The sequence below is a fragment of the Ranitomeya variabilis genome, chromosome 3 (genome assembly GCF_051348905.1).
Source record: "Ranitomeya variabilis isolate aRanVar5 chromosome 3, aRanVar5.hap1, whole genome shotgun sequence".
Lineage (NCBI taxonomy): Eukaryota > Metazoa > Chordata > Amphibia > Anura > Dendrobatidae > Ranitomeya > Ranitomeya variabilis.
In genome coordinates, this window is record NC_135234.1 from 312,597,346 (window position 1) to 312,741,524 (window position 144,179).

A 144,179-nucleotide genomic window follows, 5' to 3' on the forward strand; every position below is an offset into this window, starting at 1 on the left:
AGTACACATATTTAGTATCGCCGCGTCCGTAACGACCCAACCTATAAAACTGTCCCACTAGTTAACCCCTTCATTGAACACCGTAAGAAAAAAAAAAACACGAGCCAAAAAACAACGTTTTATTATTATACCGCCGAACAAAAAGTGAAATAACACGCGATCAAAAAGACGGATATAAATAACCATGGAACCGCTGAAAACGTCATCTTGTCCCGCAAAAAACGAGCCGCCATATAGCATCATAACCAAAAAAATATAAAAGTTATAGTCCTCAGAATAAAGCGATGTCAAAATAATTATTTTTTCTATAAAATGGCTTTTATCGTATAAAAGCGCCAAAACATAAAAAAATGATATAAATGAGATATCGCTGTAATCGTACTGACCCGACGAATAAAACTGCTTTATCAATTTTACCAAACGTGGAACGGTATAAACACCTCCCCCAAAAGAAATTCATGAATAGCTGGTTTTTGGTCATTCTGCCTCACAAAAATCGGAATAAAAAGTGATCAAAAACTGTCACATGTCTGAAAATGTTACCAATAAAAACGTCAACTCGTCCCGCAAAAAACAAGACCTCACATGACTGTGTACCAAAATACGGAAAAATTATAGGTCTCAAAATGTGGAGACGCAAAAACCTTTTTGCTATAAAAAGCGTCTTTTAGTGTGTGACAGCTGCCAATCATAAAAATCCGATATAAAAAACGCTATAAAAGTAAATCAAACCCCCCTTCATCACCCCCTTATTTAGGGAAAAATAATAAAATGTAAAAAATTTATTTATTTCTATTTTCCCGTTAGGGTTAGGGCTAGGGTTAGGGTTAAGGTTGGGGCTAGGGCTGGAGCTAAAGTTAGGGTTGGGGCTAAAGTTAGGGATAGGGTTAGGGCTAAAGTTAGGGTTGGGGCTAAAGTTAGGGTTGGGGCTAAAGTTAGGGATAGGGTTGGGGCTAAAGTTAGGGTTTGGATTACATTTACAGTTGGGATTAGAATTAGGGGTGTGTCAGGGTTAGGGGTGTGGTTAGGATTACAGTTGGGATTAGGGGTAGGGGTGTGTTTGGATTAGTTTCAGGTAGAATTGGGGAGTTTCCACTGTTCAGGCACATCAGGGGCTCTCCAAACACGACATGGCGTCCGATCTCAATTCCAGACAATTCTGCGTTGAAAAAGTAAAACAGTGCTCCTTCCCTTCAGAGCTCTCCCGTGCGCCCAAACAGGGGTTTACCCCAACATATGGGGCATCAGCGTACTCGGGACAAATTGGACAACAACTTTTGGGGTCCAAGCTCTCGTTATCTCTGGGAAAATAAAAATTTGGGGGGATAAAAATCATTTTTGTGGGAAAAAAAGGATTTTTTATTTTCACGGCACTGCGTTATAAACTGTAGTGAAACACTTGGGGGTCAAAGCTCTCAAAACACATCTAGATAAGTTCCTTGGGAGGTCTAGTTTCCAATATGGGGTCACTTGTGGGGGGGTTGTACTGTTCGGGTACATCAGGGGCTCTGCAAATGCAACGTGACGCCTGCAAACCAATCCATCTAAGTCTGCATTCCAAATGGCGCTCCTTCCCTTCCGAGCTCTGCCATGCGCCCAAACAGTGGTTCCCCCCCACATATGGGGTATCAGCGTACTTAGGACAAAATGGACAACAACTTTTGGAGTCCAATTTATCCTGTTACCCTTGTGAAAATACAAAACTGGGGGCTAAAAAATCATTTTTCTGAAAAAAAAAATGAATTTTTATTTTCACGGCTCTGCGTTATAAACTGTAGTGAAACACTTGGGGGTTCAAAGCTCTCACAACACATCAAGATAAGTTCCTTAGGGGGTCTACTTTCCAAAATGGTGTCACTTGTGGGGGGTTTTAATGTTTAGGCACATCAGGGGCTCTCCAAACGCGACATGGTGTCCCATCTCAATTCCAGTCAATTTTGCATTGAAAAGTCAAATGGCGCTCCTTCCCTTCCGAGCTCTGCCGTGCACCCAAACAATGGTTTACACCCACATATGGGGTATCAGCGTACTCAGGACAAATTGCACAACAATTTTTGGGGTCCAATTTCTTCTCTTACCCTTGGGAAAATAAAAAATTGGGGGCGAAAAGATCATTTTTGTGAAAAAATATGATTTTTTATTTTTACGGCTCTGCATTATAAACTTCTGTGAAGCACTTGGTGGGTCAAAGTGCTCACCACACATCTAGATAAGTTCCTTAAGGGGTCTACTTTCCAAAATGGTGTCACTTCTGGGGGGTTTCAGTGTTTAGGCACATCAGGGGCTCTCCAAACGCAACATGGCGTCCCATCTCAATTCCAGTCAATTTCGCATTGAAAAGTCAAATGGCGCTCCTTCGCTTCCGAGCTCTGTCATGCGCCCAAACAGTGGTTTACCCCCACATATGGGGTATCGGCGTACTCAGGACAAATTGTACAACATCTTTTGGGGTCCATTTTCTCCTGTTACCCTTGGTAAAATAAAACAAATTGGAGCTGAAGTAAATTGTGTGAAAAAAAGTTAAATGTTCATTTTTATTTAAACATTCCAAAAATTCCTGTGAAACACCTGAAGGGTTAATAAACTTCTTGAATGTGGTTTTGAGCACCTTGAGGGGTGCAGTTTTTAGAATGGTGTCACACTTGGGTATTTTCTATCATATAGACCCCTCAAAATGACTTCAAATGAAATGTGGTCCCTAAAAAAAAATGGTGTTGTAAAAATGAGAAATTGCTGGTCAACTTTTAACCCTTATAACTCCCTAACAAAAAAAAATTTTGGTTCCAAAATTGTGCTGATGTAAAGTAGACATGTGGGAAATGTTACTTATTAAGTATTTTGCGTGACGTATCTCTGTGATTTAAGGGCATAAAAATTCAAAGTTGGAAAATTGTGAAATTTTCAAAATTTTTGCCAAATTTCTGTATTTTTCACAAATAAACACAAGTTATATCGAATAAATTTTACCACTAACATGAAGTACAATATCTCACGAGAAAACAATGTCAGAATCGCCAAGATCCGTTGAAGCGTTCCAGCCTTGTAACCTCATAAAGGGACAGTGGTCAGAATTGTAAAAATTGGCCCGGTCATTAACGTGCAAACCACCCTCGGGCTTAAGGGGTTAATGAATGGAGATGTTAAATTCATAAAGAAGATTTGTGACTGGATACAAAGATGTCCCAATTTCCACAAATCTAAGGGTAAGTTCACACTAGCTGTTTTTATAGCTTTTTTTTCTGCAGCAAAACCTGATCAAAAAAACAAAAAAAAAAAATGTTTTTTTTCCTACGGTTTTGGCAAGCTAGATTTGTCTCTTGTGCATGCTAATAAACTTTAATGTTGGAAAAAAAAAGTCCTATTCTATAGAATCAGGTTTTGGCACAGCAAAACCTGATACCTGCATTTTTGGTGTGTTTTTTCACCACCCTTTCATGTCAATGGGTATAAAACGCTGAAAGAAGTGATGCAACATTGTGAAAAAAGTCATGAACAGCACAAAATCCTGATGACAAAAACCAAGCTGTGTGCACGAGATTTCTGAAATCTCATTGGCTTTGCTGGTACTGTAAAACAGAGCTGAAAATGTACATAAAAACGCTTAAGTGCGAACTTAGCCTAAGACTTCATTAAGATGTCCATTAAACACAGGCCAATTATGGACTGGTCGCGGATCTCCTGACAGTCTCCATCATATATGTGGCTGCTTCATTTCAGGTCAGGAAACCCCATGACCAGTCCATGATTCACGGACATCTGAATTCAACCTTAGGCTTCCTCCATAGTTTGCTCTTGGGAGACGTTTTGTAACACTTTTCGGGATATTTTCATATCTTAGAGAGATTTCCACAAGATGCTTTTCCATTAGTCCTTGCAGACACAAGTGTTTTCTGCTTGAGGTTTTCTGTTTAATGAAATTAATGATCCTTCTATCCTTTTCTGGTAGGATTTACCACCTCCATGGTAATGTCAGTATATAAAATAAATCATTACAAAATATAGCAATACATTTGTTATTTTAATTAAAAAATTAGCTTTTGACATTCATATCTTTACACACTATGTACAGGATAAGCACAGACTGCACTTATATTCATAGGTTTTTCTGAAAGGTCCATTCTTTAAAAGGCAAAGCCTCCCTCTCACCTATTAATGTTGCTTTTGAAACTAAGCCAACGTTTATAAAAAAAAAAAAAAAAAGTAATAAAGGGCTTCTAATATAATAAATTAAGTTTATTTCCAATTAACTCTAGAACTAGGTCATTCTCGGTTTTATGGCTGTTACTCATCTTCTAACACCACAATTTCCACATCATGCAGGTCATCAGTGTGTCCAACCCCTAGAACCTTTCCATCACCGAGCTGCATCACCTTAGAGCCACTTTCAGGGTCCGGTGCTGGGTCTATCTGAATGATCGTCTGTCCCTCTTCTCCAACTCCATCCTGCCCAAGTCCCGAATCCATTGCGACCAGCTCTACTGGACTCATAACTGCACCTAAAGACCCTGAATCCTGCATTTCTGTCGCTAATACAGTAAGGGCATCACTTCCCCCAGTTTTGCCTAGTACAGTGGTATACCGTAAACCACCTAACGAAAAATGCTGTCCGACTGGTGCTAATGTGAGAGGAGAGAGCACTGTATACTGCGGCTGGGATGCCTGAGTACTTAAAGTACCAGCAGATGCTGGCCGTTGAAGTCGAGGCCTCTTGGGGGGTTTAGGAGTGTTAACAGGCATTAGGACCACATTCTGAAGAACTGGAGAGTGACTGCCTTCCTGCTTCTTTTGTTCTTCCAGCTGCCTTTCAAGATCTGGAAAAGAAAAAAAAAAATCCATCCTTATATGTCAGTCAATTTCAACATTTTCTCACATTGAACTCTCATGTGTGTCTGTCCATTTTTATTTGTAAAATCAACACTAGGAACAGATCTCAACTAAGGGAAGAAAATATGGGATACTGAAAAATGCAGCTTTCCAAATTCAAGTTAGTCGGGTACAGACAACAAATGCAGAATCCTTTGTACTACAAACTACAGTTTGTTGAAAACTTACCGGCAAGTGTATAATGATATTGTTCTTCCCTCTGGTCTGCCAGATTCCTTTTTCGCCCAAGAACTTTTTTCACAACATCCAGGAGACCAAATGTTTGCGCAATATTACTGAGTACAGTGGCATCTAGAACCCGGACACAGACTGGTTATTTTTTAGGCTTACTTTCCCATAAACGTTAATGAGATTCTTCTACTTTGTAGTGTGTCGCCCCCTAGATCAGCTTGACTCACCTGTAATCTGAAAGGGTTGTTGGCCTATTCTCTGTTGGACACCACTTAAAATCTCCTCAATTTCATTCTGGACTTTGCAGATAACTTCATCCATAAGTCCTACATCAGAGATCCCTTTCCAGAAAAGCAAAGTCTCTTCTGAAAGGAGAACATGTACAAAGTTTTCTTTCTATAATATGCCAACTTGTGCATGGTAATTCTATACTGCATTTCTTATCAAGCAACAGGATAAATGATAAGCCTCATGCAGACATACGTGCTCTATGCAATATTCACAGATAGAACAAATATTCAATGTATGGTGCTGTTCACTAGCTTGTGGGTTTTTTTGCAGACCATGTGTCTGCGCACAAAAAAAAAGGGAACATTTTTTCAAAATATGAAATAAAAGTGGCTGTTTAATGAGGCAATAGATAGACTAAGATGAGTTTTTCAGGATTGTAAATAGTTGCTACTTTCTAGGTTAGGGAGCTTAAGAAAGTTTACATAGCATCTCTCAGTCAGGCAAATATCTTTGTACTAGGGACATTATCAGGGTACGTGCCCATGATTAGGAAATAGCAGCGCATTTTTGCTGCCTTCTAATCACGCAGGCAAATCCACATGTGTACACTGAACAATGCGAATTTACCGCATCCAATACATTTCTATTGTGGAAACTTCTGTTGCGGAGACTAGCGTCATCGCAACAGAAATTGACATTCTGCAGCTCGTAAACCTGCACCATGGATGAGTTTCAGCAGCGTCAAATAGAAGCACAGGGGCATGGGATTTCTTTAAATGCCATCCACTGCGTTTCAAATGTAGAACAGTGTTTTGGGCACAGCGCAAGTGTGCCGCTTCTAAAACACTGCTCTTCTTCCTGATCGTGGGCACATGCCCTTAGGAGCTCTAACAAAAATGAGCTTGTGGGTAGCAAGTTGAGGCACTCACTAGAGAGCTCTGGCAAAAATTAAGAGACGACTACATGAAATCCCTGTCATGGGCAGCCCAATCTCTAGACCTGAACCCCATTGAAAACCTCTGGAATGTAATCAAGAGGATGATGGATAGTCACAAGCCATCAAACAAAGAACAACTGCTTACATTTTTGTGCCAGGAGCAATGTGAAAGACTGGTGGAAAGCATGCCAAGATGCATTTAAGCTGTGATTAAAAATCATGGCTATTCCACAAAATATTGATTTCTGAGCTCTTCCTGAGTTAACACATTAGTAGAGTTGAGCGACTTACTTTTTTCGGATCGAGTCGGGTTTCGCGAAATCCGACTTTGTCAAAAGTTGGGTCGGGTGAAATCGGCCGATTATTGCGTAAAGTTGGGGGCCGACTGAAACACGACACCCAATGCAAGTCAATGGGGAATTAAAGTCGGCAGTGAGTGGAGGACAGGAAAACACCTACAGTGCCCATTTTAACCCCTTCATGACCTTGGGATTTTCCATTTTTCAGTGTTCGTTTTTCACTCCCCTCCTTCCCAGAGCCATAACTTTTTTATTTTTCCGTCAATTTGGCCATGTGAGGGCTTATTTTTTGCAGGACGAGTTGTACTTTTGAACGACATCATTGGTTTTACCATGTCGTGTACTAGAAAACGGGAAAAAAATTCCAAGTGCGGTGAAATTGCAAAAAAAGTGCAATCCCACACTTGTTTTTTGCATGGCTTTTTTGCTAGGTTCACTAAATGCTAAAACTGACCGGCCATTATGATTCTTCAGGTCAGTATGAGTTGATAGGTAAAAAATAACCTAGTCATGTTAGGTGTCTAAGCGGCGAAAAAAAAAAAAAATTGCGCCATTTTCCGATACTCGTAGCGTCTCCAATTTTCATGATCTGGAGTCAGATGGGGGCTTATTTTTTGTGTGCCGAGCTGGCGTTTTTAATGATAGCATTTTGGTGCAGATACGTTCTTTTGATCGCCCTTTATTGCATTTTAATGCAATGTCGCGGGGACCAAAAAAACGTAATTCTGGCGTTTCTAATTTTTTTCTCGCTACGCCGTTTAGCGATCAGGTTAATGCTTTTTTTTATTGATAGATCGGGCGATTCTGAACGCGGCGATACCAAATATGTGTAGGTTTGATTTTATTTTTTTTTATTTATTTTGATTGGGGCGAAAGGGGGGTGATTTAAACTTTTATATTTTTTTTCATTTTTTCACATTTTTTTTTACTTTTTTTTTTTTTTTTTTACTTTTGCCATGCTTCAATGGCCTCCATAGGAGGCTAGAAGCAGGCACAACGCGATCACCTCAGCTACACAGCATCGATCTGATGTTCGCTGCTATGTAGCAGAAATGCAGGTGTGCTGTGAGCGCCGACCACAGAGTGGCACTCACAGCTGCTGGGGATCAGTAACCATAGAGGTCTCAAAGACCTCTATGGTTACCATTCAGAAGCATCGCCGACCTTCTATCATGTGACGGGGGTCGGCGATGCGATCATTTCCGGCCGCCCGGAAGCGGTAGTTAAATGCCGCTGTCTGCGTTTGACAGCGGCATTTAACTAGTTAATAGGCACGGGCAGATCGCGATTCTGCCCGCGCCTATTATGGGCACATGTCAGCTGTTCAAAACAGCTGACATGTCCCAGCTTTGATGCGGGCTCACCGCCGGAGGCCGCATCAAAGCGGGGCTTCTGACCTCGGACGTACTATCCCGTCCGAGGTCAGAAAGGGGTTAATGCTAAAAACATCAATTCTTCTTACTGAAGCTTGTCAATCTTAATTTACTTTATCATAATAGTTAGGCATTGAAAACTGGGGGTCATTTGGCTAAAGTTGTGGCTGGCTCAAGATTTTCGTGGGCCCAGGAAACGCGGAATACGTCACGGCGGTGGAGCAGGGAGAGGTAAGTATTTCAACTCTGCAAGTGCTGTGATCCTGAGCAAGCAGGGGGGGCCCACTCGTTGGCATTGGCACTGGCACAGGGCCCCTCATAGTACGGCGGTGTGTTTGACGGCGGGTGGCGCCTCCCACCGGCAGAGATACTGTTGCGTACTATGAGGGGCCCTGTGCCAGTGACGTCGCCAACGAGTATGCCCCCCCACCTGATGAAGGAACCTGCACTTTCATCTGCGCCTTCCTCTTTGTCCCTGTGTAAGGTGGTATAGCATGCGGGAAGGGGAACCTGACTTTCAGCAGGGTCAGATTCTGGCTGTGTAGAGTGCAAGGGGAATGTAGTGGTCTGGGTCAATGTACCAGCAGACTCATCTAGCAGTGGCTGGGCAATGGGCAGGATGAGGAGGAAACACAGATATAGGCCCAAATAATAAAGTAGGCTAAATGCAGTTCAAAATTGGTAACAGGACTAAACAGGTGGCATTGCTTTGTTGAGTGGAGGACAACTGTAATGAGGGGCAGACACAGTGAGTAGGCCCAAATAATAAAGTGGGCTAAATGTCTGTCAAAAAATTGTTCATAAATAAACAGGTGGCATAGCTAGGTACAGGGATGGGCTCCTCTGCTGAGTAGCAGACAGTGGTAGTAGGCGCAAAGTATTAACTGGTCTAAATGGAGGCCAGGGCCCCTGTATATTTTAACTATCATTTCAACAAATTTGTATTGGCAGTGCCATTGAAGAATTTAACAGCCCAGACTACACAGTGGTGGAGCAGGGAGAGGTAAGTATTGCTAGTGGTAGAGCACTGCTGGAGCTGGGGGGAACACACTCTCGTTGGCGGCAGTACTGGCACAGGGCCCCTCATATTACGACGGTGTGTCTGACGTTGGTTGTGCACCACCACCCTCAGAGACACTTCATTGTACTATGAGGGACCCTGTGCCAGTGCCATCGCCCAAGAGTGGGCACACCCACCTGTCCAGGCAAACGCCACTCGCACGGGTGCTTGCGCGAGGTGGTGACCACGGCCCTGTGGGGGGACTCAGCCCATTTAGGGAGGTATAAAAATGGCCTATGGTGGACATTCAGCAGCTGCAAATGGAGGAATTGGAGCAGTCAGTAAGAGGAGGCCAAAAGCAAGACATTTTTCAGGCAAGCTACGTGTCAGCAGGGGAAGGTGGGGCCAAATAATTTGAAATCCATGATTGGTTCATTTTAATGAAGGTTAGATCATCAACATTTCGGATAGCCAGACGTGTCCTTTTTTTGGTCAGTATTGAACCACCAGCACTGAAGACTCTTTCTGATAGCACACTAGCAGCAGGGCAAGCGAGCTCCTGTAATGCATATTCTGCCAATTCAGGCAAGGTGTCTATTTTAGATGCCCAGTAATCAAAGGGGAATGACCTGTGAGGGAGAACATCGATAAGGGAGGAAAAGTAGTTTGTAACCATGTCAGGGTGAAAAGATATCTTTATACACTTTTTGTACTGTTATATATTCTTATGCTGTGAAACAATAAGTTTTCCCTTTCTCTAAGCTAATGTAGATGTAACTATATTTAAAATGACTGCCAGTATTCACCTATGCCCTACTTTTGTTTCTGAGAAACCAAGTATCATTTCTTCTGAAATCGAAACCTAGGAAATGTGAAGAGAGGAAGATTCACCAGAAGACATCAGGACAAATCAGAGAGACTGAATACTAGACTTGTACTGCTTAAACCCCGCCTATTGCATTCCTTCTCCTAATACACAATATAGTACTGCGTATCCGGAAATAAAGTCAGTTGCTGTGATCGTTGCTGATACTTGTACATGCACGAGCATCAACTGAGATTGAACCAGCTCTTTGTCTGACTCATTCTTACCCGGTACCAATGCTCTGCTCATACTCTAATTTGGGATGACTGGTGAATGAGGGTTATTGTCGTGACGACCCCGACAATTTGGCGCCCAACGTGGGGCGTGGCCAGCGATCCGAGACCCCCTGGACCCATTCCTGGATGTCCGTGGACGACACTCGTAGTGGCTGACCTCGAGGACTGATCACCCTCCAAACACGGTAAGTGGAGATCATATACTCTGTATGTGTCACACTTGCTAGTGTCTCAGCCGTTATTGGTTTGTCTGTGGTCTCCTTGGGTCTGAGGGGTGACCGGTCGAGTGGTGAGACCGAGCGCGATCCCGTGCCACGCTCTGAACCAGCAACTGAGAGACGTTGCATCCTGCGCGTCCTCGTGTACACCATACCTCCTCCACCGGTCATTGTACTCCATTCAACCACCCTACCCGTGACTATTGTCTAGTAGTGAAGTGGAGTGAAAGATTGAGCAAGTTGTAGATTGCGGGGCGGCTTAGAGAAAGGGATAGGAGACGCAGCCTCTGTGATATTGTACAACTAGGTAATTAAGACGTCCCAAGAGGGGACCACCTGTATTTCAGTGGAGGGGCTCTCATTAGGAGGCCGCCTCCCAACGGTTTAGAATATCGTGACAGGATAGTCTGTAATCACTGTTGTTCAGATTAGGGACAGGAAGTATCGAGCGTGAGGCTCTTTATTCCTAGTACGTTGAACGCGAGGTTCCGTGCTATAGGACACAGTGTTGATATCGTTGTCAGTGGCCTGCTGCAGAAGGGCATAGTATTCTGTGAGTCATGCTGCGTCTCTTAAAGCAGAAGTAGTCTGTGCCCCACAAGTTAAACGAGGATGCTGTGGAAGTCAAGACAATAGTAGAGTCACGGGAGGGCAAGAAGGCAGTCAAGAATGTTGGCAGGTTGTACAAGTATGTAGGACTGCCCTCGTCAGGGAGATTGCAGCCGTCTACATGGCACAATCTCATAGAGAACAAAAGGGGCATGTTGAAAGATAAAGGATTGTTAGAACAAGCGCAAGCTCATTTACGAGTTGCGTGAGGCTTAAAGAACGAAGGATGGAAAGAGGTTGATGGAGAGGGAGGATCAGAGGAAGGTTTTGTAGAAATTAAGTCTGAGAACTGCTGTATTCCGTTTCTGTGTGAAAGCTTTCTAAAATACTCGATGGGAGGGGTCAAACAGCAGCTTTATTGCTTTCTCTGTGCTGAGGAATGCTGTGATTTTCTTATCTCGGTGTCCCTAGAATGGAGGGGGCACATGGCTGCGTTCTCTTTGTATTTTCTTGGTGTAGTACGCGCTGGTAGATCTGTTTTGTTTAAAGCGATAATATTGTTTTGAAGTACAAAGAAATATTGTAAATTGAAAGTGAAATCTAGTGCCTAGTTTTAGAAGGAAACTTGTAAGTGATTGTTTGGTTATCAGTGTGATTGAAAGATTGGTAAAAGATTCATCTGTTTCAAGTGGAGTGGTTGATATATAGCAAATTGAGGATCAACAGAGGATGTGAATTCTGATTTTTTTTTTTTTCAACGTAGCAAAAACAAAGAAAGTTGTCTATTACTATGACAAAAAAAAAAACTGGATGTTTTGTGGTGCAAGAAGGAACTGAGAAAGTGACTGAGATTAATGTGTCAGGAAAGCAAATAATTAAAAATAATAATCTGAAACAGGGGGGCTTCCTGTTAGATGATATGGTCCCTCCCCAGGAAATTAAGCCTCTACTCCCGACTGTAAGCCCTATGCCCTTTAACCCCAAGGCACCAATATATCCAGGACTGCTGAGAAATTCTATGGGCGTCTTATGGTAGTATTTAAAGATCTGGGATTCTCATTGTAACAAAAAGCCCATTCTGTATCAGCAGGGAAATTAAAGGTTAAATCAGCAGCCGCAGCAATTCTTACTCGCTCTCTAGCCCCCACCGCAGTACAAGGACGCAGCTCCGTTCCTTATCAGTGGCCCATGTAACAGACTTCAGCTCCTGCCCTCCTCCCACCGTACACAAATCCAGTCTCACATTCCACTAGCCACCTGTCTATGGCCAGATAGCTGCGACTTCAGTGTGCTATTCTCATGCCTACTAATGTGACTTTGAAAAAGTGCACTGTCCTAAACCCCGCTACTCTTCTCTCGTTCCTATGGATCCAAATGGGGGAGGAGTAGGTGACATGGAAAAGGACACTCTTTTTTCTTTCTAGAATGGATCCAGAGGAACAAGATCAGGTTTCCCAACCACATGATTGTCTAGAATTGATGTCTCAGGAAACAGCTGGTCTCCCTATTGTCTCTAGTGTGCCTATACCTAATGCTGATTTTGAGCTTTTTGTAGATGGATCCCGTCACCAAGGTGACCAAGGACGCTTCTGTACCAGATATGCTGTGGTCTCAGAACATGAGGTAATCAAGGCAGAGTCAATGCCAGCTCATATGTCTGCACAAGAAGCAGAGCTCAAGGCGCTCACAGAAGCGTGCAAACTAGCAGAAGGTAAGACTGTAAATATCTACACTGATTCCAGGTATGCCTTTGGCATTGCACACGATTATGGGCCTATCTGGAGAGCCAGGGCTTTCCTGACAGCAAATGGCCACCCCATTAAACATGCTGAGGCAGTCCAGCAACTTATGAATGCACTACAGCTTCCCACCCAAGCAGGCATCATAAAGGTAAAGGCACATACCAAAGGCACTGATGGACAGGCAAAGGTAACGCACTGGCAGACCAGGCTGCCAAGAAAGCAGCAAGCACTCCTGTAGCCTCTAAAGTACATCACCTAGACACCCCACCATCTCCACTTGTGTCAAAAGACATCTTAGCCCGGTTACAAGAACAGGCAAGTAAGGAGGAGAAAAAATAGGTGGCAAGAGATAGGGGCTTGCTCTGATACCGTCACTGGGCTATGGGGGAGGGGTGAAAAGGTCTGCCTACCACAGGTACTGTACCCAATGATGGCACAGGTTCTGCAGGGGAATGTGCACCACTCGAAGACGGCCATGTGTGACACCCTACAGAAACAATGGATTGCCCCCGGGTTTTCCACCTGTGCAGAAAGGCAGGTACAGAGCTGCATGATATGTGCCACACATAGTCAGGGTAGGACAGTGAAAACTCCATCCAAACACACTCCCCGGCCCCTTTACCCATTCCAGAGACTGCAGATTGATTATATTCAGTTGCCTAGGGTAGGGACGTATGAGTATGTGTTGGTCTGCATTGATTTATTTTCAGGTTGGCCAGGAGCCTACCCAGTTGCCAAAGCTACGGCTAAGACAACGGCGAAGAAACTGATGGCTGAGATCATATGCAGGTATGGAGTTCCTGAGGTCATTGAAAGCGATCGGGGCTCCCATTTTACTGGAGAGATCATGTCAGAGGTAATGGCAGCACTGGGAGTAAGTTAAGCATTGCATACTCCATACCATCCGCAGAGCAGTGGAAAAGTGGAGAGACTAAATGGAACTCTTAAGCTTAAAATCCAGAAGGCAATGGCAGAGACTGGTAAACCATGGACAGAATGCCTTCCTCTAGCTTTGTTTTCAGTAAGATATACCCCAAACAGGAAGACAGGACTGTCACGGTATGAGATTCTGTTTGGCAGGGGCCCCAATCTTGGATGTTTCTTTCCATAATAGTTGCAGTTCAAGTACCAGGACTTGACTAGCTATGTGCAGGCCTTACATGGACACCTTGCCAAAGTGCATTTAACGGTCTTCAGTTCTCTTCCAGACCCAGACAAGGTTCCTGGACACCATCCCTTGGAGCCAGGAGACTGGGTAGTGATAAAGCGGCACGTCCGAAAGAGCCTGGAACCAAGTTTTGACGGACCATACCAAGTGCTCCTGACCACAGCCACAGCTGTCAAGCTCGAAGGAAAACCTAGCTGGATCCATGTTTCACACTGTATAAGAGACCGAACCAGTGTTTAGTCACAGTAGTGACTGAAGGGAAATGTTGCTGTTGTTTTTGGTCCTGGGGTTGAGGGCCATCCTCGCCCCTACCTCTTCGGCCCCTATTGTAAATAAGAATCCTGGTGCCACTATTCTCTGGGTAAACCTAACGGCCCCGGTAAATATCTGGCGATTTGATTTCTGTGATGTAGTCAGGTGCCTCGAGACTCAACGGGTGGTAGAGGGAATTATCCAGTTTTATATATGTGTTACCAGAAATGACAACAATAATTGTTATTATTGGTCAAATGCTGCCTGGAATACGGGGGATGATTGGGGATATAAACCTAGCGAAGCCATGTTCCCTAAGGATGGGACAGGTAGGAGTCTTCGTGGAAGAATGCATCTTACAGCCCTTCTGCAACCACTTAGGGGCTGTAAATAGGGTAGAAACTGTCACCCCCTCCTCCTAAATCTCGAAAGCCCCCAATCTGCTGACTTGCAGACGTTTGTACTGGGAAGGCATTTTCATAATGTATTTAATGGTGGATACTATGGGAATTTAGGTCATATACAGCTCCAGGATATTAGCTTCAGACCAACCAAGGCCCCTGTTACCAGTACAGCTAAAACAGGCCCAGGTGAGCGTTTGCAAAATGTAGTTAATTAAGTAATCCCCATTCCAGGTCTCAGTTGGCAAGAAGTTTTCTCCATAGAAACTCAAACAGACCCAAGGAAAAACCTATGGTTAGAATGGGTGAGATACAATGTAAGAGTCCAGAATATCTCTGTAGGATGTATTGCTTGTGCTGCTGCGAATACACATCTATACACACATGCATTGCTTTTTCCTGATGACAGCACCACTGCCTGTGTCATGAATCTATTGAAAGGTCTGAAGCCCACTGATTGCCCAGATTATGTCCCACTAATTCATGAGGAACCCAGACTAAAGGTCCCAGGAGAAGTAACCGTATTAGCTGACAATTACACCTGCTATAATTCCCACGACACCACAGGTACACCAGTAGGGATCTTCGAGACAGGTTTCTGCAAAGAGAATAGTTCTTTAGATACTGACTTGCTAATTAAACATAACCAATAAATGTCGTACATATATTGTGTATGTGGAGATGGTAAGCTCCGTCCTAGGTTGCCTAACGCCTGGACAGGTCAATGCACCCTTGTTAAACTAGCTATGCAGCTCAAGATTTTACCTTGGGATCCAGAGGTACCTGATGAATCTACCAGAAAGAGAAGTCTTGATCAGCTCCACATGAGTTATGAAGAAGATCCACTAATATATATTGATGCCATTGGAGTGCCAAGGGGGGTGCCTGACCAGTTTAAAGCTCAGAACCAGATTTATGCTGGCTTTGCTTCTCTAATCCCACAGGTGCAGATTAATAAAAATGTTGATTGGATCAATTACATATATTACAGTGAACAAAGATTTGTCAATTATAGCTGTGATGCCTTTCAGGGTATAGTTGAGGATTTGAGCCCTAACACTAGAATGACCCTCCAAAACCGACTAGCCCTTGATATGATCTTAGCTGAGAAAGGAGGAGTCTGTGGGATGGTAGGAGAAGAATGTTGTACCTATATCCCTCAGAACTCTGGAGTAAATGGAAAAACCATGATAGCCCTTAAAAAGATAACTGGGTTGGCAGCAGAATTGAAAACTAATGCTGGAGTAGACACATCTTTCTTTTCCGGCTGGTTGGGTGGGCTCAAGGGATTCCTTCAACAAGCTTGTCTGGTACTGATTGCCCTCCTTATAATTGGATCGATAATTCTCTGTTGTGTTATTCCCTTGTATAAAAAGGTTATTGCCAAAGCAACTCCGACCGGCACCTTCCTCAACCAAGAAGTAGACCCACTAGAGTACGATGGTACTGATCCAGGGGAGATCCCCAAGTACGTCCCCCTCAAGAAATTAGGCAAAACCCCCTATTCTCAAATGACGCTAAGAGACTTAGTTTAGGGACAGCGGGAGAGCTCCATGTGAGGTTAGCGGAGGGTTCAGCTGCCTGGAGGCCTCTCGCAAGGGGAGAGCTTCTGAGGTGTCTGGATGAAGAAATCCACCTCCCCTTTCCCCATCACATGGACAGTCTCGAAGGATCTTTCTTGAAGGGAAAAACTTAGTGTTTAGGGGGGGGATTGTCAGGGTGAAAAGATATATCTTTATACACTTTTTGTACTGTTATATATTCTTATGCTGTGAAACAATAAGTTTTCCCTTTCTCTAAGCTAATGTAGATGTAACTATATTTAAAATGGCTGCCAGTATTCACCTATGCCCTACTTTTGTTTCTGAGAAACCAAGTATCATTTCTTCTGAAATCGAAACCTAGGATATGTGAAGAGAGGAGGATTCACCAGAAGACATCAGGACAAATCAGAGAGACTGAATACTAGACTTGTACTGCTTAAACCCCGCCTATTGCATTCCTTCTCCTAATACACAATATAGTACTGCGTATCCGGAAATATAGTACTGCGTATCCGGAAATAAAGTCAGTTGCTGTGATCGTTGCTGATACTTGTAGATGCACGAGCATCAACTGAGATTGAACCAGCTCTTTGTCTGACTCATTCTTACCCGGTACCAATGCTCTGCTCATACTCTAATTTGGGATGACTGGTGAATGAGGGTTATTGTCGTGACGACCCCAACAACCATACTGGACAAATGCTCTCCTGTCACTTTGAATCGATGCAGCAGTACCTGTCGTGTCAGCGGTCATTGCGAAATCACTCCACAACTTGGTCATAAAACCCTGCTGTCCAACGCCACTTCGGATTTGTGCACCTCTAACACCTCTGCCATGTTGCCCCATACGGCTCGTGTGAGAACCATCACCGCCGCTGTGTGCTGGAAATGCCTGAACCAAACGGTCTAAAAGAGTTGCTTGTTTGGTAGCCAATATTTGCTCAAGGTTCTCATGTGGCACGATATTTTGTAATTTTCCTTTATATCGTGGATCCAGGAGGCAGGCCAACCAGTAATAGTCATCGGTCATCATTTTGATAATGCGGGGGTCCCTTTTTAGGATACGCAAAGCATACTCAGCCATGTGGGCCAATGTTCCAGGTGTTAATTCACTGCTTGTGCTGGGTTGAGGAGCACTTTCTTGCAAATCAACATCACTTGTGTCCCGCAAAAACCCTGTACCTGACCTTGCAACGCCACCAGTTTCTATTGCCCCCTGAGAAGCATCCTCCTCCCATAAATATTCATCCCCATCATCCTCCTCTTCGTCCACCATCTCGTTCAGGAGAGTTCCCTGAGCAGACAATGGCTGACTCATCAAGGCTTCCCTCCTCCTCGGCTGCAGACGCCTGCTCCTTAATGTGCGTCAAACTTTGCATCAGCAGACGCATTAGTGGGATGCTCATGCTTATGATGGCATCGTCTGCACTTACCAGCCCTGTGCATTCCTCAAAACACTGAAGGACTTGACAAAGGTCTTGTAGCTTCGACCACTGCACACCAGACAACTCCATGTCTGCCATCCAAGTGCCTGCCCGTGTATGTGTATCCTCCCACAAATTAATTACAGCATGCCTCTGCTCGCACAGCCTCTGAACCATGTGCAGTATGGAGTTCCACCTTATTGCAACGTCGATTATTAGGCGGTGCTGGGGAAGATTCAGGGATCGCTGATGGTTCAGCATACGGCTGGAGTGTACGGGCGACCGGCGAATGTGCGAGCAAAGTCTTCGCACCTTCAGGAGCAGGGCTGGTAACTCCGGATAAGTTCTGAGGAAGCACTGCACCACCAGGTTCAAGGTGTGAGCCAGGCAAGGTATGTGTTTCAGTTCTGAAAGGGCTATGGCAGCCATAAAATTCCTTCTGTTATTACTGACTACCTTGCCTGCCTCAAGATGTACACTGCCCAGCCATGACTGCGTTTGTTGCTGCAAGTACTCGGCCAGTACTTCCGCGGTGTGTCTGTTGTCGCCCAAACACTTCATTTGTAACACAGCCTGCTGATGCTTACCACTAGCTGTTCGATAATGGGACACCTAGTGTGCAACACTGGCAGCTGCGGATGGAGTGATCGTGCTACTGCGCTCTGTGGACGAGTTTTTGCTTCTGTAGGAGGAGGAGGAGGAGGAGGGGGGGTGGCGAAAGCCTACAGCCAACTGTTTCCTAGACCATGGGCTAGGCAGAACTGTCCCACTATGGCTGTCCCCTGTGGACCCTGCATCCACATTAACCCAGTGCGCCGTGATGGACACGTAACGTCCTTGGCCATGCCTACTGGTCCATGCATCTGTTGTGCGGTGCACCTTTCCACTGACTAATTGACTCAGTGCATGGACAATGCGGTCTTTGACATGCTGGTGGAGGGCTGGGATGGCTTTTCTCGCAAAGAAGTGCCAACTGGGTAGGTCATAGCGTGGTACTGCGTAGGCCATCAGGTCTTTGAAAGCTTCGCTTTCAACCAACCGGTAGGGCATCATCTCTAACGAGATTAGTCTAGCAATGTGGATGTTCAAAACCTGTGTACGCGGATGAGTACTTTCTTTTCCTAACGAGAGTCTCTTGTAGGGTGAGCTGGACTGGAGAGCTGCATATGGTGGAACTAGTGGTGGTGGTGGTGGACATGGCGGATTGAGAGAGGGTTGGTGATGGTATTCTTGATGTTGGCCTACATACAGTGTTTCCTACCAATAACCTTGCGATTCCCTGACTGCTTTGGCCTTGCGACTTTACCTCCACATTTGCTGCTGGTGGTGTCCTAACCGGTGGGCTTACAGTGAGGGAAGCAATGTAGCGTTGCTGACTACCTTCATTCTGAGCAGGTGCACCAACGGTACGTGACGTTTGGTAGTTAGTCCAGGCTTGCAAGTGCATGCTGGTTAAATGTCTACGCATGCACGTTGTATTTAAATATTGAAGATTCTTCCCTCTGCTAAAGGTCTTTGAGCATTTCTTACAGATAACTTTTGACTGATCATTCGGATCTTGGTTAAAAAATTGCCACACTGCACTCTTCCTACTATCGAATACCTTTTCAGGCATTGCACGCTGTGCTACTTTCACCGGATGGCCACGCTGTCCTAAAACGGTTTTTGTTTTTGACACACGTTTTTGGCCTGATACGGGCCTGCCAGATGACAGCTGTTGCGATGTAGATGGCTGCTGCAGATCATGCACCTCCGCTTCTGAGCTACTGGCAGCGGCACCCTCTTCCCCCAATGGCTGCCAATCTGGGTCAACAACTGGGTCATCTATCACCTCCTCTTCAATGTCATGTGCACCTTCCTCTGTGTCACCGTGTAAGGTGCTATAGCGTTCGAGACGGGGCACCATAGTCTCATCAGGGTCAGATTCTGGCCGAGTACACTGCGAGGGCAATGTAGTGATCTGAGTCAATGGAACAGCACAATAATCTAGCTGTGGCTGTGCATCAGTGCACTCCATGTCCGATTCATCTTGTAATGGGCAGTTAGTTTCCCTTTCTAACCCAGGCACGGTATGTGTAAAGAGCTCCATGGAGTAACCTGTAGTGTCGCTTGATGCATCCTTCACTTTTGGTTTGGGTGAAGGAAACGTCTTGTTACTGACCGGGAGCATCCACTGACGACTCGCTGCTTTTATATTTTGAACTTTCTGAAGAGGAGGCTAAAGAGCTAGAGGCTGAGTCAGCAAAGAAAGCCAAAACTTTTTCCTGCTGCTCCGGCTTAAAAAGCGGTTTTCCTACTCCAAGATAAGGGAGCCTCGAGGCCTTGTGTAGCCAGACGATGACGCTGGCTCAACACCTCAAGCCTTAAGTGCTATTTTGCTTTTCCCACTACCACCAGATGCTCCACCACCACCACCACCATCAGTACCAGCTGGCAACGACCACCCACGGCCTCTTCCACCAGACTTCCTCATTTTTGGGAAAATCTAACCAAAATAACAACCGTTATATGGTACTGTAAAACAAGGTAGAAGGTGTATATACACTTGTTGAGAATTTAAATGTCCCTTTTTTTGGGGGGAGACTGCACCAAAACACAGGCCCAGTGTATTTTACAACACAATGTAAGTGGCAGAACGTGGCTGGCTAATATATACGACAAACTAACAGAACTGACGTATATCCACTTTGTGACAATTTGAATCTCCCTTTTTTTTTTTTTTGGGGGGGGGGGACTGCACCAAAACTCAGGCCCAGTGTATAACACAACACAATGTAAGTAGCAGAACGTGGCTGGCTGATATACGACAAACTAACAGAACTGACTTATATCCACTTTGTGACAATTTGAATCTCCCTTTTTTGGTGGGGAGACTGCACCAAAACTCAGGCCCAGTGTATAACACAACACAATGTAAGTAGCAGAACGTGGCTGGAAGATATATGAAAAAATACAAGAACTGTAGTACAATTTCAATCTCCCTACAATGATCTCAGGACAAGTATGGCAGCTATACAAAGGACTGCTGCACACAAAGTGTAGACAAATAAACAAGATAAAGGTACCGTCACACTTAGCGACGCTGCAGCGATACAGACAACGATGCCGATCGCTGCAGCGTCGCTGTTTGGTCGCTGGAGAGCTGTCACACAGACCGCTCTCCAGCGACCAACGATGCCGAGGTCCCTGGGTAACCAGGGTAAACATCGGGTTGCTAAGCGCAGGGCCGCGCTTAGTAACCCGATGTTTACCCTGGTTACCAGTGTAAAATGTAAAAAAACAAACAGTACATACTCACCCTCTGATGTCTGTCACACGTCCCCCGGCGTCCGCTTCCTGCACTGACTGAGCGCCGGCCCTAACAGCAGAGCGGTGACGTCACCGCTGCGCTGTGGTTTCATTTTACGGCCGGCGCTCAGTCAGTGCAGGAAGCGGACGGCGAGGGACGCAAAGGTGAGTATGTACTGTTTGTTTTTTTACATTTTACACTGGTAACCAGGGTGAACATCGGGTTACTAAGCGCGGCCCTGCGCTTAGTAACCCGATATTTACCCTGGTTACCATTGTAAAACATCGCTGGTATCGTTGCTTTTGCTGTCAAACACAACGATACACGGCGATCTGACGACCAAATAAAGTTCTGAACTTTAATCAACGACCAGCGATATCACAGCAGGATCCTGATCGCGGCTGCGTGTCAAACACAACGATATCGCTAGCCAGGACGCTGCAACGTCACGGATCGCTAGCGATATCGTTTAGTGTGACGGTACCTTAACTGTGCAAAAAGGAGCAACAGGATATTTGCTTTTAAAAAAGCAGTTGGTTTGCACAGCAGCGTCCAAACAGCAATGCAGCTATCAGGGAGCCTTATAAGGCAGCCTAATAAGCTACAGAGCTGATGCACAAAAATATACCCTCCACTGTCTCTGCAAAAGAAAGGTGGCGTTGGACAGTGGAAATCGCTACAGCACAAGCGGTTTGGGGGTTAATCTTCCCTCCCTAACTATATCCCTGCTTCTGATGAAGCTGCAGCAATCTCTCCCTATGCTACGATCGGCAGAATCTCTCCCTATGCTGAGATCAGCAGAAGTAAGATGGCGGTCGGCGTGCACGCCCCTTTATACCCCCTGTGACGCCGCAGAAAGAAAGCCAATCACTGTCATGCCCTTCTCTAAGATGGTGGGGACCGAGACCTATGTCATCACGCTGCCCACAATCTGCGTCCTCCTTCATTGGCTGAAAAATGGCGATGAACGCGTTATACGAAACGCGACTTTGGCGCGAAGATCGACGACCGCATGGCCGATCCCACACTAGGATCGGGTCGGGTTTCATGAAACCCAACTTTGCCGAAAGTCGGCGATTTTTGAATTTGTCCGATCCGTTTCGCTCAACCCTACACATTAGTATTGTTGTTTCTAAATTATTAGGAGCTTGTTTTCTTTGCATGGTTTGAGGTCTGAAAGCATTGGGGGTTTTTTTTTACCGTTTGTCCTTTTGAGAAAAATAAAAAATAGTAAATTTATTGCTTGGAAATTCTGAGACATGTCAGAAGTTTATAGACTGAAACAATTTACATTTTACTCAAAAATATACCTATAAAAAGAAAAATCAGACAAACTGAACATTTTGCTGTGATCTCTTAATTTTTGCCTGAGCTGTATATGCACTAATACAGAGGACTGTATTATTCCTCTCCTCCCTATAAATTCTGCATATTCACAGGCACTGCGAAAGAACGACTGGGTCATTCCATGTCAAGTGACCAAATCTGAATTTTTATTTGCTACTTTAGTGAATTACGAAAAAAAAAAATGCTTTTTTTTAATCTTTATTAGTTAATTTTTTTATAGAATATTCATTGATCTTTAATAGCGGGCACAATGTTGGCCATAGCTGCCGGGCGATCACGTGTGCCCGCTATTAAAGGGAATGAATATTCACTGCTCTCCACTCCCATGGCCGTGGAGAGTAGTGAATATTCATTCTTTTGAGTAGTGGTCACACGTGATCGCCCAGCAACTGCAGGAAGCAGGCATCTGCTGCTACTGTGCCAGCTATTAAAGGTCAATGAATATTCACTGCTCCCAACACCCATGGGAGTGGAGACAGTGAATATTCATTCTCTATAATAGCAGGCACACATGATTGTCCTGCAGATGCTAAAAATTAATTTTATGTGAGGAATAGTGGAAGTTTTATTTTTTTTGTTTTTTTTTTAATTCTGTGGAAGCATGGTTGAAAAGCAACATCTGACTTTCATTTGTTCATTTTCAGAGATTTTTTTTAACGTTTATTATTACTTTTGTCAGATTCAAATTATTTCTGTGACCATTTTCTGTCATTAAACGAGGGGTACCAACAATTTTGACCACGTTTTTTTTTTTTATTTGGTTACAGCTTAGCAATATACTGCAACTTTGCTAACCTATGCATTTGTACATGTCCTAGCAATGATCTATACTATGCAACGCTTTCAGAAGGAATTTATTGATGACTTTCTCTTAAAATGTTACTACAGGAGATGGCACTTCAATACAGTACTAGATTCCAATAAAAAATAAAGAAATGGCGGATACACAAGTCTGAATTTTCCTACCAGATATCTCCTCATCCTTTTTGCCTTGGTCATCTCTATTCATCTGTACTGTAGCAGTGAGACCTGAGCCCCAGTCAATAGTACCATCTTCCATCATCTCCTCTGATAAAGTCACCAGAGAAAGAGGCCCTTTAGATTAAAACAGCAGGTATTACCAATAGACATGTGTGCCGGATATTTTCTGTCACAACCTATGCCATCTTCAGAAGCAAGTAAATACATACCTTCCCCTGTGGGTGGGCTCTGCACAACATTGCTTTGTCCGGGAACAGGGGCACGAGCACTACTAATGAGCAGATCAAACTTAGTGCTTCGGCATGTGTTGGTGCAGAGTTTCTCATGTTGATAAAAATCAATCTGGCCTGAATCCATCATTTTTCTGCAATGGAATGGGAATATTATAGAACTACCATAGAACTACATGAAATATGTTAAAGATTCCTAGGAAAGTTTCCACAAACTCCTTACCGTAACATGACTCCTTCAAGGCGAATCGCTCTTTTCCAATCCTTTAAAGTTGATTTTCCAGCCAAATGAACAAAGTGCTTAGGGCTAATCAGCTGGTCATTAAACTAAATAAAGAAGGGTAAATGAAAAGTGTATAAGATAAAAAGCACTAATATCAGCAACTAAGGGTACCGTCACACATTGAAATTTTCATCGCTGCGACGGCACGATCCGTGACGTCGCAGCGATCGTATGAATATCGCTCCAGCGTCGTAGACTGCGGTCACACGTTGCAATCACGGCGCTGGAGCGATGCCGAAGTCCCCGGGTAACCAGGGTAAACATCGGGTAACTAAGCGCAGGGCCGCGCTTAGTAACCCGATGTTTACCCTGGTTACAAGCGTAAACGTAAAAAAACAAACCGTACATGCTCACCCGTCGGTGTCCTTCAGGTCCCTTGCCGTCTGCTTCCTGCTCTGAGTGCAGCCGTACAGTGAGAGCAGAGCGCAGCACCGCTGTGATCTGCTCTCACTTTCCGGCCGGCACTCAGAGCAGGAAGCAGACGGCAAGGGACCTGAAGGACACCGACGGGTGAGCATGTACGGTTTGTTTTTTTACGTTTACGCTTGTAACCAGGGTAAACATCGGGTTACTAAGCGCGGCCCTGCGCTTAGTTACCCGATGTTTACCCTGGTTACAAGCGAACACATCGCTGGATCGCTGTCACACACAACGATCCAGCGATGTCAGCGGGTGATCAAGCGACGAAAGAAAGTTCCATACGATCTGCTACGACGTACGATTCTCAGCAGGATCCCTGATCGCTGCTGCGTGTCAGACACTGCGATATCGTAACGATATCGCTAGAACGTCACGAATCGTAACGTCGTAGCGATGGAAATTTCAATGTGTGACGGTACCCTAAGGGAAAAATTGGTTGAAATCAATCAGTAAGTAGCGCATATCTTTCTTATCCCAAAAGACACACTTGTACATTGTCATGGTGCTGCTATATGAAAGGGTACCATTTAGCTTAACCACTTTACCCTCAAGGGTGGTTTGTATGTTAATGACCGGGCCAATTTTTACAATTCTGACCACTGTCCCTTTATGAGGTAATAACTCTGGAACGCTTCAACGGATCCCAGTGATTTTGACGCTGTTTTCTCGTGACATTGTACTTCATGATAGTGGTAAAATTTCTTTGAAATTATGCTACGTTCACATTAGCGTTGTGCGGCGCAGCCGCGGCGACGCATGCGTCATGCGCCCCTATAATTAACATGGGGGGCGCATGGACATGCGTTGTCTTGCGTTTTGTGACGCCTGTGTCATTTTGGCGCAACTGTCAGGGCGCAGAGGACGCTGCATGATGCAGTTTTTTCTGCACCAAAAATCATGCAAAAAATGAACGCATGCGTCACAAAACGCTGCGTTGTGCATGCGTTTTGCATGCGTTGTGTCGCCGACGCTGCGCCACACAACGCAAATGTGAACGTAGCCTAACCTGCATTTATTTGTGAAAAAAACAGAAATTTGGCGAAAATTTAGAAAATTTCGCAATTTTTTAACTTTTAATTTTTATGCCCTTAAATCACAGAGATATGTCACACAAAATACTTAATAAGTAACATTTCCCACATGTCTACTTTACATTTAAATTTTTTGGGGTTAGGGAGTTATGAGGGTTAAAAGTTGACCAGCAATTTCTCATTTTTACAACACAAATTTTATTTTGGGGACCACATCACATGTGAAGTCACTTTGAGGGGTCTATATGATAGAAAATATCCAAGTGTGACACCATTCTAAAAACTGCACCCCTCAAGGTGCTCAAAACAACATTCAAGAAGTTTATTAACCCTTCAGGTGATTCACAGGAATTTTTGGAATGTTTAAAAAAAAAAAAAAAAAAATTAACAATGAACTTTTTTTTTTTTCACAAAAAAATTACTTTAGCTCCAATTTGTTTTATTTTACCAAGGGTAACAGGAGAAATTGGACCCTAAAAGTTGTTGTACAATTTTTTCTGAGTATGTTGATACCCCCATATGTGGGGGTAAACCACTGTTTGGGCGCATGGCAGAGCTCGGAAGGGAAGGAGCGCTGTTTGACTTTTCAATGCAAAATTGACTGGAATTGAGATAGGACGCCATGTCGCGTTTGGAGAGCCCCTGATGTGCCTAAAGTGACACCATTTTGGAAAGTAGACCCCCTAAGGAACTTATCTAGATCTGTGGTGAGCACTTTGACCCACTAAGTGCTTCACAGAAGTTGATAATGTAGAGCTGTAAAAATAAAAAATCATATTTTTTCACAAAAATTAATTTTTAGCCCCCAGTTTTGTATTTTCCCAAGGGGTGGGGTGGGGGGGGGGGGGGGGGAGTTTATACCATTCCATGTTTGATAAAATGGATAAAGCAGTTTTATTCTTCGGGTCAGTACGATTACAGCGATACCTCATTTACATCTTTTTTTATGTTTTGGCGCTTTTATACGATAAAATCTATTTTATATAAAAAAATAATTATTTTTGCATCGTTTAATTTTCTGAGGACTAACTTTTTTATTTTTTTGCTGATGATGCTTTATGGAGGCTCGTTTTTGCGGGACAAGATGATGTTTTCAGCAGTACCATGTTTTTTTATATCCCTCTTATTGATCGCGTGTTATTCCACTTTTTGTTCGGTGGTTTGATAAACCGTTGTTTTTTGCCTCTTTTTTTTTACGGTGATCGCTGAAGGGGTTAACTAGTGGGACAGTTTTATAGGTTGGGTCATTACGGACGCGGCGATACTAAATATGTGTACTTTTATTGTTTTGTTTTTTTTATTTAGACAAATAAATATATTTATTGGAATAATAAATATATATATATATATATATATATATATATATATATATATATATATATATATATATATATATATATATATATATATATATATATATATATATATATATATATATATACACATACATATATATATATACATATATATATATACATATATATATATACACACACTAGATGGTAGCCCGATTCTAACGCATCGGGTATTCTAGAATATGTATGTAGTTTATTTATGAAGATTTTAGAATAATACATTGAATACACAGGATTCGGACTGCGCTTGTCGCTGATTGTTCGCGGCCGGCCATCCTACCATATAATTGTCTAAGGGGTACTTCCGTCTGTCTGTCCCGGATATTCATTGGTCGCGGCCTCTGTCTGTCATGGAATCCAAGTCGCTGATTGGTCTCGCCAGCTGCCTGTCATGGCTGCCGCGACCAATCAGCGACGGCCACAGTCCGATTAGTCCCTCCCTACTCCCCTGCAGTCCGTGCCCGGCGCCCGCTCCATATTCCCTGCAGTCAGTGCCCGATCCATACTCTCCTCCAGTCACCGCTCACACAGGGTTAATGCCAGCGGTAACGGACCGCGTTATGCCGCGGGTAACTCACTCCGTTACAGCAGCTATTAACCCTGTGTGACCAAGTTTTTACTATTGATGCTGTCTATGCAGCATTTAAAAATTAAAAAAAAATAAAAATTATTATATACTCACCTTCCGCTACCTTTCCCGCTCCTCGCGACGCTCCGGTGACCGCTTCATGCAAGCGGCAGGTTCCGGTGGCAAGGATGGTATGCAAGAAGGACCTGCCATGACATCACGGTCATGTAACCGCGACGTCATCACAGGTCCTGCGCTCATACCAACCCTGGGACCGGAAGCTGCTGCGTGCACACAGGGCCAGGACTTCAACGGGCCTTCGGAAGGTGAGTATATGTTTATTTTTTATTTTAAGTCTGTATACTACGTGGCTCTGTGCTATATACTCCGTGGCTGGGCAATATACTCCGTGGCTGGGCAATATACTCCGTGGCTGGGCAATATACTCCGTGGCTGGGCAATATACTCCGTGGCTGGGCAATATACTCCGTGGCTGGGCAATATACTCCGTGGCTGGGCAATATACTCCGTGGCTGGGCAATATACTCCGTGGCTGGGCAATATACTCCGTGGCTGGGCAATATACTCCGTGGCTGGGCAATATACTCCGTGGCTGGGCAATATACTCCGTGGCTGGGCAATATACTCCGTGGCTGGGCAATATACTCCGTGGCTATGCATATTCTAGAATACCCAATGCGTTAGAATCGGGCCACCATCTAGTGTAGTATATAACAGCCTATGTAGTAAATAGCACAGCTACGTAGTATATTGCACAGCCCACGTAGTATATTGCACAGCCCACGTAGTATATTGCACAGCCCACGCAGTACATTGCACAGCCCACACAGTATATAGCAATGTGGGCATCATATCCCAGGTAAAAAAAAAAAGAATTAAAATAAAAAATAGTTATATACTCACCTTCCGTCGGCCCCAGATCCAGGCGAAGCGGTTACCGACGCTCCTCGCGCGCTCCGGTCCCAAGAGTGCATTGCGGTCTCGCGAGATGATGACGTAGCGGTTTCACGAGACCGCAATGCATGGAGCGGTCACCAGAGCGTCGCAAGAAGCAGGAAAGGCTGGTTCTGGATCCGAGGGGCCGACTGACGGTGAGTATATAACGATTTTTTTTTTTAAATTATTTTTAACATTAGATCTTTTAACTATTGATGCCGCATAGGCAGCATCAATAGTAAAAAGTTGGTCACACAGGGTTAATAGCAGCAGTAACAGAGTGCGTTACCCGCGGCATAAAGCGGGCCGTTACCGCTGCCATTAACCCTGTGTGAGCGCTGACTGGAGGGGAGTATGGAGCGGGCACTGACTGCGGGGAGTAAGGAGCGGTCATTTTGCCGCCGGACTGTGCCCGTCGCTCATTGGTCGCGGCAAAATGGCCACATCCAATCAGCGACTTGGATGTCAATGATAGACAGAGGCCGCGACCAATGAATATCCGTGACAGACAGACAGACAGACGGAAGTGACCATTAGATTTTTATTTTTTTTTACACGTGTAAATATATATATACTAGACTGTGGCCCGATTCTAACGCATCGGGTATTCTAGAATATGCATGTCCCCGTAGTATATGGACAATGATGATTCCAGAATTCGCGGCAGACTGTGCCCGTCGCTGATTGGTTGAGGCAACCTTTATGACATCATCGTCGCCATGGCAACCATTATGACATCTACGTCGATACTGTGCCCATCGCTGATTGGTCAAGGCCTGGATTTCCAGGACAGACAGACAGACAGACAGACAGACGGAAAAACCCTTAGACAATTATATATATAGATTTTTTGTTTACATTGCCCCAGGGGAAGACATGACTGTATAGTGCCAGATTGCTGATCTGACACTTTGCAGTGCACTGATAATGCAGATAATTTCTTCCACCAAATTACATTTTTGCTGGGTGTAGAGGAGTAAAGAAAGGCATCTATTTATATGTATGTAACAGTGATGTGGGTGTATGGCCATCCATTCAAAAGAGCCGCATTGGTCTATATTGGTGGGATGGATAGGCAACTTGCGATGTTGGGAGCAATCCAACAGTAAAAATCATGAAATATATGTTGTTATTTAGTATTTTCATACACCCCCCCCCCCCAACACTACCACCATTTCCAGAAATTTACCTTCACACACTTGACATTAATTCCAGGACACACAAATTTCTTCCAGAATAAAACTGCCTTGCTGTCTCCACAAGTGATCGGATAGGCAATGTCAATATCATCACTCAAATTCACTGTGGAACCATCTACATGGAAAGACAATAACAGATCATTGAAATGTTCTTCTTGTGAGTAGAAATGGATTGGTCTTCTTTTCCTTACCCAGCGTATCTCCCATCTTCAGAGTGTGAGTCTCCAATGATACAACAGCAGCGTTCGTGTCAGCCATCTCCTCATACATTCTGAATAAATACAAGTAGCAGCTGTTAGTAAGATGAGGTCCATGAAATAAAATAACTAAATAAATGGTTTATTGAGTGCTGGCCTCAACTGTGCCTTATTGTTTACCCTGCAAAGCAGATCACTATGGCTGGGAATCTGCCATGTGCATGTGTCCCATGAGAGCTTTCTATTGCAGACCTCCAACATTTTATTGTGGAAATCCAACAGAATTTACGCACATTTCTACTTCTGTATTGCAAATCTTGAAATCTGCAATGATATCCACTGAATAAATGGACATGCTGGAGATATGTCTAACTGACAAATATAAGACACTCAATACACATGAAACATATATGTCTAAGGCCGGGGTCACACTTGCGAGTGTGATGCGAAAAACTTGCATCAATACCCGGCGCTGCCACCGGCACTCACGACCGGAGCATTCAGCTACACATTTCTATGCAGCCGCATGCTCCAGTCCGAGTACCGGCAGCAGTGCCGAGTATTGATGTGCGAGTTTCTCTAATCACACTCGCAATTGTGACCCCGGCCTAAACCACCATATAAAGGCAAAGTGATGCTGATGGAAAAAATGTGGGAACATAGCATATTTTAAAGAAAATGTTTTAGTTGATAAAATGACAGTCGGGGTTTATAATTGCACAAAGGGTAGCGGGAGCCAAACTACCAGGCTTCCCAACAATGTTTGAACCCCAAAGAGACTGACATCTAACATGTACAAAATATCCCAAAAATGCATCCAAGATATACACAGGGAAAGGCAATTTGTAAAGAGCCCAAATAGGCTTGTAAACATATTAGTGATTACTCAGTGGTATACCGTATATACTATATATACTATATATATAGTATAAGCTGAGATTTTCAGCCCAAAAAAAATGGGCTGAAAGTGCCCCTCTCGGCTTATACTCGAGTCATGGTCGGCGGGTGAGGGGGAGCGACGACTGTCAAATACTCACCTGCTCCCGGCGTGGTCCCTGCATGTCCCACAGTCTTTGGGCGCGGCAGCTTCTTCCCCCTGTTCAGCGGTCACTGGTACTGCTCATTAACCCCTTCATGACCCAGCCTATTTTGACCTTAATGATCGGGTCATTCCATATCAAGTGAACCAATGATTTTTACCACTATATTTTTAATTCTTTTGAGATTTTGTTATTTGGTAATAGGGTGTCAGAGAATGCAAAATGTGAAGAAGAAAAAATTCTAAATATTTTTTTTTTATTTTTTATTGATTTTCAAAGTTCGGAAAAAGTGCGAATTTCGGTGTTGCCTGCCTTTACATTTCTCCCCATAATTCAGGCTAGAAAAGAGATAGAGAAACAAAATAAACACCATTCTATTCAGAACTATACAGGCTTTCACCAGATATGTCACAAGAGTATCTTTGATAATATTTTACCTATGCGAACACAAGCGCAAAATTATAAAATGCATTTCCGAAAAAACGTTTAATTTAAAAATTTCAAAAACTGCACATGTGCCTGCTATGCTCCTAGCCACATCTGTACCAAAATACAAGCTGGGATCGTGATGGGATCATATTTTAAAAAATAAAACTATTACAGTGTCAGTTCAAAAATCTTGATTTCAGATCTGTTCAGCCTGTGGTCTAACAATGTGGGGTCTAGATTTACCAAATAATCCATGATTGCTAGATATTCCTGTTTTATTTTATTATGTTACCACATAGAAGCAGGAGAGGACAGAGGAGAAGCTTTGTTAGGGCTGAGAATGAGCAGGGGTAGACAGTGACTGCAGAGCAGATGACAGGCCGGCAGCTCGGGCCTCCAGAGGCCGTATTCACACCAAATCTTATCACCCAGGCAACTCCTCAAATGGAGGGAGAAAAATATTCAACATCCAGTTCATGTATTGTACAAACCAGGACTATGAAGAGGAGAGTTTGTTATAACCTCGGTTACAGGAAGCAGAACCCATCACAGGGACTCAGCAATACCGGACTGTCATCCCATGTAGTGGAAATAAAGACAGTGACGTCCATGAAGTGGTAGAAGGCGGCACAAGATCGGCAATGGATGACACAACTGGCTATGTAACCTGTGAATATGATCAGCGCTGACGGCTACTGGACTCTCCAAAGATTGTGAAAATGAAGACGTAGAAGTGACTTTTCTGCACCGTCTGGTCCAGCGCCGTCCTTTGTGTATCCAAGAAAATCAGACATTGTAAAAGTGAACAAAAATCAGATATAATTCAGGTGGAGCCGAACACCATGACAGCCGCACATACTGACACAGAAGGAAACGGCCATTGCTAGTGAGCGCTTATGGACAAGATGACATTTCACCCACTAGAAGGGACACATTGATGATAGAAGGCCAGTGTAAAAACCTACTATCAATTGTTTGATTAGTTCATATTTTATAGAAAGAGGATTTAACTACTGGACTATTCTTCTTAAACACTTCATAAATTACATGTTTAGTGATAAAGTAGAAAAAAAATTGTTCCATGTATAAATAGGTGGTAAAAATATTGGTTCTTTTAATCTTGTTTTTAACATATAATTAGGATGAGGCTGTATTTAGAAAACCACACTTGAGGATGTGATCACCTTTTTTCTTTTGGCTTGTTCAATGAATTCAGGTTGAAAATGCTGAGCAAGTTGTGTTATGCTGATTAAGATGTATTTATTCTGGCACTTCGGTAGTTGTTTTTTGTGTTTCTTTATTGTTACATATAAAATGTTGAATGCAATAAGTTGTAATTTGAAAAGAAAAAAGGAAGAAACTCACACAAACATAAAATCAGATGATTCAAGGCTTAAAAAAAAATACAAATTTGATAGATCCCAAGTTGAATCCCTGTACAAATATAAACAAGGACACGAGTAACATACATGCATGTTTTCCCAATTTTAAAACATACTTTTTTTCAGAATTGCGCATCAAAATTTTTAATTTGATTTCTCCAAAACAAAATATAAAGAAACATAGTATTGTGACATATCAAATGAAAGCCGGTACCGTTCTGAGAAAAATGATGCCTCTCCCACCTCTATATCTTAATTCTAGCCCGAGATATGATACAAAATGTAAAGCCATACCAGGCCAAAATCCACGCTTTTTCAAAACTTTAAAATCTGTAAAAAATTAACTTATCAAGAAAAAAATTCTAAACTTTTAATTTGTAATTAACTAAAGTTTTACTTCATAAAAACAAAAAATAAAAAAAATCTAAAGACGTAAGGTAAAAAAAAATATTCATATTTGGATCACTTGATATGGAATGACCCGACCTGGCCATTTTTTGCAATTCTGACCAGTGTCCCTTTATGAGGTAATAACTCAGGAACGCTTCAACAGATCCTAGCGATTCTGAGATTGTTTTTTCGTGACATATTGGGCTTCATGTTAGTGGTAAATTTAGGTCGATAATTTCTGCGTTTATTTTTGAAAAAAATGGAAATTTGGCGAAAATTTTGAAAATTTCGCAATTTTCACATTTTGAATTTTATTCTGTTAAACCAGAGAGTTATGTGACACAAAATAGTTAATAAATAACATTTCCCACATGTCTACTTTACATCAGCACAATTTTGGAAACAAAATTTTTTTTTGCTAGGAAGTTAGAAGGGTTAAAATTTGACCAGTGATTTCTCATTTTTACAACAAAATTTACAAAACCATTTTTTTTAGGGACCACCTCACAGTTGAAGTCAGTTTGAGGGTTCTATATGGCTGAAAATACCCAAAAGTGACACCATTCTAAAAACTACACCCCTCAAGGTGCTCAAAACCACATTCAAGAAGTTTATTAACCCTTCAGGTGTTTCACAGCAGCAGAAGCAACATGGAAGGAAAAAATGAACATTTAACTTTTTAGTCACAAAAATGATCTTTTAGCAACAATTTATTAATTTTCCCAAGGGTAAAAGGAGAAACTGGACCACGAAAGTTGTTGTCCAATTTGTCCTGAGTACGCTGATACCTCATATGTGGGGGTAAACCACTGTTTGGGCGCACGGCAGGGCTCAGAAAGGAAGGAGCGCCATTTGACTTTTTGAATGAAAATTTGGCTCCAATCTTTAGCGGACACCATGTCGCGTTTGGAGAGCCCCCGTGCGCCTAAACATTGGAGCTCCCCCACATGTGACCCCATTTTAAAAACTAGACCCCCCAAGGAACTTATCTAGATGCATAGTGAGCACTTTTAACCCTCAGGTGCTTTACAAATTGATCCGTAAAAATGAAAAAGTACTTTTTTTCACCAAAAATTTCTTTTAGCCTCAATATTTTCATTTTCACATGGGCAACAGGATAAAATGGATCCTAAAATTTGTTGGGCAATTTCTCCTGAGTACGCCGATACCTCATATGTGGGGGTAAACCACTGTTTGTGCGCACGGCAAGGCTTGGAAGGGAAGGCGCGCCATTTGACTTTTTGAATGGAAAATTAGCTCCAATCATTAGCGGACACCATGTCGCGTTTGGAGAGCCCCTGTGTGCCTAAACATTGGAGCTCCCCCACAAGTAACCCCATTTTGGAAACTAGACCCCCCAAGGAACTTATCTAGATGCATAGTGAGCACTTTAAACCCCCAGGTGCTTCACAGAAGTTTATAACGCAGAGCCGTGAAAATAATAAATACGTTTTCTTTCCTCAAAAATAATTTTTTAGCCCAGAATTTTTTATTTTCCCAAGGATAACAGGAGAAATTTGACACCAAAAGTTGTTGTCCAGTTTCTCCTGAGTACATCGATACCCCATATGTGGGGGTAAACCACTGTTTGGGCACATGCCGGGGCTCGGAAGTGAAGTAGTGAAGTTTTAAAAAGCAGACTTTGATGGAATGCTCTGCGGGCATCACGTTGCGTTTGCAGAGCCCCTGATGTGCCTAAACAGTAGAAACCCCCCACAAGTGACCCCATTTTGGAAACTAGACCCCCAAAGGAACTTATCTAGATGTGTGGTGAGCACTTTGAACCCCCAGGTGCTTCACAGAAGTTTATAACGCAGTGCCGTGAAAATAATAAATACGTTTTCTTTCCTCAAAAATAATTTTTTAGCCCGCAATTTTTTATTTTCCCAAGGGTTACAGGAGAAATTTGACCCCAAAAGTTGTTGTCCAGTTTCTCCTGAGTACGCTGGTACCCCATATGTGGGGGTAAACCACTGTTTGGGCGCACGTTGGGGCTCGGAAGGGAGGGAGCACCATTTGACTTTTTCAACGCAAGAGTAGCTGGAATCAAGGGTGGCGCCATGTCGCGTTTGGAGACCCCCTGATGTGCCTAAACAGTGGAAACCCCTCAATTCTAACTCCAACACTAACCCCAACACACCCCTAACCCTAATCCCAACCCTAACCGCAACACACACCTAACCCTAGTCTTATCCCTAATTCCAACCCTAACCCTAAGGCTATGTGCCCACGTTGCGGATTTGTGTGCGGATTTTTCCGCACTGTTTTTGAAAAATCTGCAGGTAAAACGCACTGCGCTTTACCTGTGGATTTACCGCGGATTTCCAGTGTTTTTTGTGTGGATTTCACCTGCGGATTCCTATTATGGAGCAGGTGTAAAACGCTGCGGAATCCGCACAAAGAATTGACATGCTGCGGAAAATACAACGCAGCGTTTCCGTGCTGTATTTTCCGCACCATGGGCACAGCGGATTTGTTTTTCCATAGGTTTACGTGGTACCGTAAACGTGATGGAAAACTGCTACGAATCCGCAGCGACCAATCCGTTGCGGATCCGCAGCCAAATCCGCACCGTGTGCACATAGCCTAATTGTAACCCTAACCCTAATTGTAACCCTAACCCTAATTGTAACCCTAACCCTAATTGTAACCCTAATTCTAACCCTAACCCTAATTCTAACCCTAACCCTAATTCTAACCCTAACCCTAATTCTAGCCCTAAGTGCAACCCTAGCCCTAAGTGCAACCCTAGCCCTAAGTGCAACCCTAGCCCTAAGTGCAACCCTAACCCTAAGTGCAACCCTAACCCTACCCCTAATGGAAAAACAAAATTAAATTTTCTGTATTTTATTATTGTCCCTACCTATGGGGGTGATAAAGGGGGGGGGTTTATTTACTATTTTTTTTATTTTGATCGCTGTGATAGAACCTATCACAGCGATCAAAATGTAAAGGGTACGAATCTGCGCATGCGCCCGCCATTTTCCAAGATGGCGGCGCCCATGCGAGAAGACCGAGGACACCGGGACTAGTTAAGTATGGGGGGGTGCGATCGGACAGCGGGGGGGGGGGGGGGAGGGCGGAGAGGAAGGCGCTTAGGACAGGACGGAGGGGTAGGGAACAATGACGGCGGCTGCAGATCGCCGCCGTCAGTCGGTGGGGGGGCCAGATCGGGGTCTCCAGCCATGGCCGATGCTATTGCAGCATCGGCCATGGCTGGATTGTAATATTTCACCAATTTTCATAGGTGAAATATTACAGATTGCTCTGATTGGCTGTTGAAAGTGAAACAGCCAATCAGAGCGATCGTAGCCATGGGGGGGGGGGGGGGGGGCGAAGCCCTGGGCTGTAGTACCACTCCCCCTGTCCCTGCAGGTCGGGTGAAATTGGAGTTAACCCTTTCACCCGGCCTGCAGGAACGCGATCATTCTGTGACACAGCATATGCGTCACAGGTCGGATTGGCACCGACTTTCATGACGCATACGCTGTGTCACAGGTTGGGAAGGGGTTAAAGTAATGAATATGGACTCCACTCCCATAGGGGTAGAGCCGCATATTCATTACTGTAATGAGCGGTGCCACGTGACCGCTCACTACAGGAAGATGCTGCCGCTCCCGGAGACGTGGGACATGCAGGGACCGCGCCAGGAGCAGTTGAGTATTTCATATTCACCTTTCCACGTTCCACCGACGCTCCGTCTTCCGCGTCCTCTGCAGTGACTGTTGAGGTCAGAGGGCACGATGACAGTGTGCGCGCCGCCTTCTGCCTGAACAGTCAGTGCGGAGAGACGGGACGCTGAGGAGCAGCGACGACAGGTGAGTATGTCATTTTTTTTTTTTTTTCAGTGCAGCAGCAGCATTATATGTGGCACAATGTTATATGGAGCATCCATGGGGCCATAAAGAACTGCATGGTGCATTATATGGGGCAACTATGAGGCCAAAATGAACTGCATGGAACATTATATGAGGCTCCTGATTCAATATGGATATTCAAAAACACTTAACCTACTGATGTCTCAATTAATTTTACTTTTATTGGTATCTATTTTTATTTTTGACATTTACCGGTAGCTGCTGCATTTTCCACCCTAGGCTTATACTCGAGTCAATACGTTTTCCCAGTTTTTTGTTGCAAAATTAGGGGGGGTCGGCTTATACTCGAGTATACACGGTATCTTAAATGTGGAAAACACTGTTTGGGCACATGCCGGGGCTCGGAAGTGAAGTAGTGACGTTTTAAAAAGCAGACTTTGATGGAATGCTCTGCGGGCATCACGTTGCATTTGCAGAGCCCCTGATGTGCCAAAACAGTAGAAACCCCCCACAAGTGACCCCATTTTGGAAACTAGACCCCCAAAGGAACTTATCTAGATGTGTGGTGAGCACTTTGAACCCCCAGGTGCTTCCGTCTGTTTCCTGCTTTGGAGTCGCCGTGGAGACGTGTCTCAGCTGGTGCCTGGTCCACACCCCTCTCTGACACGTCGGGCGGGGGGTGTGGCCAGACATCACATGACGCCGACACGCATCCACGTCATGCATTTTCACCGGCGGAAGCGCCGCAATTCAACCGCTGACACCAATGATTAGAAAGAGCACTATATAAACAGCAGGCACACTATAGAAGACACGCACTCTCCCTGAGAAAAAGCTATACGTGAAACGCGCATCGGGGTGCCACCACCGCTTAAAGGTAATGTCCCTTCATGTTTCCTTGGAATATTACATCCACATTTAGGATATCTGGCTACCGTACCAGAGTAATCACTTATATGTTTACAAGTCTATATAGGCTCTTTACAAATTGCCTTTCCCTGTGTGTATCTTGGATGCATTTTTGGGATATTTTGTACATGTTAGCCGTCAGTCTCTTTGGGGTTCAAACATTGTTGGGAAGCCTGGTAGTTTGGCTCCCGCTACCCTTTGTGCACTTATAAACGCTGTCATTTTATCAACTGAAACATTTTCTTTAAAATATGCTATGTTCCCACATTTTTTCCATCAGCATCACTTTGCCTTTATATGGTGGTTTTTATTTGCGTAGTATTCCCACTAGGTACTAAAAATATATATTTATAATCATTTTGTATGTATTTTTTTAAAATATTTTGATTTAATAAAATTGTGTTATTTTATGGCTTGGTGCTTCATTGTTCTATTATTTGATGGTATTTTGATTTTGGAAGCTTTTGACATTGGTCTAGACAGCATTCCTCTGATGTATCCTACTGTAACTGTATTGGCGAGCACAGCACGAGGATACAGTTACATTCAGTGGCAGAGCAGGGAGAATCAATCTCCCTGCTCCGCCATGTGGCCGCTATGGGGCCCCTGAGCAGGCTGGGGGGCCCAGTGGCAGCAGTGGGCCCCCCGCCTGTCATCGCAAGTGCAACTGTATCAGCTAAATGCCGATACTGTTGACCGCATTGATGAGAGAGGGAGCGATACACTCCCTGTCCCATCATCCTCCCTGTCAGCGTCTGACGTCACAGACATCGATTTGGGTCGCAATGATGTCACTAATAGGAGCCCGATGTTCGGAGATGTGCGGGCGCTCGGAGCAGCGGAGGAACGAGGAGAGGTGAGTATTGAATTTATTTATTTTTTATGGGGTGCATTATACTATATGGAGTTTCCCTATGGGGAGTGCATTATACTATAGACTCTGCCTATGGGTGGCTGCATTATACTATAGTCTGCCTATGGGGGGCTGCATTATGCTATAGAGTCTGCCTATGGGGGCTGCTTTACACTATAGAGTCTGCATTATACTATATAGTCTTCCTATGTGGGGGCTGCATTATACTATATAGAGTCTGCCTATAGGGGGTGAATTATACAATATAGAGTCTGCCTATGGGGAGTGCAGTACACTCTTGTCTGCCTATGGGGAGTGCATTACACTACGTAGAGGACTATCAGGTGCATTATACTATATGGAGGCTATCTAGGGGGCCATCATACAGTGTGGAGATTACAGTAACAGGCCAGCATACGGTGTTGGAGCCATCAGTTTGGGGGATACTATGGGGTCAGTATAGATACAGTGAATTGGGCATTATATTGTGTATAAAAGAGCATCATACTGCCTATAGAGGAGCTGTACAAGGGGGAGACTCGATACATTATTAAAAAGGGAAGAGTGAACGACTCCATCAGAAAGAACATCAGCAGTAAGCCACCATCTACAGTTGTGGCCAAAAGTATTGACACCCCTGCAATTCTGTCAGATAATACTCAGTTTCTTCCTGAAAATGATTGCAATCACAAATTCTTTGGTATTATTATCTTCATTTAATTTGTCTTAAATGAAAAAACACAAAATAGAATGAAGCAAAAAGCAAAACATTGATCATTTCACACAAAACTCCAAAAATGGGCCAGACAAAAGTATTGGCACTCTCAGCCTAATACTTGGTTGCACAACCTTTAGCCAAAATAACTGTGACCAACCGCTTCCAGTAACCATCAATTAGTTCCTTACAATGCTCTGCTGGAATTTTAGCCCATTCTTCTTTGGCAAACTGCTCCAGGTCCCTGACATTTGAAGGGTGCCTTCTCCAAACTGCCATTTTTAGATCTCTCCACAGGTGTTCTATGGGATTCAGGTCTGGACTCATTGCTGGCCACCTTAGAAGTCTCCAGTGCTTTCTCTCAAACCATTTCTAGTGCTTTTTGAAGTGTTTTGGGTCATGGTCCTGCTGGAAGACCCATGATCTTTGACGGAGACCCAGCTTTCTCACACTGGGCCCTATATTATGCTGCAAAATTTGTTGGTAGTCTTCAGACTTCATAATGCCATGCACACGGTCAAGCAGTCCAGTGCCAGAGGCAGCAAAGCAACCCCAAAACATCAGGGAACCTCCGCCATGTTTGACTGTAGGGACCGTGTTCTTTTCTTTGAATGTCTCTTTTTTTCTCCTGCAAACTCTATGTTGATGCCTTTGCCCAAAAAGCTCTACTTTTGTCTCATCTGACCAGAGAACATTCTTTCAAAACATTTTAGGCTTTTCAGGTAAGTTTTGGCAAACTCCAGCCTGGATTTTTTATGTCTCGGGGTAAGAAGTGGGGTCTTCCTGGGTTTCCTACCATACAGTCCCTTTTCATTCAGACGCCGACGGATAGTAGGGGTTGACACGGTTGTACCCTCGGACTGCAGGGCAGCTTGAACTTGTTTGGATGTTAGTCGAGGTTCTTTATCCAACATCCGCACAATCTTGCGTTGAAATCTCGTCAATTTTTCTTTTCCGTCCACATCTAGGGAGGTTAGCCACAGTGCCATGGGCTTTAAACTTCTTGATGACACTGCGCACGGTAGACACAGGAACATTCAGGTCTTTGGAGATGGACTTGTAGCCTTGAGATTGCTCATGCTTCCTCACAATTTGGTTTCTCAAGTCCTCAGACAGTTCTTTGGTCTTCTTTCTTTTCTCCATGCTCAGTGCAGTACACACAAGGACACAGGATGAGTCAACTTTAATCCATGTCAACTGGCTGCAAGTGTGATTTAGTTATTGCCAACACCTGTTAGGTGCCACAGGTAAGTTACAGGTGCTGTTAATTACACAAATTAGAGAAGCATCACAATTTTTCGAACAGTGCCAACACTTTTGTCCACCCCCTTTTTTATGTTTGGTGTGGAATTATATCCAATTTGGCTTTAGGGCAATTCTTTTTGTGTTTTTTCATTTAAGACAAATTAAAAGAAGATAATAACAAAGAATGTGTTTGCAATCATTTTCAGGAAGAAACTGAGTATTATCTGACAGAATTGCAGGGGTGTCAATACTTTTGGCCACAACCGTATAACTGTACTGTGATCTTTTATGTTCTGCAGGACTGGTATCTACCACTGACCATATGGTGGTAATATCAGTTTTGGTCTTTGTATAGAAATTATTTTCAGCAACAGCTTGGTCATCTGCTGAGGTTCTCCTACATCCACTATTAGGGTGCTTCACCCAGTTATAATCAAGGTTACCTGGTTAGAGGCCCACTCAGAAATTTCGCCCCCCGAAACGAAACGCTAGCTATGCCTCAGAGTCCTTGTGGGAACATAGGTAGTACATTCAAAGGCAGGACTGTGGTGAAACCTAGTTCACATTGTGTGCAACTAAAAAATTCCTGTGTCATTTATATGTCTGGTATTTTCTTTCATTAACCCCTTTACCCCCAAGGGTGGTTCACATGTTAATGACCGTGCCAATTTTTACAATTCTGACCACTGTACTTTTATGAGGTTATAACTCTGGACACTGTTCTCTCGTGACATATTGGACTTCATGATAGTGGTAAAATTTCTTTGATATGACTTGCATTTGTGAAAAAAATGGAAATTAGGCAAAAAAATTGAAAATTTTCGCAATTTTCAAACTTTGAATTTTCATGCCCTTAAATCACAGAGATATGTCACACAAAATACTTAAGTAACATTTCCCACATTTCTACTTTACATCAGCACAATTTTGGAACCAAATTTTTTTTTTTGTTAGGAAGTTATAAGGGTTTAAAGTTGACCAGCGATTTCTCATTTTTTTAGAGACCACATCACATTTGAAGTCACTTTGAGGGGTCTATATAATAGAAAATACCCAAAAGTGACATCATTTTAAAAACTGCACCCCTCAAGGTGCTCAAAACCACATTCAAGAAGTTTGTTAACCCTTCAGGTGCTTTACAGGAATTTCTGGAATGTTAAAAAAAAAATTAACATTTATCTTTTTTTCAAAAAAAAAATTACTTCGGATACAATTTGTTATATTTTACCAAGGGTGACAGGAGAAATTGGACACCAAAAGTTGTTTCACAATTTGTCCTGAGTACGCCGATACCCCATATGTGGGGGGTAAACCACTGTTTGGGCGCATGGCAGAGCTCGGAAGGGAAGGAGCGCCGTTTGACTTTTCAATGCAAAATTGGCTGGAATTGAGATAGGACGCCATGTCGCGTTTGGAGAGCCCCTGATGTGCTTAAACAGTGGAAACTCCCCACAAGTGACACCATTTTGGAAAGTAGACCCCCTAAGGAATTTATCTAGATGTGTTGTGAGCACATTGAACCCCCCAAGTGCTTCACAGAAGTTTATAATATAGAGCCATAAAAATAAAAAAATCATATTTTTTTCCCAAAAAACAAGATTTTGGGTACTCACCGTAAAATCTGTTTCTCGGAGCCTTCATTGGGGGACACAGGAATCCATGGGTGTATGCTGCTGCCACTAGGAGGTTGACACTATGCAAAAAAGAGTTAGCTCCTGCTCCGCAGTCTACACCCCACCGACAGGAAGTAGGATATTCAGTTAGTGAGAAAGCAGTGGGAGAAGCAGAAAACATAACACAATTGTAACAGATAACAGAAAACAGGACCACTCTACCAAGGATCGCATCTGATGAAGCCTGAGTGTGAACAATATAGAACGTGGTAAATGTATGAATGGCCACCCATGTAGCAGCTTGCAGAGCTGCGAGGCCTGATGGCCCACATGGAGTGTGCCAAGATCTCCCATGGGCGTGCTTGACATCTCAGATGGTAAACTACCAGACCAGTGGAAAGGATTCATCGAGAGATGGTAGACCTGAACACACGGAGACCTTCTCGCAGACCCTCTGGGATGATGAACAGAGAATCTGAATGCTGGGCAGTCTCAGTCCTGAACAGGTAAGAAAGTAGGGCTCTCACAAGGTCCAGTTTTTTAGAGACCACTCTTGGTGAGAGTGAGACGAACAAAAGGATGTAATTACGATGTCCCTGAAAACGGGAAACCACCGTAGAAAGGGGGAACGGAACCAGACATAGAACCGCCTTGACCTGGTAAACCAGATAATGAGAGCCACAGGAAAGCACCGCTAGCTCTGGAATCCGACTATTGAGGAGACAGAGACCAGGAAGACGTCCTTCCAGGAGAGTAACCTGAAAAGCTCATACAGAGACTCTTGTAGGACCTCGAGCACTAGATTAATATCTTGGGAGAGTCGGCACGTAAGAAAACGGAGTGAGAGATTCCTTGATGGATGTCTTAAGCTGTCGGCGAACAGCCAGGTCCCTTTGAAGAACAGAGAGGGCAGAAACTTGTCTCCTAATAGAAGCAAGGGACAGCCCGGGATTCAGACCCGACTGTAGAAAAGGACAAAATGGATGTGAAATGCAAAAAACCATCGGAGCCACCCGATGAGTCTCACACCAGCGAAAAAAAATTGCCTTCTATGTACAATTGCCATATGGTACATGTGAAAGGATGAAGGCTTCCTTGCTTTGATCATGGTCTGTATGACCTGATCTGAAAACCCAGCCGACTTCAAAACTACAGCTTCAGCAGCCATGCCCGTTAAATTGAGCGACCGAGAAACTGGGGAAAGAGGGATCCCTGGACAGAAGGTTCGGGAGTTCCGGAAGTCTCCACGGCGTATCCACCAAAAAGTTGATTAACTCTGCGCAGCAGGAACTTCGTGCTCAATCCGTAGCGATGAGCATGACGGATAATCCTTCCGCCTTTATCCTTATGATTACTTTGGGAATCATCGGTCGGGGTGGAAACAGGTATGGGAGGGAGACCTTAGTCCAGGGTATTGCTAGTGCATCAGATACGAATGCTAGAAGGTTCGCAAGATTGGAACCTTGTGGTTGAGTCTGTACACCATGATGTCGACATCAGTGGTCCCCCATCAGAGACAGATCCTGTGAAAAAGCTGACGGATTCAGCGACCATTCGCCTGCGGCAAGACCCTCTCAGCTGACAAATCTGCAGTTCAGTTTTCAACTTCTAGAATGTACACTGCGGAAATTGCTGGGATATTCTGTTTGGCCCAAGACAGTATCCAAGCGACCTCTGACATCACTGCCCAACTGAAAGTTCCCCCTTGATGATCGTCATAGGCCACAGCAGTGGCATTGTTGAACTGTACTCGAGTCGGATATCTGTGGAAAAGTTCCAGGATTTCTCCTGAGCTGACCATCAACTCTGGACCATCTCATCTTGGAACACTGCTCCCCAGCCAAGAAGACTGGCGTTCGTCATTACCATCTTCCGACGAATGGGCAGAAAAGGACTTCCCGAGATGGACCGATTGGGAACACTCCCGCCATTTTAGGGACAGCTTTATCCACGAAGGGATTGAGACACCGATTCAAGAAACAGTACAACCTGTCCCATCTAGCTAAAAGGAAGAGTTGAAGAATTGAGCAAACTGGACTGCTTGCATTGAAGCAACCATCCTGCCTAGGTCATTCCTGCAGAAGCGGAGGGAGCGGGGAGAGTGATCTCTGAGAGGCCAAACCCCACGTGCAAGTGCTAAAGACTTTTCTTTGGATAAGAAAATCTATGTCTGGGCAGTGTTGAAAAACATTCCCAGGAACACAGGACGTTGAACCGGAATCAGAGACGAGGAAACCCCTGCTGCACAGAATGGCCATTGCAGATGCCATTATTTTTCTAAACACCCTGGGGCATTGGCTATGCCAAACGGCTGCGATGTGAATTGGAAGTGAAATCCTTGTTGAATGTCCATCGATCAGAAGAAGTCTTCTATCTCCATGGAAGCCATCACTGATCAAAGGGACTCCATCTTGAAGTGACGCAGGCGCACATAATTGTTAGTAATCTGAGGTCCCGAATGGGTGAACTAAACCATCCATCTTGGGGACCACAAACAGGCTTGAATAAAAACCTGAGAAATGATCTCGTATGGAAATGGAGGCAATAACGACGCCTTGGGAAGAGAGTAGACAGCCTAGAAGAAAGAAAATAAGAAACCCGGAAAGAGAGAGGAAAACGCTGTCCTGTAACCATAGGAGACTACGTTCAGCCGTTTGACCTGGAACTGAAGGAGACGGCCGCCCACCGGAGAGACCTTCCGGGTGGGGGCAACCCATTATGCTGAGGAGAATCTGTTGGGGATTGACCTGGTTTGAGCATGCCTTGAGTGCCAGGTCAGGGCTGAATTATTAAGGGCCTTTTCTTTGTTGACACACCAGGGATTTGTCCTGTCTGGGGTAACTCTGTGATGGGAATTTCCGAAAGGAGCGAGAGGGAAACAGTACGCCCTGGCGGACGTTTGGCTCTCTGTTGGTGAAAGGGACGTACTCCTTCCTCCCATGGTGTTGGAGACAATCTTGTCCTGCTCCTCTACAAGGAGTCGAGAACTGTTGAAAAAAAGAAGGACCTGTGAGGGACCTCTTGAAGTGGGGCCTGCATTCCAGGCTGTGAGCCAAAGAACCCTGTGGATAGTGCGGATGTTGCCGTCTGCTATGGCTGAACAGACGGCTGCATCGAGGCAGGTTGGCAAGAGGTATCCTGCTTTGTAGTCGATCCAGTCCACTAGGCCTGCCAGCTCGTCTGAAGGGGCACCAAAGAAGATACCCTGGCGGAGATGTTTTGCCTAGGCAGAAACTGCCTTGGCTACCCAGGAAGTCTGTAAGGACAGGCAGAGGGTAGAACCGCGGCCTTAAAGGCGGACTTGGCCAGAGCACCAATGTGTCTGTTGGAGGGTACCCCTATGGGGGAACCTTCAGACAGAGGGGGCCAGCCGGGAGACCGGAGGTCCACAGAGGGAGACACTGCCTATATGACAAGCAGGTCAGATTCAAAAGGATACAGGACGCTCCTGCGTTTTCTTCTCTGGGAATGCTTGTCTGGGTGCTGCCATTCCACCTTGAAGATCCTGTTGAATGCTTCGTGGTTGGCAAAGGCACGAGAAGGGTGCTTCGGTTCCCTGAAAAACAGTCTGCTCAGTTAGAGATCTCTGAATCCTTTATGTTAAGAGTCTCATTAATGGTGATGATAAGCAAACCACCGTGTCGCGCAGTTTGGAAACCTGTGCTGAATTCAGATGTGAATCAGAAGGTGGGTCTGACTCCAGCGCCTCAAGAGCTTCTGACGGAGATGATGCCGTGAACTAATGCAGGCGCGCCTTTTTGAACTTCTGGCTTTCCTGCGGGGTGGATTCCTCTGAGTATGCGTGGGGTTAACAGCCGACGCATCTGAGAGAGGCAACTGAGACCTGCTGACAGGGGTAGGATTAGGAAGCTGTTCCAAAACCGAGACCAAAGTATGAGATACCATGGTTAGGTCATCTGTCGACTGAGATAGGGATGTCACTCACTCCGGTGGGGGAGCAGTCTCGTTGCAGGCAATGGGGGGGGCTCCAGGAAAGACATATTAGGCGGCCAGTAATTAAGGCAGAGAGATGGGGTCTGACCAGAGGGCAACTTCTTGTTATGGTAGGATGGAGACTCCCAGAGATACATTATACCCTGTTTATGTAGCGCCAAACAGAGGGAGAATATACAAATTTCTTTCCTTAGTGGGATCTGAAGCCAGAACCCCTGCGCTGCTGACATAACTACTGAGTCACCATGCTGCCCTGTAGACATAGAGAGATATAGGGAGAGACTGAGCCAGAGGAGCGCTGCTGGAGATGAGAGATGACCCCCCACTGAAGGTAGCTTGCAACCTGAAAACTGGCTGGAATACCTAAGGCAGAGCCACAGGGTAGCAGGAGCTGCGGGAAAAACTTTGTTTTCTGAGTCTCCCTGGTCCCCACATCCTTAAGACATGTCACACAGGTGTTTTAAGTTGCAGAGCCACAAGCTCTGATTGTGGGGCTCCAGACAGCATGAGATGGCGCCAGTTCGTGGGTGGAGCGTGCAAATTTCCCGCTCTGTAAGGCATGGAGGGAAGGAGGGCGGCGCGCGGAGAAGTTGGGTCCAGGAGAAAGGGCCGTGCTGATAGGTCAATGGGCGGAGCAAGCTAGAGTGGCGGCGCATCTGAGAGGGCAGCTAGCGGGGGCGTGGCCTAGCCCTGTAGTAGGCCTGAGCTGGAGCCGGGGACTAAATTTCGGATGGGAAGCCGCAGGGGAGTGGGGGGGGGGTTCGCACAATAGACGCCGGGGACTGCCGGAAAGGGCCGGAGGCGACTATTGCCATGGTCAGACACTTGGGATTGAGAAATATATATATATATATATATATATATATATATATATATATATACACGCCACCCCACTGCCGCTTGGACATACCTGTCCTAGAGATCCTGCATCCTTCTTCACAGAAAAAAAGGTTTGAAGACGGACTCGTGTGCAGACCTCTGGGCCACTGGACATCACCGGTAGCCGTAGGGTACGATTGCATGCAGACCACAGGGCCACTCGGACATCACCTGTAGCCGTGAGATACGATACCGTCCTCCTCCCCTGAGCGACCGGCTATGGAGGGCAGGTGGCATAGGGGGGTAATGGCAAGGACCAGTCAACATCTTCGGCCTTGCGGATGCCCCAAACACGCTTGAAGTGTTAGGGGGCATGGGGTCCTGCCTGCAAGACACAAGAGGGTACAGTAGTGACGCATTCCCACACTGTGCTCCCGGTCTCTAGGGGGGAGAGCGGAGTGACCCATTACACTCCATCGCCCAGAATCACAAGCCGAAACTGAAAAAGAGATAATTTATCTTAAAACCTAAGGTAGATACTGGGCTGAGAGCTATAGTGTCCTACTGACACTATACTAAAACTGAATATCTTACTTCCTGTCGGTGGGGTGTACACTGCAGAGGAGGAGCTAACTTTTTTTTGCATAGTGTCAACCTCCTAGTGGCAGCAGCATACACCCATGGTTTCCTGTGTCCCCAATGAAGCGAGAGAGAAATTATTTTTCACCCCCCCAATTTTTTATTTTCCCAAGGGCAACAGGAGAAATTGGACCCCTAAAAGTTGTTGTTGTGCAATTTGTCCTGAGTACGCTGATACCCCATATGCGGGAGTAAACCACTGTTTGGTAGCATGGCAGAGCTCGGAAGGGAAGGAGCTCCATTTTGGAATGCAGACTTAAATGGAATGGTCTGCGGGAGTCACGTTGCGTTTGAAGAGCCACTGATGTGCCTAACAGTAGAAACCCCCACAAGTGACCCCATTTGGAAACCAGGGAACGTATCTAGATGTGTTGTGAGAACTTTGAACCCACAAGTGTTTCACTAAAGTTTATAACTCAGAGCCGTGAAAATAAAAAAATCATTTTTTTTTCCCCACAAATATGATATTTAGCCCCCAAATTTACACTTTCCCAAGGGTAACAGGAGAAATTGGACCACAAAAGTTGTTGTCCAATTTGTCCTGAGTACGCTGATAACCCATATGTGAGGTAAACCACTGATTAGGTGCACGGCAGAGCTCGAAATGAAAGGAGCCCCATTTTACTTTTTCAGTGCAGAATTGGCTGGAATTGAGATGGGACGCCATGTCGCGGTTGGAGAGCCCCTGATCTGCCTAAACAGTGGAAACCTCCCAATTCTAACTCCAACCCTAAGGCCAGGTTCACATTGCGTTTACAGCAGCCCGTTCAACACATACGGTAACGGGCTGCTGTAAACGCAAGTGCCGGTATGGCAGCACGCTAGTGCAGATAGAGCATCTGCTAGCTCTATCTGCGCTAGCAGTGACGGACCCGGAAACGCTGTAGCCCACGTCTCAGGGTCCGTCACTCAATGACGGCACATCCCTAGCGCACGCCCATTGTGGGCGTGAGCTAGTGATGCGTCTGACATTGGAGTCAATGGCGGCGTTAACAGACTACGTTACACCGCGGTGTAATGTAGTCCGTCTAATGGACGGGTTCAACGCAATGTGAACCCAGCCTAACTCGAACACACCCCTAACCCCAACCATAAATGTAATCCAAACCCTAACCCCATCTATAGCCCCAACCCTAACTTTAGCCCCAACCCTAATGGGAAAAAGGAAATAAATACTTTTTTTTTTAATTGTATTATTTTTCCGAAACTAAGGGGGTGATAAAGAGGGTTTTTATGTTTGGCAGCTGTCACACACTAAAAGATGCTTTTTATTGCAAAAAAGTTTTTGCATCACCACATTTTGAGAGCTATAATTTTTCCATATTTTGGTTCACAGAGTCATGTGAGGTCTTGTTTTTTGCGGGACGAGCTGACGTTTTTATTGGTACCATTTTTGGGCACATGACATTTTTTGATCGCTTTTTATTACGATTTTTGGGAGGCAGAATGAACAAAAACCAGCATCTCATGAATTTCATTTGGGGGGGGGGGCGCGTTTATACCATTCGCCGTGTGGTAAAATTGATAAAGCAGTTTTATTCTTCAGGTTAGCACGATTACAACGATACCTCATTTATATATTTTTTTTTTATGTTTTGGCGCTTTTATACGATAAAAACTATTTTCTATAAAAAAATTATTATTTTGCATCGCTTTATACTGAGGGCTATAATTTTTTGGCTGATGACGCTATGTGGTGGCTTGTTTTTTGCGGGACAAGATGTTTTCAGTGGTACCATGTTTATTTATATCCGTCTTTTTGATCGCGTGTTATTCCACTTTTTGTTCGGCGGTATGATAAAGCGTTGTTTTTTGCCTCGTTTTTTATTTTTTTTACGGTCTTCACTGAAGGAGTTAACACTTTTATAGGTCGGGTCGTTATGGACGCGGCGATACTAAATATGTGTACTTTCATTTTTTTTTATTTACATAAAGAAATGTATTTTTTGGAAAAATATTTTTTTAATTTAGGAATTATTTTTTTATATTTTTACACGTACATTTTTTTTTACTTTTTTACATTGTGCTAGGGTGGGACATCACTGTATAAAGTCAGATCGCTGATCTGACACTTTGCACTGCACTGTGTCAGATCAGCGATCTGACAGGCAGAGCAGGAGGCTTGCCGGCGCCTGCTCTAAGCAGACACTGAGAAGTCACCTCCCTGCAGGACCCCGGGCCATCTTGGATCCGGGGGGCCTGCAGGGAGGAGACCCTCGGAACAACGAGATCACATCACGTTGTTCTAAGGGTCTCAGGGAAGCACACAGGGAGCCCCCTCCCTGCGTGATGCTTCTCTATGCCACAGGAACGCTGCGATCTTGATTGATCGCAGTGTTCCGGGGGTTAAAGTGCCGAGAGCGGACCGTGACCGCTCCTAGCACACACAGTACAGACCAAAGGTTTGGACACACCTTCTCATTTAAAGATTTTTCTGTATTTTCATGATTATGAAAATTATACATTCACACTGAAGGCATCAAATCTATGAATTAACACATGTGGAATTATATACTTAACAAAAAAAGTGTGAAACAACTGAAAATATGTCTTATATTCTATTCTAGGTTCTTCAAAGTAGCCACCTTTTGCTTTGATGACTGCTTTGCACACTCTTGGCATTCTCTTGATGAGCTTCAAGAGGTAGTCACCGGGAATGGTCTTCCAACAATCTTGAAGGAGTTCCCAGAGATGCCTAGCACTTGTTGGCCCTTTTGCCTTCGCTCTGCGGTCCAGCTCACCCCAAGCCATCTCGATTGGGTTCAGGTCTGGTGACTGTGAAAGCCAGGTCATCTGCCGTAGCACCCCATCACTCTCCTTCTTGGTAAAATAGCCCTTACACAGCCTGGAGGTGTGTTTGGGGTCATTGTCCTGTTGAAAAATAAATGATGGTCCAACTAAATGCAAACCGGATGGAATAGCATGCTGCTGCAAGATGCTGTGGTAGCCATGCTGGTTCAGTATGCCTTCAATTTTGAATAAATCCCCAACAGTGTCACCAGCAAAGCACCCCCACACCATCACACATCCTCCTCCATGCTTCACGGTGGGAACCAGGCATGTAGAGCCCATCAGTTCACCTTTTCTGCGTCGCACAAAGACACGGTGGTTGGAACCAAAGATCTCAAATTTGGACTCATCAGACCAAAGCACAGTTTTCCACTGGTCTAATGTCCATTCCTTGTGTTCTTTGGCCCAAACAAGTTTCTTCTGCATGTTGCCTGTCCATAGCAGTGGTTTCCTAGCAGCTATTTTACCATGAAGGCCTGCTGCACAAAGTCTCCTCTTAACAGTTGTTGTAGAGATGTGTCTGCTGCTAGAACTCTGTGTGGCATTGACCTGGTCTCTAATCTGAGCTACTGTTTACCTGCGATTTCTGAGGCTGGTGACTCGGATAAACTTATCCTCAGAAGCAGAGGTGACTCTTGGTCTTCCTTTCTTTAGTCGGTCCTCATGTGAGCCAGTTTCTTTGTAGCACTTGATGGTTTTTGCAACTGCACTTGGGGACACTTTCAAAGTTTTCCCAATTTTTCGGACTGACTTACCTTCATTTCTTAAAGTAATGATGGCCACTCGTTTTTCTTTACTTTCTTTACTGCTTTTTTCTTGTCATAATACAAATTCTAACAGTCTATTCAGTAGGACTATCAGCTGTGTATCCACCAGACTTCTGCACAACACAACTGATGGTCCCAACCCCATTTATAAGGCAAGAAATCCCACTTATTAAACCTGACAGGGCACACCTGTGAAGTGAAAACCATTCCCGGTGACTACCTCTTGAAGCTCATCAAGAGAATGCCAAGTGTGTGCAAAGCAGTCATAAAAGCAAAAGGTGGCTACTTTGAAGAACCTAGAATATAAGATATAATTTCAGTTGTTTCACACTTTTTTGTTAAGTATATAATTCCACAAGTGTTAATTCATAGTTTTGATGCCTTCAGTGTGAATTCACAATTTTCATAGTCATGAAAATACAGAAAAATCTTTAAATGAGAAGGTGTGTCCAAACTTTTGGTCTGTACTGTATATCTGCAGCGATTCGAACAAAATCAATTCTATACTGCCACAGACAATATGCAAATATATACTAACACGATGGGGTGTTTACGTCTCCAGACTAATCCTCCCCCTGGGGGTGTGATTATAGAGAATTAGACCCCTCCGGACTAGCCAATATTAGCTTATATATTGCCTGACGGTATATAGGACTTTGCACAAATAAGTGCATTTAAATACTACAAGAAACACATTTTAATGCAGGAATAAGGTTGCAAGACCTAACAGTGGAGATTTAACAGCACCTGGGGCCCCGATGGGTTCCCTTTAGTGATGAGCGAGTGTACTTGTTGCTCGGGTATTCCTCGGGTGGTTTCCAAGCATTTGTTAATGTTCGGGGATTTAGTTTTCATTGCGGCAGCTGCTTGATTTGCTACTGCCAGACAGGCTGAATACATGTGGGGATTCCCTAGCAACCAGGCAACCCCCACATGTACTCAGGCTGGCTAGCAGCCGTAAATCATGCAGCTGCGGAGACAAAAACTAAATCTCCGAACACTCACAAATACTCAGAGACCACCCAAGCAACGCGTATACTTGCTCATCACTAGTTCCCTTTAATGAAAGAGGCCCTACATACTGTACAGTCATGCTCAGCAGTAACAGTGGCAGAAAGCATCTGGACATGGAGGCGGCGGCAGCAGCAGCGATCACGTCCATCAGCTTACCCATGGGGGATTGGCTGCAGCTGCAGGATGACCTGCGTCTTGGCATCTTCTGGATCGTCCTCTTCGGTGCAGTCGCTGGGGATCACCACTACATCCCCCATAGGGATAGTCACCGCAGCGTTCGCCATGTGTCACATCAGATTAGATCCAGTTGGTGACCTGACAAGAAATACAATGATACTTCAGGTGCAGACTTCTCATCTCACAGACACCCCATTACATGTGCTGGCATACCACAGCACAATGTATACCTGCCATCCTCCTCAGGGTGCCCAGCCAGTGCCAAGTGCAAGGAGACTAGGAAACAATCCCCCCTACAAGATCACCTGAATGCCTGCACCTCCAGGGACGATCACAATTCCACACCCCACGATTCCCGGATCCCAGCAGGCCGCGCATGCGTGACACCAACACTGCGCGTCGCCGATACTTCCGGTCCTGTGGTAATCACGTGACCTGCAGACAACTTGTCCGCTTCCGTCTAGATCGGAGGAGCTATTTGGTGGTCCTCAGTGGCCCCTCGGCCCCACACGGCTCGGTAATAGGTGACTAGATTGGAGTGGATTGTTTGAGGTCCTTATGTTCCCCACTCCGCTGTAGACGGCTGAGTGCTGAGGTGACCGGAGCGGAGCTGCCGGAGCGAGGCTCAGCACGGACACCGCTAGAGCGGGGATGCTCTCTGGCGCTCCCCATACACATCCATTCTTGTCCCCGCATCCGGCTTTTTCATGGGTTTTTATGGAATTTCTCAAGGCTTTAAAGGGAACCTACTATAAGAGAATCAGCGGCACTCAAATGGTTGAAAATTCTGCAAAAAATAGTGTTTCTTTAGTCGTGCGTACAGACATCACCAGGTGCTTAATAACAGCTATAGATTGCGGGCAGGCAATAAGGTCAACCCCTTCATGACCCAGCCTATTTTACGAGCCTGAGGTTGGTTTCTTATTCGTTCAGTTGCTTACTCGAAATTTTTTTCTTTTCTGTTTTTTATAGGTTTAACAACAAAAAATAAGCATCACAATAATAAAAGACAATGCAGTGAGGTGGCCTGATGTGAATACACTTAAAAACGGCTACAAAAACAATAAAACTGGCACAAAAATGGGTAACAAAGTGGGCACCAAAGAGCTCTGAAGAAACGGTTAAATTCCTCTCGGCCACTGATCTCACACTGCAGACATATAGAACAGGGCGCCCCACATCAAAACCAGTTATCTCCAGCCTGGCCCAAATAGGTTCTGGGCATCAGAACTGGCATGAAAGTGGGCAGTCAATTTTGGTCATTTGAATAAGTAACTGATGTTTTTAAGGAGTTAAATGCCTTTGGGCCACTGATCTGATACATAAAATACACAGATAGTGATGCCCTGCATCAAACCCAGGTCCCTCCAGCCTGGCCCAAATGGGTTCTGAGCACCAGAGCTGGCATCAAAGTGGACAAACAGCCCATTTTCACAGATTTGAATAAGTGATGTTTTCAAGGGGTTAAATTACTTTGGACCACTGATCTGATACTTAAAATACACAGATAGTGATGCCCTGCATCAAAGCCATGTCCCTTCAGCCTGGCCCAAATTGGTTCTGGGCGCCAGAACTGGCATCAAAGTGGGCAAACAGCCCATTTTCACTGATTTGAATAAGTAACTGATGTTTTCAAGGGGTTAAATGACTTTGGGCACTGATCTGACACTTAAAAAACAGAGATAGTGATGCCCTCCATCAAACCCAGGTCCCTTCAGCCTGGCCCAAATGGATTCTGGGCAACAGAATTGGCATCAAATTGGGCAAACAGCCCAATTTCACACATTTGAATAAGTAACTGATGGTTTTAAGGGGTTAAATGCCTTTGGGCCACTGATACCACAGTGCATATATATAGAACATGGATCCCCACATCAAAAACAGGTCCCTCCAGCGTGGCCCAAATGGGTTCTGGGCATTAAAACTGGCATCAAAGTGGGCAAACGGCCCATTTTCACATATTTGAATAAGTAACTGATGTTTTTAACAGGTTAAATGCCTTTGGGCCACTGATACCAAAGTGCATACATATAGAACATTGAGCCCCTCATCAAAAACAGGTCCCTCTAGCCTGGCTCAAATGGGTTCTGGGCATCAGAACTGGCATCAAAGTGGGCAAACTGCCCATTTTCACAGATTTGAATAAGTAACTGATGTTTTTAAGGGGTTAAATGACTTTGAGCCACTGATCTGACACTTAAAATAGACAGACAGTGTTGCCCTGCATCAAACCCAGGTCCCTCCAGCCTGGCCCAAATGGGTTCTGGGCACCAGAACTGGTATCAAAGTGGGCAAACAGCCCTTTTTCACAGTTTTGATTAAGTAACTGATGTTTTTAAGGGGTTAAATGCCTTTGGTCCACTGATCTGACACATAAAATACACAGATAGTGATGCCCTGCAGCAAAGCCATGTCCCTTCAGTCTGGCCCAATTGGGTTCTGGGCACCAGAACTGGCATCAAAGTGGGCAAACAGCCCATTTTCACAGATTTGAATAAGTAACTGATGGTTTTAAGGGGCTAAATGACTTTGGGCCACTGATCCGACACTGAAAGTACACAGATAGTAATGCCCTGCATCAAACCCAGGTCCCTTCAGCCTTGGCCAAATGGGTTCTGGGCATCAGAACTGGCATCAAAGTGGGCAAACAGCCCATTTTCACTGATTTGAATAAGGAACTGATGTTTTCAAGGGTTTAAATGACTTTTGGCCACTGATCTGACACTTAAAATACACAGATAGTGATGCCCTGCATCAAACCCAGGTCCCTATAGCCTCGCCCAAATGGGTTCTGGGAACCAGAACTGGCATCCAAGTGGCAAACAGCCCATTGTCACTGATTTTAATAAGTAACTGATGTTTTCAAGGGGTTAAATGCCTTTGGGCCACTGATACCACAGAGCATTCATATAGAACATGGATCTCCACATCAAAAACAGGTCCCTCCAGCCTGGCCCAAATGGGTTCTGGGCATCAAAACTGGCATCAAAGTGGGCAAACTGCCCACTTTCACAGATTTGAATAAGTAACTGATGTTTTTAAGGGGTTAAATGCTGTTGGGCCACTGATACCACAGTGCATAAATATAGAACATGGAGCCCCTTATCAAAAACAGGTCCCTCCAGCCTGGCTCAAATGGGTTCTGGGCATCAGAACTGGTATCAAAGTGGGCAAACAGCCCTTTTTCACAGTTTTGAGTAAGTAACTGATGTTTTTAAGGGGTTAAATGCCTTTGGGGCAGTGATCTGACACTTAAAATACACAGAAAGTGTTGCCCTGCATCAAACCATGGTCCCTCCTGCCTGGCCCAAATGGGTTCTGGGCACCAGAACTGGCATCAAAATGGGCAAACAGCCCATTTTTGCAGATTTGAGTAAGTAACATGTTTTCAAGGGGTTAAATAACTTTGGGCCACTGATTTGACACTTAAAATACACAGATAGTGATGCCCTGCATCAAATTCACGTCCCTCCAGTCTGGCCCAAATGGGTTCTGGGCACCAGAACTGGCATCAAAGTGGGCAAACAGCCCATTTTCACTGATTTGAATAAGTAACTGATGCTTTCAAGGGGTTAAATTACTTTGGGCCACTTATTAATAATAATAATAATAATAATCTTTATTTATATAGCGCCAACATATTCCGCAGCGCTTTACAGTTTAACAGTTTCAAACACAACAGTCATGGGTAACAATGTTAACAATACAGTAATAAAGCAAAATAAGACGAAATAAGACAACCCTGCTCGTGAGAGCTTACAATCTACAGTGAGGTGGGGGAGATACAAAGTACAGGTGTGTATTTACAATGATGTATTTACAATGATGGTCCAGCCATCTTCAGGGAGTGGGGGGTAGGTGGAGATTGTGTGTGAATGGGCTACACACACACAAACATAAAATGAGTTTGATTAGGGAACGTGATAGGCCGCTCTGAACAAATGAGTTGTGAGCGAGCGCCTAAAACTATGCAAGTTGTGGATGGTCCTAATAACTTGGGGTAGAGCATTCCAGAGGATTGGCGCAGCACGGGAGAAGTCTTGGAGTCGGGAGTGGGAGGTACGGATTAGTGCAGAGGTTAGTCGAAAGTCGTTTGCAGAGCGCAGCGGTCGGCTAGGCCGATAGACAGAAATGAGGGAGGAGATGTAAGGGGGTGCCGCACTGTGGAGAGCTTTGTGGGTGAGAACAAGTACTTTGAATTGTATCCTGTAATGAATGGGCAGCCAGTGTAACGACTGGCGAAGAGCGGACACGTCCGAGTAACGATTAGCCAGATGGACAACCCTGGCTGCCGCATTAAGGATAGACTGGAGAGGGGAAAGTCGCGTGAGGGGGAGGCCAATTAATAGAGCATTACAGTAGTCCAGACGGGAGTGGATTAGGGCGACAGTGAGAGTTTTTGTTGTCTCCATGGTGAGAAAAGGGCGGATTCTAGAGATGTTCTTTAGGTGTAAGCGGCACGAGCGGGCAAGAGATTGTATGTGGGAGGTGAAGGAGAGATCAGAGTCAAACATAACACCCAGACAGAGCGCCTGCTGTCGGGGTGTTATTATGGTGCCATCCACAGAGAGGGAAATGTCAGATTTAGGGAGGTTAGTAGAAGGCGGGAGCAGAAGAAGTTCAGTTTTGGAGAGGTTAAGTTTCAGATAGAGAGCGGACATGATGTCAGAGACTGCGGACAGACAGTCAGTGGCGTTCTGTAGTACAGCGGGGGTAAGGTCAGGGGATGACGTGTATAGTTGTGTGTCGTCGGCATAAAGATGGTACTGAAAGCCAAATCTGCTGATGGTCTGTCCAATTGGGGCTGTGTAGAGGGAGAAGAGAAGGGGACCAAGGACTGAGCCCTGAGGTACCCAACCAGTGAGAGGAAGAGGAGATGAAGTGGAGCCGGATAACAGAACACTGAAGGAGCGTTCAGAAAGATAGGAAGAGAACCAGGAGAGAGCAGTGTCCTTAATGCCTAGTGACTGGAGCCTAGAGAGTAGGAGAGGGTGGTCAACCGTGTCAAAAGCTGCAGAAAGATCGAGGAGAATGAGCAGAGAATGGTCACCGTTACATTTTGCTGTCAGAAGGTCATTGGTCACCTTGATGAGTGCAGTTTCTGTCGATTGTAGGGAGCGGAACCCGGACTGTGAAGGGTCTAGGAGGGAATGAGTGGAGAGGTAACGGGTAAGGCGGGAGTATACTAGGCGCTCCAGGAGTTTTGAGATGAAGGGGAGATTGGAGACCGGTCTGTAGTTGTTTGTGCATGATGGGTCAAGGGTGGTTTTTTTAGTAATGGAGTAATGATAGAGTGTTTGAAGGAGGAGGGAAAAATGCCAGAGGAAAGGGAGAGATTAAAAATTGTAGTTAGGTGAGTTGTGACGACTGGAGAGAGAGACTGGAGGAGGTGTGAGGGAATGGGGTCGGTGGTGCATGTAGTCGGACGAGAAGAGGAGAAGAGCTTGGAGACTTCTTCTGTGATGGGATCGAATGCAGAGAGTGAGCCAGGGGAGATGCAGGGAGGAATGGGAGTCATTGCACTTGGTGTCTGGGAGCGGATTTCCTGACGGATATTGTCTATTTTCTCTATAAAGTGGGAGGCCAGGTCATCAGCACAAATGTCTGTGATAGGGTCTTGTGCTGACCACTGACCTGACACTTAAAATACACAGATAGTGATGCCCTGCATTAATCCAAGGTCCCTTCTGCCTGGCCCAAATGGGTTCTGGGCACGAGAACTGGCATCAAATTGGGCAAACAGCGCATTTTCACAGATTTGAATAAGTGACTGATGGTTTTAAGGGGTTAAATGACTTTGGGCCACTGATCTGACACTTAAAATACACAGATAGTGATGCCCTGCATCAAACCCATGTCCCTTCAGCCTGGCCCAAATGGGTTTTGGGCACTGTCATGATATGTACTTTTGCCCTGTCCTGTATTTGAATAATATGCCATTTGATGTATGTAACTGTTCTCTGGTTTCTATTAGCTGTAATTTATGTATTTTCTTGTGCTGGGAGTTCACCTGTAACAATGTCTCCTTCCCCCAATACTTGCAGCCCTAAGCTATAATGTAATTAAGCTTTGTAAACACCACTAGTGCAGAATAGCCATTCTTCCTCACAGCAGGTGGCTAGTCAAATGTACATAACGTACTACTTAGACTAAGTGGAGCCCTCTAGTCTAGAATCTTCTGATGGACCCAACCATTGAATAGAAGGTGTGACCCCTACCCCCCTTCATGGGTGGATCCCAGGAGCTCAGACAATCCATTCTTATTTTGAGATCAGATGTGAGTTGATCTTTGAAAGAGAAGGAGTGGGGATTCTTAGCTGAGGCAAGACCCCACGTCCATCTGTGACTGCGGAAGCGAACGGGGCGAGACTTGAGCTGAGGACATATCTCGTCGTTCGTGAGATTGTTTGGGATCCCTTGGACTCGTGTGGACTATTGCTTTATTAGCGGGCACAAGGATTATCGGGAGGTGCCCCGAACCTGTTCCGTGGACTAATTGTGGACTCTAGATCTACCTGCATGTGTTGTTCCAGCGTTCTTGATAATAAATCTGTGGAATCATCCCTTGGCCTGTTGTCCCTTCTTGCTCTGCCGTACACCCCGTCACAAACTGGTGGCAAGCAGTGGGATCAGAGCAGAAGGAATGGAGGACAATGGCCCAACATCGGGAACCAGCACCGCAGAGTACAAGAACTGGACTTTGGGGAGCCTATGCAGCGCCCCAGAGTCCTGGTCGTTGCAGTACTGTGGCTCCGCCACTATGGGGAGCTATGGTGCGTCTGATGGCACTGAAGGAGTTCATCTGATCAGGTATCACAGACACCAATACATTTCACAGCCGGGCCTCCGGGGGGAGCTAAGGGTTCTATTCACTAGGCCACTCCCCACCATAGTGGGTAAACTGGGCATCAGGCAGGAAGTTAGATCAGAAAGCTGACTGGGTTGGAACCAGGCAACACCTTGTGGCAGAGGGTGTTGTGGGGGAAGATACAGTAGGGTCTCTGTCAGGGGTGGGATCCTGACAGAGGCTTGGCAACTTGAACGAACGTAACGGGACCGTGCCTGCTCAGGATAGCGGCGGTGCCCAAGGAAGGATTAGAAGCGAGATAGATTGTGCTGAGTGAGAAACGAGATCAAGCAAAAGGAGAAATACCAGTAGGAGTCGTGCTGTAAGACCGAAGCAACATCCTACTGAGGCGCACTACCGGTGGCCGGAACGCCGAGGGAGTATCATAACATTCAGCTTCAAGCAATACTCCAAACAGCGGCAGGACAGTCAGTCTAAGGCGGGCTGTCTAACTTTAATCACCTATGCAGTCTTGGGGGGCAACTTGTGGAGAGGGGCGACTCTAGGGTCCCGGAAGAGCTCCGAGCCTACCCGTCAAACGGGTGCCGTCCCAACCAGAACACCAGGGAGGGACGGAGGATTAGCAGAACATCATCTAATCGAGTTGTGAGGGAACTTAAGAAACAGACACAACAGTTGTGGGGACTTTCTGTAAGCACAGCAGGGAAGGACCACAACACCTAGCGCTAGCAGGAAGGCACAGATTTCCACCTGCTAAGAGAACTCTGGAAGTGCCATTGGGCCGGCCGGACTTGCGCAGCCTGGTTATCCGGATTCCGGACTGAGGACCCAGAAATCTTCAGTAAAGAGGTAAAGAGACTGCAACTTGGTGTCCTCGTTATTTACTGCACCGCACCACCACAGCCTCACCACCACTACCATCATCCATCATATCTATCACTGTACGCCCCTCGGCAGGGTCACGGACCGGGCCTAGCCACCGTGACAACCCCAGAGCAGAGACTCAGAGGCCCGGTACCGGGTACCCCTCGGCCCTGTGGCAGTGGGGGCGCTACAATTTGGCGTCACGAACAGGATCTACTTAAGCCTGAAGAATCAGGTCATGTGTGCCTTGGGACTGTGATTTGTTGCGCTTGGACTGTACTTTATTGCAAAGACTGTGTGCTGCGCCATTTACCGCCAAAATCCGCCGCCATTACAGCGCTGAGGAGAGCGCAGGAGAAGAAGAGGGGCGTGGAGTGGGCGTAGGCAAGCTGAAGAGCGCGAAGAACAATGGCCGCCCAGTCTAAATATTTCTGCACTGTGAGGACGTGTCCGTCAGCAGCAGAGATCCGCCTCCTAATCCTCAATGGAGGGCGGAGACCGAGAAAACGACACCGCCCACGAAGGAGAGAGCGGGAAAAAGACCAGGAAGTGACCCACGTGGAGGACGCTATGGCCAGCAGCTCCAAACCCGACAGTGGGGTTGAAGTGGAAGTCTCCCCCAACTACCCGGATGAGCACAGCAGCCCGTTCTCCGTGGACAGCACTGAACTTCTGCGGGTCGAGATGGAGAGCCTGATCGACCAACTCCTCCAACTGAATGTGAAGGCCCAGGCTCCGCACCAGGCAGCGCCGGAAGAAGGTCCTCAGGCGCCGGATCCTGCACCGTTACTGGAGCAGCCGCTGAGATCCTCGCTGACCCCGCCGGAGGAACCCGCCGCGGAGGAGGAACCTGCATCGGCTGGTGAGTCCGCCGACCCCGTCCCGCTGGCCGAGGGTTTGCTGGTGGGTCACGTAGCAGCACCACCTCTCCCGGGAACCCATAGACTCCAGCGCCTGCTACCATGGGAGGAAGCCACGGGCATGGAACACCGTATGCGAGCCCCAATCACCCCTACTCCCCTGCTGTGTGAGGTCCACGCGGAGCGCACAGTGTGCCGCTGGGTGAACCCCGGATCCAATCTTATGGGGTTCCCCGGGGTGGAGACCCAGGAGGGAGAGATGGTGCAGGCCCTAAGCTGGGGAGAATATCAGGCCCAGCTAGAGAAGCAGTGGAAGGAACAAGAAAAAAAGTACCAGGCCGGGCTGGAGGCCTACCATCGGAAAGACTTGGCGGTCAAGGACCGGGCCCGCAAGGACCCCACTGCTCACCAGGCCCTGCGCAGGCAGGGTATCATCACCACCTTTAAGCTCCGTGGGGGCTGGGGCTTTATCAAAGAACCGGGTCTGTATGCGGAGGTGTTTGTGAACCGGAGGGATGTTGAGTCGCACCTCAGGGAGGGCCACCCAGGCCGGGATCTCTATCCGGGGGATGAAGTCTCATACACCAGGCACTTTGGGGAAAAAGGGTGGTTTGCCCTGAATGTCCACAAGGAGCCAACCCCTGCGATGCCTCCGATTAGGGTGCCAGTAAAGCTGACCCCTGTAGCAAAGGTGTCCCCCTGCGGTCAGCCCGTGGTCGTGGCCAGGACCACCGAAGACACCCCCACGTGCACTATGGTCAAGACCACGACATGCAGCATTGTCACCTCCACCACCCTTGTGGCCAAGGAGGCACCTCGCTCGGAGGGTGGTGCCCGTGCTGCTGCGGAGCTGAAGACTGTGGGTACACAGACCCCCAGATAGGACGACAGACCCCCTTATGCAGTACCAGGCGGCTCGCAATACCCAAAGGGGTTACCTCTGCCGGTGCTGCCTCCTGGGTGGTTTGAGTAAATGTCTCCGTATTCTGAATATGTAAATAGTTACTGTTCTCTTATGTTGCTGCTAAAACCCGTCCAGGGTTAACTCTTAAGGGGATCCTTTTTGTTGACCCGGGATCCCTATTGTTTTGTTTGATTTTTCTAAAGTTTTTGCACAAAGTTTCCAGAATTGCCGCAATCATGAACAGTGCATGATACAAACTTTTTGTACATAGTTTGCACCTTATTAAAGGTGCTCCCTACTGGTTTTACTTAAAGAAGGACTCTTTGTGAAGATACCACACTGGAACCTTTGCTGAGTATGGACTGGTAGCTTGAGAAGATATGCTACCTCATAGAGACTTGGTCCCCTCTTAAAGGGGATGTTCACTTGTTGCACTTAAAAGAATGGCATTGCTTTAAGACTGAGAGATAGCAATGATGTTTTGATAAAGAGAACGTGATGATAATGTTTATGTGAGAAAGTTATACGTACCCAACTAGTTAATTGTAAAGAAATGCTGATGATGTTCCCAGAAAGAAAGTGAAAGCTAGAAGAAGGATGCAGTGGGCCCGTAGGGGTAGACGTGGTGTCCAGCATGCATGTTAGTGAGAAAGATAATGAGAAGGTTTAATGTTCGATAGAAACTGTTTTTGATAATGTTGATAGATAATGGGGATAGAAGGTGAACCCTGAGTCCTCAGAGGAGTCATGTAAAAATGGCTCGGTGCTCTTAAACTGAAAGTAATGTTATGCTCTATACTGTGTATAGTAGTTGAAAAGGCAGTAGGCCCGGGCTGAACGGGGCGGTCCTGCATAGAAAGGAGAGGCAGTAGGTCTGGTGCCGTTAGGACAGGCGGTCCTGCAGATTTAAAGAAGGAGAATGAAAAAGTTAAATTGCCTTATAATGTGATTATAAGAAGGTCTTTAGTGGATTCAGAGTGTATGTCCTTAAAGGCAATGTTAAATTATTGTTCAACAATTTTGCACTTAGTAGAATACCCGGTTGGGTAAGAAAAGTTAATTATAGCATGTTGCTATGATATCTAACCATGTTTGTAACGTTCAAGTGTCCTCACCTCCCATAAAGGGAAGCTCTGTTTAAGTATACTTATTGTTATTGCACTCAACAAAACTGTATGTCTTTTTGCTAACTTGTATTGTTGTTTTCTTCTCAGTCCCGGAGTACTGTGTTTAACCAGGGGGGAGTGCAGCGCCCCAGAGTCCTGGTCGTTGCAGTACTGTGGCTCCGCCACTATGGGGAGCTATGGTGCGTCTGATGGCACTGAAGGAGTTCATCTGATCAGGTATCACAGACACCAATACATTTCACAGCCGGGCCTCCGGGGGGAGCTAAGGGTTCTATTCACTAGGCCACTCCCCACCATAGTGGGTAAACTGGGGGTCAGGCAGGAAGTTAGATCAGAAAGCTGACTGGGTTGGAACCAGGCAACACCTTGTGGCAGAGGGTGTTGTGGGGGAAGATACAGTAGGGTCTCTGTCAGGGGTGGGATCCTGACAGAGGCTTGGCATCTTGAACGAACGTAACGGGACCGTGCCTGCTCAGGATAGCGGCGGTGCCCAAGGAAGGATTAGAAGCGAGATAGATTGTACTGAGTGAGAAACGAGATCAAGCAAAAGGAGAAATACCAGTAGGAGTCGTGCTGTAAGACCGAAGCAACATCCTACTGAGGCGCACTACCGGTGGCCGGAACGCCGAGGGAGTATCATAACATTCAGCTTCAAGCAATACTCCAAACAGCGGCAGGACAGTCAGTCTAAGGCGGGCTGTCTAACTTTAATCACCTATGCAGTCTTGGGGGGCAACTTGTGGAGAGGGGCGACTCTAGGGTCCCGGAAGAGCTCCGAGCCTACCCGTCAAACGGGTGCCGTCCCAACCAGAACACCAGGGAGGGACGGAGGATTAGCAGAACATCATCTAATCGAGTTGTGAGGGAACTTAAGAAACAGACACAACAGTTGTGGGGACTTTCTGTAAGCACAGCAGGGAAGGACCACAACACCTAGCGCTAGCAGGAAGGCACAGATTTCCACCTGCTAAGAGAACTCTGGAAGTGCCATTGGGCCGGCCGGACTTGCGCAGCCTGGTTATCCGGACTGAGGACCCAGAAATCTTCAGTAAAGAGGTAAAGAGACTGCAACTTGGTGTCCTCGTTATTTACTGCACCGCACCACCACAGCCTCACCACCACTACCATCATCCATCATATCTATCACTGTACGCCCCTCGGCAGGGTCACGGACCGGGCCTAGCCACCGTGACAACCCCAGAGCAGAGGCCCGGTACCGGGTACCCCTCGGCCTTGCGGCAGTGGGGGCGCTACACCTACAATCAAAGGCCCGCGAAGTAGGAGTCCGTTTTAAAGGACTCTCCAAGGAGCAGCTAATTGAGGCTTTGGAAGGAGTTTGCCTGCAAGATGACGCTGAGGAAGGATCCTCACAGCAAATGGAGGAAAGACTGCAGCCGGAGGTAAATACAGAAAAAAGTCAGTGGGTTGTGTGGTACGAGGAGGAGTTGGCATTGCTGGGAGAGGAGGCCACCATAGACGATAAGAGGGAGGCCATTCACAGAGCTCAGGAGAGGGAGGCCATTCACAGAGCCGAGAAGATGGAGGCCATTCACAGAGCCGAGGACAGAGCTCAGGAGATGGCATTGCTGGAGAGGCAGATCGCTTTGGAAGCAGCTAGAAGCTCCAGACAGACTGTAACCCCAGCACCCACCATGAGGGAACTCCCCAGAGTGTTCCGCAAAGACTTCAAGCCCTTTAATGAGGCTGCAGGCGACATTGAGGGCTTCTTCCAGGACTTTGAGCATCAGTGTCGATTAATGGAAGTCCCGGAAAGGGAGCGAGTCCGACATCTTGTGGGGCTCTTAGAGGCTGGAGCTGCCGAAGCCTATAGAGCTATGGACCCTCGGGGGAACTGTGAGTATGCGGAGATTAAACAGACTATTCTAGAACATTATGCTGTGACGCCAGACACTTACAGGACTCAGTTCCGTACTTTAGCCTGTGATGGGGAAGTGTCTTTTAAGATATATGCTCATAGACTCAAACAAATATGTCATCGCTGGCTGGAGGCAGAGGAGGCCTTAACCTGGAACACCTTTCTCCAGGTTATCCTAAAAGAGTTACTTCAAGTGCCCTGCTGAGATCCGGGAATGGGTGCGTGAGAGGAGACCAGCGACAGTGGAAGAAGCTGCATCTCTCGCTGATGAGGCTTTCACCATCAAGCCGCAGTGGAGGGTTCTGTTAGAGGATCGAGAGAGGCCTACCAGCTCCACAACACCAGTGGCCCCCAGTTCTTCTGTCCCCATTGTTCCCCGTTCCTCTAAGCCACCACCTCATGCTGATACCCGTGTAAATGTGCCTCCAGTTGCTTCTACTGCGTTTTCTGGAATACGACGAGGAGAGGAAGTAGCAGAGCGCAGGTGTTATGGTTGTGGGCATCCGGGGCATCTGCAGGCCTCATGCCCAGCCAGACCATGGAGGAGTCGTCCTCAAACCCCTACAGCACCTTCAGGTGGGAGCCGGCCTCCAGGTTCCCTTACCCCTCACCCAAGAGGACGCCTTGGATGGAGTGAGACCCAGCACAGATGCTATCGATGTGGGCAGCCGGGGTGTTGTGAATTCCGTTCTCGGGCTCCCTCCTGTGGTCGTGAATGGTACTTTGGTGAGTTCTGTCCTTGGACACCCTCTGGTGGCTTTGAGTGGAACTGCTGATCTTTGATGTTGGCTTTCTCAGCTGCCCTCGTTTATTGCTTCTGCTTGCTTCCCTATTTAACTCTGCCCAGGTCGTTAGTTCATGCCAGCTGTCAATGTCTCAGTACTGGTTCAGATCTCTCTTGGATTTCTCAGATGACCTGTCTACTCCAGCAGAAGCTAAGTCCTTGCTAGTCATTTGCTGTTCATCGGTTTTTGAATATATTTTTCAGTACATGCTATGTTTCTAGTCCAGCCTGCTATTATGATATTTCCTTGCTAGCTGGAAGCTCTGGGGGTGCAGAGCTGCACCTCCACACCATGAGTCGGTGTGGAGGTCTTTTTGCACACTCTGCGTGATTTTTGTAGTTTTTAATACTGACCGCATAGATCCCTTTCCTATCCTCTGTCTATCTAGAGAAGATTCGGCCTCCTTTGCTAAAATCTGTTTCATTCCTGTGTTTGTCACTTCCCTCTTAACTCACAGTTAATATTTGTGGGGGGCTACCTTTACTTTGGGGAATTTCTCTGAGGCAAGGTAGGCTGCTATTTCTATCTTTAGGGGTAGTTAGCTCTTAGGCTGTGAAGAGTTAGGTACGCTCCACGGCTATTTCTAGTGTGTATGATAGGATTAGGGATTGCGGTCAGTAGAGTTACCACCTTCTCAGAGCTTGTCCCAGGTTTTCTGTTTTAACCATCAGGTCACTTCAGGTGCTCCTAACCACCAGGTCCATAACACCGGGGCATCTGCAAGCCTCCTGGCCAGCTGTTCAAATGAGGATTGATCCTGTACCCAGTCGTATTATTAATTACGTACAGCCAAGTGCCATGGAGGAAGACATGTCACCACTACGTGATGACTGGCCTAGTGCCTCACCCACCCATGTTGCACCACTAGGAGTTTATGGTGTGCGACCTGCAGCTATGACGACTTCTGCTCATCCGGATAAGCACTTGCAGAAGGTCGTGCTGGATGGACAGAGACTTATTGGATTTTGTGACTCAGGGGCTTTCCTCACACTGGCTGATCCCCAAGTGGTTCGGCCTGAGGCAATCCATAGAGGACCTGGGATTGTCATTGAACTGGCTGGTGGACAATGGAGGACTATTCCCACAGCCACTGTGGATCTGAACTTTGGTTTTGGGGTCAGGCGATGTGTGGTTGGGGTGATGGGTGGTCTGCCTGCAGATGTTCTCCTGGGCAATGATGTGGGAGAGCTACGATGCCAATTCGTGGCTGCATGAAGCCACATGTAAGTTACGCTCTGCCTGTGTATACTTAACCAGCGACCTGTAGAGGTCCCTAGTACGTACACATATTGGGAGGGGAAGGGATTGTCATGATATGTACTTTTGCTCTGTCCTGTATTTGAATAATATGCCATTTGATGTATGTAACTGTTCTCTGGTTTCTATTAGCTGTAATTTATGTATTTTCTTGTGCTGGGAGTTCACCTGTAACAATGTCTCCTTCCCCCAATACTTGCAGCCCTAAGCTATAATGTAATTAAGCTTTGTAAACACCACTAGTGCAGAATAGCCATTCTTCCTCACAGCAGGTGGCTAGTCAAATGTACATACCGTACTACTTAGGGTACCGTCACACAGTGCAATTTTGATCGCTACGACGGCACGATCCGTGACGTCGCAGCGATCGTATGATTATCGCTCCAGCGTCGTAGACTGCGGTCACATGTTGCAATCACGGCGCTGGAGCGATGCCGAAGTCCCCGGGTAACCAGGGTAAACATCGGGTTACTAAGCGCAGGGCCGCGCTTAGTAACCCGATGTTTACCGTGGTTACCAGCGTAAAAGTAAAAAAAAAAAAAAACGTACATGCTCACCATCTGATGTCCGTCCGGTCCCTTGCCGTCCGCTTCCTGCTCTGACAGATCCGGCCGTACAGTGAGAGCAGAGTGCAGCGGTGACGTCACCGCTGTGATCTGCTCTCACTTTCCGGCCGGCAGACAGTCAGAGCGGGAAGCGGACGGCAAGGGACCGGACGGACATCAGATGGTGAGCATGTACGGTTTGGTTTTTTTTACTTTTACGCTGGTAACCACAGTAAACATCGGGTTACTAAGCGCGGCCCTGCGCTTAGTTACCCGATGTTTACCCTGGTTACCAGCGAACGCATCGCTGGATCGCTGTCACACACAACGATCCAGCGATGTCAGCGGGTGATCAAGCGACGAAAGAAAGTTCCAAACGATCTGCTACGACGTACGATTCTCAGCAGGATCCCTGATCGCTGCTGCGTGTCAGACACTGCGATATCGTAACGATATCGCTAGAACGTCACGAATCGTACCATCGTAGCGATCAAAATTGCACTGTGTGACGGTACCCTTAGACTAAGTGGAGCCCACTAGTCTAGAATCTTCTGATGGACCCAACCATTGAATAGAAGGTGTGACCCCTACCCCCCTTCATGGACGGATCCCAGGAGCTCAGACAATCCATTCTTATTTTCAGATCAGATGTGAGTTGATCTTTGAAGGAGAAGGAGTGGGGATTCTTAGCTGAGGCAAGACCCCACGTCCATCTGTGACTGCGGAAGCGAACGGGGCGAGACTTGAGCTGAGGACATATCTCGTCGTTCGTGAGATTGTTTGGGATCCCTTGGACTCATGTGGACTATTGCTTTGTTAGCGGGCACAAGGATTATCGGGAGGTGCCCTGAACCTGTTCCGTGGACTAATTGTGGACTCTGTAGATCTACCTGCATGTGTTGTTCCAGCGTTCTTGATAATAAATCTGTGGAATCATCCCTTGGCCTGTTGTCCCTTCTTGCTCTGCCGTACACCCCGTCACAGGCACCAGAACTGGAGTCCAGGTCCCTTCAGCCTTGCCCAAATGGGTTCTGGGCATCAGAACTGGCATCAAAGTGGGCAAACAGCCCATTTTCACTGATTTGAATAAGTAACTGATGTTTTCAAGGGGTTAAATGACTTTGGGCCACTGATCTGACACTTAAAATACACAGATAGTGACGCCCTCCATCAAACCCAGGTCCCTTCAGCCTGGCCCAAATAGATTCTGGGCAACCGAATTGGCATCAAATTGGGCAAACAGCCCAATTTCACACATTTGAATAAGTAACTGATGTTTTTAAGGGGTTAAATGCCTTTGGGCCACTGATACCACAGTGCATATACACTCACCGGCCACTTTATTAGGTACACCATGCTAGTAACGGGTTGGACCCCCTTTTGCCTTCAGAACTGCCTCAATTCTTCGTGGCATAGATTCAACAAGGTGCTGGAAGCATTCCTCAGAGATTTTGGTCCATATTGACATGATGGCATCACACAGTTGCCGCAGATTTGTCGGCTGCACATCCCAAAGATGCTCCATACAAGGCAGGATGGATCCATGCTTTCATGTTGTTTACGCCAAATTCTGACCCTACCATCCGAATGTCGCAGCAGAAATCGAGACTCATCAGACCAAGCAACGTTTTTCCAATCTTCTACTGTCCAATTTCGATGAGCTTGTACAAATTGTAGCCTCAGTTTCCTGTTCTTAGCTGAAAGGAGTGGTACCCGGTGTGGTCTTTTGCTGCTGTAGCCCATCTGCCTCAAAGTTCGACGCACTGTGCGTTCAGAGATGCTCTTAGGCCTACCTTGGTTGTAACGGGTGGCGATTTGAGTCACTGTTGCCTTTCTATCAGCTCGAACCAGTCTGCCCATTCTCCTCTGACCTCTGGCATCAACAAGGCATTTCCGCCCACAGAACTGCCGCTCACTGGATTTTTTTTCTTTTTCGGACCATTCTCTGTAAACCCTAGAGATGGTTGTGCGTGAAAATCCCAGTAGATCAGCAGTTTCTGAAATACTCAGACCAGCCCTTCTGGCACCAACAACCATGCCACGTTCAAAGGCACTCAAATCACCTTTCTTCCCCATACTGATGCTCGGTTTGAACTGCAGGAGATTGTCTTGACCATGTCTACATGCCTAAATGCACTGAGTTGCCACCATGTGATTGGCTGATTAGAAATTAAGTGTTAACAAGAAGTTGGACAGGTGTACCTAATAAAGTGGCCGGTGAGTGTATATAGAACATGGATCCCCACATCAAGAACAGGTCCCTCCAGCCAGGCCCAAATGGGTTCTGTTTCAAAAAACTGACCGTCACATCCAAACATAGACTAAGTGTGAACAGGTGGTGAACCTAGAGTAACCAACTCATATATAGTCAAGTAAATAAGGCAGCACACTGCAGCGCTGAAACATGTAAACATGAAACATGAAAACTGAACTGCATTACTGCACTAGAAATATGAAAAATGAGAGCGTCTAGCGCATAAAAATGGCCAATTTTATGTGTACCTGGTAGCCACTTTAGGGCATCTCTCGTATACCAGGTCCTACGATTTCCTTTCCTCGCTGAGAATAAACGTCTCCATCTGAATGGGCACCTGTGAAAACCTCTTCTTAGACTAACATTCTCTCTCTCTGTGGAGGGGTAATGGACCTGTTGCGATTAAAACACCTGTGGCTAGGAGGCGGAGTGCTCGGTCAGAAGGCTAAAGAATACATTTAAAAAAAATCGCAACAGGTCCATTACCCCTCCACAGAGAGAGAGAATGTTAGTCTAAGAAGAGGTTTTCACAGGTGCCCATTCAGATGGAGACGTTTATTCTCAGCGAGGAAAGGAAATCGTAGTGATCTGACACTTAAAATACACAGATAGTGATGCCCTGCATCAAACCCAGGTCCATCCAGCCTGGCCCAAATGGGTACTGGGCATCAGAATTGGCATCAATGTGGGCAAACAGCCCTTTTTCACAGATTTGAATAAGTAACTGGTGTTTTAAGGGTTTAAATGCCTTTGTGCCACTGATACCAGAGTGCATACATATAGAATACACAGGCAGTGTTGCCCTGCATCAAACCATGGTCCCTCCAGCCTGGCCCAAATGGGTTCTGGGCACCAGAACTGGCATCAAAATGGGCAAACAGCCCATTTTTGCAGATTTGAATAAGTAACTGATGTTTTCAAGGGGTTAAATAACTTTGGGCCACTGATCTGACACTTAAAATACACAGATAGTGATGCCCTGCATCAAATTCACGTCCCTCCAGTCTGGCCCAAATGGGTTCTGGGCACCAGAACTGGCATCAAAGTGGGCAAACAGCCCATTTTCACTGATTTGAATAAGTAACTGATGTTTTCAAGGGGTTAAATGACTTTGGGTCACTGATACCACAGTGCATACATATAGAATAGGGAGCCCCACATCAAAACCAGGTCTCTTCAGCCTGGCCCAAATGGCTTTTGCGCATCAGAACTGGCATCAAAGTGGACAAACAGCCAAGTTTCATTGATTTGATTAAGTAACTGATGTTTTTAAGGGTTTAAATGACTTTGGGCCCCTGATCTGATACTTAAAATACACAGATAGTGATGCCCTGCATCAAACCCAGGTCCATCCAGCCTGGCCCAAATGGGTACTGGGCATCAGAATTGGCATCAATGTGGGCAAACAGCCCTTTTTCACAGATTTGAATAAGTAACTGGTGTTTTAAGGGTTTAAATGTCTTTGTGCCACTGATACCAGAGTGCATACATATAGAACAGGGAGCCCCACAATAAAACCAGGTCTCTTCAGCCTGGCCCAAAGGAGTTCTGGGCATCAGAACTGGCATCAAACTGGGGAAACAGCCAATTTTAACAGATTTGAATAGGGACCTGATGTTTTCAAGGGGTTAAATGACTTTGGGCCACTGATCTGACACTTAAAATACACAGATAGTGATGCCCTGCATCAAACCCAGGTCCCTGCAGCCTGGCCCAAATGGGTTCTGGGAACCAGAATTAGCATCAAAGTGGGCAAATAGTGGGTTGGTTTTGGGAGTCCCTTGGTTACAGCATCATAAACCTGTTATTAACTGGGTTACTGGGGAAATTGTTCAATGTTCCTTATCTAAGTCCTTGAAGTTGGTATCTGTGTTGTCTGTCGGTCTGGAAGGTATTCCGGAGTACCTGAAGGACTTTGAAGACATGTTCTCTGAAAGCGAGACAGGTTCTACCGCCACATCCGTCTTTTAATTGTGCCATCAATTTAATTCCTGGGGCTAAATTACCCATGGCCCGTTTGTTTAATCTGTCTTGTCCTGAGCGGCTGGTCATGAAGGAGTATATTGCCGAGAGACTTCGTAAGGGGCATATCCGCCCTTATGTTTCTCCTGTGGCAGCTGGCTTTTTCTTTGTAAAGAAAAAAGATGGTGGTTTGAGTCCTTGCCTCGACTTTTGGGAACACAGCAAAATCACTGTGAGAAACACGTACCCACTTCCTCTCATTCCTGACTTGTGTTACCAATTGTCTGGGGCCAAATGGTTTTCTAAGTTGGTTTTGTGGGGAGCCTATAATTGGATAAATGTTCGAGAGGCAGACGAGTGGAAGACGGCGTTTCTCACGTGAGACGTTCTTTTTGAGAATCTGTTTATGTCCTTCGGGCTAACAAACACCCCCAGCCATTTTTCAAAATTTTATTAATGTTATGTTTGCTGATCTGATCGGTTCCTTTTGCAGTTATTTACCTTGACGACATCTTGGTTTACTCCCCTGACAGTGAAACTCATTTTCACTATTTGCGTACTGTCCTTCAGAGACTCAGTGAAAACCAACTTTTTTCAAAATTTTTAAAATGTTAATTTTTTGTACAGGAGTTATCATTTTTGGGTTTGATTGTTTCCAATGAGGAGTTTCGCATGGATCCCAAGAAGGTGCAGGCTATTAGTGATTGGGTTCAGCCCAGTGACTTGAAGGGTTTGTAACTAGTGATGAGCGGGTATACTCGTTACTTGGGTTCTCCCGAACACGCTCGGGTGGTCTTCGAGTATTTTTGACTGCTCAGAGATTTAGTTTTCCTTGCCGCAGCTGCATGACTTACAGCTACTAGACAGCTTGATTAAATGTGGGATTCCCTAGCATCCAGGCAACCCCCACATGTACTCAGGCTGGCTAGCAGCCATAAATTATGCAGCTGCGTCAACAAAAACTAAATCTCCGAGCAGTCAGAAATACTCGGAGACCACTCGAGCATGCTCGGGAAAGCCAGAGCAACGAGTATACTCTCTCATCACTGTTTGCAACGCTTCTTGGGATTTGCAAACTACTATCGAAAGTTCATCAAGTGTTTTTTGCAGGTAGTTAATGGTGATGAGCGAATATACTGGTTGCTCGGGTGATCTCCAAGTATTTGTGACTGCTCAGAGATTTAGTTTTTGTTGACGCAGCTGCATGATTTACGGCAATTATGGCACTTAGCCCCTCTCTTCCCACTGCCCTGTAGCTGTGGCATATGGGGTAATAGTTGGATGGTTGATGTGACCCTTGAATTGTAAGGTCACATCAAGCCCGGCTTAGTAATGGAGAGGTGTCAATACGACAGTTATCCATTACTAATCCTATAGTTGTTAGAGGTTCAGTAAAGACACAGCCAGAATAAAGTATTTTAATGAAATAAAACAATAAACACAGTTTGCCATCTTTATTATTCAGCTAATCCACGAGACGCCCTCGATCTCCTGTAATGAATTAAAAAAAAAAAAAAAACATATATCATACCTGTCCGTCATTCTATCCCACGCAGTAATCCATATCTGGGGAAAATACAGTTTGCAACCAGGATGGTGCTAAGATGCTACCGGCGCAGCTGCAAACTACTGGGGAATGAGGAGATGCTGCCAGCGCAGCCTCAGTGACTGGCGGTGAAATCACTAAGTCTACCCTCCCTGCCTGCCTGACCCGCGCTGAACTCTGGAGCATGGGAAAATGCCAGTTCATTTTCCCACACTGCAGAGTTCATCGCAGTTCAGGCCGGCAGGGAGGGCAGACTCAGTGACGTCAGCGCTAGTCTCTGAAGCTGTGCTGGCATCATCTCATTCATTCACCAGTAGTTTGCAGCCATGGCGGTCGCATTTCAGCCCCACTCCTAGTTGCAAACTGTATTTTCACCAGATATGGATTACTGTTGTGAATTTGCTTTTTGCTCCCTCTAGTGGTTACTAGTTTTTTGACTCTGGTTTTTCTGTCATTCCTTTTATCCGCACCTGGGTCGTTAGTTAGGGGTGTTGCTATATAAGCTCCCTGGACCTTCAGTTCAATGCCTGGCAACGTAGTTATCAGAGCTAGTCTGCTGTGCTCTTGTCTACTGATCCTGGTTCCAGTTATATCAGCTAAGTCTGCCTTTTGCTTTTTGCTATTTGTTTTGGTTTTGTATTTTTGTCCAGCTTGTTCCAAATCTATATCCTGACCTTTGCTGGAAGCTCTAGGGGGCTGGTGTTCTCCCCCCCGACCGTTAGACGGTTCGGGGGTTCTTGAATTTCCAGTGTGGATTTTGATAGGGTTTTTGTTGACCATATAAGTTACCTTTCTTTATTCTGCTATCAGTAAGCGGGCCTCTCTGTGCTAAACCTGGTTCATTTCTGTGTTTGTCATTTCCTCTTACCTCACCGTCATTATTTGTGGGGGGCTTCTATCCAGCTTTGGGGTCCCCTTCTCTGGAGGCAAGAAAGGTCTTTGTTTTCCTCTACTAGGGGTAGCTAGATTCTCCGGCTGGCGCGTGTCATCTAGAATCAACGTAGGAATGATCCCCGGCTACTTCTAGTGTTGGCGTTAGGAGTAGATATATGGTCAACCCAGTTACCACTGCCCTATGAGCTGGATTTTTGTATTCTGCAGACTTCCACGTTCCTCTGAGACCCTCGCCATTGGGGTCATAACAGTTTGCCAGGCCAGTATTAAATGTTTAATGCATTGCAGAAGAGGGATTATAAGAAAGAAGATTCTGAGTTTTTTTTTTTTTTTTTCTTCTTCCCCTTTACCTCAGAGTGGCTATGCTTGCTGCAGACATGAATGTCCAGACCTTGATTACAAGTGTGGACCAGCTGGCTACTCGTGTGCAGGGCATACAAGACTATGTTATCAGAAATCCTAGGTCAGAACCTAAAATACCGATTCCTGAACTGTTTTCCGGAGACAGGTTTAAGTTTAGGAATTTCGTGAATAATTGTAAATTGTTTTTGTCCCTGAGACCCTGTTCATCTGGAGATTCTGCTCAGCAAGTAAAAATTGTTATTTCGTTCTTACGGGGCGACCCTCAGGATTGGGCTTTTTCGCTGGCGCCAGGAGATCCGGCATTGGCTGATCTTGATGCGTTTTTTCTGGCGCTCGGTTTACTTTATGAGGAACCCAATCTTGAGATTCAGGCAGAAAAGGCCTTGCTGGCTATGTCTCAGGGGCAGGACGAGGCTGAAGTGTATTGCCAAAAATTTCGGAAATGGTCCGTGCTGACACATTGGAACGAGTGTGCACTGGCCGCTAATTTTAGAAATGGCCTTTCTGAAGCCATTAAGAATGTTATGGTGGGTTTTCCCATTCCCACAGGTCTGAATGATACTATGGCACTGGCTATTCAAATTGACCGGCGGTTGCGGGAGCGCAAAACCGCAAATTCCCTCATGGTGTTGTCTGAACAGACACCTAATTCGGTGCAATGTGATAGAAAAACCGCAAATCCCCTCATGGTGTTGTCTGAACAGACACCTGATTTAATGCAATGTGATAGAATCCTGACTAGAAATGAGCGGAAAATTCATAGACGCCGGAATGGCTTGTGCTACTACTGTGGTGATTCTACACATGTTATCTCAGCATGCTCTAAACGTATAGCTAAGGTTGTTAGTCCTGTCACCATTGGTAATTTGCAACCTAAATTTATTCTGTCTGTAACTTTGATTTGCTCACTGTCATCTTATCCTGTCATGGCGTTTGTAGATTCAGGTGCTGCCCTGAGTCTCATGGATCTCTCATTTGCTAAGCGCTGTGGTTTTACTCTTGAACCATTAGAAAATCCTATTCCTCTTAGGGGTATTGATGCTACACCATTGGCAGCAAATAAACCGCAGTATTGGACACAGGTTACCATGTGCATGACTCCTGAACACCGCGAGGTGATACGTTTCCTGGTTTTACATAAAATGCATGATTTGGTTGTTTTAGGGCTGCCATGGTTACAGACCCATAATCCAGTCCTGGACTGGAAGGCTATGTCAGTCTCAAGTTGGGGCTGTCGTGGTATTCATGGGGATTCCCTGCCTGTGTCTATTGCTTCTTCTACGCCTTCGGAAGTTCCGGAGTATTTGTCTGATTATCAGGATGTCTTCAGTGAGTCTGAGTCCAGTGCACTGCCTCCTCATAGGGACTGTGACTGTGCTATAGATTTGATCCCAGGCAGTAAATTTCCTAAGGGAAGACTGTTTAATCTGTCGGTACCTGAACATACCGCTATGCGTTCATATATCAAGGAGTCTCTGGAGAAAGGACATATTCGTCCGTCTTCTTCCCCTCTTGGTGCGGGATTCTTTTTTGTGGCAAAAAAGGACGGATCTTTGAGACCTTGTATTGATTATCGGCTTTTAAATAAGATCACTGTCAAATTTCAGTATCCTTTACCGCTGTTGTCTGACTTGTTTGCCCGGATTAAGGGTGCCAAGTGGTTCACCAAGATAGACCTTCGTGGTGCGTACAACCTTGTGCGCATTAAGCAAGGTGATGAATGGAAAACCGCATTCAATACGCCCGAAGGTCATTTTGAGTACTTGGTGATGCCTTTTGGGCTCTCCAATGCGCCTTCAGTTTTTCAGTCCTTTATGCATGACATTTTCCGGAAGTATCTGGATAAATTTTTGATTGTTTATCTGGACGATATTTTGGTTTTTTCTGATAATTGGGATTCGCATGTGGAGCAGGTCAGGTTGGTCTTTAAAATTTTGCGTGAAAATTCTTTGTTTGTCAAGGGCTCAAAGTGTCTCTTTGGTGTACAGAAGGTTCCCTTTTTGGGGTTCATTTTTTCCCCTTCTGCTGTGGAGATGGACCCAGTCAAGGTCCGAGCTATTCTTGATTGGACTCAGCCCTCGTCAGTTAAGAGTCTTCAGAAGTTCTTGGGCTTCGCTAACTTCTACCGTCGTTTTATCGCTAATTTTTCTAGCATTGTGAAACCTTTGACGGATATGACCAAGAAGGGCTCCGATGTAGCTAACTGGGCTCCTGCTGCCGTGGAGGCTTTCCAGGAGTTGAAATGCCGGTTTACTTCGGCGCCTGTTTTGTGCCAGCCTGACGTCTCACTTCCCTTTCAGGTTGAGGTGGATGCTTCGGAGATTGGGGCAGGGGCCGTTTTGTCGCAGAGAGGCCCTGGTTGCTCTGTTATGAAACCTTGTGCCTTTTTCTCTAGGAAGTTTTCGCCTGCCGAGCGAAATTATGATGTGGGCAATCGGGAGTTGTTGGCCATGAAATGGGCATTTGAGGAGTGGCGTCATTGGCTCGAGGGTGCTAAGCATCGTGTGGTGGTCTTGACTGATCACAAAAATCTGATGTATCTCGAGTCTGCTAAACGCCTTAATCCGAGACAGGCCCGCTGGTCATTGTTTTTCTCCCGCTTTGATTTTGTTGTCTCGTATTTACCAGGTTCAAAGAATGTGAAGGCCGATGCTCTTTCTAGGAGCTTTGTGCCTGATGCTCCTGGAGTCGCTGATCCTGTTGGTATTCTTAAAGATGGAGTTATCTTGTCAGCTATTTCTCCGGATCTGCGACGTGTGTTGCAGAGATTTCAGGCTGATAGGCCTGAGTCTTGTCCACCTGACAGACTGTTTGTCCCGGATAAGTGGACCAGCAGAGTCATTTCCGAGGTTCATTCCTCGGTGTTGGCAGGTCACCCGGGAATTTTTGGCACCAGAGATCTGGTGGCCAGGTCCTTTTGGTGGCCTTCCTTGTCAAGGGATGTGCGGTCATTTGTGCAGTCCTGTGGGACTTGTGCTCGAGCTAAGCCTTGCTGTTCTCGTGCCAGCGGTTTGCTCTTGCCCTTGCCTGTCCCGAAGAGACCTTGGACACATATCTCCATGGATTTCATTTCTGATCTTCCGCTATCTCAGGGCATGTCCGTTATCTGGGTGATATGTGATCGCTTCTCCAAGATGGTCCATTTGGTTCCTTTGCCTAAGCTGCCTTCCTCTTCCGATCTGGTTCCTGTGTTTTTCCAGAACGTGGTTCGTTTGCACGGCATCCCTGAGAATATTGTGTCAGACAGAGGATCCCAGTTCGTTTCCAGGTTCTGGCGATCCTTTTGTAGTAGGATGGGCATTGATTTGTCATTTTCGTCTGCTTTCCATCCTCAGACTAATGGACAGACGGAGCGAACCAATCAGACTTTGGAGGCTTATTTGAGGTGTTTTGTCTCTGCTGATCAGGACGATTGGGTGACATTCTTGCCGTTGGCTGAGTTTGCCCTTAATAATCGGGCTAGTTCCGCCACCTTGGTTTCGCCTTTTTTCTGCAACTCTGGTTTCCATCCTCGCTTTTCTTCGGGTCATGTGGAGCCTTCTGACTGTCCTGGGGTGGATTCTGTGGTGGATAGGTTGCAGCAGATCTGGAATCATGTGGTGGACAACTTGAAGTTGTCACAGGAGAAGGCTCAGCGCTTTGCCAACCGCCGCCGCGGTGTGGGTCCCCGACTACGCGTTGGGGATTTGGTATGGCTTTCTTCCCGTTTTGTTCCTATGAAGGTCTCCTCTCCCAAATTTAAACCTCGTTTTATTGGGCCTTACAAGATATTGGAAATCCTTAATCCTGTATCTTTTCGTCTGGATCTTCCTGTGTCGTTTGCTATTCACAATGTATTTCATAGGTCCTTGTTGCGGCGGTACATTGTGCCTGTAGTTCCTTCTGCTGAGCCTCCTGCTCCGGTGTTGGTTGAGGGCGAGTTGGAGTACGTGGTGGAGAAGATCTTGGATTCTCGCCTCTCCAGGCGGAGGCTTCAGTACCTGGTCAAGTGGAAGGGCTATGGTCAGGAGGATAATTCCTGGGTGGTCGCCTCTGATGTTCATGCGGCCGATTTGGTTCGTGCCTTTCATGCCGCTCATCCTGATCGCCCTGGTGGTCGTGGTGAGGGTTCGGTGACCCCTCACTAAGGGGGGGGTACTGTTGTGAATTTGCTTTTTGCTCCCTCTAGTGGTTACTAGTTTTTTGACTCTGGTTTTTCTGTCATTCCTTTTATCCGCACCTGGGTCGTTAGTTAGGGGTGTTGCTATATAAGCTCCCTGGACCTTCAGTTCAATGCCTGGCAACGTAGTTATCAGAGCTAGTCTGCTGTGCTCTTGTCTACTGATCCTGGTTCCAGTTATATCAGCTAAGTCTGCCTTTTGCTTTTTGCTATTTGTTTTGGTTTTGTATTTTTGTCCAGCTTGTTCCAAATCTATATCCTGACCTTTGCTGGAAGCTCTAGGGGGCTGGTGTTCTCCCCCCCGACCGTTAGACGGTTCGGGGGTTCTTGAATTTCCAGTGTGGATTTTGATAGGGTTTTTGTTGACCATATAAGTTACCTTTCTTTATTCTGCTATCAGTAAGCGGGCCTCTCTGTGCTAAACCTGGTTCATTTCTGTGTTTGTCATTTCCTCTTACCTCACCGTCATTATTTGTGGGGGGCTTCTATCCAGCTTTGGGGTCCCCTTCTCTGGAGGCAAGAAAGGTCTTTGTTTTCCTCTACTAGGGGTAGCTAGATTCTCCGGCTGGCGCGTGTCATCTAGAATCAACGTAGGAATGATCCCCGGCTACTTCTAGTGTTGGCGTTAGGAGTAGATATATGGTCAACCCAGTTACCACTGCCCTATGAGCTGGATTTTTGTATTCTGCAGACTTCCACGTTCCTCTGAGACCCTCGCCATTGGGGTCATAACAGATTACTGCATGGGACAGAATGACTGACAGATATGGTATATTGTTGTTTTTTTTTAATACAGGAGAACAAGGGCGTTGCATGCATTAGCTGGATAATAAGGATGAAAAACTGTGTTTAGTGTTTTATTTCATTAAAAGACTTTATCCTAGCTGCGTCTTTATTGAACCTGTAACAACTATAGGATTAGCAATGGATAGGTGTCTTCTTGACACCTCCATTACGAAGCTGGGCTTGATGTGACCTTACAATATAAAGGTCACATCAACCCTCAAACTATTACCCCATATACCACCGATACAGGTAGGGGGCGCTCTGTGCGCTCTGCGAGATATGCATGGAGGCGTATCTGTTGTGGTGATATTCGTGGTGAACCTGTGATCGGCAGTGTTGTGAATGGCCGATATGTGTCGCAGAGGGAGTCTGCGTAGTAAGTCTGATGTTTTGTGTTTATGCTGGGACCTGTAGTCCCTCAAGAGTTTCTGTAATGTGTATAGTTAAGTTTGGGTGACTTACTAGGCTAGTCATGAGAGACGGGAGGGTCAGACTAGCCACACATCCACACACACATCCAGGGGTGTGGTTTCAGGTATATAATGTGACCAGGATGTGGGTCACATGGGAGGCGTGTCCGGCAGGTCCTGTGTGGTTCCTGTGTGGAACCTGTGTATGGACCTGACCGGTGAAGGTGCTGGATTGGCCTGGGAATGACCAGGGTCCTGCAAGCACCTGGGAACGGTGCGGGATTGTCCTAGGAATGACTAGGGTCCCGGAGACTGTCCTAGGAATGACTAGGGTCCCGTATGGTGCTGGATTGGCCTAGGAATGACTAGGGTCCGGAGAGCACCTAAGACCGTGAGACTTTGCTTCGGGTGGCCTGGGTATTGGACGTGCCCGGCTGCGGAAGGACGTCCTGAAGAATACCCGGACTAGGCCACCGGCGTGATCCTGGTAACCTGAGGTAACGGGTGGAGGACGGGGTCCAGGACCTAAGCTGACAGGTGGAGGACGGGGTCCAGGACCTAAGCTGACAGGTGGAGGACGGGGTCCAGGACCTGTTGTGACAGGTGGAGGACGGGGTCCAGGACCTAAGCTGACAGGTGGAGGACGGGGTCCAGGACCTGTGGTAACGAGGTGAGGACCAGGATCTGCGGAGCCAGAGACTGTTCCTGTGTGGGGAAGCTGCAGTCCTTCGGTGAGGTCCGGACTGACTACTGTGTGCCGGACAGGCAAGTTGGGGACCCCCGTTAGGCAGCTTACCCAGAAGCGTGTTAACAGAGTGTGGGGAAGCTGGAGTCCTTCGGTGAGATCTGGACTGACTACTGTGTATTGACCAGGCGAGTTGGTGATCCCCGTTAGGCAGCTTACCCAAAGGCTGTTGGAAGAGTCGGCAAGGTGGAGCAGGAGCTCCCGTCAGGTACCAAAGAGACTGTTGGTGCCTGTTGTATTCTATGTAATGAACTGTGCTTAACCCGGTTTATGTGGCTTAATAAACCGTATGGACTGCTTTCTTTTATAAACCCGTGCTGTGTGCTTAAATATCGCGGTCAAGCGAGTGTCCCCCAACACTCTCAGTAAGAGATACCTTACAGTACTAACAGAAAATGTGCAATCTGCATTCAAACAAAATTTGACAGGTGCATAAGTATGGGCACCCTTATCATTTTCTTGTTTTAAATACTCCTACCTACTTTTTACTGACTTACTAAAGCACTTTTTTTGGTTTTGTAACCTCATTGAGCTTTGAACTTCATAGCCAGGTGTATGCAATCATGAGAAAAGCTACTTAAAGTGGCCACTTGCAAGTTGTTCTCCTGTTTGAATCTCCTCTGAAGAGTGGCATCATGGGCTCCTCAAAACAACTGTCAAATGATCTGAAAACAAAGATTATTCAACATAGTTGTTCAGGGGAAGGATACAAAAAGCTGTCTAAGAGATTTAACCTGTCAATTTCCACTGTGATGAACATAGTAAGGAAATGGAAGAACACAGGTACAGTTCTTGTTAAGGCCAGAAGTGGCAGGCCAAGAAAAACATCAGAAAGGCAGAGAAGAAGAATGGGGAGATCAGTCAAGGACAATCCTCAGACCACCTCCAGAGAGCTACAGTATCAACTTGCTGCAGATGGTGTCACTGTGCATCGGTCAACTATACAACACACTTTGCACAAGGAGAAGCTGTATGGGAGAGTGATGCGAAAGAAGCCGTTTCTGCAAGCACGCCACAAACAGAGTCGGCTGAGGCATGCAAAAGCACATTTGGAGAAGCCAATTTATTTTTGGAAGAAGGTCCTGTGGACTGCTGAAACCAAGATTGAGTTGTTTGGTCATACAAAAAGGCGTTATGCATGGCGGCTAAAAAACACAGCATTCCAAGAAAAACACTTGCTACCCACAGTAAAATTTGCTGGAGGTTCCATCATGCTTTGGGACTGTGTGGCCAATGCCGGCACCTGGAATCTTGTTAAAGTTGAGGGACGCATGGATTCCTCTCAGTATCAGCAGATTCTTGACAATAATGTTCATGAATCAGTGACAAAGTTGAAGTTACGCAGGGGATGGATCTTTCAGCAAGACAATGATCCAACACCGCTCCAAATCTACTCAGGCATTCATGCAGAGGAACAATTACACTGTTCTGGAATGGCCATCCCAGTCCCCAGACCTGAATATCATTGAACACCTGTAGGATCATTTGAAGAGGGCTGTCCATGCTCGGCGACCATCAAACTTAACTGAACTGGAATTGTTTTGTAAAGAGGAATGGTCAAACATACCTTCATCCAGGATCCAGGAACTCATTAAAAGCTACAGGAAGTGACTAGAGGCTGTTATTTTTGCAAAAGGAGGATCTACTAAATATTAATGTCACTTTTCTGGTGAGGTGCCCATACTTATGCACCTGTCAAATTTTGTTTGAATGCAGATTGCACATTTTCTGTTAGTACAATAAACCTGATTTCAAGGCAGAAACATTACTGTGTCCAACAGTTATTAGATATATGAAACTGAAATAGCTGTTGCAAAAAAAACAATTTTTATAAAACATTAAGCTTAAGATTAATAGGGGTGCCCAAACTTTTTCATATAACTGTATATAGCACAGGCCACGGAGTATATTGCACAGCACATGGAGTATATTGCACAGCCCATGGAGTATATTGCACAGCCCATGGAGTATATTGCACAGCCACGTAGTATATACTCACCTTCCGTCCGCAGCTATCACCGCCGCATGTGCTGCGCTGTTTCCTGCTGTCGCGGCCGTCCTCACTGACTGCGGCCATCATCACTGACCGCGGCCGTCATCACTGACCGCGGCCGTCATCACTGACTGCGGCCGTCATCACTGACCGCGGCCGCTAATTTAGTCCCCAGCTTTTGGCCGCCGTAGGCCCAACAGCGCCCATGGTCCCGTCCGGCTCCGCCTTCCTCACAACGACTCCGCCCCCTTTGCAGCGCTTCTGGCCAGGCCTGTACGGAGTGGGCAAGGACTCGCTCTGCAAACTTCCTGGCCTCCCCTGCCCTTTTTTGTCATCGCTCACTGGCTGGCCGCGACCCGCGGCCGCTAATTTAGTCCCCGGCTTTTGGCCGCAGTAGGCCCAACAGCGCCCATGGTCCTGGCCGGCTCCGCCCTCCTTATGGTGACTCCGCCCCCTTTGCAGCTCTTCTGGCCGGGCCTGTGCGGAGTAGGCGGGGACTCGCTCTGCATACTTCCTGGCCTCCCCTGCCCTTTTGCCTATGCCCACTGGCTGGCCACGACCAATGAATATCCGCGACAGACAGACGGAAGTGCCCCTTAGACAATTATTTAGTGTATATATACATATATATATATACAGTACAGACCAAAAGTTTGGACACACCTCATTTAAAGATTTTTCTGTTTTTTCATGACTATGAAAATTGTAAATTCAGACTGAAGGCATCAAAACTATGAATTAACACTTGTGGAATTAAATACTTAACAAAAAAGTGTGAAGCAACTGAAAATATGTCTTATATTCTAGGTTCTTCAAAGTAACGACTTTTTGCTTTGATCACTGCTTTGCACACTCTTGGCATTCTCTTGATGAGCTTCAAGAGGTAGTCACCGGAAATGGTTTTCACGTCACAGGTGTACCCTGTCAGGTTTAATAAGTGGGATTTCTTGCCTTATAAATGGGGTTGGGACCATCAGTTGTGTTGAGCAGAAGTCTGGTGGATACACAGCTGATAGTCCTACTGAATAGACTGTTAGAATTTGTATTATGGCAAGAAAAAAGCAACTAAGTAAAGAAAAATGAGTGGCCATCATTACTTTAAGAAATGAAGGTCAGTCAGTCCGAAAAATTGGGAAAACTTTGAAAGTGTCCCCAAGTGCAGTTGCAAAAACCATCAAGCGCTGCAAAGAAACTGGCTCACATGAGGACCGCCCCAGGAAAGAAAGACCAAGAGTCACCTCTGCTTCTGAGGATAAGTTTATCCGAGTCACCAGCCTCAGAAATCGCAGGTTAACAGCAGCTCAAATTAAAGACCAGGTCAATGCCACACAGAGTTCTAGCAGCAGACACATCTCTACAACAATTGTTAAGAGGAGACTTTGTGCAGCAGGCCTTCATGGTAAAATAGCTGCTAGGAAACCACTGCTAAGGACGGACAACAAGCAGAAGAGACTTGTTTGGGCTAAAGAACACAAGGAATGCACATTAGACCAGTGGAAATCTGTGCTTTGGTCTGATGAGTCCAAATTTAAGATCTTTGGTTCCAACCACCGTGTCTTTGTGTGACGCAGAAAAAGTGAACGGATGAACTCTACATGCCTGGTTCCCACCGTGAAGCATGGTGGAGGAGGTGTGATGGTGTGGGAGTGCTTTGCTGGTGACACTGTTGGGGATTTATTCAAAATTGAAGGCATACTGACCCAGCATAGCTACCACAGCATCTTGCAGCGACATGCTATTCCATCCGGTTTGCGTTTAGGTGGACCATTATTTATTTTTCAACAGGACAATAACTTCAATCACACCTCCAGGCTTATGTGTAAGGGCTATTTCACCAAGAAGGAGAGTAATGGGGTGCTACGCCAGATGACCTGGCCTCCACAGTCACCAGACCTGAACCCAATCGAAATGGTTTGGGGTGTGCTGGACCGTAGAGTGAAGGCAAAAGGGCCAACAAGTGCTAAGCATCTCTGGGAACTCCTTCAAGATTGTTGGAAGACCATTCCCGGTGACTACCTCTTGAAGCTCATCAAGAGAATGCCAAGAGTGTGCAAAGTAGTCATCAAAGCAAAAGGTGGCTACTTTGAAGAACCCAAAATATAAGACATATTTACAGTTGTTTCACAGTTTTTTGTTAAGTATATAATTCCACATGTGTTAATTCATAGTTTTGATGCCTTCAGTGTGAATTTACAATTTTCATAGTCATGAAAATGCAGAAGAATCTTTAAATGAGAAGGTGTGTCCACACTTTTGGTCTGTACTGTGTATATATATATATATATATATATATAATATTATATACACACACTAGCTATTGAACCCGTTCTACGCCCGGGCAGCGAGCATTTATATTGGTATATGGTCTCCATCCTGGTATGCGCCTCTTCCATCCTGCGCCCTAATCTTGTCATGTGCTGCTACCATCTTGCACCCCCATCCTGTCATATGCTGCTCCCATCCTGCACCCCCTTCCTGTCATGTGCAGCCCCCATCCTGCACCCTCATCCTGTTTTGTGCGCCTCCATCTTGTCATGTATCATGTACTACTCTCTTCCTGTGCCCTCATCCTGTCATGTGCTGCTCCCATCCTGCGCCCTCATCCTGTCATGTGCTGCTGCCATCCTGCGCCCCATCCTGTCATGTGCTGCTCCCATCCTGCGCCCCCATTCTGTAATGTGCTGCTCCCATCCTGCGCCCCCATTCTGTCATGTGGTGCTCCCATTCTGCGCCCCCATCCTGTCATGTGCTGCTCCCATCCTGTCATGTGGTGCTCTCATCCTGCACCCCCATTCTGTAATGTGCTACTCCCATCCTGCGCCCCCATTCTGTCAGATGCTACTCCCATCCTGCTCCCCCATTCTGTCATGTGCTGCTCCCATCCTGCCCCCCATTCTGTCATGTGGTGCTCCTATCCTACGCCCCATCCTGTCATGTGCTGCTCCCAAACTGCCCCTCATCCTGTCATGTGATGCTCCCATCCTGCGCCCCCATCCTGTCATGTGCTGCTCCCATCGTTGATGGCCCCCATAAGATGCTCTATAGCATAATATGCCCTGTATGCTGCTGCTGCGATAAAAAAAAAGACATACTCACCTCTCATCGCTGGGTGCCGAGTGCCTAAGCAGGCGGGGACACCGGCGCACTATGGGGGTCAGGTGCCGGAGTCGCCACTGGCTAAGGCCCCCGGTGTAACAGCATGTCCCTCCCGCGTCCTGTGTCCCTGGACTGCCATGTAATCAGGCTTGAATCAACAACCAGTAGGGGGAGCCCTCCCCCATGGAGGGGTGGATCCCAGGACACAGAACAATAGACTCATGTGTTGGCTGATTCAATTGTGTGGTGACTTGCGAAGGGCTGGGATCTTATGCTGAGGCGAGATCCTGGTGCCAGTGTGTGGAGGGTTAAAAGCTGCCACATGGAACGGTGTTGTGTCCCTCATCTGTTGGATTCAGTGAACCCATCCCAGGATTATTTGTCTTTTCACTGGCGTCGGATTGCCAGGTGGCGCCCCCGGATCTGCTCCCTTTGTGTGGACTCATTGTAGACTAATTACGGATGCTGCGGAATTACTTTGATATATGTTGTCCCAGTTCCCTGTTCCAATAAATCTTATTGGATTGATTATCGGCCTGGTGTCTCTTCCTGCTCTGTCACATGCCCCGTCACACCTGGCACTTGTGATATTCACCTGTCCCCGTTCCACCGCCGCGTGCCACTCTGTCATCCGTGTCCTATGGCTGTGACTGTTCAGGCAGTGAGCGTGCACTAACCACGTCATCGCGCCCTATGATCTGAACGTCACAGCCAGAGGACTCGGAAGACCCGGCGGTGGAACGGGGACAGGTAAATATAGCATGGCTCACCCTCCCCCTTCATACGCACCCTCCTGGCGTCGGAGATCGCGGTATGCGTTCAGTGCTTACTCATACCGCAATCTCCTGGGTCACAATCCTCCCCAGATGCGTCACACTGTGGGGTCCAGACTGTGCAGACGCGTCGCACTTGCGCAGTCTATAAAGGCTTCGGACAGAGTGACGCTATCAGCGTTATATTATATATACAGTATACACACACACACACACACTTATTCTATGTGTATATCTCTATTCTATCTATTGTAATCTAACCTGTCACTCTGATTAAAATGTACGTGGCTGGTCATTTGCTGGCTTTGAATCTATCTATCTAGAATATATATATATATATATATATATATATATATATATATATATATATTTATATATACTGTGTATAAACATATATATATATATATGTTTTGAAGAATATTTTGTTTTAAAACTATGTGTAAATGATTTAGAACATTTCTGTATATAAAATCTCATGTTAAAAATGCATGACACTCCCATGACACTTGCATTGCACTCGTCAGACTTAACTGCAATAAATCGGACCGATTTTTAAATCACTAGTGTGTCTCCAGCCTGTGTATGTAATAGTGATGTGAGATCAGTGGCCCAAGGTCATTTACCGTATTTTTCCGGCCATAAGACGCACTTTTTTTCCTCCAAATTTGGGAGGAAAGTGTGGGTGCGTCTTTCTAATGGTAGGGATATAGAATGTGGGGAGGGAGGCAGCAGCGATCGCACTGTTATCCCACTTCAGGAGGCAGAAAAATGTCCCCGCTGCCCGGAATCAGCGCTGGGGAAACCACATGGTCCCGATGATTAAGTGCATTGAATATTCATTAGCTGCTTCCCCAGAGCAGCAAATGAATACTCCACTTAAGCAGGGACACACATGGTTTCCTCAGCGCTGGATTCCTGCAGCAGCTGGGGAGATCTGTGTGTCCGGGGGAGGAGGCAGCAGCAGCAGGGGCCAGGGGAGAGGAGATCGCTGCATACGTGCCTGGGCTGGACACTGAGTGCTGTGCACAAGGAGGACCTGTGTGATGTTAGAAGTGGGTGGGCTGGAGCATCACATGGCAGCTCAGAGCCCTCCCTCTTGTGACATCATCACAGGTCCTTCAGACTCCCCACTAGAATCTGCAGCTTCCTCTTATAACCCTTTGCTGTGGAAAGGCAACAAGAGGGAGGGCTCTGTGTGCAGTCATGGAATGCTTTTACCTCACCACAGTGGCTGGCTGCCACAATTAAGAGGTTAGTCTTTACCAAACACAATAAAGCACTCTGCCACTCCTTTGGTGAACTATAACTCCCAGCATGTCATAGGATCTGCAGGACATGCTGGGAGTTATAGTTCTCCCATAGGATTTTAAAGCAGCACTCCAGTGTTATTTTGCAGTGCTGGAGTGGTGCTTTCAATATAAGCCCTGTGCCCCCATTCTTATACTCACCCTCCAGCATCTTCATATAGTACAGACACCACACCGGTCCCGCAGCTTCCAACATAATAACATCTATATATATAAGAGGCATTGTGATTACTCGCTAATCCCACCCCCTGCACAGTAGCTCCGCCCCCACACATCACCACACACAATCCCGCCCCCCACCCCATTATTACACACAATCCCGCCCCCCACACCACATTGCCACACACAATCCCGCCCCCCAACCACATTACCACACACAATCCCGCCCCCCACCACATTACCACACACAATCCCGCCCCCCACATTACCACACACAATCCCGCCCCCACCACATTACCACACACAATCCCACCCCCCCACCACATTACCACACACAATCCCGCCCCCCACATTACCACACACAATCCCGCCCCTCCACCACATTACCACACACAATCCCGCCCCCCACCACATTACCACACACAATCCCGCCCCCCACCACATTACCACACACAATCCCACCCCCACCACATTACCACACACAATCCCGCCACTCCACCACATTACCACACACAATCCCACCACATTACCACACACAATCCCGCCCCCCCACCACATTACCACACACAATCCCGCCCCCCACCACATTACCACACACAATCCCGCCCCACCACATTACCACACACAATCTCGCTTCCCACCACATTACCACACACAATCCCGTCCCCCACCACATTACCACACACAATCCTGCCCCCCACCACATTACCACACACAATCCCGCCCCACCACATTACCACACACAATCTCGCCCCCACCACATTACCACACACATTCCCGCCCCCACCACATTACCACACACAATCCCGCCCGCCACCACATTACCACACACAATCCCGCCCCCCACCACATTACCACACACAATCCCACCCCCACCACATTACCACACACAATCCCACCCCCCCACATTACCACACACAATCCCGCTCCCACCACATTACCACACACAATCCCACCCCTCTACCACATTACCACACACAAATCCCGCCCCCCCACCACATTACCACACACAATCCCACCCCCCCACCACAATACCACACATAATCCCACCCCCCACAACATTACCACACACAATCCCTCCCCCCACCATATTACCACACGTAATCCCGCCCCCCACCACATCACCACACATAATCCCAGTCATGATATGTACTTTTGCCCTGTCCTGTATTTGAATAATATGCCATTTGATGTATGTAACTGTTCTCTGGTTTCTATTAGCTGTAATTTATGTATTTTCTTGTGCTGGGAGTTCACCCGTATATGTCTCCTTCCCCCAATACTTGCAGCCCTGCTATAATGTAATTAAGCTTTGTCAACACCACTAGTGAAAGAATAGCCATTCTTCCTCACAGCAGGTGGCTGGTCAAATGTACATACTAGATAGACTAAGCGGAGCCGACCAGTCTAGAATCTTCTGGTGGACCCAACCATTGAATAGAAGGTGTGACCCCTACCCCCCTTCATGGGCGGATCCCAGGAGCTCAGACAATCCATTCTTATTTTTGAGATTAGATGTGAGTTGACCCTTAAAGGAGAAGGAGTGGGGATTCTTAGCTGAGGCAAGACTGTTGTGAATTCTGCTCTTGGGCTCCCTCCGGTGGTTGTTAGTGGTAGTGCAGTGGTCTCTGGATTGTAAGCTAGGGCAGGTGTTTCTGCTTATTGCAGCTCTATTAGGTATTTAGAGGTGTAGGATCCATCAATCCCTGCCAGTTGTCCATTGTATCTTGGAGGGATTGCATATCTGTCTGGCTCCACTTGCCCTGCTGTCATTTCAGCTAAGATAAGTGTCTGTTTTTTGTTCTCTGTAGCACTCATGCAGTGTGCTTTTATGTGCAGTGCAATCTATTGTGTTTTTGTCCAGCTTAGACTTTGTTTGGATTTTTCTGTCATGCTGGATTCTTTGGAGATGCAGATATACATCCTATGTCTTTAGTTAGATGTAGTAGATAGTATATTCTGCTGTGGATTTTTCTAGAGTTTTAATACTGACTGCTTAGTACTCTGTCCTATCCTTTTTTATTTTAGCTAGAAGTGCCTCTTTTGCTAAACTCTGTCTTTTCTGCCTGTGTACATATTTCTTCTTAAACTCACAGTCAATATTTGTGGGGGGCTGCCTATCCTTTGGGGCTCTGCTCCGAGGCAAGATAGTATTTCCCATTTCCATCTTTAGGGGTATTTAGTCCTCCGGCTGTGTCGAGGTGTCTAGGCCATGTTAGGTACATCCCACGGCTACTTCTAGTTGCGGTGTCAGTATTAGGATTGCGGTCAGTACAGGTACCACCTACTCCAGAGATAGTCACATGCGGCTCCAGGGTCACCGGATCATAACAGTACAACTGGCCAGCAATGAGTTAAATGCATCTCAGAAGAAGGGAAGTAAAGTGCTGAGCCATTTTTTTTTCTGTAGTCTGTATTGTCTTTCCTTCCCTCTCTTCCTCTGGGTGACTGAAGAGCTGTGTGCTAGCATGAATGTTCAGGGATTAGCTTCTCGTGTAGACCACCTGGCTGCTAGGGTACAGGGTATTTCCGATTCTATTGTTCAGACTTCGGTTTTAGAGCCTAGGATTCCTACTCCTGATTTATTTTTTGGGGACAGGTCTAAATTTTTGAGTTTTAAAAATAACTGTAAACTGTTTTTTGCTCTGAAACCTCATTCTTCTGGCGATCCCATTCAGCAGGTTAAAATTGTCATCTCCCTGCTGCGTGGCGATCCACAGGATTGGGCATTTTCCCTGGAATCTGGGAATCCTGCCTTGCTTAATGTAGAAGCCTTTTTTCAGGCTCTAGGGTTATTGTATGATGAACCAAATTCTGTGGATCATGCTGAGAAGACCTTGTTGACCCTGTTTCAGGGTCAAGAAGCGGCAGTATTGTATTGTCAGAAATTTAGAAAATGGTCTGTGCTGACTAAGTGGAATGAGGATGCTTTGGCGGCAATTTTCAGATAGGGTCTTTCTGAATCTGTTAAAGATGTTATGGTGGGGTTTCCCACGCCTATTGGTCTGAGCGATTCTATGTCTCTGGCCATTCAGATTGATCGGCGCCTGCGTGAGCGCAGAGCTGTGCATGCTGTGGCGTTGTCCTCAGAGCAGACACCTGAGCCTATGCAGTGCGGTAGGATTCTGTCTGGAGCGGAACAACGGGGATTCAGACGTCAGATTGGGTTGTGTTTTTACTGCGGTGATGCTTCTCATGTCATTTCGGTCTGCCCTAAGCGTACTAAGAGCATCGCTAGTTCAGTTACCATTGGTACCGTACAACCTAAATTTCTGTTATCTGTGACATTGATCTGCTCATTGTCGTCATTTTCTGTCATGGCGTTTGTAGATTCTAGCGCCGCTTTGAACTTTATGGACTTTGAATTTGCTAGACGTTGTGGTTTCCCCTTGCAGTCTTTGGAGAACCCTATTCCTTTAAGGGGCTACACCTTTGGCTAAAAATAAACCCCAGTTTTGGACACAGGTGACCATGTGCATGGAGCCAGCCCATCGGGAGGATTGTCGCTTTCTGGTGTTGCATAATTTGCATGATGCTATTGTGCTGGGTTTTCCATGGTTGCAGGTACATAATCCGGTGTTGGATTGGAAATCTATGTCTGTGACTAGTTGGGGTTGTCAGGGAGTTCATGGTGACGTTCCTTTGATGTCAATCTCCTCTTCCCCCCCCTTCTGAAATTCCAGAGTTCTTTTCTGATTTTCAGGATGTGTTCAATGAGCCCAAGTCCAGTTCCCTTCCACCGCATAGGGACTGTGATTGTGCTATTGACTTGATTCCAGGTTGTAAGTTTCCTAAGGGCCGACTTTTCAACCTGTCTTTGCCTGAACATACTGCCATGCGGAGTTATATTAAGGAGTCTTTGGAGAAAGGGCATATTCGGCCATCTTCTTCGCCATTGGGAGCGGGATTTTTTTTTGTTGCCAAGAAGGATGGCTCCTTGAGACCTTGTATTGATTTTCGCCTCTTGAATAAGATCACGGTCAAATTTCAATACCCTTTGCCTTTGCTTTCCGATTTGTTTGCTAGGATTAAGGGGGCTAGTTGGTTTACTAAGATTGACCTTCGAGGGGCATATAATCTTATTCGTATTAAGCAGGGTGACGAATGGAAAACTGCGTTTAATACGCCTGAGGGCCATTTTGAATACCTTGTGATGCCCTTCGGGCTCTCTAATGCTCCATCTGTTTTTCAGTCCTTCATGCATGATATCTTCCGGAATTATCTTGATAAATTCATGATTGTATATTTGGATGACATTTAGATTTTTTCCGATGATTGGGAGTCTCATGTGAAACAGGTCAGGATGGTTTTTCAGATCCTTCGTGACAATGCTTTATTTGTGAAGGGGTCTAAGTGTCTTTTTGGAGTGCAGAAGGTTTCTTTTTTGGGCTTTATTTTTTCTCCCTCATCTATAGAGATGGATCCGGTTAAGGTTCAGGCCATTCATGATTGGATTCAGCCCACGTCCGTGAAGAGTCTTCAGAAATTTTTGGGCTTTGCTAATTTTTATCGCCGTTTCATTGCTAACTTCTCCAGTGTGGTTAAACCCCTGACCGATTTGACGAAAAAGGGCGCTGATGTGACGAATTGGTCCTCTGCGGCTGTCTCTGCCTTTCAGGAGCTTAAACCCCGATTTACTTCTGCCCTGGTGTTGCATCAGCCAGATGTTTCTCTTACATTCCAGGTTGAGGTTGACGCTTCTGAGATTGGCGCAGGGGCCGTTCTGTCTCAGAGGAATTCTGATGGTTCCTTGATAAGGCCATGTGCCTTCTTTTCCTGAAAGTTTTCGCCTGCTGAACGTAATTATGATGTCGGCAATCGGGAATTGTTGGCTATGAAGTGGCCGTTCGAGGAATGGCGACATTGTCTTAAAGGGGAGCCAAGCACCGTATTGTGGTCTTGACCGATCATAAAAAACTGATTTGTTAGGGCACACGGGATGCGTGTGTTCTCATCTTAGTTGTCTGCTGCCAAATTGAATGTGAGATGTTACGGCCGGAGGAATCAGGACACAAATGCAAGCAATTGTCTCTCAGAGATTTCCTGGTCTTTTAATGGTCGGACCGCTCTTTTTATAAGAGAAATCGGGCGGTCTCAGCACATTACATCATGGGTTTTTCCAACTTGTCAATTATTACAAAACTCTTTTGATCTTACATGTTCTATGTTATTATCTTTATTACTATAATATCATTATTCTAATGATTATTGCTTTAAGACTAATTCTGTACCATTATCGCCCTAATGGCTGTTTTGGGTCAAGCTGACATCTGTCTATGCATGCATTCTACTTATCTTTGGTTTATTGGGGATCAATTCACCTACGTGCAGGTACATTTACTCTCGATAAGACTAGGGGATTTACACGGATCTTGGTACATCCTGGTACAGAGTAACAAACAGAATTTAGTCTTATAACAGTGAATTAGAAAACCTTAAAGCGACATGAATCTAATGTTCAGCAAAGCGTCCATATAAGTTTGATTCAAGTATATCTTCATATGCCATACATTCTCCCCTTAACAGTCCCCCCTTTGGAGATATGCAAAATCAAACTCTGATCTCGTCGAGCCTATCGATCTGTCCTCCTGGCCTACCTGACTCAAAATGCTGGACCCTAACTAACTAACCTTCACCGTATAGACGAGACGACCCATCTCTAGTAGATGGACCCCCTCCTAACGGACTTTGCACAGGAGGAAGTCAGATCCTATTCTCTCCCTCATCGGTGTGTTTCAGGCAGACATATTCCGGGGGATGTGGATATGACATTCCTCTCGTGGTTTCACAGCAGCATCTTTCATCTAGGGGATCTTTGAAATCAGCATGTATGGTCATCATCACTTTGGTTTCCATAGTCTTCATCATCATTTTCTTAAGGCATGTAGCTATGCTGGTAAAGAATTAAGGCTAATACAGTTAAAACAGATAGAATAGTTATTGAAAACTTAATGGGTCAATAAGTGCCTTTATGGCATCACCAGTGTATTCTATAAAACGTTGTTGATTATAGTATAGGTAGTTTATCCACTGTATGTTCTTACTTATGGGAATGATAGGTTTAAGCCCAACTCTTGGGGTGGAGATATTATACCAAAATGTCACTATACCCTCTTCATGAGTGACTACCCCTTGTGACTGGCTACCCCTTGGACTAGGTGAAGGATAAGTGTCAGACGGATGAAGAGTGGCAGCCGCCACTGGACTCTGGATCTGGCATCTCCTTGCAGTGGGAAGCGTGGACCCATGGACTGCTGTGGTAGTAGACAGGACTTGGAACGGGCTGTCATCTCTAGGCTTGAGGGTACGTCTGTTGAACCTCTTGGTGATGAGGAATCAGTCATCGGGCGGATCTGGTGGGCACCTTCTAGGTCCTCAGGATCTGGGATGGATAGAACTTGAGAACAAATTTAGTCACATGTCTTATTTAACAATAAACTTAGTCTGCATATAGACAGCTGTAGGTATAAAAGGTATAACCCTAAACTGGGAATATTAGTAGGATCCTATAGTGCTGAGTTTGTAGGACCTGCTAGTGTGTGTGTGTGTGTCTACATGCGTATGTGAGACCCAAGGGAAAAACTAAAGCTTCTTATGCTATAGCTCCACTGTTTCCTGTCTAGCATTAAGTATGTAGGGTCTTTTGTTCAAGGCCTTCAATTTCCCTTGTTCATCCGTAGGCGTGTTTTTCTTCGGTGTGGCTCCATCTTGGTTCCTTTTCTTCTTCTCTTCTTTGGATGCTTGCTTCTGGAATGTTGGGACATCTTTTTCCAGGGTTAGTCCTTCTGTTTCTGGATCCATATTAGCGTACAGATGAGATGTTTCTGTGTCAAATAGTATCATTGCTGCTTCTTTTGCTGTTGCTTCAGTTAGTCTGCTGCCCACTGCTTCCCTTGAGGTGTCTCCAGTGTGTGTGTGTGTCTTCACCTTTTACCACCGCAACTCTTCCTGGCATCAACAAGGACTCCATTAACTCTTGTATGGCTTTGTGGGGTCTGACCGGCATTCCATTAGCCACAATGAAGTCTCTTTCCCTCCAGATTGGTCATAGCTTCGGATTGAGTGGACCTCTTGCATGCTTCTGTCAAGGCCCGCAGTCCTGCCTTTGGGTGGAGGCAGCGGTTTTGCTGGCAGCAGGTATCTTCTGTAGCTACTGCTATACCAGTGTGCGAACAGCCTTCTTGGTCTGCATACCTTGGTCAAACCACAAAGAGCTTCAGGTCAGGATCTTCCAGAGGTTTTCTTGTCTCATGACAGTGAGACAATCGCATTGAGCCATGTCAGAGTCGACTACCTCTTCCACTGATGTGTAAGAGATGTGATCTTCACCCTCTCCCCCCTTGGCAGAGGTAGGAGAGTAGCTAGGTTATGGACAGCACATCTGGAGATGGTGACGTTGTCCGGGAGCAGAATAGGGCATTGCAGACATAGGACAGCAGAATAGGGCTTTTTGGGCCAGGATCTTCAACTTGTGACTGGCTCTCATGAAGGTTTGGACTCCCCGGGCCACTGGTTTGATAGTAGTACCCAGGAGAGGATGTGCGTGCAGATTAGCATGTCAAACCAATCAATGGTTTCCTTAGTTGAACTGAAAGGCGTGTCCTTGAGGCAATCATACAGGGATGAAGGACTGTAACTGTGTTGGCTTGGCTGCCAGAGGTATGCTGCTTTCCTGTTTTCCTGTCTTCAGCCAGAGTGGCAGTGGGATGTGTCATCTTTCCGGTAACGGCTGCAGTTTCCACGGCAGCAGGGCTCCTGACTCCAGTTCCATCTTCATAGGCTGGACTTTGAGCCTGCTAATTTCTTCTAAGCCTCGTGTCCGCAGTGAGTCTGTGATCAATGCCATCAGTTCAAAGTCCACATGATCTACGGGTGTGTCCTGTAGAGAGAAGAGACCGTACACTTCTGCAGACTGCTCCTGTGAAAGTGACAGTTTGTCCTTATGAAACAGACTGCTGGCTTGGAATTTTCGGTAGTGGATCTGATCCTAGTAAATTGACAGGGTAGGTAGATGAGACAACTAATTGAGACAGCATACTCTGTAGGTTGTAGGCCTTTGTGTAGGGGTCTGATCCTTGGAGTGTACCGTGTGTTACCATTCACCCCTACAAAAGGTACTACTGCATCCATGAGAAAGTCTGGGTCGGGTAAGTCAATGTTCCTGATTATGCTTCTAGCTGCTTCAGGTCCTCACCTGGAAATTGGAGGGTATACCCTCAACCTCTATATGGGTGAGAGGTGTTGCTTCTCTCTGGTATTTTTGTGGACTGTAAGAGTATACGTACTTTCATGGGTTGTAGATTCAGTATGCCAATACCCTATTAGGGTCTGGAGCTCGGTAGTGGTGGGTGTCAAAGTTTCTTCTAATTGACTAACTTGCATTTCAAATCTGAGATTCTGAAACTTTTGATTACATCGATGGAAGAAACTATCCACAGGTTCTCCTTTCCCCTGCATGACATCCTGGAGAGTGGGGGTCTGGGCTGGCAGGCGGTTCTTAGCCCAGACGTAAAGCTTACGGAGGAAATATTCTCCGGATACACGTGACTCAAGCCATTCTACATGGAAGTTGTCAGGCTCAAGGGCTAGTCGCATCCTTGGCCAAAGGGAATATCCTGCTGTAATTTGTGTGAGCCTTTCTAAATCTGCCCATGAGGCAGAGTGTGCCTTCTGTATTTGACGCATCCTTTTATAAAATGGCATGGGATGTTGCACTGGGTCTGGCAAGCTGCTCACTAGGGTGTCTGTCTCCTGGTATTTCCAGGGGTCCTTGTGTGGAGTAGGCTGTGTGCGAGAGTGTAAGCTTTGAGGTTTAGAAGATGATAATATACTCCCACCATATATTGGTGGATGCTGTGGATTATCAGTCTGAGCTGTTGATTCCTGTCTTCCCTCTTCTGCTTGATTATGTACCTCCATGTCATGTTCATCTCCTTCATTATTCTTTTTATAGACTGCATTAATTAATGGAGCTATAGTGGATGCTGGACAGGATGTAGCATAAGATATTCCGTCTACATATATAGTTGGATAGAAAGTAGGGCTATTTGGGTTGGTCATCTGACAGTCAGAACAAGTCTCACGGTATTCTGCATTCTGTGTCTGACAGATGGTACATGTCCAGTCGTCGGGAATGTATATGGGCGGTATCAATGACTGTAATGCAGATGTTGTAACTGACACATTTTCCGTAGGCGCCTGTTTGGCATAAAATTCAGTATCCTTATCATATTCCTCTCTCCATACCTGTCCTCTAACTTCCTTTACCATCTTATAAAATTCTTCAGGGTTCTGTAGGATTTCATAGTACCTAAGCCTAAGACCCTGCTCTCTACTCATTAACACAATCTTCCATACCTTCCTATCTAATCCTCCCCCCTTTGGGGTCGGAGGGTTCTTCTTAACATGCATTTTCTTTCCTTGCTCCCCTATGGGTCGTGTCTGTCTTATGTGTGTTGACTGACTACTCCCACCCATTCTATCATCTGAATTCTGAGTGCGCCTGAGGGACATGTGTGTCTATCTCTTGAGACAAGTTCCCACGGGGTTTTGAACAGTTGGATATATGCGACTGTGAAAGCTGTATGTACTCCTTACATCAAAGGAAAGGGGTCTTTAGTGATATTGTGATGTCTAGTATTTTGAACACAGTGATATAGGAAGTTAGCTAACAATTACCACCAGGGTATTTAACAATTCTTGTATACCCAGAAAAATGCATAGTCTAAAAACACCAGATAAATTGCTAGAATATCTGTTTCCACAACACTTTCACTTCAACATTATTTCACAGAAAAATGCAGTGACGTTAGTCAAACATTAACTAAAGAGTAACAATGGACTTCGGATCTCACACTACCAGAGATATCTGTACAAGTGAAAGCAATTACCATTCAAGGAATTCTCTTCCTACATGAACACATTGTAACAACTAACTTTATAATTCTAAAGTATGCAAAACAAAACCGGTTAACTAATTCTCTAATCTCACAACATATATATACAGAATGAATTCAAACCAAAAGGCAAAGCAAAAACAGATAAGGCAGACAATTAAGGAAATCGTGACCAGGGTGGGTTTTTGGTGCTAGGACTTGTCAGAACGGTCACTATGTCCGAGTCTGACAGCCGACTGAACTTTATCTCAGCACGGAAACACTGGAGGGTTATAGGTAAGATGAATGATTTTCTTACCTAGTAGGAGGTGCACTTCTCCACCCTCGAGTGGTCCGGTCCAAGATTGGAGGTCTTCCTTGCGGCTGGTCAGGTTCGAACTTTCGTCCTAGCCCCACGTTGGGCGCCAAATGTTAGGGCACACGGGATGCGTGTGTTCTCATCTTAGTTGTCTGCTGCCAAATTGAATGTGAGATGTTACGGCCGGAGGAATCAGGACACAAATGCAAGCAATTGTCTCTCAGAGATTTCCTGGTCTTTTAATGGTCGGACCGCTCTTTTTATAAGAGAAATCGGGCGGTCTCAGCACATTACATCATGGGTTTTTCCAACTTGTCAATTATTACAAAACTCTTTTGATCTTACATGTTCTATGTTATTATCTTTATTACTATAATATCATTATTCTAATGATTATTGCTTTAAGACTAATTCTGTACCATTATCGCCCTAATGGCTGTTTTGGGTCAAGCTGACATCTGTCTATGCACGCATTCTACTTATCTTTGGTTTATTGGGGATCAATTCACCTACGTGCAGGTACATTTACTCTCGATAAGACTAGGGGATTTACACGGATCTTGGTACATCCTGGTACAGAGTAACAAACAGAATTTAGTCTTATAACAGTGAATTAGAAAACCTTAAAGCGACATGAATCTAATGTTCAGCAAAGCGTCCATATAAGTTTGATTCAAGTATATCTTCATATGCCATACATTCTCCCCTTAACAGATTTACCTCGAGTCTGCCAAGCGGCTGAATCCTAGACAGGCTCGATGGTCTTTGTTTTTCTCCCGTTTTGATTTCGTGGTCTCGTATCTTCCGGATTCTAAGAATATTAAGGCTGATGCCCTCTCTAGGAGCTTTTTGCCGGATTCTCCTGAGGTCCTTGAACCGGTCGGCATTCTGAAAGAAGGGGTGGTCCTTTCTGCCATCTCCCCTGATTTGCGACAGGTTCTTCAGGAATTTCAGGCTGACAAACCTGACCGCTGTCCAGTGGGGAAACTGTTCGTTCCTGATAAATGGACTAGTAGAGTGATTGATTTCGGAGGTTCATTGTTCTGTGTTGGCTGGTCATCCTGGTATTTTTGGTACCAGAGATTTGGTTGGTAGGTCTTTTTGGTGGCCTTCTTTGTCGCGGGATGTGCTTTCTTTTGTGCAGTCCTGTGGGACTTGTGCGCGGGCTAAGCCTTGTTGTTCCCGCCCTAGTGGGTTGCTTTTGCCTTTGCCGGTCCCTGAGAGGCCTTGGACGCATATTTCTATGGATTTTATTTCAGACCTTCCGGTTTCCCAGAGGATGTCGGTTATCTGGGTGGTTTGTGACCGGTTTTCTAAGATGGTTCATTTGGTGCCTTTGCCTAAGTTGCCTTCCTCTTCTGATTTGGTTCCATTGTTTTTTCAGCATGTGGTTCGTTTTCCATGGTATTCCGGAGAATATTGTGTCCGACAGAGGTTCCCAGTTTGTTTCTAGGTTTTGGCGAGCCTTTTGTGCTAGGCTGGGCATTGATTTGTCTTTTTCTTCCGCATTTCATCCTCAGACAAATGGCCAAACCGAGCGAACTAATCAGACTTTGGAAACTTATTTGAGATGCTTCGTGTCTGCTGATCAGGATGATTGGGTGGCTTTCTTGCCATTGGCCGAGTTTGCCCTTAATAATCGGGCTAGTTCGGCTACCTTGGTTTCGCCCTTCTTTTGTAATTTTGGTTTTCATCCTCGTTTTTCTTCAGGGCAGGTTGAGCCTTCTGATTGTCCTGGTGTGGATTCTGTGGTTGACAGGTTGCAGCAAATTTGGGCTCATGTGGTGGACAATTTGGTGTTGTCTCAGGAGGAGGCGCAACGTTTTGCTAATTGTCGTCGGTGTGTTGGTTCCCGGCTTCGGGTTGGGGACTTGGTCTGGTTGTCTTCCCGTCATGTTCCTATGAAGGTTTCTTCCCCTAAGTTTAAGCCTCGGTTTATTGGTCCTTATAGGATTTCTGAGATTATCAATCCGGTTTCTTTTCGTTTGGCCCTTCCGGCATCTTTTGCCATCCATAATGTTTTCCATAGATCTTTATTGCGGAAATATGTGACACCCGTTCTTCCCTCTGTTGATCCTCCGGCTCCTGTGTCGTCCTGATCGGCCTGGGGGCTCTGGTGAGGGTTCGGTGACCCCTCTTCAAGGGGGGGTACTGTTGTGAATTCTGCTCTTGGGCTCCCTCCGGTGGTTGTTAGTGGTAGTGCAGTGGTCTCTGGATTGTAAGCTAGGGCAGGTGTTTCTGCTTATTGCAGCTCTATTAGGTATTTAGAGGTGTAGGATCCATCAATCCCTGCCAGTTGTCCATTGTATCTTGGAGGGATTGCATCTCTGTCTGGCTCCACTTGCCCTGCTGTCATTTCAGCTAAGATGTGTCTGTTTTTTGTTCTCTGTAGCACGCATGCAGTGTGCTTTTATGTGCAGTGCAATCTATTGTGTTTTTGTCCAGCTTAGACTTTGTTTGGATTTTTCTGTCATGCTGGATTCTTTGGAGATGCAGATATACATCCTATGTCTTTAGTTAGATGTAGTAGATAGTATATTCTGCTGTGGATTTTTCTAGAGTTTTAATACTGACCGCTTAGTACTCTGTCCTATCCTTTTTTATTTTAGCTAGAAGTGCCTCTTTTGCTAAACTCTGTCTTTTCTGCCTGTGTACGTATTTCTTCTTAAACTCACAGTCAATATTTGTGGGGGGCTGCCTATCCTTTGGGGCTCTGCTCTGAGGCAAGATAGTATTTCCCATTTCCATCTTTAGGGGTATTTAGTCCTCCGGCTGTGTCGAGGTGTCTAGGCCATGTTAGGTACATTCCACGGCTACGTCTAGTTGCGGTGTCAGTATTAGGATTGCGGTCAGTAAAGGTACCACCTACTCCAGAGATAGTCACATGCGGCTCCAGGGTCACCGGATCATAACACAAGACCCCACGTCCATCTGTGACTGCGGAAGCGAACGGGGCGAGACTTGAGCTGAGGACATATCTCGTCATTCGTGAGATTGTTTTGGGATCTGTTGGACTCGTGGAAGGACTATTGTTTTGTTTATTGGGTGTGGGATTACTGGAAAGCACCTCCAGATCTGTTTCTTTACTTGGACTTATTGTGGACTTCTCGTGGACTTGAAGGACATTATGGATATTTGATGTTGTATGCTCCCTGTTTTAATAAATCTCGTTGGATCATCCCTCGGTCTGTTGTCCCTTCCTGCTCTGCCGTACACCCCATCACAAACTGGTTGGCAGCAGCGGGATCAGAGCAGAAGGAATGGAGGACAATGGCCCAACATCGGGAACCAACACCGCAGAGTACAAGAACTAGACTTTGGGGAGCCTACAATCAAAGGCCCGTGAAGTAGGAGTCCATTTTAAAGGACTCTCCAAGGAGCAGCTAATTGAGGCTTTGGAAGGAGTTCACCTGCAAAATGATGCTGAGGAAGGATCCTCACAGCAAATGGAGGAAAGACTGCAGCCGGAGGTAAATACCCAAAAAAGTCAGTGGGTTGTGTGGTACGAGGAGGAGTTGGCATTGCTGGGAGAAGAGGCCACCATAGACGATAAGAGGGAGGCCATTCACAGAGCTCAGGAGAGGGAGGCCATTCACAGAGCTCAGGAGATGGCATTGCTGGAGAGGCAGATCGCTTTGGAAGCAGCTAGAAGCTCCAGACAGACTGTAACCTGTCATGATTCTCAATGGCGAGAGAACATAGCCCAGCATATATGAGAACTAGCTCTTGGAAGATGGAAACTATACTGACCATGAACTAAACCTGCCGCACAACTAGAAGTGGCCGGGTAGCATGCCTACGTTTTTTTAACCCTAGATGCCCAGCGCCAGCCGGAGAACTACCTAATCCTAGCAGAGGAAAAGACAGTCCTGGCTCACCTCTAGAGAAATTTTCCCAAAAGGCAGACAGAGGCCCCCACATATATTGGCGGTGATTTTAGATGAAATGACAAACGTAGTATGAAAATAGGTTTAGCAAAATCGAGGTCCGCTTTCTAGATAGCAGGAAGACAGAAAGGACACTTTCATGGTCAGCAGAAAACCCTATCAAAACACCATCCAGAAATTCCTTTAAGACTCTAGCATTAACTCATAACACCAGAGTGGCAATTTCCGATCACAAGAGCTTTCCAGACACAGTAACGAAACAGCAGCTGTGAACAGGAACAAAATGCAAAAACACACAAGGACAAAAGTCCAACTTAGCTGGGAGTTGTCTAGTAGCAGGAACAAGCACAGAAGGCTTCTGATTACATTGTTGACCGGCAAGAAACTGACAGAGGAGCAAGGTTATATAGCGACTCCCACATCCTGATAGGAGCAGGTGAACAGAGGGGATGATGCACACAAGTTCAATTCCACAAGTGGCCACCGGGGGAGCCCAGAATCCAATTTCACAACAGTAACCCCAGCACCCACCATGAGGGAACTCCCCAGAGTGTTCCGCAAAGACTTCAAGCCCTTTAATGAGGCTGCAGGCGACATTGAGGGCTTCTTCCAGGACTTTGAGCATCAGTGTCGATTAATGGAAGTCCCGGAAAGGGAGCGAGTCCGACATCTTGTGGGGCTCTTAGAGGGTGGAGCTGCCGAAGCCTATAGAGCTATGGACCCTCGGGGGAACCATGAGTATGCGGAGATTAAACAGACTATTCTAGAACATTATGCTGTGACGCCAGACACTTACAGGACTCAGTTCCGTACTTTAGCCTGTGATGGGGAAGTGTCTTTTAAGATATATGCTCATAGACTCAAACAAATATGTCATCGCTGGCTGGAGGCAGAGGAGGCCTTAACCTGGAACACCTTTCTCTAGGTTATCCTAAAAGAACAATTCTTTGCCCAGTGCCCCATTGAGATCAGGGAACGGGTGCGTGAGAGGAGACCAGCGACAGTGGAAGAAGCTGCATCTCTCGCTGATGAGGCTCTCACCATCAAGCCTCAGTGGAGGGTTCTGTTAGAGGATCGAGAGAGGCCTACCAGCTCCACAACATCGGTGGCCCCCAGTTCTTCTGTCCCCATTGTTCCCCGTTCCTCTAAGCCACCACCTCATGCTGATACCCGTGTAAATGTGCCTCCAGTTGCTTCTACTGCGTTTTCTGGAATACGACGAGGAGAGGAAGTAGCAGAGCGCAGGTGTTATGGTTGTGGGCATCCGGGGCATCTGCAGGCCTCATGCCCAGCCAGCCCATGGAAGAGTCATCCTCAAACCCCTACAGCACCTTCAGGTGGGAGCGCCTCCAGGTTCCCTTACCCCTCGCCCAAGAGGATGCCTTGGATGGAGTAAGACCCAGCACAGATGCTATCGATGTGACCAGCCGAGGCATCTGCAAGCCTCCTGCCCAGCTGTTCAAATGAGGATTGATCCTGTACCCAGTTGTATTGTTAATTATGTACAGCCAAGTGCCATGGAGGAAGACGTGTCACCACTACGTGAGGACTGGCCTAGTGCCTCACCCACCCATGTTGCACCACTAGGAGTTTATGGTGTGCGACCTGCGGCTATGACGACTTCTGCTCATCGAGGTAAGCACTTGCAGGAGGTCGTGCTGGATGGACAGAGACTTATTGGATTTTGTGACTCAGGGGCTTTCCTCACACTGGCTGATCCCCGAGTGGTTCGGCCTGAGGCAATCCATAGAGGACCTGGGATTGTCATTGAACTGGCTGGTGGACAATGGAGGACTATTCCCACAGCCACTGTGGATCTGAACTTTGATTTTGGGGTCAGGCGATGTGTGGTTGGGGTGGTGGGTGGTCTGCCTGCAGATGTTCTCCTGGGCAATGATGTGGGAGAGCTACGATGCCAATTCGTGGCTGCATGAAGCCACCTGTAAGGCTACGTTCACATTTGCGCTGCGTCGGGCGCAGGTTCGGCGACGCATGCATCATGCGCCCCTATATTTAACATGGGGGCACATGGACATGCGTTGTCTAGCGTTTTGTGATGCATGCATCATTTTTGGCGCGAGCGTCAGGGCGCAGACGATGCTGCATGATGCAGTTTTTTTGCGCCAAAAATCATGGCAAAAATGGACACATGCGTCACAAAATGCTGCGTTGTGCATGCGTTGTGCATGCGTTGTGCGTTGCGCCGCTGACGCAGCGCCGCAAAGCGCAAATGTGAACGTAGCCTAAGTTACGCTCTGCCTGTGTGTACTTAACCAGCGACCTGTAGAGGTCCCTAGTACGTACACAAATTGGGAGGGGAAGGGATTGTCATGATATGTACTTTTGCCCTGTCCTGTATTTGAATAATATGCCATTTGATGTATGTAACTGTTCTCTGGTTTCTATTAGCTGTAATTTATGTATTTTCTTGTGCTGGGAGTTCACCTGTAACAATATGTCTCCTTCCCCCAATACTTGCAGCCCTAAGCTATAATGTAATTAAGCTTTGTCAACACCACTATAGAATAGCCATTCTTCCTCACAGCAGGTGGCTGGTCAAATGTACATACTAGATAGACTAAGCGGAGCCGACCAGTCTAGAATCTTCTGGTGGACCCAACCATTGAATAGAAGGTGTGACCCCTACCCCCCTTCATGGGCGGATCCCAGGAGCTCAGACAATCCATTCTTATTTTTGAGATCAGATGTGAGTTGACCCTTAAAGGAGAAGGAGTGGGGATTCTTAACTGAGGCAAGACCCCACGTCCATCTGTGACTGCGGAAGCGAACGGGGCGAGACTTGAGCTGAGGACATATCTCGTCATTCGTGAGATTGTTTTGGGATCTGTTGGTCTGTTGTCCCTTCCTGCTCTGCCGTACACCCCGTCACAATCCCGCCCCCCACCACATCACCACACATAATCCCGCCCCCACCACATTACCACACATAATTCTGCCCCCCACATTACCACACGTAATCCCACCCCCCACCACATTACCACACATAATCCCGCCCCCCCACCACATTACCACACATAATCCCGCCCCCACATTGCCACACATAATCCCGCCCCCACCACATTACTACACACAATCCCACCCCCCACCACATTACCACACATAATCCTGCCCCCCGACCATATTACCACACATAATCCCGCCCCCACATTACCACTTGAGGCTCCGTCCCCACACATTACCACACGAGGCTCCGTCCCCACACATTACCACACGAGGCTCTGTCCCCCCACATTACCACACGAGGCTCTGTACCCACACATTACCACACGAGGCTCTGTCCCCACACATTACCACACAAGGCTCTGTCCTCACACATTAGCACACGAGGCTCCATCCCCACATATTACCACACGAGGCTCTGTCCTCACACATTACCACACGAGGCTCCATCCCCACACATTACCACACGAGGCTCTGTCCCCATACATTACCACACGAGGCTCCATCCCCACACATTACCACACGAATCCAGTTTGCTTTTGATTTTACACTGTGAATAAAATGTATTAATAATTAAAAATCAGAATAATACTATTATTATTATTAACTTCATTTTAAGTTAATTTACCACCTGCGTAAGCGCTATTGAATGTTGTCATTATTTGCTTTAGCAATGAGCATGCCGAGCGTTAGCTGGCTGGAAACAGCTAGTACTATTATATATAATAACACCACATATAATAGTATGTTATTTATGTTATTAAATATTTTACCACCACCATTTTAACACATTTTCAAATATTTTTTTCCCTATTTTCCACCTCTAAAACCTGGGTGCGCCTTATAGTCCGGTGCGTCTTATAGTCCAAAAAATACGGTACTTACCGTATTCAAATCATTAAAATAAATGCCAACTTTGATACCAATTCTCCTGGCCAGAACGCATTTGGGAAAAGCTAAATTGACATGAATTTCATGCAGGGCATCAAAATGCATGTAATAATGTTGTAAGATCAGTGGCCCAAAGTCATTTAACCCCCTGAAAACATCAGTTACTTATTCAAATCAGTGAAAATGGGCTGTTTGCCCACTTTGATGCCAATTCTAGTGCCCAGAACCAATTTTGGCCAGGCTGAAGGGACCTGGGTTTGATGTAGGGCATCACTATCTGTGTATTTTCACTGTCGGATCAGTGGCCCAAAGTCATTTAACCCCTTAAAACCATCAGATACTCATTCAAAACTGTGAAAATGGGCTGTTTGCCCACTTTGATGCCAGTTCTGGTGCCCAGAACCTATTGGGCCAGGCTGGAGGGACATGAATTTGATGCAGGGCATCACTATCTGTGTATTTTAAGTGTCAGATCAGTGGGCCAAAGTCATTTAACCCCTTAAAACCATCAGTAACTTATTCAAAACTGTGAAAATGAGCTGTTTGCCCACTTTGATGCCAGGTCTGATGCCCAGAACCCATTTGGGCCAGGCTGGAGGGACCTGTTTTTGATGTGGGGCTCCCTGTTCTATATGTATGCACTGTGGTATCAGTCCCCCAAAGGCATTTACCCCTAAAAAACATCAGTTACTTATTCACATGTGTGAAAATGGGCTGTTTGCCCATATTGATACCAGTTCTGACGCACAGAACCCATTTGGGCCAGGCTGAAGAGACCTGTTTTTGATGTGGGGCTCCCTGTTCTATATGTATGCACTGTGGTATCAGTGGTCCAGAAGCATTTAACCCCTTAAAAACATCAGTTACTTATTCAAATGGGCTGTTTGCCCACTTTGATACCAGTTCTGGTGCCCAGAATTCAACTGTGCCAGGCTGGAGGGACCTGGGTTTGATGCAGGGCATCACTATCTGTGTATTTTCAGTGTCAGATCAGTGGCCCAAAGGCATTTAACCCCTTAAAAACATTAGTTACTTATTCAAATCTGTGAAAATGGACTGTTTGCCCAATTTGATGCCAGTTCTGATGCCCAGAACCTATTTGGGCCAGGCTGGAGGGACCTGTTTTTGATGAGGGTCTCCATGTTCTATATGTATGCACTGTGGTATCAGTGGCCCAAAGTTATTTAACCCTTTAAAAACATCAGTTACTTATTCAAAACTGTGAAAAAGGGCTGTTTGCCCACTTTGATGCCAGTTCTGGTGTACAGAACCCATTTGGGCTAGCCTGGAGGGACCTGGGTTTGATGCAAGGCATCACTATCTGTGTATTTTATGTATCAGATCAATGGCCCAAAGGCATTTAACTCCTTAAAAACATCAGTTACTTATTCAAATGACCAAAATTGACTGCCCACTTTGATGCCAGTTCTGATGCCCAGAACCCATTTGGGAAAAGCTAAAGTGACATGAATTTCATGCAGGGCATTAAAATGCATGTAATAATGTTGTCAGACCAGTGGCCCAAAGTCATTTAACCCCTTCAAAACAGTTACTTATTCAAATCTGTGAAAATCGGCTGTTTGCCCACTTTGATGCCAGTTCTGGTGCCCAGTACCCATTTGGGCCAGGCTGAAGGGACATGGCTTTGATGCAGGGCATCACTATCTGTGTATTTTAAGTGTCAGTTCAGTGGCCCAAAGTCATTTAACCCCTTGAAAACATCAGTTACTTATTCAAATGTGTGAAAATGGGCCGTTTGCCCAATTTGATGCCAGTTCTGATGCCCAGAACCCATTTGGGCCAGGCTGGAGGGACCTATTTTTGATTAGGGGCTCCATGTTTTATATGTATGCACTGTGGTATCAGTGGCCTAAAGGCATTTAACCCCTTAAAACCATCAGTTACTTATTCAAATCTTTGAAAATGGGCTGTTTGCCCACTTTGATGCCAGTTTTGGTGCCCAGAACCCATTTGGACCTGGCTGGAGGGACCTCTTTTTGATGTGGGGCTCCCTGTTCTATATGTATGCACTGTGGTATCAATGGCCCAAAGGCATTTAACTCCTTAAAAACATCAGTTACTTATTCAAACGACCAAAATTGACTGCCCACTTTGATGCCAGTTCTGATGCCCAGAACCCATTTGGGAAAAGCTAAAGTGACATGAATTTCATGCAGGGCATTAAAATGCATGTAATAATGTTGTCAGACCAGTGGCCCAAAGTCATTTAACCCCTTCAAAACAGTTACTTATTCAAATCTGTGAAAATCGGCTGTTTGCCCACTTTGATGCCAATTCTGGTGCCCAGTACCCATTTGGGCCAGGCTGAAGGGACATGGCTTTGATGCAGGGCATCACTATCCGTGTATTTTAAGTGTCAGTTCAGTGGCCCAAAGTCATTTAACCCCTTGAAAACATCAGTTACTTATTCAAATGTGTGAAAATGGGCCGTTTGCCCAATTTGATGCCAGTTCTGGTGCCCAGAACTCATTTGCGCCAGGCTGTAAACACCCGGGTTTGATGCAGGGCATCACTATCTGTGTATTTTAAGTGTCAGATCAGTGGCCCAAGTCATTTAACCCCTTGAAAACATCAGTTACTTATTTAAATCAGTGAAAATGGGCTGTTTGCCCACTTTGATGCCAGTTCTGGTGTACAGAACCCATTTGGGCCAGGCTGGAGGGACCTGGGGTTGATGCAGGGCATCACTATCTGTGTATTTTCAGTGTCAGATCAGTGGCCCAAAGGCATTTAACCCCTTAAAAACATCAGTTACTTATTCACATGTATGAAAATGGACTGTTTGCCCACTTTGATGCCAGTTCTGGTGCCCAGAACCTATTGGGCCAGGCTGGAGGGACATGAATTTGATGCAGGGCATCACTATCTGTGTATTTTAAGTGTCAGATCAGTGGCCCAAAGTTATTTAACCCCTTAAGAACATCAGTTACGTATTCAAAACTGTGAAAAAGGGCTGTTTGCCCACTTTGATGCCAGTTCTGGTGCCCAGAACCAATTTGGGCCAGGCTGAAAGGACCTGGGTTTAATGCAGGGCATCACTATATGTGTATTTTCAGTGTCAGATCAGTGTCCCAAAGTCATTTAACCCCTTAAAACCATCAGTAACTTATTCAAAACTGTGAAAATGAGCTGTTTGTCCACTTTGATGCCACTTCTGATGCCTAGAACCCATTTGGGCCAGGCTGGAGGGACCTGTTTTTGATGTGGGGCTCCCTGTTCTATATGTATGCACTGTGGTATCAGTGGCCCAAAGGCATTTAACCCCTTAAAAACATCAGTTACTTATACAAATCTGTGAAAATGGGCTGTTTGGCCACTTTGATGCCAGTTCTGGTGCCCAGAACCCATTTGGGCCAGGCTGAAGGGACCTGGGTTTGATGCAGGGCTTCACTATCTGTGTATTTTCAGTGTCAGATCAGTGGCCCAAAGGCATTTAACCCCTAAAAAACATCAGTTACTTATTCACATGTGTGAAAATGGGCTGTTTGCCCACATTGATACCAGTTCTGATGCCCAGAACCCATTTGGGCCAGGCTGAAGAGACCTGTTTTTGATGTGGGGCTCCCTGTTCTATATGTATGCACTGTGGTATCAGTGGCCCAGAGGCATTTAACCCCTTAAAAACATCAGTTACTTATTCAAATCTGTGAAAATAGGCTGTTTGCCCACTTTGATGCCAGTTCTGGTGTACATGGGTTCCCATTTGGGCCAGCCTGGAGGGACCTGGGATTGATGCAGGGCATCACTATCTGTGTATTTTATGTATCAGATCAATGGCCCAAAGGCATTTAACTCCTTAAAAACATCAGTTACTTATTCAAATGACCAAAATTGACTGCCCACTTTCTTGCCAGTTCTGATGCCCAGAACCTATTTGGGCCAGGCTGGAGATAACTGGTTTTGATGTTGAGCGCCCTGTTCTATATGACGGCAGTGTGAGATCAGTGGCCAAAGGGTATTTAACCCTTTCTTCAGCGCTCTTTGGTGACCACTTGGATGCCCATTTTTGTGCCAGTTTTATTGTTTTTGTAGCCTTTTTTAAGTGTATTCACATCAGGCCACCTCAATGCATTGTCTTTTATTATTGTGATGCTTATTTTTTGTTGTTAAACCTATAAAAAACAGAAAAAAAATGTCAAATAAGAAACTGAACAAATAAGAAACCAACTTCAGCCTCGAGCATATTTTGACCTTAATAACCTGGCCGTTTTTTGCAATTCTGACCAGTGTCCCTTTATGAGGTAATAACTCAGGAACACTTCAACAGATCCTAGCGGTTCTGAGATTGTTTTTTCATGACATATTGGGCTTCATGTTAGTGGTAAATTTAGGTCGATAATTTTTGCGTTTATTTGTGAAAAAAATGGAAATTTGGCTAAAAATTTGAAAATTTCACAATTTTCAAATTTTGAATTTTTATTCTGTTAAACAAGAGAGTTATGTGACACAAAATAGTTAATAAATAACATTACCCACATATCTACTTTACATCAGCACAATTTTGGTAACAAAGTTTTTTTTTTGCTAGGAAGTTATAAGGGTTAAAATTTGACCAGCGATTTCTCATTTTTACAACGAAATTTACAAAACCATTTTTTTAGGGACCACCTCACATTTGAAGTCAGTTTGAGGGGTCTATATGGCTGAAAATACCCAAACGTGACACCATTCTAAAAACTGCACCCCTCAAGGTGCTCAAAACCACATTCAAGAAGTTTATTAACCCTTCAGGTGCTTCATAGCAGCAGAAGCAACATGGAAGGAAAAAATGAACATCTAACTTTTTAGTCACAAAAATGATCTTTTAGCAACAATTTTTTTCTTTTCCCAAGGATAAAAGGAGAAACTGGACCCCAATCTTTATTGCACAATTTGTCTTGAGTACGCCGAAACCCCATATGTGGGGGGGAACCACTGTTTGGGCGCACAACAGGGCTCGGAAGGGAAGGAGCGCCATTTGACTTTTTCAATCTTTAGCGGACACCATGTCGCGTTTGGAGAGCCCCTGTGTGCCTAAACATTAGAGCTCCCCCACAAGTGACCGCATTTTGGAAACTAGACCCCCAAGGAGCTTATCTAGATGTATAGTGAACACTTTGAACCCACAGGTGCTTCACAAATTGATCCGTAAAAAAGAAAAAGTACTTTTTTTTCACAAAAAATTTTTTTAACCTCAATTTTTTTCATTTTCACATGGGCAACAGGATAAAATGGATCCTAAAATGTGTTGGGCAATTTCTCCTGAGTACGCCGATACCTCATGTGTGGTCACAAACCACTGTTTGTGCACACGGCAGGGCTTGGAACGGAAGGAGCGCCATTTGACTTTTGAATGAAAAATTAGCTCCAATCGTTAGCGGACACCATGTCTCGCTTGGAGAGCCCCTGTGTGCCTAAACAATGGAGATCCCCCACAAGTGACCCCATTTTAGAAACTAGACCCCCCCAAGGAACTTATCTAGATGCATAGTGACCACTATAAACCCCCAAGTGCTTCACAGAAGCTTATAACGCAGAGCCATGAAAATAAAAAATCATTTTTCTTTCCTGAAAAATTATTTTTTAGCAAGCAATTTTTTATTTTCACAAGAGTAACTGGAGAAATTGGACACCAAAAGTTATTGTCCAGTTTGTCCTGAGTACGCTGATACCCCATATGTGGGGGGGAACTACTGTTTGGGCACACGTCGGGGCTTGGAAGGGAAGTAGTGACGTTTTGGAATGCAGACTTTGTGTAATAATTGTAGGGGATAACTCAGGAGACTCTTTGCGTGGAACAAGACAACTACAGGACACAGTTTTATAAGTGGTAAAGTCTATATTATCACACGGTGATTCAAACAAGTGCAGAGAGAAACTCAAGTCCACAACACTTGGTGCAAATGTCAAATGCAGCTCAGCAGTCTATAGGAAACTGCAGAGGAAAATGCAATCACGCAGAAAGTCTATGAAGCACAATTATTCTTGAGGATACTTGACACGAATAAGTCCTTGCTTAGTCCACAACACAGATAGATATGCTTATAAGGCAGTTCAAATAATATCTTAGCTCAACCAGGGAGGTCTGGGTAATAGTCTCAGGTTCTTGCAGAGCAGAAACAGCTTGCAGCGCCCCAGAGTCCTGGTCGTTGCAGTAATGTCACTCTGCCACCAAGGGGAGTGATGTTACGTCTGACTGCACTAAAGGAGTTCACCTGATCAGGTAACACTCACATTACACTTCACACTCCGGCCACCAGGGGGGGTGGTTCTATCTAGTAGGCCACTCCTCACACTGGTAAAACTGGGGGTTGGACAGGAAGACAGAGAGAAGTAACTGGGAAGAGCTAGTGAGAGGACTTGTCAGGGATGGGATCCTGGCAGACTCCTAAGAGCTGAACTAACCAGTGAACAACGGGAATACAGTAAAGAGGAATTAGGACCAGAAGGAGTCGTGCTGTTAGACCGAGGCAACATCCTTCTGAGGCGCAAACAGTCGGTGGCCGGAATGCCGAGCAAGTAAGAGACTCTAAGTACTACTGCAAACCACGGCTGGACAGGCAATTATAGGTTGGCTGTCTCACACAAATCACCTAAGCAGACAATGGAGGCAGCTGTGGGAGAGGGGCGACTCTAGGGTCCCGGAAGAACTCCAGGCCTACCCCGTCATACGGGTGCGTCCTACCATATCACCTGGGGGGACGGAGAGAACGAACATCAGAGACAGGCAGAATCAGTTGTGAGGACTATCCCGGGAGCTCAGCAGGGAAGAACTACAACACCCAGCGCTAGAAGGTAGACACTGATTCCCACCTGTAAAGGGAACTCCTGATGTGCCTTTGGACCGGCCGGTCTCTGACAGCCCTGTTGACAGCACTCTGGACTGAGGACTCTAAAACCTTCAGCAAAGAGGTAAAGAGACTGCAACCTGGTGTCCTCGTTATTTACTACGACCTACACCGCACCGCAACATCACCACCACCTTTTATTGGATGCACCTCAGCAGGGTCACGGACCGGGTCTAGCCACCGTGACAACCCCAGAGCAGAGACTCAGAGGCCCGGTACCAGGTACCCCTCGGCCCTGCGGCAGTGGGGGCGCTCCACTTTGGCATCACGAACAGGATCTACTTAAGCCTGAAGAATCGGGTCATGTGTGCCTTGGAACTGTGATTTATTGTGCTTGGACTGTCACTTATTGCAAAGACTGTACGTCGACAATTGCCACCAAGAGTTCCCGCCATGATTCGCCATCGCAGTGTGCGGAGGGAGGAGCCATAGCTTCGTGGGCAGAACTCGGCCCTGCGGCAGTGGGGGCGCTCCAAGCTTACATGTCCAGAAAATGCAGATGGAAGCAAACACGAGCAGCAGATGAAGGAGGATTACTGGAACTGGTGTATGCAGCAGGAACTCAGAGCAGAGTAGCAGGATAACCCCACAGGTTCACAGGAGCAGGTATATAGCCAGGGAGTCACCAGAGGTCAGGAGCTGGATGCAAGGCAGAATACTCTAGCACAGACTGAAAGCTGGGGTGGAGTTTTATAGCAGGAAGACACAGTGCACATGAGACCAAAGACGCCATCTTGGAAAAGGGCAGTAATGCACAAAAAGGTAATAAAAAATGTTCGGAGTCCTGACATTACTCCCTCCTTAGAAGCGGCCTCAGGATGATCCTGGACCTGATTTCTCAGGGAATCTCTGATGAAAACGAGAAATCTTCTGTTGGGCATGTTTTCCACAGGTTCCCAAGAGTCTTCCTCAGGGGGATATCCCTGCCATCTTATCAGATATTGGAGCCGATTCCTGCGAATCCTGGAATCAACAATTTCCTCCACCACAAATTGTTCTTGCCCATCAATCACCACAGGCTGCGGAGGTGGCACGACACGTCCCTGGAAGGTATTAGGAGATACAGGCTTTAGTAAAGATACATGAAAAACTGGGTGTACCTTCATAGTCCTAGGCAGCTTCAGCCGGCAGCCCACAGAGCTCACAATACCATTGATCTTGAAAGGGCCAATGAATTTCTGTCCAAGTTTTTGTGAAGGAACGTTTAATTTCAGATTCTTAGTTGCTAACCACACGGAATCTCCTACCTTGAACATGGGTGCAGGTTTACGGAATCTATCAGCCGATCTCTTATAATGTTCTTGAGCTGTGGTCAGGGATTCCTTCAGAACCTCCAGATTTTGCCTCATCACAGTCAGCCTTTCCTCCACTGCCAGAACAGGAGAATTAATGGGAGACCTAGGTAAGATACATGGATGATAACCCAGATTTACAAAGAAAGGTGTAAATTTAGTGGAGGCGCTCTGAGAATTGTTACATGAAAATTCGGCTAACGGCAGCAACTCCAACCAATCATCCTGGAGATGGCTGACATAGCATCTTAGATATTGTTCCAGCGTCTGGTTGATACGCTCAGTCTGACCATTTGTCTGGGGATGGTAAGCGGAAGAGAGAGAGACATTAATATTGAGTGCAGAGCAAACCCCTTCCAGAATCTTGAAGTGAACTGCACTCCACGGTCAGAGATGATCTCATCCGGAGCCCCATGCAGCCGAAAGACATTCTGTATAACCAAGTTCACTGTATCTTTAGCTGAGGGGAGGCCGGTGCACGGAACAAAATGAGCAGCTTTAGTCAGGCGATCAACTACCACCATGATTGTATTCATGCCCCCCGATGTAGGCAGCTCCACAATAAAGTCCATTGATATAGACCCCCAAGGGCGGGACGGAACAGGTAATGGTTGTAGAAGACCCGTAGGTGCCACATGAGGAGTCTTGTAATGAGCACATACCTCGCAAGAGAGAACATAGTCCTTGGTATCCTTCAGGCAAGTTGGCCACCAGAAGAATCGGCTCAGGAACTCTTGTGTCTTCTGTACCCCCCTGTCACCAGCCAACTTGTTTCCATGGTAATTGGAGAGGCTCTTTGCTGAATTTCTATACCATGTTCCTTCGCAAATGCGATATGGAAGCAAACACAAGCAGCAGATGAAGGAGGATTACTGGAACTGGTGTATGGAGCAGGAACTCAGAGCAGAGTAGCAGGATAACCCCACAGGTTCACAGGGGCAGGTATATAGCCAGGGAGTCACCAGAGGTCAGGAGCTGGATGCAAGGCAGAATACTCTAGCACAGACTGAAGGCTGGGGTGGAGTTTTATAGCAGGAAGACACGGTGCACATGAGACCAAAGACGCCATCTTGGAAAAGGGCAGTAATGCACAAAAAGGTAATAAAAAATGTTCAGAGTCCTGACATTGGGACAGCTTCTGTTAACGCTAAGTTGCTCCTTGTTGGAAAGATAATCTCCTTGGTCTCTCAGTTGATAATTGGGTTCTGAGAACGCAGCCAATCAATGCCTAAAATCACAGGAAAATGAGAAGAAATTAGCAAGAAAGAAAGTTGCTCCTGATGATTAGGCTCCAACAAAATTTCAAGTGGTATGGTCTCCTGATCCACAGGCCCAGAGATTAAAGGTGACCCATCCACTGTTTCCATGGTAATTGGAGAGGCTCTTTGCTGAATTTCAATACCATGTTCCTTTGCAAATGCGATATCCATGAAATTCCCACCTGCACCAGAGTCAATCATAGCTGCACTGGAAATCCACTGTCCTGAACACAGGATCTTAATAGGGAGAGAACAGTGAGAGTTCTTTTCCTTAAGCTCCTCGGGGGGTGAAGTCATAGAAAGTGAATGGAATACAGGGTTTAAACGCAGGCTACATTCAGAGATGTCAGATTCATCATCACAGTTGTCATACTCCCCTACTGCTGCTAGCACCTTGTTAGGTGTTGTGTATTCCGCTCTTGGGCTCCCTCCGGTGGTTGTAAGTGGCACTTTTGTGAGTTCTGCTCTTGGGCTCCCTCCGGTGGATTTAAGTGGAACTGCTGCTCCTTGGATTTAGCAGTCAGCAGCTGCTTGCACTGATCGTCTCTTCTGGCTCGGCTATTTATCCTGGCTCTATCCTGCAGCCAGTGCCAGTTGTCAATGGTTCCTGCTTGGATTCACATCTCTCTTGGATTTCCCTGATATTCTGACCAGTTCAGCAAAGATAAGTCCTTGCTTTGTTCTTTTGCTTTCCACTTGTTGTGGACTTTATCGTTCAGCACATCCTATGTTTTTGCTAGTCCAGCTTGTCAGTATGGATTTATTCAGTTAAGCTGGAAGCTCTGAGAAGCAGATTTACCCTCCGCACCTTTAGTCAGGGGTGGAGATTTTAGTAAACTCTGTGGTGGATTTTTCTAGTTTTTAATACTGACCGCACAGTATTCAGTCCTGTACTATCTATCTAGCTAGATTGGCCTCCTTTGCTACATTCTAGTTTCATTCTGTGTATGTCATTTCCCTCTCCACTCACAGTCAATATTTGTGGGGGCCTGTCTGTCCTTTGGGAATTTTCTCTGAGGCAAGATAGCTTTCCTGTTTCTATCTTTAGGGGTAGTTAGTCCTCCGGCTGTGACGAGGTGTCTAGGGAGTGACAGGAACATCCCACGGCTACTTCTAGTGTTGTGTTAAGCTCAGGAACTGCGGTCAGTACAGGTACCACCTCCTCCAGAGCACGTCCCATGTTGCTCCTAAACCACCAGTTCATAACAGTACAACTGGCCAAAAATGAATTAAATGCATCTCAAAAGAAGGAAAAAAGAAAAATTCTGAGCCATTTTTTTTTCGCAGTTTGTTTTGTCTTTTTTTTCCTCTTAATCTCTGGGTGGTTCAGGATTTTGGCGCTGGCATGGATGTTCAGGGTTTGTTTTCTCGTGTGGATCAACTTGTTGCAAGAGTACAGAGTATCCAAAATTATGTTGTCCAGAATCCGGCTTTAGAGCCTAAAATTCCTACTCCTGATTTGTTTTTTGGGGACAGATCCCAGTTTTTGAACTTTAAAAATAACTGCAAATTGTTTTTTGCTTTGAAACCCCGTTCCTCTGGTGATCCCATTCAGCAGGTTAAAATCGTCATCTCTCTGCTGCGTGGTGACCCTCAGGACTGGGCATTCTCCCTTGAATCAGGGGATCCGGCTTTGCTTAATGTAGACGCATTTTTTCAAGCGCTCGGATTATTGTATGACGAACTTAATTCTGTGGATCATGCAGAAAAAACCTTGTTGGCCCTATGTCAGGGTCAGGAAGCGGCAGAATTATACTGCCAGAAATTTAGAAAATGGTCTGTTCTCACTAAATGGAATGAGGATGCTCTGGCAGCAATTTTCAGAAAGTGTCTTTCTGAAGCACTTAAAGATGTTATGGTGGGGTTCCCCACGCCTGCTGGTTTGAGCGAATCTATGTCTCTAGCCATTCAGATTGATCGGCGCCTGCGCGAGCGCAAAGTTGTGCACCATATGGCAGTGTCCTCTGAGCGGAGTCCTGAGCCTATGCAATGTGATAGGATTTTGACTAGAGCAGAACGGCAGGGATTCAGACGTCAGAATGGGCTGTGTTTTTACTGTGGTGATTCTGCTCATGTTATTTCTGATTGCCCTAAGCGTACTAAGAGGGTCGCTAGGTCTGTTACCATCAGTACTGTACAGCCTAAATTTCTCTTATCTGTGACCCTGATTTGCTCATTATCGTCCTTTTCTGTCATGGCATTTGTGGATTCAGGCACTGCCCTGAACTTAATGGACTTGGAATTCGCCAGGCGCTGTGGTTTTTCCTTGCAGCCTTTGCAGAGCCCTATTCCTTTGAGGGGGATTGATGCTACACCGTTGGCCAAGAATAAACCTCAGTATTGGACTCAGCTGACCATGTGCATGGCTCCAGCACATCAGGAAGATTGCCGTTTTCTGGTGGTGCATAACTTGCATGATGTTGTTGTACTGGGTTTTCCATGGTTACAGGAACATAATCCGGTGCTGGATTGGAAATCTATGTCTGTGACTAGTTGGGGTTGTCAAGGGGTACATTGTGACGTTCCTTTGATGTCAATTTCCTCTTCCCCCTCTTCTGAAGTCCCTGAGTTTTTGTCGGATTTCCAGGATGTATTTGATGAGCCCAAGTCCAGTTCCCTTCCTCCGCATAGGGACTGTGATTGTGCTATTAACTTGATTCCTGGCTGTAAGTTCCCTAAGGGCCGACTTTTCAATCTGTCTGTGCCAGAGCATGCCGCCATGCGGAGTTATGTCAAGGAGTCTTTGGAGAAGGGGCATATTCGGCCGTCTTCGTCACCATTGGGAGCGGGATTCTTTTTTGTTGCCAAGAAGGATGGCTCCTTGAGACCCTGTATTGATTATCGCCTTCTTAATAAGATCACGGTCAAATTCCAATACCCTTTACCTTTGCTTTCTGATTTGTTTGCTCGGATTAAGGGGGCTAGTTGGTTTACTAAGATTGACCTTCGAGGGGCATATAATCTTGTTCGTATTAAACAGGGTGATGAATGGAAAACTGCATTTAATACGCCCGAAGGCCATTTTGAATACCTTGTGATGCCTTTCGGGCTTTCTAATGCTCCTTCTGTATTTCAGTCCTTCATGCATGATATTTTCTGCAATTATCTTGATAAATTCATGATTGTGTATTTGGATGATATTTTGATTTTTTCCGATGATAGGGAGTCTCATGTGAAGCAGGTCAGGATGGTATTCCAGATCCTTCGTGAAAAATGCTTTATTTGTGAAGGGGTCTAAGTGCCTATTTGGAGTTCAGAAGGTCTCTTTTTTGGGTTTTAATTTTTCTCCCTCGTCTATAGAAATGGATCCTGTTAAGGTCCAAGCCATTCATGACTGGATTCAACCCACATCGGTGAAGAGCCTTCAGAAATTTTTGGGCTTTGCTAATTTTTATCGCCGTTTCATTGTCAACTTTTCCAGTGTGGTTAAGCCCCTGACCGATTTGACGAAGAAAGGTGCTGATGTGACGAATTGGTCCTCTGCGGCTGTTGAGGCCTTTCAGGAGCTTAAATGCCGATTTACTTCTGCCCCTGTGTTGCGTCAGCCGGATGTTTCTCTTCCTTTTCAGGTTGAGGTTGACGCTTCTGAGATTGGGGCAGGGGCCGTTTTGTCTCAGAAGAAATCTGATGGTTCTTTGATGAAACCGTGTGCTTTTTTTTCCAGAAAGTTTTCGCCTGCGGAGCGCAATTATGACATTGGCAATCGGGAGTTGTTGGCTATGAAGTGGGCATTTGAGAAGTGGCGACATTGGCTTGAGGGAGCTAAGCACCGCGTTGTGGTCTTGACCGATCATAAGAATCTGATTTACCTCGAGTCGGCCAAGCGGCTGAACCCTAGACAGGCTCGATGGTCCCTGTTTTTCTCCCGTTTTGATTTTGTGGTCTCATATCTTCCGGGATCTAAGAATGTTAAAGCTGATGCCCTCTCTAGGAGTTTTTTGCCTGATTCTCCTGGAGTCCTTGAGCCGGTTGGCATTCTTAAAGAAGGGGTGATTCTTTCTGCCATCTCCCCTGATTTGCGGCGGGTGCTTCAGGAATTTCAGGCTGATAAACCTGACCGCTGTCCAGTGGGGAAGCTGTTTGTTCCTGATAGATGGACTTGTAAGGTAATTTCTGAGGTTCATTGTTCAGTGTTGGCTGGTCATCCTGGGATTTTTGGTACCAGAGATTTGGTTGCTAGGTCCTTTTGGTGGCCTTCCTTGTCGCGGGATGTGCGTTCTTTTGTGCAGTCCTGTGGGACTTGTGCCCGGGCCAAGCCTTGCTGTTCCCGCGCTAGTGGGTTGCTTTTGCCTTTGCCGGTCCCTGAGAGGCCCTGGACGCATATTTCTATGGATTTTATTTCGGATCTTCCTGTTTCCCAGAAGATGTCTGTTATCTGGGTGGTTTGTGACCGGTTCTCTAAAATGGTCCATTTGGTACCTTTGCCTAAATTGCCTTCCTCCTCTGATTTGGTTCCATTGTTTTTTCAGCATGTGGTTCGTTTGCATGGCATTCCGGAAAATATTGTGTCTGACAGAGGTTCCCAGTTTGTTTCTAGGTTTTGGCGGGCCTTTTGTGCTAGGATGGGCATTGATTTGTCTTTTTCTTCGGCGTTCCATCCTCAGACAAATGGCCAAACTGAGCGAACTAATCAGACCTTGAAAACCTATTTGAGATGCTTTGTGTCTGCTGATCAGGATGATTGGGTGGCTTTCTTGCCGTTGGCCGAGTTTGCCCTTAATAATCTGGCTAGTTCGGCTACTTTGGTTTCGCCTTTCTTTTGTAATTTTGAGCCTTCTGATTGTCCGGGTGTGGATTCTGTGGTGGGCATGTTACAGCAGATTTGGACTCATGTTGTAGACAATTTGACGTTGTCTCAGGAAAAGGCTCAACGTTTTTCTAACCGCCGTCGGTGTGTTGGTCCCCGGCTTCGGGTGGGGGATTTAGTCTGGTTATCTTCTCATCATGTTCCTATGAAGGTTTCTTCCCCTAAGTTCAAGCCTCGGTTTATTGGTCCTTATCAGATTTCTGAGATTATCAATCCGGTGTCTTTTCGTTTGGCCCTTCCAGCCTCTTTTGCCATCCATAATGTTTTCCATAGATCTTTGTTGCGGACATATGTGGTGCCCGTAGTTCCCTCGGTTGATCCTCCTGCCCCGGTGTTGGTTGAGGGGGAGTTGGAATATGTGGTGGAGAAAATTTTGGATTCTCGTTTTTCGAGGCGGAGGCTTCAGTATCTTGTCAAGTGGAAGGGTTATGGCCAGGAGGATAATTCTTTGGTTGTTGCCTCCGATGTCCATGCTGCCGATTTGGTTCGTGCCTTTCACTTGGCTTGTCCTGATCGGCCTGGGGGCTCTGGTGAGGGTTCGGTGACCCCTCCTCAAGGGGGGGGTACTGTTGTGTATTCCGCTCTTGGGCTCCCTCCGGTGGTTGTAAGTGGCACTTTTGTGAGTTCTGCTTTTGGGCTCCCTCCGGTGGATTTAAGTGGAACTGCTGCTCCTTGGATTTAGCAGTCAGCAGCTGCTTGCACTGATCGTCTCTTCTGGCTCGGCTATTTATCCTGGCTCTATCCTTCAGCCAGTGCCAGTTGTCAATGGTTCCTGCTTGGATTCACATCTCTCTTGGATTTCCCTGATATTCTGACCAGTTCAGCAAAGATAAGTCCTTGCTTTGTTCTTTTGCTTTCCACTTGTTGTGGACTTTATCGTTCAGCACATCCTATGTTTTTTCTAGTCCAGCTTGTCAGTATGGATTTATTCAGTTAAGCTGGAAGCTCTGGGAAGCAGATTTACCCTCCGCACCTTTAGTCAGGGGTGGAGATTTTAATAAACTCTGTGGTGGATTTTTCTAGTTTTTAATACTGACCGCACAGTATTCAGTCCTGTACTATCTGTCTAGCTAGATTGGCCTCCTTTGCTACATCCTAGTTTCATTCTGTGTATGTCATTTCCCTCTCCACTTACAGTCAATATTTGTGGGGGGCTGTCTGTCCTTTGGGAATTTTCTCTGAGGCAAGATAGCTTTCCTGTTTCTATCTTTAGGGGTAGTTAGTCCTCCGGCTGTGACGAGGTGTCTAGGTAGTGACAGGAACATCCCACGGCTACTTCTAGTGTTGTGTTAAGCTCAGGAACTGCGGTCAGTACAGGTACCACCTCCTCCAGAGCACGTCCCATGTTGCTCCTAAACCACCAGTTCATAACAGTTAGGCCATCTAGGACACTTAGGACAATTGATCAAGAAGTGGTCAGACTGGCCGCAGTAGAAACATAGACTTTCACGAAGGCGATGCTCCCGGCGCTCATTGATCTCGCGCCTCTGAACGGAATCAATTTGCATGGGCACCTCCTCCACCTCCCGAGATGTTTTACCTGCAGGCTCTTTGGAAGGAAGGGAAAAGTTAGAAATACGGTTATATGCAGCAAACTTCTCCTGCCTACGCTCAGTAAGGCGAATGTCAATGCGCACACAATGCTGTATAAATGTCTGTAGCTCTTGTGGTGACTCAGAGTGAGCTAGTTCATCTTTTACAATACTAGACAGACCCCTTTTAAAAATAAGCAATTGTGCATAACTGTCCCAATTAGTATCTACCGCTAATCTCCTGAATTCAGTAGCATACTCAATAACAGAACGTTTTGCCTGGCGTAAAGACAATAAAGCAGATTCAGCGGTTGCACGGCGATTAGGATCATCAAACATTAATGCCATAGCGGCCAAGAAATCATCCAAGTTATTTAACCGTGGGTCACGAGACTCAATCATCGGATTCGCCCAGGCGAGCGCTCGTGCGGCCAGCAGCATTATTACACACAATACTTTGGATCTATCATTAGGAAAACGGTCAGCATGCACCATTAAATCTGAATGGGGGTAACTTAGGTGGGCTAGCTGGTGGCGGTTGCCCAGAGGGAAAAGTCGTTTGTGCAGCTATTTGCGTGCTTATGTCCTGAAAAGCCCGTCCATACTGGGACTCTATGCCAGCAAGTTTGTTTTCCTGGGCTGCCATGCGGGTGCTTAAGTCCTGCAAAGTCTGTCCAAACACTTGTTGATTGTGTTCAAAGCTTCCAAACTTCTTTTGCAGACCTTCCACATCTTTCTGCAGTGATCTAATTATGGAAAACACCTGCTCTAGTCTGCTTTCTGCAGTCATTGTTTCAGCAGTCTCCTTTTTTTTTAAGGCTAGAGTATCCTGCAATAATTATAGGGGATAACTCAGGAGACTCTTTGCGTGGAACAAGACAACTACAGGACACAGTTTTATAAGTGGTAAAGTCTATATTATCACACGGTGATTCAAACAGGTGCAGAGAGAAACTCAAGTCCACAGCATTTGGGAGTTAATATTAAATGAAGCTTAGCAGTCTATAGGAAACTTCAGAGGAAACTGCAATCACGCAGAAAGTCTATGAAGCACAATTATTCTTGAGGATACTTGACACAAATAAGCCCTTGCTTAGTCCAAAACACAGATAGATATGCTTATAAGGCAGTTCAAATAATATCTTAGCTCAACCAGTGAGGCCTGGTTATTAGTCTCAGGTTCAAGCAGAGCAGCAACAGCTTACATGTCCAGCAAATGGAGATGGAAGTAAACAGGAGCAGCAGATGAAGGAGGATTACTGGAACTGGTGTATGCAGCAGGAACTCAGAGCAGAGAAGCAGGATAACCCCACAGGTTCACATGAGCAGGTATATAGCCAGGGAGTCACCAGAGGTCAGGAGCTGGATGCAAGGCAGAATACTCTAGCACAGACTGAAGGCTGGGGTGGAGTTTTATAGCAGGAAGACACGGTGCACATGAGACCAAAGACGCCATCTTGGAAAAGGGCAGTAATGCACAAAAGGTAATAAAAAATGTTCAGAGTCCTGACATGCAGTTGGAAAGCTCTGGCTGCGGTTCTTGCTGTCAGATCCTTGACAGGGACAACTACCAGAAATGTGGAGTAGTGATCCACGATAGTCAAAGCGTAGACATAGCCTGACCGGCTTGGGGTTAGCTTCACATGGTCTAAGGCCACTATGGGCTGTAGGGGAGCTCTTTGGCTGTCACGGTCCTTTCTGCGCAGGTTACATGGGCCACACTCACGGCACCAATTTTCGATGGCTTTCCTCATGAAAAGCCAATAGAATCTTCCACGTAACAGGATCTCCAACTTCTTCCATCCAAAGTGTCCTGCTCCATCGTGGTATGCTTCTAGAACCATGGGCGCATCTCGTTTTGGGACCACTATTTGCCAGACTAGTTTGTGCATGCGTGGATCGATGTTTCTTCTGCACAGTTTACCATCGTAGATGAATAGCTTGCCTTTTTCCTTCCAGAGTTGTTGTGTTTCTTGTGGATCATCTGGACCAGGGTGCGAGTCTGCCTGTGTCAGCAGTTCTTTCACCAGACTGATTGTGGGGTCGCTGTTGTGAAATTGGATTTTGGGCTCCCCCGGTGGCCACTGGTGGAATTGAACTGGTGTGCATCATCCCCTCTGTTCACCTGTTTCCATCAGGATGTGGGAGTCGCTATTTAACCTTGCTCCTCTGTCACTTCCATGCCGGTCAACATTGTAATCAGAAGCCTTTCTGTGCATGTTCCTGCTGCTAGACAACTCCCAGCTAAGTTGGACTTTAGTCCTCGTTTGTTTTTGCATTTTGTTCCAGTTCACAGCTGTAGTTTTGTTTCTGTGTCTGGAAAGCTCTTGTGATCTGAAATTGCCACTCTGATGTTATGAGTTAATACTAGAGTCTTAAAGTAATTTCAGGATGGTATTTTGATAGGGTTTTCAGCTGACCATGAAAGTGCCCTTTCTGTCTTCCTGCTATCTAGTAAGCGGACCTCAATTTTGCTAAACCTATTTTCATACTACGTTTGTCATTTCATCTAAAATCACCGCCAATATATGTGGGGGCCTCTGTCTGCCTATCGGGGAAATTTCTCTAGAGGTGAGCCAGGACTATATTTTCCTCTGCCAGGATTAGTTAGTCCTCCGGCCGGCGCTGGGCGTCTAGGGATAAAAGACGTAGGCAACGCTACCCGGCTACTGTTAGTTGTGCGGCAGGTTTAGTTCATGGTCAGTTTAGTTTCCATCCTTCCAAGAGCTAGTACTTATGTTTGCTGGGCTATGTTCTCTTGCCATTGAGAACCATAACAGTTTGACCGGCCTAAAAGGGTTAAATTAATTGACAGAGAAAGGAGAGAAAAGAGAAGTCTGCTGAAGATTTTTTTTTTTTTTTTTTTTCCCCTTCCCTTCAGTTCTGAGTGTGCTTGTAATTGAATCTCTTGCAAGTCTGCCTATATTGCAGCCTTTCTCTCTCTCTCTCTCCTTCTAATCCTGGAATGGCTCTGTGTTCACCTGTTTAAAATGGATATTCAGAGTTTAGCTGCAGGTTTGAATAATCTCACCACGAAAGTTCAAAATTTACAAGATTTTGTTGTTCATGTTCCTATATCTGAACCTAGAATTCCTTTGCCTGAATTTTTCTCGGGGAATAGATCTTGCTTTCAAAATTTTAAAAATAATTGCAAGTTGTTTTTGTCCATGAAATCTCGCTCTGCTGGAGATCCTGCTCAGCAGGTCAGGATTGTGATTTCCTTGCTCCGGGGCGACCCTCAGGATTGGGCTTTTGCATTGGCTCCAGGGGATCCTGCGTTGCTCAATGTGGATGCGTTTTTTCTGGCCTTGGGGTTGCTTTATGAGGAACCTCAGTTAGAGCTTCAGGCGGAAAAGGCCTTGATGTCCCTATCCCAGGGGCAAGACGAAAAAATGGGTTGTGCTTCTATTGCGGTGATTCAACTCATGTTATATCAGCATGCTCTAAGCGTACTAAGAAGCTTGATAAGTCTGTTTCAATTGGCACTTTACAGTCTAAGTTTATTCTATCTGTGACCCTGATTTGTTCTTTATCATCTATTACCGCGGATGCCTATGTCGACTCTGGCGCCGCTTTGAGTCTTATGGATTGGTCCTTTGCCAAACGCTGTGGGTATGATTTGGAGCCTCTTGAAACTCCTATACCCCTGAAGGGGATTGACTCCACCCCATTGGCTAGTAATAAACCACAATACTGGACACAAGTAACTATGCGGATTAATCCGGATCATCAGGAGATTATTCGCTTTCTTGTGCTGTATAACCTACATGATGTGTTGGTGCTTGGATTGCCATGGCTGCAATCTCATAACCCAGTCCTTGACTGGAAAGCTATGTCTGTGTTAAGCTGGGGATGTAAGGGGACGCATGGGGACGTACCTGTGATTTCCATTTCATCATCTATTCCCTCTGAGATTCCTGAATTCTTGACTGAATTTCGTGACGTTTTTGAAGAACCTAAGCTTGGTTCATTACCTCCGCACCGGGAGTGCGATTGTGCCATAGATTTGATTCCGGGTAGTAAATACCCTAAGGGTCGTTTATTTAATCTGTCTGTGCCTGAACATGCTGCTATGCGAGAATATATAAAGGAGTCCTTGGAAAAGGGACATATTCGTCCTTCGTCATCTCCCTTAGGAGCCGGTTTTTTCTTTGTGGCTAAGAAAGATGGCTCTTTGAGACCGTGTATTGATTATCGGCTTTTGAATAAAATCACGGTTAAATATCAATATCCGTTGCCACTGCTGACTGATTTGTTTGCTCGCATAAAGGGGGCCAAGTGGTTCTCTAAGATAGATCTCCGTGGGGCGTATAATTTGGTGCGAATTAAGCAGGGGGATGAGTGGAAGACCGCATTTAATACGCCCGAGGGCCACTTTGAGTATTTGGTGATGCCTTTTGGTCTTTCAAATGCCCCTTCAGTCTTTCAGTCCTTTATGCATGACATTTTCCGTGATTATTTGGATAAATTTATGATTGTGTATCTGGATGATATTTTGATTTTTTCGGATGACTGGGACTCTCATGTCCAGCAGGTCAGGAGGGTTTTTCAGGTTTTGCGGTCTAATTCCTTGTGTGTGAAGGGTTCTAAGTGCGTTTTTGGGGTTCAAAAGATTTCCTTTTTGGGATATATTTTTTCCCCCTCTTCCATCGAGATGGATCCTGTCAAGGTTCAGGCTATTTGTGATTGGACGCAACCCTCTTCTCTTAAGAGTCTTCAGAAATTTTTGGGCTTTGCTAACTTTTATCGTCGATTTATTGCTGGTTTTTCTGATGTTGTTAAACCATTGACTGATTTGACTAAGAAGGGTGCTGATGTTGCTGATTGGTCCCCTGCTGCTGTGGAGGCCTTTCGGGAGCTTAAGCGCCGCTTTTCTTCCGCCCCTGTGTTGCGTCAGCCTGATGTTGCTCTTCCTTTTCAGGTTGAGGTCGACGCTTCTGAAATCGGAGCTGGGGCAGTTTTGTCGCAGAGAAGTTCCGATTGTTCCGTGATGAGACCTTGTGCCTTTTTCTCGCGTAAATTTTCGCCCGCCGAGCGGAATTATGATGTTGGGAATCGGGAGCTTTTGGCCATGAAGTGGGCTTTTGAGGAGTGGCGTCATTGGCTTGAGGGGGCTAGACATCAGGTGGTGGTATTGACTGACCACAAAAATCTAATTTATCTTGAGTCCGCCAGACGCCTGAATCCTAGACAGGCGCGCTGGTCGTTGTTTTTCTCTCGGTTTAATTTTGTGGTGTCCTACCTGCCGGGTTCTAAGAATGTTAAGGCGGATGCCCTTTCTAGGAGTTTTGAGCCTGACTCCCCTGGTAACTCTGAACCTACAGGTATCCTTAAGGATGGAGTGATATTGTCTGCCGTTTCTCCAGACCTGCGGCGGGCCTTGCAGGAGTTTCAGGCGGATAGACCTGATCGTTGCCCACCTGGTAGACTGTTTGTTCCTGATGATTGGACCAGTAAAGTCATTTCTGAGGTTCATTCTTCTGCGTTGACAGGTCATCCTGGAATCTTTGGTACCAGGGATTTGGTGGCAAGGTCCTTCTGGTGGCCTTCCCTGTCTCGAGATGTGCGAGGCTTTGTGCAGTCTTGTGACGTTTGTGCTCGGGCCAAGCCTTGTTGTTCTCGGGCTAGTGGATTGTTGTTGCCCTTGCCTATCCCGAAGAGGCCCTGGACGCACATCTCGATGGATTTTATTTCGGATCTTCCTGTTTCTCAGAAGATGTCTGTCATCTGGGTGGTGTGTGACCGTTTCTCTAAGATGGTCCATTTGGTTCCCCTGCCTAAGTTGCCTTCTTCTTCCAAGTTGGTTCCTCTGTTTTTTCAAAATGTGGTCCGTTTGCATGGTATTCCGGAGAATATCGTTTCTGACAGAGGAACCCAGTTCGTGTCTAGATTTTGGCGAGCATTCTGTGCTAGGATGGGCATAGATTTGTCTTTCTCGTCTGCTTTCCATCCTCAGACTAATGGCCAGACCGAGCGGACGAATCAGACCTTGGAGACATATTTGAGGTGTTTTGTGTCTGCAGATCAGGATGATTGGGTTGCTTTTTTGCCTTTAGCGGAGTTTGCCCTCAATAATCGGGCCAGCTCTGCCACCTTGGTGTCTCCTTTTTTCTGTAATTCGGGGTTTCATCCTCGATTTTCTTCTGGTCAGGTGGAATCTTCGGATTGTCCTGGAGTGGATGCTGTGGTGGAGAGGTTGCATCAGATTTGGGGGCAGGTAGTGGACAATTTGAAGTTGTCCCAGGAGAAGACTCAGCTTTTTGCCAACCGCCGGCGTCGGGTTGGTCCTCGGCTTTGTGTTGGGGACTTGGTGTGGTTGTCTTCTCGTTTTGTCCCTATGAGGGTTTCTTCTCCTAAGTTTAAGCCTCGGTTCATCGGCCCGTACAAGATATTGGAGATTCTTAACCCTGTGTCCTTCCGTTTGGACCTCCCTGCATCTTTTTCTATTCATAATGTTTTTCATCGGTCATTGTTGCGCAGGTATGAGGTACCGGTTGTGCCTTCCGTTGAGCCTCCTGCTCCGGTGTTGGTTGAGGGCGAGTTGGCGTACGTTGTGGAAAAAATCTTGGACTCCCGTGTTTCCAGACGGAAACTCCAGTATCTGGTCAAATGGAAGGGATACGGTCAGGAGGATAATTCTTGGGTGACTGCCTCTGATGTTCATGCCTCCGATCTGGTCCGTGCCTTTCATAGGGCTCATCCTGATCGCCCTGGTGGTTCTGGTGAGGGTTCGGTGCCCCCTCCTTGAGGGGGGGGTACTGTTGTGAAATTGGATTTTGGGCTCCCCCGGTGGCCACTGGTGGAATTGAACTGGTGTGCATCATCCCCTCTGTTCACCTGTTTCCATCAGGATGTGGGAGTCGCTATTTAACCTTGCTCCTCTGTCACTTCCATGCCGGTCAACATTGTAATCAGAAGCCTTTCTGTGCATGTTCCTGCTGCTAGACAACTCCCAGCTAAGTTGGACTTTAGTCCTCGTTTGTTTTTGCATTTTGTTCCAGTTCACAGCTGTAGTTTCGTTTCTGTGTCTGGAAAGCTCTTGTGATCTGAAATTGCCACTCTGATGTTATGAGTTAATACTAGAGTCTTAAAGTAATTTCAGGATGGTATTTTGATAGGGTTTTCAGCTGACCATGAAAGTGCCCTTTCTGTCTTCCTGCTATCTAGTAAGCGGACCTCAATTTTGCTAAACCTATTTTCATACTACGTTTGTCATTTCATCTAAAATCACCGCCAATATATGTGGGGGCCTCTGTCTGCCTATCGGGGAAATTTCTCTAGAGGTGAGCCAGGACTATATTTTCCTCTGCCAGGATTAGTTAGTCCTCCGGCCGGCGCTGGGCGTCTAGGGATAAAAGACGTAGGCAACGCTACCCGGCTACTGTTAGTTGTGCGGCAGGTTTAGTTCATGGTCAGTTTAGTTTCCATCCTTCCAAGAGCTAGTACTTATGTTTGCTGGGCTATGTTCTCTTGCCATTGAGAACCATAACAGGTCGCTATCCTGCATTTCTGCCCATCCATGGTGGTGCAACGGATTCAGCGTGGTTTCGTGTTTGTTTTTCCACCGGTTCCTCATGTAATGAAAGTATTGAGTTGCTCCTCGGCAATGGAATGCTGGCAGCTCTACTTCTTCAAGTTCCTCTGAATTCTCTCCCACTTCTGGTAGGTTGGGAATTCTGGATAACGCATCCGCGTTGGCATTCTTGTGCCCTGCACGATATTTGATAGTGAAATCGTAATTGGACAACTGGGCCATCCATTGCTGCTCCAAGGCACTGAGTTTTGCAGTCTCTAGGTGAGTCAGCGAATTGTTGTCCGTGTAGACTGTGAATCTTGCAGAGGCTAGGTAATGCTCGAACCTCTCTGTCACTGCCCAGAAGATGGCAAGGAATTCCAGCTTAAAGGAGCTATAATTTTCAGGGTTCCTTTCGGTGGGGCGCAGTGTCCTGCTGGCGTGTTGTGAATTCCGTTCTCGGGCTCCCTCCTGTGGTCATGAATGGTACTTCGGTGAGTTCTGTCCGTGGACTCCCTCTGGTGGCTGTGAGTGGAGCTGCTGGTTCTGAGATTCCTTCTCCAGCTGCCCTCGTTTAGGGCTAGGCTGGATTCTCTATTTAACTCCACTCAGATCGTTACTCCATGCCAGCTGTCAATGTTCTAGTACTGGTTCAGATCACTCCTGGTGGATCTTTCTGTGGACCTGTCTACTCCAGCACAAGCTAAGTTCCTGCTTGTTCATTTGTTACATATTGTTTTTCTTGCTAAGTTCTAGTCCAGCTTGCTAACATGAAACTATCTGGCTAGCTGGAAGCTCTGGGGGTGCAGAGTGGCACCACCGCATCGTGAGTCGGTGCGGGGGTATTTTTTGCACACTCTGCGTGGTTTTGTAGCTTTTTGTGTTGACCGCAAAGATCCCTTTTCTATCCTCAATCTGTTTAGTTAGACTGGCCTCTCTTTGCTGAAACCTGTCTCATCCTGTGTTTGTGATTTCCTCTTATCTCACAGTCAATACTTGTGGGGGGCTGCTTTTACCTTTGGGGAATATTTCTCTGAGGCAAGTGAGGCTTTGTTTCCTTTCCTTAGAGGAAGTTAGCTCTTAGGCTGTGAAGAGGCATCTAGGCAGAGTCAGGCACGCTCCACGGCTATTTCTAGTTGTGTTGATAGGAGTAGAGTTTGCGGTCAGCAGAGTTCCCATTTCCCCAGAGCTCGTCCCGATTCCGTGTTTAACTATCAGGTCATTTCTGGTGCACCTAACCACCAGGTCCATAACAGTACAGCTGGCCCACAAAGTGTTAATGCATCTCAATAGAGGGAAAAGAGAAGTTCTGAGACCATTTTTTTTTTTTTCCTCTCTTTGCAGTGTGTTTTGCCTTTCTTTTCCCCTTAAACTCTGGGTGGTTCAGAACTTAGGTGTGGATATGGACATTCAAGGTCTGTCCTCTAGTGTTGATCAACTCGCTGCAAGGGTACAAAATATTCAAGATTATGTAGTTCAGAATCCTATGTTGGAGCCTAGAATTCCAATTCCTGAGTTGTTTTCTGGGGATAGATCTAAATTTCTGAATTTCAAAAACAATTGTAAACTGTTTCTTGCTCTGAAACCCCACTCTTCTGGTGACCCTATTCAGCAAGTAAGGATCATTATTTCTTTGTTGCGTGGTGACCCTCAGGACTGGGCATTCGCCCTGGCGCCGGGAGATCCTGCATTGCGTAATGTAGATGCGTTTTTTCTGGCGCTGGGTTTGCTTTATGATGAACCGAATTCTGTGGATCAGGCAGAGAAAATTTTGCTGGCTTTGTGTCAGGGTCAGGATGAAGCGGAGGTATATTGCCAGAAGTTCAGAAAGTGGTCTGTGCTTACTCAGTGGAATGAGTATGCCCTGGCAGCAATTTTCAGAAAGGGTCTTTCTGAAGCCCTTAAGGATGTTATGGTGGGGTTCCCCACGCCTGCTGGTCTGAATGAATCAATGTCCTTGGCCATACAGATCGATCGGTGCTTACGTGAGCGCAAAACTGTGCACCATTTGGCGGTATCCTCTGAGCAGAGGCCTGAGCCTATTCAATGTGATAGGACTTTGACCAGAGCTGAACGGCAAGAACATAGACGTCAGAATGGGCTGTGTTTTTACTGTGGTGACTCCACTCATGCTATCTCTGATTGTCCTAAGCGCACTAAGCGGTTCGCTAGGTCCGTCACCATTGGTACTGTACAGCCTAAATTTCTTCTGTCCGTTACTCTGATTTGCTCTTTGTCATCCTTTTCTGTCATGGCATTTGTGGATTCAGGCGCTGCCCTGAATTTGATGGACTTAGAGTTTGCCAGGCGCTGTGGTTTTTTTCTTGGAGCCCTTGCAGCATCCCATTCCTTTGAGGGGAATTGATGCTATGCCTTTGGCCAAGAATAAGCCTCAGTACTGGACCCAGTTGACCATGTGCATGGCTCCTGCGCATCAGGAGGATATTCGCTTTTTGGTGTTGCATAATCTGCATGATGTGGTCGTGTTGGGTTTGCCATGGCTGCAGGTCCATAATCCAGTATTGGATTGGAAATCAATGTCAGTGTCCAGTTGGGGTTGTCAAGGGGTACATGGGGATGTTTCATTATTGTCAATTTCTTCCTCCACTCCTTCTGAAGTCCCTGAGTTTTTGTCAGATTACCGGGATGTATTTGATGAGCCCAAGTCTAGTAACCTACCTCCTCATAGGGATTGTGATTGTGCTATTAATTTGATTCCTGGTAGCAAGTTCCCTAAGGGACGACTTTTCAATTTGTCTGTGCCAGAACACGCCGATATGCGGAGCTATATAAAGGAGTCCTTGGAGAAAGGGCATATTCGCCCGTCGTCGTCGCCATTGGGAGCAGGGTTCTTTTTTGTGGCCAAGAAGGATGGTTCTCTGAGACCTTGTATAGATTACCGCCTTCTTAATAAAATCACGGTCAAATTTCAGTACCCTTTGCCTCTACTGTCTGATTTATTTGCTCGGATTAAGGGGGCTAGTTTGTTCACCAAGATAGACCTTCGAGGGGCGTATAATCTCGTGCGTATTAAACAGGGCGATGAATGGAAAACAGCATTTAATATGCCCGAGGGCCATTTTGAGTACCTGGTGATGCCATTCGGCCTTTCTAATGCTCCCTCTGTGTTTCAGTCCTTTATGCATGACATCTTCCGAAAGTATCTGGATAGTTTCATGATCGTATATTTGGATGATATTTTGGTCTTTTCGGATGATTGGGAGTCCCATGTGAAGCAGGTCAGAATGGTGTTCCAGGTCCTTCGTGCTAATTCCTTGTTTGTGAAGGGATCTGTTATGATCCCTAGTGGCTGAGGATCACAAATAGATCAGCAAGTGATTAAACTAAGGACGAGCTCTAGGGAGATGGTAACTGGACTGATCGCAAATCTGAACCTATCCAAAACAACTAGAGGTAGCCGGTGAACGTGCCTAAAAAATTCTTAGACGTCTCGAGCCAGCCTGAGGAACTAGCTACCCCTAAAGAGAAAGAAAGACCTCGCTTGCCTCCAGAGAAATAATCCCCAAAGATATAGAAGCCCCCAACAAATATTAACAGTGAAGTAACAAGAAGGCACATACATAGGGATGAAATCAGATTCAACAAAAGAGTCCCACTAGTACTAGAAAGCAGAAAATAGAGCAGGGGTCTATGCGATCAATAAAAAACCCTTACAAAATATCCATCCTGAGATTTCAAGAACCCACACACCAACTAATGGTGTGTGGAGAGAAACTCAGCCCACTAGAGCAACCAGCAAGCGAGGGAATTACATTTTAGCAAGCTGGAACAGAAAACATGATAAACACTGCTGATCAAAAAATGAGCAAAACAAAACTTAGCTTATCCTGGATGGACTGGGAGCAAGGTAGTCAGAAGGAATCTGAGTAGCACTGATTACATCGACAGCCGGACACAAGTGGAAGTAAAACAGAGCTATATAGGAACCTCCCAGAGGATAACGAACCAGCTGATAGCCAGAGACCAGCAGGATAACAAACAAAGCCACCAGGGGGAGCCCAAAGCAAAAGTCACACCATACCACCAGTGACCACAAGAGGGAGCCTGAAAACAGAGTTCACAACAGTACCCCCCCCTTAAGGAGGGGTCACCGAACCCTCATGAAAACCCCCAGGGCGATCAGGATGAGCCACATGGAAGGCACGAACCAAATCGGCCGCATGAACATCAGAGGCGACAACCCAAGAATTATCCTTCTGACCATAGCCCTTCCACTTGACCAAATACTGGAGCCTCCGTCTAGAAACACGAGAATCCAAGATCTTCTCCACCACGTATTCCAATTCTCCCTCAACCAGCACCGGGGCAGGAGGCTCAACCGGAGGAACCACAGGCACCACATACCTCCGCAACAACGAGCGATGGAACACATTATGAATAGCAAATGATGCCGGGAGGTCCAGACGGAATGACACAGGGCCAAGGACTTCTAGAATCTTATAAGGACCGATAAACCGAGGCTTGAACTTAGGAGAGGAGACCTTCATAGGAACGAAGCGAGAAGACAACCACACCAAGTCCCCAACGCGAAGTCGGGGACCCACACAGCGACGGCGGTTGGCAAAGAGCTGAACCTTCTCTTGTGACAACTTCAAATTGTCCACCACATGATTCCAAATCTGATGCAACCTATCCACCACAACATCCACTCCAGGACAGTCAGAAGGCTCCACCTGACCCGAGGAAAAACGAGGATGAAACCCCGAATTACAAAAAAAAAGGAGAAACCAAAGTAGCAGAACTAGCCCGATTATTAAGGGCAAACTCGGCCAACGGCAAAAAAGTAACCCAGTCGTCCTGGTCAGCAGAAACAAAACATCTTAAATAAGTCTCCAAGGTCTGATTAGTTCGCTCGGTTTGGCCATTCGTCTGAGGATGGAAGGCCAACGAAAAAGACAATTCAATGCCCAACTTAGCACAAAAGGTCCGCCAAAATCTAGACACAAACTGGGATCCTCTGTCAGAAACAATGTTCTCAGGAATCCCGTGCAAACGAACCACATTTTGAAAAAACAGTGGAACCAACTCGGAGGAGGAAGGCAACTTAGGCAAGGGCACCAAATGGACCATCTTAGAAAAACGATCACACACCACCCAGATGACAGACATTCTCTGAGAGACAGGGAGATCTGAAATAAAATCCATGGAAATGTGCGTCCAAGGCCTCTTCGGGACAGGCAAAGGTAACAGCAAACCACTGGCACGAGAACAGCAAGGCTTAGCCTGAGCACAAATTCCACAAGACTGCACAAAGGAACACACATCCCGCGACAAGGAAGGCCACCAAAAAGACCTGGCCACCAAGTCTCTGGTACCAAATATTCCAGGATGGCCCGCCAACACCGAAGAATGAACCTCGGAGATGACTCTGTTGTTCCATCTATCCGGGACAAACAGTCTCTCCGGTGGACAGCGGTCAGGTCTATCCGCCTGAAACTTTTGCAGCACACGTCGCAAATCTGGGGAGATGGCAGACAAAATCACCCCTTCTCTAAGGATACCAGCCGGCTCTGAATCCCCAGGAGAGTCAGGCACAAAACTCCTAGAAAGAGCATCAGCCTTCACATTCTTCGAACCCGGCAGGTACGAGACCATGAAATCAAAACGAGAGAAAAACAACGACCAACGAGCCTGTCTGGGATTCAGCCGCTTGGCCGACTCGAGATAAATCAAATTCTTGTGATCAGTCAAGACCACCACACGATGTTTAGCTCCCTCGAGCCAATGTCGCCACTCCTCAAATGCCCACTTCATAGCCAACAGCTCCCGATTACCGACATCATAATTCCGCTCGGCAGGCGAAAACTTTCTTGAAAAGAAAGCACATGGCTTCAATACAGAGCCATCAGGGCTTCTCTGCGACAAAACAGCCCCCGCTCCAATCTCTGAAGCATCAACCTCCACCTGGAAGGGAAGTGAGACATCTGGCTGACATAAGACCGGAGCCGAAGAAAACTGACACTTCAGCTCCCGAAAGGCCTCCACAGCCGCAGAAGACTGTTATGGTTACCCCAATGACCATGGGAAAAAAATACAAAACGGACTAGCTCTCGGGTGATGGAAACTAAGGTCGACCGTGACCTGAACCTGACCCAACACTTACAGTAGCCGGGGGATGTACCTACGATGCCCTAGACACCACGCGCCAGCCGGAGATCTAACTACCCCTATAAGAGGAACATACAGGCCTGCCTTACCTCCAGTGAGGAACCCCAAAAGATGATAGTAGGCCCCCACAGATATTGACGGTGAGTTCAGAGGAAATGACATACGTAGGATGAACAGCAGATTTAGCACAGTGAGGTCCGCTTACTAGATAGCAGAAGGACAGGAAAGAGTTACTTCACGGTCGACCTAAAAATCACTATTCAAAAACACCATCCAGAAATTACTTTAAACTCCAGTGACAACTCATGCCACTGGAGTAGTAATTTTCTGTCCACAAGAGCTTCCAGCACTGAAGAGTCACATTGCAGATAGCTGGACAAAAATAGCAAAACAAGAAACAAAATTCAACTTAGCTGAACTGGAACTTGAGGCAGGTGAATGCAACAGAATGCTACTAGCACATTGTTGGCCGGCATGTGACTAACAGCCAAGCAGCCTTAAATAGGAAACTCCCCAAGAGGGTGGCGACAGGTAATCAGAGATGGAGGAAGGCACATAAGAGACACTACCATAACAGACCACCGGGGGAGCCCACAAACCGAATTCACAACAGTACCCCCCCCTTAAGGAGGGGGCACCGAACCCTCACCAGAACCACCAGGGCGACCTGGATGAGCACTATGAAATGCACGAACCAAATCGGGAGCATGAACATCGGATGCTGTCACCCAAGAATTATCCTCCTGGCCATAACCTTTCCACTTAACCAGATACTGAAGTTTCCGTCTGGAAACACGGGAGTCCAAGATCTTTTCCACCACATACTCCAATTCACCCTCAACCAACACAGGAGCAGGTGGATCAGCAGAAGGAACAACCGGTACCTCATACCTCCGCAATAATGACCGATGGAAAACATTATGGATATTAAAAGATGCTGGGAGGTCCAAACGAAAGGACACAGGATTAAGAACCTCCAGAATCCTATAAGGGCCGATAAACCGAGGCTTAAACTTAGGAGACGAGACCTTCATAGGAACAAATCGAGAAGACAGCCACACCAGGTCCCCAACACAAAGACGAGGACCAATACGCCGATGACGATTAGTGAACTGTTGAGTCTTCTCCTGGGACAACTTCAGATTGTCCACAACCTGTCCCCAAATCTGATGCATCCTATCAACCACAGCATCCACTCCAGGACAATCCGAAGACTCCAATTGACCGGACGAAAACCGAGGGTGAAACCCTGAATTACAAAAAAATGGAGAAACCAAAGTGGCAGAACTAGCCCGATTGTTAAGGGCAAACTCTGCCAATGGCAAAAAGTCAAGCCAATCATCCTGATCAGCGGACACAAAACACCTCAAGTAAGTCTCCAAGGTCTGATTAGTACGCTCAGTCTGGCCATTAGTCTGAGGATGGAATGCAGACGAAAAAGACAAATCGATACCCATCCTGGCACAGAACGTCCGCCAAAATCTAGACACAAACTGAGTACCCCTGTCAGACACTATATTCTCAGGAATACCATGCAAACGCACCACATTCTGAAAAAATAGAGGAACCAACTCAGAGGAGGAGGGCAATTTGGGTAAAGGTACCAAATGAACCATCTTGGAAAAACGGTCACAAATCACCCAGATGACAGACATCCTACGAGAAACCGGAAGGTCAGAAATAAAGTCCATAGAGATGTGCGTCCAAGGCCTCTTAGGAATAGGCAAGGGCAACAACAACCCACTGGCCCTAGAACAGCAGGGCTTGGCCCGAGCACAAACATCACAAGACTGCACAAACATGCGCACATCTCGAGACAAAGAAGGCCACCAGAAGGACCTAGACACCAAATCCCTGGTGCCAAAAATTCCAGGATGACCTGTCAACGCGGAAGAATGAACCTCCGAGATAACTCTACTGGTCCAATCATCAGGGACAAACAGTCTACCAGGCGGACAGCGATCAGGCCTATCCACCTGAAACTCCTGCAAAGAACGCCGCAGGTCTGGGGAGACAGCTGACAATATCACCCCATCCTTCAGGATGCCGGTAGGTTCGGAATCACCAGGCGAGTCAGGCTCAAAACTCCTAGAGAGGGCATCCGCCTTCACATTCTTGGACCCAGGCAGATATGACACCACAAAGTTAAATCGGGAGAAAAACAACGACCAGCGCGCCTGTCTAGGATTCAGACGCCTGGCCGACTCAAGATAAATTAGATTCTTGTGGTCAGTGAGGACCACCACCTGGTGTCTAGCACCCTCAAGCCAATGACGCCACTCCTCAAACGCCCACTTCATGGCCAGAAGTTCCCGATTTCCCACATCATAATTTCGCTCAGCGGGCGAAAATTTTCGGGAGAAAAACGCACATGGTCTCATTACTGAGCAGTCAGGATCTTTCTGCGACAAAACTGCACCTGCTCCGATCTCCGAAGCATCCACCTCAACCTGGAACGGAAGTAACACATCAGGTTGGCGCAACACAGGAGCGGAAGAAAAGCGGCGCTTAAGCTCTTGAAAGGCCTCCACAGCCGCAGAGGACCAATTAGCAACATCAGCACCCTTTTTGGTCAAATCAGTCAAAGGTTTAGCAATGGCAGAAAAACCCGCTATAAATCGGCGATAGAAATTAGCAAAACCCAAGAACTTTTGCAGACTCTTCAAAGAAGTAGGTTGCATCCAATCACAAATAGCCTGGACCTTGACAGGGTCCATCTCCATAGATGAAGGGGAAAAAATATATCCCAAAAAGGAAATTCTCTGAACTCCAAAACTACACTTTGAGCCCTTTACAAAAAGAGAATTAGCTCGCAAAACCTGAAAAACTCTCCTGACCTGTTGAACGTGAGATTCCCAGTCCTCCGAAAAAACAAGAATATCATCCAAATACACAATCATAAACTTATCCAGATATTCACGGAAAATATCGTGCATAAAGGACTGAAAAACGGAAGGGGCATTTGCGAGACCGAAAGGCATTACCAAATACTCAAAATGGCCTTCAGGCGTATTAAATGCGGTCTTCCACTCATCCCCCTGCTTAATCCGCACCAAATTATACGCACCACGTAGATCGATCTTAGTGAACCACTTAGCCCCCTTTATACGAGCAAACAGATCAGTCAGTAAAGGTAACGGGTACTGGTATTTAACTGTAATCTTATTCAAAAGTCGATAGTCGATACAAGGTCTCAATGAACCATCCTTTTTACCTACAAAGAAAAATCCTGCCCCTAGTGGAGACAACGAGGGGCGAATATGACCCTTTTCCAAGGATTCTCTGATATACTCCCGCATAGCAGTATGTTCAGGTACAGACAAATTAAACAAGCGACCCTTAGGAAACTTACTACCGGGGATCAATTCAATAGCGCAGTCACACTCTCTGTGGGGAGGGAGAGAATCAACTTTAGGCTCTTGAAAGACATCATAAAAATCTGACAGAAATGCTGGGATCTCAGAGGGAGTAGATGAAGAAATAGGAACCAAAGGTGCATCCCCATGAATACCCCGACATCCCCAGCTCAACACAGACATAGATTTCCAGTCCAAGACGGGATTATGAATCTGTAACCATGGTAATCCAAGCACTAAGACATCATGTAGGTTATATAATACAAGGAAACGAATAATCTCCTGATGGTCTGGGGTAAGACGCATAGTCACTTGTGTCCAATATTGTGGTTTATTGCTAGCCAAAGGTGTAGAATCAATACCCTTCAGGGGAATAGAAACTTCCAACGGCTCCAAATCAAACCCACAACGCTTGGCAAAGGACCAATCCATGAGACTCAGAGCGGCGCCAGAATCCACATAAGCATTCACAGTCACAGATGATAAGGTACAAATCAATGTCACGGACAAAAGAAATTTTGACTGCAAGGTACCTGTAGAAAAAGATTTATCAACCTTTTTATCAACCTTATTTATACGTTTAGAGCATGCTGATATAACATGAGCTGGATCTCCACAGTAGAAGCACAATCCATTTTTGCGCCTGTAATTTTGACGTTCGCCTCTAGACAAAACACGATCGCATTGCATATGCTCTAATGCCTTTTCAGAGGTCACCGCCAAATGGTGCACAGGTCTTTGCTCAGAAGACACCGCCATATGGTGCACAGGTTTTTGCTCAGAAGATACCGCCATATGGTGCACAGATTTGCGCTCCCGCAAACGCCGATCAATCTGGATAGCCAATTTCATGGCATCATTCAGACCTGTAGGCACAGGGAACCCCACCATGACATCCTTCACGGCATCAGAGAGACCTTCTCTGAAATTAGCTGCTAAAGCGCACTCATTCCATTTAGTAAGCACCGACCATTTACGGAATTTCTGGCAGTATATCTCAGCTTCATCTTGCCCTTGGGAAAGAGCTATCAAGGCTTTCTCAGCCAAAATCTCCAAATTAGGTTCTTCATAAAGCAACCCCAAAGCCTGAAAAAACGCATCTACATTTAACAACGCAGGATCCCCTGGCGATAATGCAAATGCCCAACTTTGTGGGTCGCCGCGCAGTAGAGAGATAACAATTTTAACTTGTTGAGTCTGATCACCAGCAGAGTGAGATCTCAGAGACAAAAACAATTTGCAATTTTCTCTGAAACTCAAAAACCGGGATCTGTCTCCGGTAAAGTATTCAGGCAGAGGAATCTTAGGTTCAGACATTGGAGCACGTATAACAAAATCTTGTAGGTTCTGTACTTTTGTCGCAAGGTTATTCAAACCCGCAACTAAACTCTGTGGATCCATGTTTCAAATGGGTGTAACCCAAGCATTCAGAGGTTAAGAGGAGAGGAGAAAAAAAAAAGGCTGAAGACTGCAGTTTAAGCAAGGAATACAAATGATCAAACTAAGGTGCACTTTCAAACACAGAAAAAAAAAAAAAAAAACCTTTTCTTCTCCTTCCTACTTTAGTGCATATTTTAACACATAGATTTTTTACGGGCCGGCCAAACTGTTATGGTTACCCCAATGACCATGGGAAAAAAATACAAAACGGACTAGCTCTCGGGTGATGGAAACTAAGGTCGACCGTGACCTGAACCTGACCCAACACTTACAGTAGCCGGGGGATGTACCTACGATGCCCTAGACACCACGCGCCAGCCGGAGATCTAACTACCCCTATAAGAGGAACATACAGGCCTGCCTTACCTCCAGTGAGGAACCCCAAAAGATGATAGTAGGCCCCCACAGATATTGACGGTGAGTTCAGAGGAAATGACATACGTAGGATGAACAGCAGATTTAGCACAGTGAGGTCCGCTTACTAGATAGCAGAAGGACAGGAAAGAGTTACTTCACGGTCGACCTAAAAATCACTATTCAAAAACACCATCCAGAAATTACTTTAAACTCCAGTGACAACTCATGCCACTGGAGTAGTAATTTTCTGTCCACAAGAGCTTCCAGCACTGAAGAGTCACATTGCAGATAGCTGGACAAAAATAGCAAAACAAGAAACAAAATTCAACTTAGCTGAACTGGAACTTGAGGCAGGTGAATGCAACAGAATGCTACTAGCACATTGTTGGCCGGCATGTGACTAACAGCCAAGCAGCCTTAAATAGGAAACTCCCCAAGAGGGTGGCGACAGGTAATCAGAGATGGAGGAAGGCACATAAGAGACACTACCATAACAGACCACCGGGGGAGCCCACAAACCGAATTCACAACAGAAGACCAATTAGTCACATCAGAACCCTTCTTGGTCAAATCCGTCAAAGGCTTAACAACGCCAGAAAAATTAGCTATGAAGCGACGGTAAAAATTAGCAAAACCCAAGAACTTCTGAAGACTCTTAACAGATGTAGGCTGCGTCCAGTCATGAATAGCCTGAACCTTGACTGGGTCCATCTCAATAGTAGAAGGAGAAAAAATGAAACCCAAAAAAGAAATCTTCTGGACTCCAAAAAGACATTTTGAGCCCTTCACAAACAAAGCATTGTCACACAGGACCTGAAAGACCATCCTGACCTGCTTAACATGAGACTCCCAATCATCCGAAAAAAACAGAATATCATCCAGATACACAATCCTAAACTTATCCAGATATTCACGGAAGATGTCATGCATAAAGGACTGAAAGACTGAAGGAGCATTAGAAAGTCCAAAAGGCATCACCAAGTACTCAAAATGGCCTTCAGGCGTATTAAATGCAGTTTTCCATTCATCACCCTGTTTTATACGCAAAAGGTTATACGCACCACGAAGATCTATCTTGGTGAACCAACTAGACCCCCTTATGTGAGCAAACAAATCAGTTAACAATGGCAAAGGATACTGAAATTTGACCGTGATTTTATTCAAAAGGCGATAATCAATACAGGGTCTCAGGGAACCATCCTTTTTAGCCACAAAAAAGAATCCTGCACCAAGAGGGGATGAGGACGGGCGAATATGTCCCTTCTCTAAAGACTCCTTTATATAACTCCGCATAGCAGCATGCTCCGGCACAGACAAATTGAAAAGTCGTCCCCTAGGAAACTTACCAACAGGAATCAAATTTATAGCACAATCACAGTCCCTATGAGGAGGTAGTGAATTGAGTTTGGGCTCCTCAAATACATCCTGGTAGTCTGACAAAAACGTAGGGACTTCAGAAGGAGTGGACGAAGCAATTGACACCACAGGAGCGTCACCATGAATTCCCTGACAACCCCAACTTGACACCGACATAGCTTTCCAATCCAGGACTGGATTATGGGTCTGCAACCATGGTAGACCCAACACGATGACATCATGCAAATTATGTAGTACAAGAAAGCGAATCACCTCCTGATGAACAGGAGTCATGCACATGGTCACTTGTGTCCAGTACTGAGGTCTATTCGTAGCCAATGGTGTAGAATCAATTCCCCTTAGTGGAATAGGGAATTTTAAAGGCTCAAAATCAAAACCACAGCGCCTGGCAAATGACCAATCCATCAGACTCAGGGCGGCACCTGAATCTACAAAAGCATTAACCGGGTAAGATGACAGGGAACAAATCAGGGTAACAGACAAAATGAACTTGGGCTGTAAAGTACCAATGGTGACAGATTTATCAACCTTTTTTTTGCGCTTAGAGCATGCTGAGATAACATGAGCTGAGTCACCACAGTAAAAGCACAACCCATTTTGCCGTCTATAATTTTGCCGTTCACTTCTGGTCAGAATTCTGTGACATTGCATAGATTCAGGTGTCTGTTCAGAAGACACCGCCAAATGGTGCACAGGTTTGCGCTCCCGCAAACGCCGATCAATCTGAATGGCCAGAGTCATTGACTCATTCAGACCTGCAGGCGTAGGGAACCCCACCATGACATTCTTAATGGCTTCAGAAAGACCTTCTCTGAAATTTGCATCCAGGGCACACTCATTCCACTGAGTAAGCACCGACCATTTCCGAAATTTCTGGCAGTACACCTCTGCTTCATCTTGCCCCTGCGAGAGGGCCAATAACGTTTTTTCAGCCTGGTTCTCAAGATTAGGTTCCTCATAGAGCAATCCAAGGGCTAGAAAAAACGCATCTACACTAAGCAATGCAGGATCCCCTGGCGCCAATGCGAAGGCCCAATCTTGAGGGTCACCGCGCAAAAAGGAAATGATAATCTTAACTTGCTGAACGGCATCACCAGAGGAACGAGGTTTCAAAGAAAGAAACAACTTACAATTGTTCCTAAAATTCAGGAACCTAGATCTATCTCCAGAAAACAACTCCGGAATAGGTATTCTAGGCTCTGACATAGGACTGTGAACAACAAAATCCTGAATACTTTGAACCCTAGCAGCAAGATGATCCAGACTGGAAGCCAAGCTCTGGACATCCATGTCAGCAGCTGAACTCAGAGCCACACCAAGATTAAGAGGAGGAGAGAAGCTAGCCACAGCAGCTAGACACACGGCAACAAAAAAAAAAAAAATTCTCAAGGCTTCTTTTCTCCTGCTTCTGCCATACAATTAATACTTTGCGGCCGGCTGTACTGTTATGATCCCTAGTGGCTGAGGATCACAAATAGATCAGCAAGTGATTAAACTAAGGACGAGCTCTAGGGAGATGGTAACTGGACTGATCGCAAATCTGAACCTATCCAAAACAACTAGAGGTAGCCGGTGAACGTGCCTAAAAAATTCTTAGACGTCTCGAGCCAGCCTGAAGAACTAGCTACCCCTAAAGAGAAAGAAAGACCTCGCTTGCCTCCAGAGAAATAATCCCCAAAGATATAGAAGCCCCCAACAAATATTAACGGTGAAGTAAGAAGAAGGCACATACATAGGGATGAAATCAGATTCAGCAAAAGAGGCCCACTAGTACTAGAAAGCAGAAAATAGAGCAGGGGTCTATGCGATCAATAAAAAACCCTTACAAAATATCCATCCTGAGATTTCAAGAACCCACACACCAACTAACGGTGTGTGGGGAGAAACTCAGCCCACTAGAGCAACCAGCAAGCGAGGGAATTACATTTTAGCAAGCTGGAACAGAAAACATGATAAACACTGCTGATCAAAAAATGAGCAAAACAAAACTTAGCTTATCCTGGATGGACTGGGAGCAAGGTAGTCAGAAGGAATCTGAGTAGCACTGATTACATCGACAGCCGGACATAAGTGGAAGTAAAACAGAGCTATATAGGAACCTCCCAGAGGATAACGAACCAGCTGATAGCCAGAGACCAGCAGGATAACAAACAAAGCCACCAGGGGCAGCCCAAAGCAAAAGTCACACCATACCACCAGTGACCACAAGAGGGAGCCTGAAAACAGAGTTCACAACAGGGATCTAAGTGTCTCTTTGGAGTTCAGAAGGTTTCCTTTTTGGGCTTTATTTTTTCCCCTTCTACTATCGAGATGGATCCTGTTAAAGTCCAAGCTATTTATGATTGGACTCGGCCTACATCTGTGAAGAGCCTTCAGAAATTTCTGGGCTTTGCCAATTTTTACCGTCGCTTCATCGCTAATTTTTCTAGTGTTGTTAAACCGTTGACTGATTTGACCAAGAAGGGTGCTGATGTGGTGAATTGGTCCTCTGCGTCCGTTGAGGCTTTTCAGGAGTTGAAACGTCGTTTCTCTTCGGCTCCTGTGTTGTGTCAGCCAGATGTTTCGTTCCCTTTTCAGGTCGAGGTGGATGCTTCTGAAATTGGAGCAGGGGCTGTTTTGTCTCAGAGAAGTTCTGATTGCTCTGTAATGAAGCCATGTGCTTTCTTTTCGAGAAAGTTTTTGCCTGCTGAGCGTAATTATGATGTTGACAATCGGGAGTTGTTGGCTATGAAGTGGGCATTCGAGGAGTGGCGACATTGGCTTGAAGGAGCCAAGCATCGCGTGGTGGTGTTGACAGATCACAAGAATCTGACTTATCTCGAGTCTGCCAAGCGGTTGAATCCTAGACAGGCTCGTTGGTCGCTGTTTTTCTCCCGTTTCAATTTTGTGGTTTCGTACCTTCCGGGTTCTAAGAATGTAAAGGCTGATGCCCTTTCAAGGAGTTTTGTGCCTGATTCTCCTGGGGTTCCTGAGCCGGCTGGTATTCTCAGAGAGGGGGTAGTTCTGTCTGCCATCTCCCCGGATTTGCGGCGGGTGCTGCAGGAGTTCCAGGCTGATAGACCTGACCGTTGTCCAGCGGAGAAACTGTTTGTCCCTGATAGATGGACTAATAGAGTTATCTCTGAGGTTCATTGTTCGGTGTTGGCTGGTCATCCTGG

General features: G+C 46.0%; 1 protein-coding gene across 2 annotated transcripts; it reads right to left on the reverse strand.

The window, feature by feature from the left end:
* Positions 1-3,997: 3,997 nt before the first annotated feature.
* GMEB1 (glucocorticoid modulatory element binding protein 1) lies at positions 3,998-52,518 on the reverse strand. Of its 2 annotated transcripts, none has more exons than XM_077295643.1 (10): positions 52,011-52,518; positions 51,685-51,843; positions 29,146-29,225; positions 28,945-29,069; positions 23,365-23,468; positions 23,121-23,275; positions 22,897-23,025; positions 5,283-5,420; positions 5,053-5,175; positions 3,998-4,811 (listed from the first exon to the last, which is right to left on the reverse strand). In XM_077295643.1, exons 2-10 carry the CDS (start codon positions 51,810-51,812, stop codon positions 4,282-4,284), a joined length of 1,512 nt encoding a protein of 503 aa, XP_077151758.1. In that variant the 5' UTR covers positions 51,813-51,843; positions 52,011-52,518; the 3' UTR covers positions 3,998-4,281. The 2 variants fall into 2 exon arrangements, with proteins under 2 accessions (XP_077151758.1, XP_077151759.1); XM_077295644.1 differs by having other exon boundaries at positions 51,936-52,079.
* Between the last annotated feature and the right edge of the window lie 91,661 nt (positions 52,519-144,179).

Bases quoted from the DNA above. Each gene is read 5' to 3' on its own strand.
- GMEB1 (XM_077295643.1), bottom strand. From the start codon at position 51,812: ATGGCGAACGCTGCGGTGACTATCCCTATGGGGGATGTAGTGGTGATC. The intron at 23,469-28,944 runs GTAAATTTCTGG...TTCTTTATTTAG, and splicing joins TTAATGTCAAGTGTGTGAAG to TTTAATGACCAGCTGATTAG. The intron at 4,812-5,052 runs GTAAGTTTTCAA...TTTCTTTTCCAG, and splicing joins ATATCATTATACACTTGCCG to ATCTTGAAAGGCAGCTGGAA.